General features: G+C 42.7%; 4 protein-coding genes across 5 annotated transcripts; 2 read left to right on the forward strand and 2 right to left on the reverse strand.

Moving 5' to 3' along the window:
* Positions 1-36277: 36277 nt before the first annotated feature.
* On the reverse strand, positions 36278-55832 carry LOC134616329 (voltage-gated potassium channel subunit beta-3-like). Of its 2 annotated transcripts, XM_063461131.1 has the most exons (15): positions 55763-55832; positions 54446-54752; positions 45925-45968; positions 45801-45838; positions 44991-45070; positions 44477-44521; positions 43199-43243; positions 42176-42219; positions 40221-40307; positions 39700-39785; positions 39383-39503; positions 37706-37800; positions 37472-37592; positions 37273-37361; positions 36278-36871 (listed from the first exon to the last, which is right to left on the reverse strand). In XM_063461131.1, exons 2-15 carry the CDS (start codon positions 54742-54744, stop codon positions 36779-36781), a joined length of 1287 nt encoding a protein of 428 aa, XP_063317201.1. In that variant the 5' UTR covers positions 54745-54752; positions 55763-55832; the 3' UTR covers positions 36278-36778. The 2 variants fall into 2 exon arrangements, with proteins under 2 accessions (XP_063317201.1, XP_063317209.1); XM_063461139.1 differs by lacking the exons at positions 54446-54752; positions 55763-55832 and adding an exon at positions 50716-51274.
* Positions 55833-58709: 2877 nt separating this feature from the next.
* On the reverse strand, positions 58710-60565 carry LOC134616340 (trafficking protein particle complex subunit 1-like). The gene is made up of 5 exons (XM_063461151.1): positions 60526-60565; positions 60046-60144; positions 59861-59931; positions 59623-59761; positions 58710-58997 (listed from the first exon to the last, which is right to left on the reverse strand). The coding sequence occupies exons 2-5, from the start codon at positions 60142-60144 to the stop codon at positions 58869-58871; spliced, it is 438 nt and encodes a 145-aa protein (XP_063317221.1). The 5' UTR covers positions 60526-60565; the 3' UTR covers positions 58710-58868.
* Positions 60566-60765: 200 nt separating this feature from the next.
* Positions 60766-63894, forward strand: LOC134616347 (proteasome subunit beta type-6-like). The gene is made up of 7 exons (XM_063461166.1): positions 60766-60880; positions 61406-61473; positions 61565-61630; positions 63085-63150; positions 63234-63363; positions 63483-63627; positions 63707-63894. Exons 1-7 carry the CDS (start codon positions 60782-60784, stop codon positions 63832-63834), a joined length of 702 nt encoding a protein of 233 aa, XP_063317236.1. The 5' UTR covers positions 60766-60781; the 3' UTR covers positions 63835-63894.
* A 4440-nt stretch (positions 63895-68334) lies between these two features.
* On the forward strand, positions 68335-103270 carry LOC134624291 (ephrin type-B receptor 4b-like). The gene is made up of 21 exons (XM_063469261.1): positions 68335-68896; positions 84976-85046; positions 85142-85284; positions 85362-85722; positions 85846-86008; positions 91195-91350; positions 92022-92170; positions 92257-92455; positions 92539-92666; positions 93140-93305; positions 93394-93484; positions 93782-93837; positions 93954-94067; positions 96016-96263; positions 96822-96968; positions 97047-97115; positions 97653-97702; positions 97810-97909; positions 98099-98292; positions 100094-100252; positions 100360-103270. The coding sequence occupies exons 1-21, from the start codon at positions 68782-68784 to the stop codon at positions 100463-100465; spliced, it is 2985 nt and encodes a 994-aa protein (XP_063325331.1). The 5' UTR covers positions 68335-68781; the 3' UTR covers positions 100466-103270.
* The last annotated feature ends 40909 nt before the right edge of the window (positions 103271-144179 follow it).

Below are 144179 nucleotides of genomic sequence, written 5' to 3' on the forward strand. Positions count from 1 at the left end.
TAGCAAATTTTTATAGAAGTTCTAAGATTTGGCTGAAATATCTGCTTTTCACATTTAGAGACGGTCTGATTAGTAAGTATCGTTGTAGCCCTTTGTATATGGTCCCTCACTTGTAAGTATCTAAAAAGGTCATGCCTATGAATGTTGTATTTATCGATTAGCTGGTTGAAGGACATGAAGTTAGACCCGTCCATTAAGTCAGAAAAGGTAGAAATACCATTCACAGCCCATTTCCGAAAGCCAGGATCAGTGGTCCCAGGCACAAAAAGAGGATAATCGGATAAGGGAGTGAAAAGAGATGTTAAGTGAGACCTTCCTTCTAGTTTTTGAACCATTCGCCAAGCTTTAACAGTAGCTAATGTGAGTGGGTTGCTACAGAGCGTCGTTAAGGTCTTAAGTTTCCCCACAAAAAGCAAACTTTTCAGAGGGAAGTTAGACATAGAGCTCTCAATATCCAGCCAGACAGGAGAGGGCTGTTGTACCCAGTCGGCAGCTATACGCATATGGGTGCTCAGCTGATATTTCCTCATATCTGGGAAATCAAGGCCCCCTTTTGTCTTCTAAGAAAGCAACGGCAGTCTTTTAGTTGTAAATGAGCCCAAAAAGCTGCCCAAAATAAATAAAAAATAAATATAGAAATACATACAGAAAATAAAGAAAATAACTTACATTACTGTACAGGACAGAATTCAGATATAATTTTAGGAGAGCTTAATAGCCCATGTAGCAATGAGATTAGAGATCAAAGTATGGCAACAGAGACACTTAGTAATCCCCAGTCCCCACTTAAAACATTGATAAAATAGATTTCATACTTTACAGGAAAAGGGTTTTATTTTGAAATACAAACACAACTAATTCATTATTCAGAGGTTTGTTTATTATCATAAATTATACACACTTTACTTTCATACAGTTTATTATCTTGTGTTTTTAAATCCTGCAGTTCATCATCATGAGCTTCTGCAAATCTTGAATTTACTGATGAAGGTTCAATATTTAAACACATTTTAACTGTTTTCATTTCAAAATAAACCTATTCAGCAATTCCAGCTGTGAGCTCAGCTCTGCAGAGTGGGCAATCATAATGAAACAGTTCATTTTCATTTTTTAGATACAAGCTGTTCTTCACATTTTGTCCACCAGATGTCACTAAAGTGACTGTTTTAGAAAACCTTGAGTAATGAAACCTTTTTAAATACAAACTTCAGAAAGCTTCATTTGGACATCACTGCCTGTGGGTGGTCCAGAATCAGGGAAGAAGTCTTTACAGTTTACATAATAATTTATTATTATTATTTTTTTTTTTAACTAATTTTCACAGAATAAAAAATAATGCAAAGTCAACAAAATAAGAGCCGGAGGCCAAAAGACACAGGAGGCTTAAATCAGAACCTGAGAGAATGTCAGTGTCAGTCATATCAGAGACAGATGGCTTTAAGTTATCCATGTAGTAAATAAGATGAGATATATCAGAATGAGGGATGCTGTCTAACTTGAGTGATAAACAGCTGTGTATGTCTAACCAAAATATGGTTGAATCAGTTCATGAGAAAAACAACTATTTTAATGTTTCACAATCTTAATCAAACAACAACTTCTTGTGTACAACTTGTTTTATATTTGTTCATAAAACACAGGTAACCTGACAGGTTAGCTTCAGAGTTCAGTCACAAACAATGCATCACCCTCAAACTAAATGAACTGGTTCTTATTTAGCGCTTTTCTACTCTGTCTGAGCACTCAAAGCACTTTATACAACTAATTCATTCTCCCAATCACCTCTTCAAAGCTCTATCTAACATTCATACACAATCACACTCCCATGGATGCATCGGAGAGCAACATGGGGTTAGTATCTTGCCCACGGATATTTGGCATGTAGACTGGAGCAGCCTGGGATCGAACCACCAACCTTCTGCTTAGCAGCTGTCCAGCTCTGCCGCCCAAGCTACAGCTAGCCCGGTTTCTGTTCAGCATTACTGCTCTATTGTTCCAAAGGGAGGACATGTTGGGAGAGAAGCTGTGTGTAAATATCATTTTCCATAATCAAAGGATCTGTTTGGGGAAATTTGATACGTTTACAGAAACGTTGCTGGTCTCAGAGTCACATTTTAACAGAAACTCAACTCCTCCTTGTCATGGTCCGGGTGAGTGCTGGCTTTTTCCACAGTAAGTAAGTAAAATGTTATTTATATAGCACTTTTCAAGATAAAAATCACAAAGTGCTTCACAGAAGCGAAAACATAAAAATCAAAATCAACCAAAAGCAAGTTTAAAAAGATGAGTTCTTTTAAAAGTGACCACTGAGTCCACAGATCTCAGGCTTAAAGGAAAAGGAGTTCCACAGTCAAGGGGCCACAGTTACAAAAGCTTGGTCGCCTTTTGTTTTCAGCCTGTTGTGTTGGACAACCAGCAAGCCCTGGTCACATGACCTCAGGGACCTGCTGGGAATGTATGGATGTAAAAGTTCACTGATATATGTTGGTGCTTGTCCATGCAGAGCCCTGAAAGGTCAAAACCTTAAAGTGGATTCTGAATTTAATGGGGAGCCAGTGCAGCTGAATCAGCAGGGGTGTGACATGCGAATACTTGGAGGACTTGGTCAGAAGCTTTGCAGCAGCATTCTGAACAACTTGCAGATGCTCCAAAGAGGCTTTACATAAACAAGTAAACAAAGAATTACAATAATCAGGACGAGATGAAACAAACTAGGGTGACCAACCGTCCTCTTTTCCCCGGACATGTCCACTTTTCACGTTCTGTCCCGGGCGTCCAGGGGGATTTTCGAGATTGATGAAAATGTCCGGGTTTTCCTATAGTCCGACAGAGGACCCATGTGTTTGAAGTCATCCCCGAACTGCTGCTTTGTGAGCGCTTGTTCTGCGCTTACAGACAGGAGAGACAGTGTGCAGCAATGCGCCTAATGATATTTAAGAGATCCTAAAGCACAAGTGCATCATTTCAGATGAACTGCAAAAGAAATTTCCCTCTTACCGCCCCAGTACTGATAATTTTTTTTCATGCAGATGAGGCATTATTTCTGTGCCATTATTTAGGCTTTTAAGTTTGTTTGTTTTTTCCGTTCATTGACTTGTAAAAGCCTATATGACATTTTTCGTCCAAATGTAAACGGCGTTTCAAATCACCGAAAACTGAGATTTTTTAAAACTCCTCCCAGGTTGGAGATTTTCGAAAACTCAGTTTTTGCATTCACGTGTGGACGAGGAATACGGAGTTTGTCAGGCAACGTCAAAGGTATGTGCCTTTTTTCATGTCTTTTTTACATTAGATGAATTTCTACAATCGCGGATAGAGACAAAATACTGTTACTGTTAATCTAACTATCTTCAGGTTTTACATGCTTACACACACAGTTACTGTCCCTCCATTTAGAAAGGCAGAGGCGTCATGGTGTGATTATTTTACGTGTAGTTGTTTTTTTCCTGGGTAATAATATTCAACATCGGGGTGGCTGTAGCTCAGGTGGCAGAGCAGGTCAGCCACTAATCAGAAGGTCGGTAGTTTGATCCCAGGCTGCCTCCTGGCTGCATGCCAAATATCCTTGGGCAAGATACTAGTGTCCGGCAGCCTCGCCTCTGTCAGTGCGCCCCAGGGTGGCTGTGGCTACGATATAGCTTGCCATCACCAGTGTGTGAATGACTGAATGTAGTGTAAAGTGCTTTGGGGTCCTTAGGGACTAAGTAAAGCGCTATACAAATGCAGGCCATTTACCATTGCTATCAATACATTTTTCAAAAAAATGCCTCTCTGTGCAAAATGGGTTCAAAAACATAAACAGCTGTGGGATACTGTTTGTCCGTGATTTGGAGAGCCCAGCGCGTGCTCCCGACGCAGGGGAAAGTAATTCTGTCGGGGAGACCTGCTTTGGCAGTTGTGCAGGTGAAGCCAATGCTTCACCATATTTTCTAGTATTTGGCGATGCCTCATCCTCTGCTTTGCATTTATGTGGGAGCCCCGTCGAAAACCTGTCCATTATGCTAAGTGTCTAAGCCAGGGGTCTGCAACCTTTAACACCCAAAGAGCCACTTGGACCCGATTTCCACACAAAAGAAAACACTGGGAGCCGCAAATACTTTTTGAAATCTAAAATGAAGATAACACTGTATATGTTTTTTTACCTTTATGCTTTGTGTGAAAAACTAAAGTAAGTAAGTAAAGTTTATTTATTAAGCACTTTTCACAGACAGGCAGTCACAAAGCGCTGTACACAAATATTAAAATAAACAATACAATCAGTAGACATTATACACAAAAGATCAAATGTAAATAATGTAAAGAATATAAAATACGTAGATCAACAAAAGGCTTGTTTGAACAGAAAAGTTTTTAACTGCTTCTTAAAAGAATCCACAGGTGTGTTGCTTATGAAATCCATGAAGTGCTACAGAGAAAATTACATTTTATTTATGTAATTAATACATTTTGAACTATTAAAGAAATATAACAAAAGGAAAGACACCCAGCTGAACTAAAATGATCCATGTAGCAAACAAAAACTGTTGTGAGCCACCACCCTTATGTCGCCTTTGGGCTTTTGGAGCCTCGACCTGACTTTTAAAAAATAATTGGAAAAAAGCACTTTGCAGCTAAAAACAGAAAAATAGATATTTGCAAAATTCTGCCTAAATATGTTTTTTAACCACGTTAATGTGTGCGGCGTGGCGTGGTCTGCAGCGCCGCTGCAGGGGAGGAGGACGCACCTGAGCGGCACCCGCAATCACGCCTCGCTGCCTTAAAGTCTGTGCTCTCTCTGCTGTTGTGTTGGTGTGTGTCGGGCTGTGAGCTGAAAAGTTAAAGCCGGCTGTATGCGCACAGCAACCGTGTGTGAAAAGTGGTCGAGATGCTGAAAAGCATGTTCATGCAAACATCGTCAGGTCTGCCGTGATGTGTTTACAATAAGACTTATGGTCCCGAACTTTTGCGCACAGTGTCTGCAAATCGGGGCTTTCATCTTCATGCAGGACTGTAAGCTGTCAGGCGTGAGCGGTGTTTGTTTTTAACATAGTTCACGGTGGAGAACAGCTGCCGACATAATGTGGATCCGAAGATCCATAATTGGCCTACCTGGGGTTGAAAGTCTCGATAAATGCACCGCGTTTCGGCGAGTGTGACGCTTATTTTGAGCGATGAAAAAAAATAATAGAATACAATTTTATTTTTATATTTCAATATCACAATAATCTTCCAATTTAAAACTACTGCTGTGGGTTTCCCAGTGCCCACATGGTGAACTGCAGCTCACATTAACTGTTCAACCATCCCCAAAGCAACAACAAGTCACATGTCATAGATGGTTTAGTCGTCTTATTAATAATAAAGTATAACATATGTTGGCTCCTGATGATGGCTCCTGGGAACATTCAGGTTTCTTCTTCTAGTTCCCTGTGATGAGTGGAGAACATCATCAGGAGATCCGACCCTGAAAGTTCACCATAGGATCAGGCACAGCTGATCACTGTGGATTTTACATGTTGGATTTATCATTTTGGCTTTTTCTCTGCTAATTTTTGGCGTATTGATTTTAACCTCAGAGGATTTGGTTCCCTTCCTGTGGGATTATATCCACACAGATCAGAGATTAGTTCATCTCCAGGCCTCAATGTGCTCCTCATCCTCTCTCCTCAAGATCAGCATTAGAAATCACCATTAAGAGATTCATTAGATAAGAATAATTAAATTGATTTGATAATGAGACTGGTGAAACTTCTGGCCTTAAAAACTGACAGATCCTTGGGGCCTACTTTCCAGGCCACTAAACTTTAACCTGGTTAGTTACCAAGTTCACTGATTTAGATGAGAGCTGCTGATGATGGATGTGACTGAAGGCGCTTGACTGCAAGATCATCCTGGCAAGCACAGCTTTAGTGAAAGTAGGATCCACATTCGGACAGCAAGCAGTCAGAGCTGGGTGAGTCTCCTGCCCTGCTCCACCCGAGCTCTGTTTGCCTACTGGCAGTAATACTCGTGGGATCAGAGACTTCGACCTTTAAGCAGAGAGTCGTTCCAGACTGTCCTGTACTGGGGTTCATAGTACAATCTACAGCATCAAAGACCGTCATTATTAACAGCCCGTGGTGCTCTTTCCTTATTCCTCCTTATTCTGTATTTAGTTTAGGAATGGTGCAAAATTCTGTTATGGATACAAAATTTGTGACTGTTAAGTTACGTCATTGAATTTACATGTAATGTATGTACACGTTTGGCCCATGTAGATTAAAGAACATCCAAAACATATTAAAGCCTGGGCGCCTAATTCTTGTTTTAAACTCAGTAAAGATGGATGCTGTACAATCTTTCCACCCTAAGAACAAACAGGTCAAATCATCAAACCCTCCAAGTTACCAGCATATTCATGCCTGTCCTGACCACAGCTGTGACTAGATTATAAATAATGATCACAATCACTGCATCATTGACAGTAACAGCATTTCTCATGTATAAATACAGTAAATGATTCATATATAACACTTGTGATAATAACATTACCGTTCATGAGGAGCAGAAATAGCAGAAACATCTTCAGCCTGGTGTTTCTGTTAAATCTTCAGCAAACACACTGAAACAACTTAAACTCACTGACAGCCAGAACAGCTAACATGTCACCAGACACTGCTGACGCACAAAAAAATGTTTACTTTCACTTCCAGAACAAGTCTCCATGTGTGAACCACAATTCAGGAACAATGAGACATGAGGGTACTGCAGACACTGGAAACAACATCTCACTGATTTCACAGTTAGAGAGTAAAAGGTGTTCAGATTTTTTACAGTGTAACATAAGATAATACCCGTTTGTCCAATTCCAACATCAGATTAAACTTCAAAGTTTTCTTTATAGCAGTGTTTTCTTTACACACAAACTCACTGGCTTCACTTAAAGTTAGTGATGAAGTGGACTGATGTGTCTTTACTACAAATATAAACACATTTCATTGTTTCTGAAGACGATCAAAGTAAAACCTTCAATAACGCTCTATGAACTCACATCTTGACTCAGTTCCTTTTCTTGCTTCCCATCTTTAAACTTCTTCTCCTTTTCTGTTTCAGTTTGAAACACAAGCCCTTTTATTGTTGTTAACTAAGTGTAAGGACGCGTGTGTGTGTGATGTATCCTGGGCTGTGATATAGTGCCTCAAGTGGCCTGTGTGGGTAAGACAGGAAGGATCCAAGAAAAAAGACGAGGGACCCTCAGAGGCGCTCTGTGTGTAATAATCTAGCTGATCCTTGTGAAGGAAACGCTCCAATTTTCTGTTAAATTTACTGAAACTTATCTAAAAGCAAAATAAGAGACAGAGCCCAGACTGATTTATTGATTTTTTTAAATGGAGGCTGTCTCTGTGATCATTTGCACTAAAACCATCTAAACCAAAACATTTACAGCACTTGTTATCAGTACATTTGTTCTTAAACTTGGAGATACTTCAGAATCAGTCATCTTCCTTTGCTGCTGCCACGTCTCACATCAGCTGTGGGTTTAAGAAGGCTGAATGTTTCTGAGGATCAGAATATGGACGAGTGTCGCGGTACTCTGCGATGCAAACAGTGCTCTTTATTTACAGTGAAAACTGTACACACAATAATACATCCCTGTGTGCTCCCGACTTCCACTCCGTGTCTTCTCCCAGTGTTTGTGCTCGTGTGTCCGCTCCCTCGTGCCAGTGCACTCTGAGTCTGCTGCCCTCTTGTTCCAGCAATCCTCTTGGGAAAAACAGAGGCAGCAGTTAGTACCCTCAACTGCACAGGTAGGATCACACAAACAGACCAGCTGGAGAACTGACAGAAAGTCTCACGAAATGATCCCGCATCGGTGGGAGCTCCAAGACTCTCTTAAGTAGCTCCCCCGACGAGGCCTCATCAGCAGCAGGTGCGTGGCTTCGGGTGTGGCCAATCCCCTAGCAGGGCCACACCCACCAGGCCTGAAGGCGCCTGTAAACAAGGGTTCAGATACACCTGCACCCATACACACATACTCATATCTACAAGGACAGAGAAGAGGGGGGCAGCAAAACACCAAAAATACATATAACAGGTCCATGACTGCCCAGGGATCCTGGATCGCTCAGACCCAAGACCCTGACATGTATATTCTTTACACACCAGAGAGATGAGTCAGCTCAAAGGTGTGCAGCTAGTTAGGAGAAGCCTTTGTTCTTAGACTCAAACAAACCCAGAAACATATGAAGCGAGATCGATCAACTGCAGACCAGAAAACAAACGACGGAGGCTCCAGAAAAGTGCAATCAAACGATGAGTTTATTGACACAGGAGAGCATCATCAACATATGCCACGTTTGCTCTGATGAAAATACACTGGGTTCTGATTTTATAGCAAAGAGGATCACGCCCCCACGTACACGTCGAATACAGTTCAAAAACACATTGTTTACAGACAAGGGTACATCATGTCCATCTTAATAACTATAAACAGACATATAACTTCTCCTTTCTATATCAGTTACCTTTTAAGGTAATAAACTTCAAGCTCCAGGCCCCCTAAAAGCTATTAATGGACCCCCGTCTTCAATCTCTAAGTAGACAAACTTGCAGCAAGTCTCGAGAAGGAGCGGAAGACACTTGGGCCTTCGCTCAGGCCTACTACTAGATTAATATGTGTATTGTAAGCATGCATGCAATTAACCTGCTATGTTCTCATCTTCCCTCAACATGTATCACCTGGACACTCTCACCAGTGAAGCTTAAAACCCTTTTGGACGGAACATCAACTCTAAACAAGCACAGTTATGCATTGTGTATAGAATGAACTCAACCTGTGAATAGAAAGGTCACTGTGATGGCAAACATATTCAATGCAATATGAACCCTGTAAGAAATATTACTGTTAAAATAATACTGTAAAACATGTTATTAATGCAGTCATCATAAGGCAGATTATATGATAGAAATAAAAGAATCTCTGAATCCCAACATTCCCTCTTTTGACATTCCAACAAGGAATGTCACCACACTTCGTGTTGTATCACTCCCTGCCCCACTCTATGGGTTCTAAGTTAATCTGGTAGATGCCCTCGACCCAGCCAGGGTTCGCAACCCTAGCCATAACTTTTACCAACAATGCTCTGACACAAGGAATGATACAACAACCAGCCATGACCAACACTCCCAAAAATACAGCCAATGAGCATATCACCGACATAGCCACACCTTTCCATTGTCCAAACACAGATGTCATCCAGGACGCCAGCGGGTTTATAATACCTGAGTGCTCATGCATTGTTTTAGACAAAGATTTCAGGCCCTCCAGAGCTCGGGTTACTGAACCATCTGGGGCAGTATTATTAGGGATAAAAGTGCAGCACATGTCTCCGAACATGGCGCACACGCCTCCCTTCTCATGTCAAGGGCCATTCGATTCTGCACTCCCATCAGAAAACTCGGACTCAATTGTTCTGCGAACCCCATCATGGCGTCCCTGGTTGGGTTAGAGAGTCTCAGCAGGTTGTAATGAACCTAGTTAATGCGGTCAACATTTTTATTAGGCGTTACCCGAAGAAATATACTCTCAAATCCTGCAGCTATCGGATTTACCAGCTTGTACTCGTCTGGAACTCCCCTAGGCACTCCTATGGAGTCTATCCAAGTCGGTGAGTTCTTATCAGACTTACTTATCAAAGTTCTAAAACTTCCAGCTTATTAATGTGTGCTTTTATTTTGAACAACTAAGAAAAAACACACATACACATAAACCAAAACAGCATAAGGAGAACAGAATGATCATCATCTAATATCCTAATCCTAATAACTAATTGAGCTAATTTAATCCCATCCCTTCCTTCTTTTTCTACCAATAATCCTCTTTATCCAAACAAAAATCCTTCCTTTAAACATTTTTTTGATAAAAATCATTCTGAGTTATAGTTTACATGTGCTGAAGTCAACAGCTGAACAGGACTAGAACATTTTTTAGATGTAGTAAATAATAAAGAATAGAGTGTTAACTGTAAAGTAAGATGTGGTCTATAATGGGTTTACTTTGAGATTGGAGACATTATGTAAACTGTATTTATGTGATTAGGTGTTTGTAAGATTAGGCCTGTATTTAAAAAGCAAACTGAGGTCACGAATCAAAGGGGAAATTCAAGTAGCTCTTCGTCATCATCATCATCTTCTTCTCCCTCCTGATGGACAGACAGAAAGGAGGAAGGCTGGATACTGCACATTACAGACAGGCCTGCTGGGTTAGGATATATGTAATATGCCTGTGCGAATTCATTCCCTATATTTATTTTCACGCCCCAAAGGTCTCAAAAAGTTTTCTCCAGACCAAAAATACCTAAATTAAATACATATGTACAACATTAAATAATTATTTAGTTAATTTAAACATAATTTTAACTAGATTAGACTATTTCTGGAGAAACACCAGTGGGACTGTTCCTGATGGTGGACTTGGTCGACTGTGAGGTAAAAAGTTGGTCGACTAACAAAGTGGAAGTGAGATGGAAGATAAACACATAAAACAGCTACTTTAACAGGTCACACGTGTCCTGTTCCTGAGACAGCAGCTGCTCGGACGTCATGGAAACGCTCATCACCATCACAACATCAGAACATTTACAGTAGTAAATCTGTAGTAAAGCCTCTGCAGCAGGGAAGCATTTATTTATATATATATATATACACACACTATGCTGCTAAGTAAAAGCTTCTTGGTATTAAGAAATGCAGAAAGATCACAGATAAAATAACTGCAGGAGAGGAACCAATATCAATGAAACAGTGAAATAAATCTATTCGACAAGCTCCACAGTAACGTCACTCTTGACCAAACACACAGATCAAACTGATTGATCAGCCATCAGAGGAGTCGGATCAATGGAGCTGCTTCTGTTCCTGATGTCCCCTGTTTGATCCTGGACCTGAACTCTCCCTGCAGAGGAGACACAAGACAGTCAGACACACACACACACACACACACACACACACACACACACACACACTCGGTTTCTCAGTCTTTAAAACATTTCCTATCATCAGTGAGTGCCGTTAATCTGAAAATGAACAACATAATCTAACCTTTGAGAAACAGCATTTTCCTTCTGAGAAGTTTACAGCCAGACTTGACTTCACATTTGTATCTCCCACTGTCTCTCTCTGTGGGGTCTTTCAGTGTCAGACTGAGGTCTCCAGATTTCAGCAGGTCTTCATTCATTGATGTTCGGTCTCTGTAAATGTCATCCTGTTTGTCAGGCTTGTCAGATCCTCTTTCATACACGTGGACCTTCCTGCATTCAGGTTCACAGTATTCCCACTTTACTGTGGCATCTTCAGGCAGGTTTCCTGTGGTTTCAAATGGCAGCTGGACAGACTCCGCCCCCTCCTTCACCTCCACCAGACAGTCTGAGAGGAAAACAAACAACATTACCTTTATAGACAGAAGCAGCAGGTGTTCAGAGTTGTAGATAAGGCTGAAGGACAGAAGCAGATCAGAGCAGGAGGTAACAGGACAGATCTAGAAAGTCAAAGCAGCTCTTTAAGCTTGTGGAGACGATCAGAGTGTGATGGTGCTGTGAGGTTTCTGTTTATGTGCTGTTTCACAGTCATGTCTGCTGTCAGCGTGGAGCTCCTCTGCGGTGTTTCTGTGGATTTAAAGTGAATCATTGAAGAAAAGAAGAGTTCAAAGCAAACATGTCTTCTGTCAGGATCTTTCATTCCTAACATCTATTAATGTTACCAGTTAAGATAGAATAATTAGGTTATCCCAATTAGGGATATAAAATTAATTAAGGAATTAAGGAATTAATTTCATCAAATCACCAGAAAAGAAAATCAGACACCAAGTAGGGAGGACCAGAAAGACAAACACGGCATATTATTGCAGTAAAGCTAAAGAATAAACGGTAACTTTTTTCCACTCAATAAAAGTTAACGTGAGGGTTCCCGATGGTTAGGGACGAATGCAATCGCATAGCAGGATGCTGTAAATGGATTGAACTTCAGTCAGGAGAACAACTGAGATAATCCATCCACAATACAAGGTTAGTCATTAATATACTGCAGCATGGGCTGGGCTGTAGTTACATCGTAAGGTTTTATAAACTGCAATTCAAAATGCATAGTGGTAATAAGAACCGATAGTGGCTAATTGTGTTGTTACAGCTTGAATTTGTTCATATGCTTTTGTTTTGTATAATTTGGCAATCTCTTGTGGCCACCGTTGGTACTTGGGAAGTTTGTTATGCCCAGATAGTTGGAAACAAATGTGGAGTAGAGGTGAAACTTTTGCCCATGCATGCCTGTAATTTTCCAGTACAACCTTATAACCTTACTATTTGTCACAATACGGCTGTGTGTAGGCAAGAGTAGGACCCAAACGCAAACTCACAGAAGCAAAAGGTAAACTCAAAAAAACACAGCTTTATTGCTGGCGTGGAGTGGGACACAAAAACAACACAAAACTAAACTGGGAAAACTAAAGCACAAGGAGCCACAGGGAAAAAGTCACACAGCTATGAGGGAGAACGCGACACTGACACAGGGAAACACAGGGCTAAAATACACTGGGAAGTAACGAGGGGAATGAGACACAGAAGGGGAGCACAGCTGGGAGAAATCAGAACTGACGAGACGAGGGAGCAAAGTAGAATACACTCACAAGAGACATGAACCTTCAAAGTAAAACAGGAAGTAGCACAGACACGAACTAGACTAGGGGAGACAGAGCAACTAAGAAACACAGAGAACAACAACAAAGAGACACAGAGGGCAGCTACTAAATACTCAGAGAACTAAAGAGAATACAAGAAAGCCAAACTAAGACACTGGACTAAAGAATAAGCTGGGTGAACAAAGGGAACTAAGATCATAATACAAAAAACTCAGACACAAGAAACTAAAAACACTGGGTCACCGACCCAGGACCATGACACTATTTGATTTTTGATGAATGCGTAATGCGAGTATACTGAGTTACTATTTCAGCTGTGTGGCTATTACTCATTTGTATATCTGTTTATGTGCTAGCGACTATATATTAGCATATGTTAGCACTGACCTCTGACTTTCAGCTCCACCTTTTTTTTCAGTAGGATGTTTCTCTCCCTGCTGTAGACGGTGCAGGTGTAGATACCTGAGTTTCCATCCGTGGGGTATTTAAGGGTCAGACTGAGGTCTCCAGTATTCAGCGGGTCTTCATTCATCCTCGTTCGTTCTCCATAGATCTTGTCCTGTTCTTCAGGCTGGTCAGTGCCTTTTTTATACACGTGGACCTTTGTGTTGTATGTGTTTGTCCACTCAATAGTAGTGTCATCAGACAGAGGAACTTGTGAAGAGGTTTTGCAAGGCAGCTGGACAAACCCCACCCCTGAATCCACCTCCACCTGGGGGACTGAGAGAAGAACAGAACACAACATGACCTCTACAGACATCAGCAGAACTGAGTACATTTTCTTTGATTGAATGAAGTCAAATATTTGTAGCGATGTTTGGCTGGCGTCTGAAATATGTCCACTGACCAGAATCTGTAATTTTTGTCACAAGACAACACATTAACTACACACTCCAAACACGCCAAACGTCACAAATTTCACATCTCAAAACTCGCTCTCTCTCTTTTCCTGCTCTCTCTCTCTCTCTCTCACTCCTAAAACTTTTTTTTGTTTTGTTTTTTTTGCTCATAAGCACAGAGTGCTTGCTAGCGCTAACGTGGCGAAACTATTGAGGAAAAAACGCCGCGTATATATTGTTTATCATGACTCTGGTTTTGCGTGGCCTATCGACACAATTTATAAACTGGTATATATCACCTTGTTGCTTTGTCTTTAAGTGGTCATGTGATTGACTTACAATGACTACTTTATTCTTCCTCAGTCAAACAGCAGCACTCATGCGATTGTTTTGCCCCTGAGCTCCAGGTGTTGTGCTAGACAGTGATCGTGGTTACCGTCCGCGGGAGCGCGCGCAGCTGCTTAAAGCTGTAGCGTCCAGAAGATGCGGTAAGCTGAACACAGCTTCAACCGTCTGTTTGTTGAAAAATAGTAACGGACCGCGTTTCCTTGTTAGTAACTGTAACGCCGTTGTAACGATAGGAATAGTAATTAGTTACATTACTCGTTACTGAAAAAAGTAACGCCGTTAGTAATGCCGTTACTTGTAACGCCGTTATTCCCATCACTGCCAATAAGCAGCAGAGCTGTTTCCAACAAACCGTTAATTCATGTTGATGACAAAACGAGGCACTGGCTCAAAAACTGATTCACTACTCCTGGCTTCATTCACTACACTCATGGATGATTGTTGCACAGTCAAAAGAAGGCTTACATATGAGATTTAATTGTATAACATTTGAAAGATAGTAACTAAGTAACTAATGTTGAGAAAAGTATTCACATGTCCTGGCAGTCAGACCTTAATAATCTGTGTTAAAAACATCTGCCAGAGTAATTACCTCTATAAAATAATAATAATTAAATAAAATACTGAAATTATTTGTTATTGATTACATACTAAATGGGGAAGATGATTTCAGAGGTTAAAGTCTCAAAGACTTTGGAGTCAGACCTGTTACAGATCGTAAACTTTTCTTTAATATCAGGTGTGTTCCCAGAATCACTAAAAACCGCTGTTATTAAACCTATACTGAAAAAGGACAAACTTGACAAGACACAAATGAATAACTACAGGCCGATCTCAAATCTCCCATTTTTAAGTAAGATCATTGAAAAAGCAGTTTCTCAACAGCTCAATTACTTCTTAAAACAGAATAACTGCTATGATGCCTTCCAGTCAGGTTTTAGACAGAACCACAGCACTGAAACCGCTCTGACCAAAGTGTTTAATGACATATGTCTGAATACAGACAGTGGAAAAATGTCAGTCTTAGTTTTACTGGATCTCAGTGCAGCATTTGATACTGTTGACCACAACATATTACTCAAACGACTGGAGAACTGGGCAGGTCTCTCAGGAACTGTACTAAACTGGCTCAAAACATACTTAGAAAACAGGAAATACTTTGTATCAATAGGTAACTTCACATCTGAGCAGACAAGTATCACATGCGGAGTTCCCCAAGGTTCCATCTTGGGACCCCTTCTGTTCAACATTTACATGCTCCCACTGGCACAGATTATAAAGAACAACAAAATAAACTATCACAGCTATGCAGATGACACACAAATATATATCACAATGTCACCAGGAGACCGAGGCCCTGTACAGGCTCTTGGTAAATGCATTGAGAAAATTAATGACTGGTTGTGCCACAATTTTCTCCAGCTAAACAAAAACAAAACTGAAGTAAAAGTCTTTGGTGCCAAAGAAAAACGATTACAGGTCACCAGAGAACTTCAATCTATACACCTAAAAACCACAAACCAGGTGAGAAATTTGGGTGTAGTGATGGATGCAGACCTAAACTTAGAAAAACACATTAAGACAATAACAAAATCAGCTTACTATCACCTCAAGAATATATCAAGGATAAAAGATCTGATGTCTCAACAGGACCTGGAAAAACTAGTCCATGCATTCATCTTTAGTAGGCTTGATTACTGTAACAGCATCTTTACAGGTGTACCTAAAAAATCAGTCAGACAACTACAGCTCATTCAGAACTCTGCTGCTAGAGTCCTCACTAAGACCAAAAAAGTGGACCACATCAGTCCAGCTCTGAGGTCTTTACACTGGCTGCCTGTCCGTCAGAGGATAGACTTTATAGTTCTGATGCTGGTCTATAAAGCTCTGAATGGTTTAGGACCAAAATACATCAGTGACCTCCTGACCCAGTATGAACCTTCCAGATCCCTCAGGTCATCTGGATCCGGTGTTTTATCAATTCCCAGAGTCAGAACCAGACACGGAGAAGCTGCATTCAGCTTTTATGCTCCTTATATCTGGAACAAACTCCCAGAAAGCCTCAGATCAGCTGAAACACTCAGTTTATTTAAATCCAGGTTGAAGACGCACCTGTTCTCAGCTGCTTTTGAATAAAACACCAAAATCCACACTGTTTTACTTTTAAGATTAAATTTCAAAACTTACATTTTAACTAATGATTTTATCTACTGTTCCTTTTTTTCATTTTAAATCATGCTTTTTGTTTATTTTTGTTTTTTAATGTCTCTGTAAAGCTCTTTGAATCACCTTGTTGTTGAATTGTGCTATATAAATAAATGTGCCTTCCAACATCAACTAAAGCAAGCTCCGCCCAAAGTTTCACTATAATTAATAAATCTGTTTCAAAGTATGTTTCAAAGCCTCAGTGTTGGAGGTAACATCACTTTTTTCTGTCTTTAAAAGAGAGTCAGGATATTCACTGCAGAAAACTCTGAAATTGTTTCCTGAGGGACATCATTCTCTGTCAGCTATTTTAATAAAGACAGTCTCAGTGTAGCCACTGACTTCATAATCAGGTTGGGGAACTTCTCCTATGAAAGTTATCAGAAAGTTGGACGTACGATTAATTCTACCTCAGTGAAATTAAATAATATTAAATAATATTTACAACATCTGTTTAACTTCAATTTATCTGAAACAAAATGATCATATCTTTTTATCCATCCATCTTCTTCGACTTCCACAGCCAGATCACGAGTGCAGCAGCATAAGCAGAGAAGACCCTCACCTCAGCCACCTCCTCTAGCTTGTCTGGGGGAACACCAAGGCATTCCCTGGCCAGATCAGAGATATAATCTCTCCTGGGTGTCTGGGTCTGCCCCGGGGCCTCCTTTTGGTGGGACATGCCCGGAACACCTCACCCAGGAGGCATCCTTGTCAGACGCGCGAACCAACCCAACTGGCTCCTTTCGATGTGGAGGAGCAGCTCCTCTACTCTGAGCCAGCCACCCTTCGGAGGAAGCTCAATTCAGCCAATTGTATCGCACAGCTTGTGACCATAGGTGAGGGTAGGGACATAGATGGGTAGATAAACTGGTAAATTGAGGGCTTCACCCAAATTCCCCTTCACCACTATGGGGCTGTACTGATAAAATATGGTAAATAACCTAAAAAAATTGTATAAAAATCCAAAAGACTGAAGTACCTCAGTTTATTCGACCTTCTTGTATCTTTCTTTTGGAACGTTTCACTTTTACTTGTTGTTCTGCCATTTATAATTTTAACCGGATAATATAGTTTTGTGAACTGCCCTAGAGCTCCCTCTTGTGGCTGCCTTGTAATATGGTTTTAATTACTTTTTTGGGGGGGGGGTGATGATAGTCTCTTTGTTTTGTTTAAAAAGTGACCTGATAATTTATACATTTAAGAAAGTATGAAAGTTTTAATTTGTTAGCTTGCAGTAAGAGTGTCACAAGCTAGTTCACAATGTTAGTTAGCTAATAAAATATTTTGGTGTATGGTCAAAGAGAAGGCAATAGTCAGAGGGCATTCTTCAATAAATCAGCAAAAAAAAAGGAAAATAAGTTTGGTTATTGGAGCATTGTTATCTCGCTGTCTAGCTGGTGAACTAGAAGTAACTTAGCGCGAGGACAGCATTCTTGTTTTGTTTAAAAAGTGACCGGATAATTTATACATTTAAGAGAGTATGAAAGTTTTAATTTGTTAGCTTGCAGTAAGAGTGTCACTCTTACTGTCACTCTTTTTATTAATCTTATTCTTATTATTAATACTAAAACTAATTTTTTTCTTCTGAAGACAACATTACAAACTGAAAGTCTCTGTTAGCTGCAGAGCTCTGAAACTTCACACAGCTTTGGATGATAACATGGAGAAAGGATGTGGAGATTTTCACAGCTCTGCTAGAAATCATCTTCTAGTTATTGGGACTCAGATATGACTGATTATAGATGAGGACCAAAGAAGGTTTTTACTGAGATTTGAACTGACTTAGCTTAGCGTGTGTTTTAGCCACATGCTAAACAAACACATGTTCAGAAACTAGAAGATGTTACCTTTCAGATGAAGTCTCACACATGAACTTTGCTCCTACAGTTCATCTGCTGAAGCTTTTACATTTGGCTGGAAATCAAATAAAAACCAAAACAGCCACAAACATCAGACATGCTAACAGTGTAACATTATTGGATGGAGCCCACTGAGACTGAACCACCATCATGAGTCTGACCTTTGACCTGTATCTACAGCACTGACCTCTGACTTTCAGCTCCACTTGTTTCTCCATCAGGATGTTTCCCTCCCTGCTGTAGATGGTGCAGGTGTAGGTGTTTGTGTATGTGGGGTATTTCAGGGTCAGACAGAAGTCTCCAAGCTTCAGCAGGGTTCTCTTCATCTTGGTTCTGGCTTTAAAATCCCGGTGCTGTTCTTCAGGCTGGTCAGAGCCATTTTGATACATGTGGACATTCCTGTTATATTTATCCTTCCACTCCACCTTAGCGTCATTGGGAAGCCAAACTCTGGTTTTGCAGGGCAGCAGGACAGACTCCACCCCTGAATCCACCTCCACCTGGTAAACTGTGAGGACAACAAAGCACAACATGATGACATCATTAGCAGCTGTGATGGTCACATGACCTCCCTGTCCCCTCCTTGTCTTCTAGTCTCAGTCAGATTGTGTCTCAGTTTGTTCCTGATGTGTTCCTGACTCGTTCTTTGGTAACTAGTCTGCAGCGTCCTGTAAAGTGCTGCAGACATGTTGGATGAAGAGCAGAAGAACAGACAGACTGAGCCTCCACAGTCGGCCATGTCTCACACACATCAGCACAGAAACCATGAAGATCTCATGTGTCTGCTCTGAACATCTGAAGCTCTCCACCACATGACTGAGCACAACTCAAGGAGGAACATTTACTGAAGCTGCTGCAACATTTACTGTCAGCACATGTTTCCATGTCAGCCTGCTGTTTACCACCACAGAAGAAGAACAGCTTGTACACATGCAGCCTCTGTGTCAGATCAATGCAGTGAAGCACACACACTGTTTAGTAAAGTCATGTTGTGGAGCTGTTTCACTGATCAATGACTGAGTCTGAAGGAGGTTTTCTGACTGACAGGAACAAACCTGGAAGTTTCTCTTCAGCTCTCTGTATCAGCTGTTTGTAACTCTCAACTCTTTCAGCTTCTGGAACAAGTTTGTGTGAGCCACAGTCAAGGAGCCACCAGAGGACACCTGCTAACCATCGGCATTATGGGTAGTGTAGTAGGAGACACTCACCTGACATGAAATACTGATGGAAATAGTATATGAGACCTCCAGAAACCACAAGAAGAACGAGGAGGCCCAAGAGAACCAGGAAAACTGTGGCCCAGGCTGAAAATGGTTCTGTGGAGGAATATAAACTGTAACGACATGAATGCTGATCTCTGACATAAATCTACCTCTGACCTGTGTCTGCATCTCTGACCTTTGACCTGCAGCACTACTTTCTGTCTCAGGATGTCTTCGTCCCTGTAGATGGTGCAGATGTATCCTCCACTGTCTCTCTCTGTGGGGTATTTCAGGGTCAGACTGAGGTCTCCAGTTCTCAGCAGGTCTTTCTTCATCTTTGTGCGACCACAGTAAAGGTCGTCCTGGTTCTTAAGGTGGTCACTTCTGTTTGAATACACATAGACCATCATAGGTTCTCGGTCAACGTGAGTCCACTCCACTGTGGTGTCCTCAGGCAGGTCAGGTGTTGTTTTGCAGGGCAGGATGACAGAGTCTGAGCCTTCCTCCACCTTCACCTCCACCTCCTGGTCTGCAAGGATAATAATAAACAGAATAAGCTGTAGAATCAGCAGCAGTCACATAACTGAAGCACAGCCGAGTATCTCCAGTCCAGACCTCTGACTCTGTCCTGTATCCAGTAACCGTATTGCTTTGAGTGCCACTATCATCACTAAGCAAAATAACAAAGACATTAACCTGACACTGGAAAGATAGTCAGCTTCAATGTTATGATGCCATATTAATGTGAGAAATTAGCACTACTAGAACCTTTCTGGTAGTAAAAAATAAAAATGTTTTTTGCACACCAGGTCATCCTGCATATTAAGCCAGCATATAAAGCTATAGTTCTTCGCACACATCTATGCTTCACATCTCCATATTTTGTCTCCTCTTTCTGTCCTTATTTATTTATTTGTACTATTTGTACTTATATGTTCATTTCTATTGTATATTACTAATCGGCATCTGGACAGCAGAGAAAGAATTTCATTGCATAGAGAAATGCCCTTTTCTCTTGTGACACATGACAATAAACACTTTGAATCTTGAATCTTAAATAATTCTACACATTATTATTTAACCTTGATATCTTTGTTTTTCCTCCATGGATAAATGATCCAAGTAAACTTAGATGACTTAGTTAAATCCTACGTCATAATCGGTAATCAGTAGTGATTTAGCTGAAAACAGCGGAAGATCAGTTTTGCCATCCAAAGGTTCAACAGTAGTGCACCTTCAGCAACTGCAGTCTCCACTTCACAATCGCCTCAACATGCCCAGCTAAATCACTGGATATGCTGGTAGGGAAGGAGTGAAGCAACTCATGGTGGTGAGAAGTGACCATCAGGGGAGAGCAGACACAATCTGGCGTAGGGATGGGAATTGATAAGATTTTTACGATTCCGATTCCATTTTTGGTTCTCTTTAACGATTCGATTCATATATCGATTCTGATTTTTAAAAAAGGAGAACACTAAGGTCGATTAGCTTAGAACTTTGTTTTATATCTTTCTCTTTGAACAAGATCGAAATTTAGGAGTAACATGGCCTTACAAATTACAATTATAACAATACAGTTACACAAGAATATCCAGTAATGTCCCTGCCTGCAATTAAACACATTCACTTACCGAAAATCTGACCCCTACCGGCACACTTTTGGTTTTCATTTAAATAAATTTGCATGTTAGCTAAATATTTAGGTTCCTGTAACATTTAGATTTAAATATAGTTTTTAGATTTAACATTTAACATTTTAAATTGTGTTTTAAATATAAAAAGTTGCAAACGTTTTACTAAATTTTGTAAAAAATGACTTGTTTTTGAAAGTTTTTTTTGCTAAATGTGGAAAAATGCTGCCATTAGTTTCAGCATATTTCAATTTACAAACGGCGCCCCATACCTAACTGTTACCTGAACCACACTATGATTCACATTACATATCCTAACACAGCGGTCATTAACTTGACAGTCTCACTGACATTAGGTTGAGCTGGATGAAACATGATGATTTCTGCTGCACTTCTAAAAGCTCTGTCTGTGTTTCATAGCAGCTGCTCCAGTCTGAGTCTGTACAACATCTGGACACTTTTGTTTGGACATGTTTGTTGTACATCTGGACACAATTGTTTGACTCTCAGTTAGAGAGCTCATGTTATCTACGGTGTACAGTGGAAATGTTGTCGTTGTAACCCTCCACATGTAATAAAGACTCCAGTTGTTGTAGCAGCAACATCCTGTTTCTACTACTTGCTGCTGGTTTCTTGATCAAAATCAGAATATTTTATTAATCCCTATGGACATCATGGAAGACCACAAATCTTCAGGTGAGTCACAACAATTTAGGAATCATTCCCTTCAGTTTGACCTCTGATCTTTGTCTACAGTGCTGACTAATGGCCTCTACACCAGGTATATTAGTTTGTTGCTGACCTTTGACCTGCAGTTGAATATCTCTCAGTTTTAGTTCTTCTCGTCCAACACTCATGATGCAGGTGTAGCTGCCACTGTCAATCTTTGTTGGTTTTCTCAGAGTGAGGCTGAAGTCTAAAGAGTTGAGAGCGTCAGACCTCATCGATGTGCGCCCGCTGTAACGCTGGTTTTGTCCTGTAACGTCGTCTCCTCCTTCTCGTTGTTGGTGGACAGATTTGGGATAAAGATCATTGCGAGTCCACATCACTGTGAAGTCCTCAGGTATAAAACCTGAGTGCTGACAGGGCAGCAGGACAGATGTTTCCCCCTCATTCACCTCCACCACTACAGCCAGGGCATGCTGGGAAACTGAGGACACACAAACACAAATTAACTGCATGCAGTTGGTTTGTCTCAGAGTCCACATTTATCAGCAGGAACACAGAGACCAGTTTTACACTCAGACACTCAAATTTAATGTATGTATTTATTAAATCTCAATATTTAATCTGTGAAGACCTGACAGTGCTGTGTGCAAACAGATCTATAAATAATGTGACTTAAATAACTTGTCCCAGAACTACTCCTCAACCTTGGCTAAATGACACTATACGAGCCTTACAACGTGTCTGCCGTCAATCTGAAAGGAGGTAGAAGAAAGATAGGCTTCAGATATCCAATTACATTTTTTGTAGGTGCTGCTCTCTATACCAGAACTCTGTTAAGGCAGCTAAAGCAGCTTTCCTATCAGAAATTATTGAGACTAACAGCGACAACCCCCAATTGTTATTTAAAATTTTTCATTCAGTGATAAATCCCTGTCCTGGATCTTCGAGCTCGGCCTTCCCTCCAGGCTCTCTGTCAGCAACTTCGTAATCATTTTATTGGAAAAGTTATTACTGAAGGCTTCACACTCTCACTCTCTTGTGTTGAATCCTGTTCCGGTTTTAGGATGCATGTCGACCTTTTCTTATTTTGAGCTGTTATCATTCCTCACTCTTGAGGGGGTAGCTCTGTCAGTGCACCCCAGGGCAGCTGTGGCTACAATGTAGCTGCCATCACCAGTGTGTGAATGGGTGGATGACTGGTTGTGTAAAGCGCTTTGGGGTCCTCAGGGACTAGTAAAGCGCTATACAAAAACAGGCCATTTATCATTTTACCATTTAGTTGAATGATCGAGAAGCTCAAACTCTATGCATGATATCCTTCCATCCTGCATTATCAAGGAAGGTTTTAAGGAAATTGGGCCTTGCATCTTATTTTTAATGAATTTATCATTGTTAGTGGGCTGTGTCCCGACTGCTTTTAAACATGCGGTAGTGCACCCTGTTCTTAAAAAAAGTAATTTCGATTAGAAAGACCCTGCAAATTATAGGGCATTTTCTAAACTTCCGTTCTTATCAAAATATTTAGAGAAAGCTGTCTTTCTCGGAATACAGGCCTACTTAGTTGCAAATAATATTACTGACCAGTCTGGCTTTAAGCCTCACCCTAGTACTGAAATGGCCCTGCTAAGAGTCTATAATGATCTTCTTGTATTTGCTGACTCCGGTCACTCTGCCATTTTAGTTTTATTGGATCTCTCTTCGGCTTTTGACATTGTTGATCATAATATTCTCTTGAGGAGGCTAGAGCATGTTGTAGGCATCAAGGGTTCTGCCCTTAACTGGTTTAATGCTCTCCTCTCAGATAGATCCTTCTCTGTTGTGATGGGAGGATACTCTTCCTCTGTTGCCCCTCTCTGCTGTGGTCTGCCCCAGGGGTCTGTATTGGGCCCTTTGTTATCCTCTTTGTATATGCTACCCTTAGGCTCCATATTTGAAAAATACTATATTTCTTTTCACTTTTACACTAATGACATTCAAATTAATTGTCAACTGACTGATGATCAGTCAGCATCACTGCACTCCCTGTTGGATTGCCTGAAAGAGAGAATTGGCTGTCCCTCATTTTAAATAAAAAAACTGAAGTTATGGTGTTTGATAGCCATATTCCTCGAGACCAGCTTGTTGCCCCTAGCTAACTCTCACTCTGATCCTATACGTAACCTGGGTGTCTATTTGGACAGCTACTTTTAACTCGATAAGCAAGTGTCGTCTGTAGCTAAATCTGGATTCTTTTAATTGCACCAGATTTCTAAAGCTAAGCATTATATACCACACAGGGACCTGGAAAAACATATCTCCACATTTGTGACCTCCAGGTTAGACTATTGTAATTCTCTCTACTGTGGTCTCCAAGCCTCTCTTCGAAGGCTGCATCTTGTTCAGAATGCTGCGGCTGGCCTTCTTACTGGAGCTAGAAAATGTAATCCTATTACTCCAGCTCTTGTTGATCTACACTGGTTACCTATCAAATATCGCACTGAGTTTAAAATCTTGTTACTCACTTTTAAAATTCTGAATAACATTGCGCCCAGTTACCTCACTGACCTCCTCAATCTGTACACTCCTTGTTGTGCATTAAGATCATAGCTGGACTGGCCATCGGCCCACCGGGCATGGTGATTTTTCGTTGTTATGGGCCGATGGTTTTTTTTTTCTTTTTTTTCGTAATAGTATAAACAATGAAAGGTGGTGGATTGGCCAGATGCTGGGAGATGTGTAACTGAATTGTTTGGTGGTGGCCAATGTTCCCTCTAAGCTGCGCGCGTGCGCATTTGCGCACTGCTGGCACGGTCTCTGCACAGAACAAATCTTCGTTGCGCACAAAAAAAATCTAACCTGAATTGAAATTAAAATTAATACTTTAACAATTCTTTTTTGCAGTGTTAGTCAGTAAGTGACTGGCTGCTCCAGTATGGGTTAAGAACGATGCCACCTTATCCCATAGTCCAGCCAATGATGCAATTCACATTCGTATATACGCAGCTAATCGTTGACAGGCTATGACAGTGTAGCTGTCTGACTGACGGAAAAAGTGTGGCCTTTATACCAGTTTTTAAATTGTGTTGATATGGTAAATGGACTGATTCTTAAATAGCGCTTTTCTACTCTCCCGAAGTACTCAAAGCGCTCTATACAACATGCTGCATTCACACAAGCACTTCTATACACAAGTGCAAACTAACCTGCATTCACACTCCGATGAACGCATCGGAGGGCAATTTGGGGTTAGTATCTTGCCCAAGGATACTTGACATGCAGACTGGAGAAACCAAGGATTGAACCACCGACCTTCCGATCAGTAGCTGAGCTGCTCTACCACCTGAGCCACAGCCACCCCATTAGGCCACATAAAACCACAGTTATGATAAAAATATATGCAATGTTTGGTTTTCTTCCTGAATACTATCGTTGTTTATATTTACTGCGGGAAGAAACGGTAAAAACGGCGTTGTATAAGGGAAACGCTCGAAAGCCTGTGAGCAAAAACAGCCCCCTGCCTTTTCTATTGGTGGAAAAAAGTACTATGTGGACCAATCAAAAAATTATATGGTAACATGGCATTTAGATGTTTAGGAAGTGATGGCGGTGTTTTGAGATGTGATAGATTTGCGATGTTTAGCGCAAATCTTGTGTAGTTAGTGTGTAGTGTAGGCAATAGTTTTGTTGTGTGTGTCAGAACAATGAGGCGACTGCTGAATGTTACAGGTGTTACAGGAGTGATACATCTCCTGTTGTCAGGCCTGCAGGTATCAATTCAATTCAGTTGTATTTAGATAGCACTAAATCACAACAAAAGTCACCTCAAGGCGCTTAGTATCTTAGTAGCTTAGTAGCTTTTGATGTTCTCCTTTATCTCATAGTGGAAATTATTATAGAAATTATTTTTTGGAGTGACACAAATAATTTGCGTCGCATCAAATTTGATGCAGAACAGCTGATTGTTCTGTAAATAGTAGAGATGGCACGATACCACTTTTTTAAGTCCGATACCGATTGTAACTGCTCCTGAAGGTTCTTCATGTTCGAAGTAGAATAAAGGGCCATGCTCCAACTGATGTTTAGCCAGTATTTTAATCCTCTTTTCACCAGCAAACACCGTGAAAAACTATGGTGAAATGATCAATGAAAAACACGGATATTACATCAGCAGAACAAAAATTACAATTCAAATAAAACATACACACAAAGTAAATGCACCAACATACCGTGTGCGCCTTTCTACTGAACATTCAATGAGCAATTGTAGTCCATATCTTCTATATTTCCACCTTTGCACAAGCCAGCGTTCTCTTTCTGGCTCGAGCCTTCAGTCTCTGGTGACGTGTGCGCTTAATTGAGCATCACCCCAAAGCATGCGCACCACAAAGCGCCACACTCAGGTCCACCAGTAGGTGGCGACAACACAACACAAATACAGATTAAACACCCAACTTTTGAACATTGCAATCACATAATAATTACATTTCAATGCGACAGCTACACCGATATCATAAATTTGGATATCTGCCAAGACCGATATGAATCCGATATAGTGTTTTTCACTCAATAAAACTTTTTTTTTAAATATCTTGCTGCATTTTGTATAAGTTCATACTCAAGTTTAAATAAACAACAACACTAAAGCTATTCTGTTATACCTGTATGTAAAAAAATACACTGCACCCAAATATTTCATAGTTCAGCAACACTGATCAATCTAATAAACTTAAACCTACTCCATCCTTCCTATTTTGGTATTTTAAAGAGTACTTAGCACTTCAGTACTTGCAGGGTGAAAAAAATGCACATAAATAAATTATTTTTCAAGAAAAAATAAATAGATTCAACATCTTTCTTCTACAGAATTGCAGAATGCACAGATGGTACCTTCCCAAAGGAAAAAGTAGTATAGCTTACTAGGGTATATTAGACTTAACAGTTACTATATACAGTAATGGACTTCTATACATTTACAGATTAAAACTTTGGGTGTAAGATTCAGATAATTATTTATTAAAAGCTAGACATTTTAAATGAGAATAAGAAAGATAAGTATGTCTTTGTGCCCCCTTTTCCCTGTTAATGCTATCGAGATAAAAGAAAATTGCTTCATTGCCACAACATATATTCCATAGCCTTGCCAATAGCATTAACCATACTGCATATAGCTTTAAGACGGCCTTGAGACATTTAAACATACTGACACCATATTAATCTTTACAGGTGCAGTCATAACCATTTATACATTGTTATATCTTTATACACATTGCAATTACGTGCTCATAAGGAGTTGAAGCTTTCCTAGGTAATAAAGGTCGCAAGCTTCATCCAGCGTGAATGTCTGGGTGACCCATTGGTTAAGAAGCCGGGAGCTTAAGAAAGATAGCACACATGCTTACAAATCACATATATATATATATTACATATAACTTAGAACCAGACTTAAGCACAGGCCTGAATGTATTCAGTTAACATGCTGCACTAGAGCTTTCTTGACAACAGGTGACGAGTGAAGAGGACCAGCCCCTGGAGGCCACAGAGGCCTGAGTTTATTGCCTTTTTTGGAAGAAGATGCCAAAATGAGGAACCTCTATGCTGCAGTTAATTCTTAAAATACATGAATGTTCTGTACATGCAAAATATGTGCTTGTAAACGCTAGAAGGGGCGTCATAATACCCTGATGCTATAAAAGCAGTCTGAAGTATAATTTGGGCGAAGACCCTTGCTGATGTATGCAGTGACTGTCTTCCCGCGCGTGTACTTCAATAAAAGATCGCTTTGACCCAAACCTTCTGGACTGTCTTGCCTTTGTACTCTCTACCAATTCCGAACCCTTAACAATGCCCTATCGGCCCCCCTGGCAAAACTTTGCTAGATCCGCCCCTGCACAGTTACCAGCTGTCAGCTACATAGAAAAGGATCCTGGTCTAGAAAGTAATATTAAATAAATTCTAACAACAGCTTATCAAGCTTAAACGCGCTGCTGTTGTTCAGCTGCTGTTTACCTCTTTGTGATGCAAAGTGGGCCAAAAACAAAGAAGAGAGACGGACTGGCGACAGAAAAGCCGATCAGCTGATCATTAAGCAGTTTCATGACTGAAGTAGCAGCAGGAGACCGAGGGAGAGAGAGAGAAGAGGCAGTCGCTCCATATATGGGTTGTTAAGCTTAACGTAGGTACGCTTTACAAACATTCAGAGATGAGCTTACACACTTGCTTTACTTCTCTCTGGGATAACTTCCTCAGAGATGAAATGCTGGTTTGCTAGCGAGGCTACAAATACACAGAGCCACTCGATCACGTGACCACACTGCTCCGACGTGCTACGGTTATGAGCCGAGTTACGCCGTGTCGCAAGTTTTGTGAGGTGCTTTTTTGGGGGGGGGGATCGGATTATAATTTTTTAATTTCTCGCCGATATCCGATCGGTCAGTATCGGACCGATACCTATACGTAACATCGGATCGGTCCATCTCTAGTAAATAGTTTGAAATGTTTATTTAAAAAAAACACCTTGGCTGCATTTTTAGGTAAACAGCTGCAAAATATTTGTTGTTTGCAAAACATAGTAACTTTTTTAAAGAAGTAACTATATAATTAATTGCCCAACATTGGTCATTATATACTGTATTTTGCAGACAGAGTTACAGGACTCTCTCCCACACCACAGACTCATAATAGAAGTCAGAGCTTTATTAAAAAAAAAGAAAAAGAAAGTTGTGTTATCCAAATTTTTTTTACTTCCAATAGTGTTAACATACTACACAGGTCATGAACAAGATTTTTTTAAATTTTCATTGTAAGTGGGCTAAGGCAGTTAATTAAAAGTAGTCTAACATAAATGTAAATGCTGTAATTTGATTATTTTAATAAACCATGTAACTTGGATGGATTAGATGCTGGCGTGACTACAGTGCACACGTCTGCTGTTACTCACAGTGGTCCAAGGGATCGCTCAGGGAGTTTGATCATTGGCTTTCTAGTATCAGCTGATGTTTGCTGGAGCCACAGCTGTAAAAGCTGCTTGCTGGTCATGATGTTGGTTTGGATATGTGGTGAGAGGGAAACATGAAGCTGAAACCAGGAGATGTCCTTACTGAATCATCAGAGCTGAACAGGTGATGAAGAAACAGGTTTACCTTTTAGGTGACATGAATGAGTTGAAGGGAAGTTATGAACTGTTTCTGAGAGAAAAATAACTCCAGGATCCTTTGTAGCTGACAGCTGGTGCAGGGGCGGGTTTGGTAAAGTTTTGCCAGGGGGGCAGGTAGGGCATTAACCAGGAGAGGGGGGCTCAAAGAAATACTTTCTTTCTTCATTCTCATTGAAAATGTCTCGCTTTTAACAAATAATTATCTGAATCTTACAACAAATGTTTTCATCTGTTGTAAAATGTATAGAAATCCATTATTGTAGATAATTTCTTCAGAAGTAAGTACTGTATATGATGCCAGTATTTTCCCACATTTTCTAGATACTCTACCAGTACTGTGTGTAAAATGCCATCAAAAAGTCAATTAAGTTTTTCTTTCTCACCTGTCTTTCTGTGTCCTTTCACTTTCTAAAGGTTGCCATGTTAGAAAAAATATTTTTGCCCTGCCATGTTGTTTATTGATGTGGCAAATGAATTGTTTATGAAAATATGTCTATATCTGTCATCAGTAATCAGTAATGATCATGTCTCACCTCTAGTCTTCTCTGTCTTAATTTCAGGTTTCCACCATGTGTTGTAGATAGTTCAGGAGGTTATTTCGACCAAGTCTTTGGGTTTTGGCTGAGTACTCTTTAAAATCCAGAATAGGGAGGATGATGTAGGTTTAAGTTTATTAGATTGATACATATATACCAACAAGACAGTGTACATCACTGTCACAACAGCGTTTGTTTTCATTCAAAGGCTTTATGGTTTTTCCTATAACACCTGGCGGGCTGGTCTCTAGTCAAAATGCCCGGGCCGATTTTTTGTCCCAGTCCAGCCCTGATTAAGATAATCAGGTCAATTACTCCTGGCCCAACCTAAGTTTAGATTGAAGACCAGAGGCGATCATGCCTTTGCTTCTGCTGCACCCAACCTTTAGAGCCTCCCTGCTTCTATTCGTGCCTTGGACTCTATCCTTTAAATCAAGATTGAAACCATACTTATTTGACCAGGCTTTCTCAACCAGTTAATAACCTTTTTAAACTTTTTATTAAATGTATTATGTTATTATTAATTTTACTGCTGCTTTATCTTCTTAGTAGATATTTTGTAGTCAAGATATGACCTTCCCTCTTCATTGAGGTTTGATACCTACTCTTCTGGTCTATTAGTCCCTCCATTCTGTCTGTGTTAGTGCCCGATCTGTACCCTGAAACTGACTTATTTATTATTTATTATTTATTATTTTTAAATGTGCTATATAAATAAAACTGTATTGTATTGTTTATTTATGAAATATTTATATATTTATCAAGTACACAATAAAATAAAAAGTATAATGTTAAAAACTAGAAATATTATTATTATATATTATATAAAAATAATACATGATGATATTCATGGATTTATGACATACAATACTACTATGAAATACTATCGATCTAGGTAAGCTAACATCAAGAATATGAACTGTGGAAATGAGGAGATTTTTTATTCATAACCATTATTGTTTCTGTTGCATCACTGATCATTTATCCTTATCATTTCATCAGAGCATTTTTGAAGCTGTCGATGTTACATTAAAGTCTCTATTTCAAGTCTGTATTTCAGGTGTCATCATAATCACATGATGATCCTTCATTGCAGGTTTAACTGTATTCATGTTATCCATATTGCTATCCATAGAGAACATCTGGAGTAGGGAGTGAAGGGTGTTAAAGGTCCGATGGGAGAGAATGTTCTTGGATTACGAGAATTGATACTTAGATTTCCAGGAAAGCCAACTGCTTTGACGCATAATGCTCGTCATCAACTGATATAAATACAACTGTTCATTTGTTGTTCTGGGGAGACCGGCTTTGAAAGTGTGATGATGCTTATCTTCCTCACATATATATGAGTTTAATAAAATCACTATTTTGACATCTACTGGGACTTTGCAGTTGTTTGTCTCTTACTCAAATACGAACCATGACAGAACCATCAACAAGCATCCAGCCTCATGCACACACAGACACACACACACAGCACCAAGTTTCCTTTGGTCACATATGAAATGTGAGTCAGAGCTTCAGCTCCACAACAACACACACACAGCAGCTGATTGTAACATGAGCTCATCTGAAAGCCACCAAGAAGAATCCAGTGATTTGAAAGTTGCTGCTTTGGATTGTTAGTTTGATCTGAATCAGAATCCAGTGTTTGATGGAAATCTCCTCCTGCTGCACTTCAACACATTAAAGAGAGAGAGATGATGATGAGAGCAGAGAGAGGAAGGTGTACTTACCGTGCAGGAGGATCACAAACACCACAAACATCTTCATGTTCCTGTCAAACTCAGAGACTCTTTAAAAGCCCTTCAGGACATCAGCTCACAGCAGCTCTCACTTTCCTCTGCTGATCATCTACTGACACTCTCACACTGCTTCACAGACGGGACATGAGGCTGACTGCTACAGTACCCACTGTGACCATGTCACTGCTGATCCACAGAGTTGAATCAAAGTCTGTGAGGAAAAGTGTGAGCAGACGGGTCATTAAGGTGTGTCACAGATCGTTTACAGCCCGACTCGACCAAACTTCAGCAAAGCAGCAATAAAATGTGAACTTTGCTAAGAAATAAAACAAACTTGTTAATGTGAAATTTTGGTTCTTAAGTGACACGTTTACAGTTTCAGGTCGGTGTTACAGTCTGTATGTAGAGAATAATACAGACATAAAGGTTGATTCTATGTTCTAGATCAGTGTTTATACGAGTAACCTGGTGACTTTTATGACAATTCACATACTCATGTGATGACTGAACTTTGACCTTCACACAGAAACTCAAACTGATAAACTGAACGTGCAGCCGAGCAGGTCGGGACTTCCTGTAAGATCTTAGTTTTTACTCTCTGATGGTTTCACTTCAGCTTTTCAGCACATTTATTTAAAATCACAGTCAAAGCCTATAAAACACTTTAAACCAGCTGCAGGTTTGATGTGTTTCATTCATTTAATGTAATTAAATAAGTGAACAGCCTCACCCTGTGTAAACATGTCTTTAATTCCAGATCAGTTAATGTGATGCTGTTAATTAAAACCCTTTGAATCAAAGCTGAAAGTCACATGTTGGTCGTGCAGCTCCACACAGGATCTAAATAAAGGCTTTACTGAAGCATCGACGCAGATGCTGCTGTGTTTTACACGTAAAGCTTCACAAAGACAAACAAAGAAGAAGAGGCAGTCAGTGAATGTGACACAGACACTTGAAGAAGTCAGACAGGTGGAGTAAAGCTCTGATCCTGGCAGAGGGTAAAATCAATGATTAACTTCTACAGTTCAGGACAGAAGGACTCTGGGCTTTGTTTCAAGAAATTTGCTGCCGTGTTAACGACAGAGACGTTTTACAGCCTCCAGAATGGACTTCAGTCTTTTTTGGGTGTGACAGAAAGCACACATGCTAACACTGATATGTATATCCTGGTCCAGGTGACTTCAGAGTCAATAAAACTGACCCTGCAGCTTCTGTTTGCACAGTGTCAGTGAAGATGCTTCCACAGAACTCAGCTGTGGGGGATTCTGAGATAGGGTTGTCAACTCCCTGAAAAAAAAAAAAAGGGACGCCTCATGGCCAGGGCTGGGCGACCCGGTTGTCTTCACCCTTCCCAGTGTGGGGAATTTCTTAGCTCTTTTTTTTTGCGTGTGTAATTATTTTTTTAACCTTTTGACAAAGTGCGTCCCTTTTCAGCTCAATACTTTTGTTTCTAAATACAGAACGATTCCATTTTTCAAGGGACGGTTGGCAACCCTATTCTGAGATCACATCTGCTCTCATGAGAAAGGACATAAGATTATATTTGAGATATTTTGTGTGGTCATGCAGAGAAGAAGGGTAGGCGGAGTGAGTGAGATGAGCCTTTGGGAGCTTCACACTGATCACAGCTCACCTACAGTCTCACTCTCTCTTTATTTGCAGCTCTTCTGTGACTTTAGCTCCACCTGGTGGTCAGAGGCAGACACTCTAGTCCAGATTTAATAAACTTTATTGGTATTCTTACACAGGGAGCAGTAGGTGGGGTTAAACAGGAAAATGGAGGAAACTGTGATCCAGCTGGTCCTGTTGTCATGGTAACAGTCACACAGGTTCAGTCAGGTGATCAGTGGAGTCAAATTGAAAGGATTAACAGGATAATAATGTTTCTTTGTTGTGAGTGATTGTAAACAGGTGATGATCTAACAAAGAGAAACGCTTCAATAATGAATCACAGTGTTTATTTTACACAGTATTTCATATTTTTAACATAAATGTTGTGTAGTTACTCAGTATTTATTTCAAAGGGTCATTTTTATTCTTTTTTTATTCTCATTAAGGAACAGCATAATTTGGATTTTTCTGATCAGAGTGAAACTGAAATAATAAACTGAGCTTGGGTCAAAAACCTCTAGCAGAGTTGAATTATCCAGTGAAAATTAATACTGATTGTCTCAGTGTTTAAAAGATCAACTTTGATTATAAACTCTGGGTAATAAACACCAAGGATGAGCTTTATTATTGATTTTATTTTTACATATTGTAGAGATTAGAAAGATATTTTGCTGCTATTGTTTATAATCATCATTACCATTCCATTAATTATTAATATTGATATTGCGTTCAGATGTTTAAACATACGGGTATCATATTAGCCTTTATTACAGGTCCAGTGAGAACCACTTAAAACTGTTGAGTTGAATCTATAATCTTAAATGCGTTTGAATGCTTATATAATCTTAAATGTTTATATGCAGATTGTATTGTAAAAGAAAGGCCTAACGCTGAGTATACTCTGTGCCAAAATAAGACAGGAAACTACATGCTTTGCAAAAGTGAAACTGAAAGCAGAGTCTAAGTGCAAGTTATTTTGAGGAGCTGTTTGGATGATGCTATTTGAATAACCAGGTTATTCTTTATTATCTTTTATTCATTTATATCTTTTGATTAAGCTTTTAGTAGAGGTTCTTGATTAAAACATTTATTCAGTAGATTACATATACATAGTTTCAGTTCGGTTATTACATATATGAGAGTGGCTTCTGTCTCTCTGTCTGGTGAGAGGTCAGGAACTAGTCGGCGAGGTAAAATAGGGTGCAATTGTGGTTAGCACACACACAGGTAGACACCCACACACAAACTCAGTTAGAGAGAATCATTTATAGGTGAATGTTTAATCATATTTTGCTTGTAACTGCAAGTTGTGCCTGCAAAAGAACAGTTTGTGCAGAACGTGTGCCTGATGTTCCAGAGAGATAAGCGAGCGTCCGGTGGTGACAGGAAGACACCTGAGATGGAGACAATGTTCTTTTTAATTGTGTCACAAGTTGTCAACAGAACATTTGTGGTTTTCACTTATTTGCACGTATTGTATTGGATGACGTAGAGGGGGCATTAGTAAACATACCCTGATGCTATAAAATCATTCTTGTGTAGTTGCTGGGCGGAGATCTGATGCTGGCTGCGTACAGTGTACATCTCCCCACGCTGCGTGTGTTCATTAAAATCAATTGTTTGACCAAGCTCTTCTGGACTATAGTTGTTTTTACTCTCATCCTCAATATTGAACCTTAACAATATTTACAGCAGTTTGTCTCTGTTACTGACTTTAACTCTGAGCCTGATCAGCAGGACATAAACACCTGGTTAAATGTTCTTGATCTTCTTCTCGAGCACCTCTGGATCATTTTCACCCCAGCTGATATGCTCAGATCTGTCTAGAACCCGCGTCTGACCTCTGACCTCAGATTGACAGCGAACGTCAACGTCTGCTTCAAACTGACTTGAATTTGTTGTGTCAGCTGATGGAGCTGATCTGTCCTCCTGCCAGCACACACTGATGGATCTGCAACATGAGCTCTACTCCCAGCAACAGACGGAGAACCTTCAGTGACACAGGAAACAGTCTCCACCCTCCAGATTCAGCAGATTTACCTCCCTGCATCTTTATCCATGCCACATGAATAAAAGCCAAGTTCCAGCAGCTTCACAGCACACTGAGGAACATGAAGGGACTTCCACTGAGAGATCCTGAAACATCAGCCACACTGAAGCCGGTGCACAGGTGGTGTTTCTGATTTTTACAGCCTGATTCACACAGCTTCACATCCACCTATTAGGAGAACTGAGTAAACACCTGTCGGGTACCTGGTTGAAGCTCACCTGTTGGTGTTTTGTTGACCTAAACCGTGTTGATGTTGTAACCTCCACTGAGTCACATTAATCTTACTGTGTTCGCTTTAATTGGGATGGAAAGTATGCTCCTTTCCTTTAAGATGTTCCAGATGTGAGGAGGTTCACACTCCTGAGAGATCCCGTCCCCTCAGGTTGAGCGCCACTGAGTTAAATGTCTTCTCTATCTAAACACACACAGGAGTAGGGATGGGTATTGATAAGATTTTAACGATTCCGATTCCATTTTCGATTCTGTTTAACGATTCGATTCTTTATCGATTCTCTTATCGATTCTTTTGAAAAAGGAGAACACTAAGGTCGATTAGCTTAGAACTTTGTTTTTATCTTCTCTTTGAACAAGATAGAAATTTAGGAGTAACATGGCCTTACAAACCCAACAGTGCGATCTCAAGAGAACTAGCCTTCAATGGGGTGTCACAGGGTCCCCAGGAAAAAAAATGTAAATGTAAAATAATAAAATAAATATTCTTCTGTACTATAACATAAATTATTCTGTAGCAATTACACATGAATATCCAGTAATGTCCCTGCCTACAATTAAACACCTTCACTTACCGAAAATCGGGGGCATCTGCTGTGACAAATGGGTGCAAGGCTTTGACCACAAACTTAGTCACTGCTCGGTGACATTCATCCTGGCCTGAAAGGAGACGCTACCTGTAGACTGCAGCGACAACTGCCAGCAGCTGAGCCAGCCAGACTCTGTCTCTCTCATCATGGTCACCTAAATGCACAGTAATGGCAGGTTTTGTAATAAAGCAGATCGTGCTAACATAATATGCACTGTTAGTTGATTATTTACCTGCCGCATTAACGGGAGAGGACGTGCAAACGTTACCGCTGCTGCTGAGTTCAGATTCACGAGTCCGGAGCGGAATTAAAAACACGACATTCATTTAAGGTTGTCGCGTGTTTTGTGAGCAAATGCTTTTGCAGATTTGTAGTGTTTCCTCCCTTAAATGAAATATCTACTTTGCAAGTATTACAAGTTGCCCTGTTGTCATCCGTTCTCGTAAAGTATAAACAAACTTTTGAGCGTTTGAGCCGCCATGTTTCCTGCCAGGTAAATGACGCTCCGCAACGTGGTGACGTCATTCGGGGTGACTGGAATCGATAAGGGAATCGTTTGCAAAAATGGCAAACGATTCCAAGGAATTGAAACAGTGGGAACCGGTTCTCAACAAGAACCGGTTTTCGATACCCATCCCTACACAGGAGGGAGCAGCAGCTACATTCATGAAATACAAATTTCCAATTTCACAGTAAATATACTCATAAATATATTTTCAGTACAGAGTACTCAGGAGCAGGCTTTTATTTTGAAACACAAACAGTGCTTATTGAAGATACGGAAGCCTGTGTATGCCAAAAAACAAAGCCTAAAAGAAAAACTCTGGATTGACTATAAAAATACTTTTATTATATATATTTATACTTGATTGAGAAGTTTGAAGCATGATTGTGTTTTTTTACTCTAATTTTAAATTTACTTTATTTGTGCCTTTATTTCATAAATGTCCTAATTTTGTAAAACACAAGGATGCAATTCACAGCGAGGTTTAATATGTGATGATAAAATTAAAATAATATATAAAAATAAAACTCTACGTTCATGTGATATTTGTGATTGCTTACAAAATAAAACCAAGTTATTATTTCCTAACTAGAAAAAAGTTTGTGCTTCTGTTCGTACGGATACACATTTTATTGTTATACATATTTAACGTGTTTCACAGTTTCATAAAATCTAGATTTTTATTTCTGCAGTTCCTCACAAAGATTCTTTACTTTCTTGTCATTAATGAACTTCCATAGATCCCTACATTATTAACTAAGAAACAAAAATATTTATATTTTCATGGTTTTACCTTCAAAATAAAAGTTTCTTTTCATACCAGCTTCAAACGTTTACGTTATTTTCCTCTGTTTTTAACTGTTTTCATGTCACAGTTTATCCATCTGAATATTTTACTGTATTAATGAAGATGTGAAGATTAATACAAGAATAAATATTTCTGATTATCTACAGTCTGAACTCTTCCTCATCTTCATCTTCTCGCCTCCTTCTTCACATTTCTTGGCTTGTTGCCCAGCAATGCGTCCATCTCGGCGATGAGGGGCGGAGTCAGCTGAGACAGCACCTGAGGGACAGAACAGGAAGTGGTTAGTGGCTACCAATCACAGGCCTCAGACTGGACCTCTGATTGGTTGTTTCCTGTCATCGCAGCATTTTTTATCTTTAACAGATGATTTTTTTATTTAAAATGTAAATTTTCTGTCATGTTTCTTTATTTTAGCTGTTGTTTATTATTCTGAGTTTATTCAGAAACTGGTAAACTTCAGTCAGCCATCTCGTCATAATAAACAAATATACATATATATATTCCAGACTGAGGCTGAATCTGCTTTAGTTCCTTCAGATGTTCCCTTGTAGCTCACGGATCTAGAAGCTCTCAGAAACATTCCAGGAGCTGAAAAGTGTACAGACTGATGTGACTCGGGGTAAAAGGTCAAAGGTTAAGGTTCAGTGCCATGTTGTTACCCTGACAGAGCCGAGGTTCTCCAGCAGCTGTTCTGTGTTGGAGACGCCGAGCAGCACCGAGCTGACGCCTTCACTGCGGAGACACCAGGCTGGGAAACACACAGAGACATCAGGGTTAATATCACACACACACACACACACACACACACACACACACACACACACACACACACACACAGTTGTGGTGCTGCAAGATTACCAATGGCCAGCTGAGCAGCCGTGCAGTTCAGCCTGTCAGCCAGCAGGTGGAGCTCTTTGATTTTGCTGAGCTGCTTCTTCCCCTCATCACTGCAGAGGCGCTCCTTCAGCCAAGCATAGCCCTGCACACACACACACACACACAAACACACACACAAGTATTGATCAGCAGGGTAACAGATGGCCTCATTGTGCTGCTCCGAGCTCAGATTGATGGTGTTTGTGCTGCTTGTACCTTCATGGCGGCTCTGGAGCTCTCAGGGACGCCCTCGTTGTATTTGCCCGTCAGTAGGCCGCAAGCTAACGGGGACCAGGTCATGGCTCCGACACCTGATGAACACATGGACCTCATGTTGGAGCACTTTTGTTAAAGGGTCTAAATTTAGAGGCGGACCTGAACAGCTGCTGTCCCCACAGACCTCAGCTGGGTCTCAGCGTCCAGTTAAAGACACAGAGCAACATTTCATCATCGCACCAGCCTGAGAGCTCATCAGTGTCAGCTACTGACAGAACAACAGACACACAACCGCTGATCACACAGCTGTACTCTGTCAAAGTGACCTGTGAGCAACAGTAAACATTACCACACAACCCACAGCTCCCAGAGCTCCCACTACAGTGTTTTATGCAGTTCAGCCCTTCTACCTGGCCAATGAGATTAAAGAGATGAGATTAAAGCAGGTTCATGGTCAATGTGTGTCCAGGACCGCAGCTAAAGAGGTGGCCAGGGGTGGTTCCGGCCCCTCTGAGTTTTGACTGTCACCCCCTCAGAAAAACGTCCTGTCATATAAATGTAACCACAGCTGAAAGTTAGAGGAAGCTGAACGAGGTAAAAGCAGCCAGACAGACGAGTCTCAAGCTGACAGCTTTCACCAGGGTGATGTTTTGAAATTGGCTGTAAAATCACTGTCATCATTTACTTGTCAGCTCATGATCTACTGAGAAAGCTCCGTAATCCTCCGTCCTGATTCTAATGAGACCAAATTTCCAAACTAAAACATCATTTTTTATATTTTTATTTAGTAAGGCCTGCGACTGAGACCAGAAACACATCAGGGACAAGTTTACATAGCCCCCTGCTGGTCATAAAGGGGAATGCATATTGAATGCACTCTAGCACTTGTGTTTCAGACCTGCACACTGCAGGTGTCTGTGGTTAAAAAATAAGGCTGTGCTCATCAGTCTGTTAGCTACACTCATCCAAACTGTGTGTTTATCTCTAACCTCTAAAATCAGCTGATGCAGAGAAACCTTCACTTTGTACCCACAGAGAATAAATATGGGAAATCACGTTCATGTGCTCATAAATAAATAGTGAATGTGAACTTTGACATTGAATGTGATGTTTCCTGATGTATTGTCCAGCAGCAGTGTAGCAGCTCTGTTATCCCCCGTAGCCCTGGTACTCCTCAGGGCTCAGCTGAATCTCAGCTGTGTCTCCATGAAGCCGTTAAAGCCGTCTCAGGATTAAGAGGCAGCCGTCTGCTGTTCACGGGGTTGATGGTTCGAGTCCAGCTCCCCCAGTCTGCTGAACCTCAGACTGCTCCTGGTTTACTTAGATGACGCAGGACGTGGTTTATAAGGCAGAGCAGAAACGTCCTGTGAGTGTGCTGTGTGCGATCATCACAGTTCTGTGTTCGGCTTTCTATAAGGAAACCTCAGCACTGCTGCCGTCATCAAAAATGTGACGGCAGTTATCTTCAGCTAAAGTTCTAAATGTAGCTGTTTTAAATTATTATTATGAGGAAAACCTGAAACCTGGTGATATTCAAACTTTTTGCTGAGCTTCTGAATTTTACATTTTCAGATTAACGGGACTCAGACACTGATGATGGGAAATGTTTTAAAGACTGAGAAACCGAGTGTGTGTGTGTGTGTGTGTGTGTGTGTGTGTGTGTGTGTGTGTGTGTACCGATCTTGTGGTAGAGTTCGGGCAGCTGCAGCTCCACTTTGTCTCTCTGGAAGTAGTGATACTCGGCCTGCTCGCACACCGGAGGGATCAGGTTAAACTGCCGTGCAATAGAGTACGCCTCCTGGTGGACACACAGGTGAGACACACTCGGGTGTTTCATTAATGCATCTGTCGTGAGATAAAAGCTCATCTCTATCTATATTTATTTATTTTAATCGACAGTCTCATGAACATAAATGTCTGAGAATGTCTAAGCTGTGTAATGAAACCAGCTCAGAGTAAAGCTGTGGAGGTCTCACAGCTGTGAGTTGTGTTACCATGATCTCCACCACGTTCCAGCGGGACGTCCCCCAGTACATGGCCATGCCCTGCTCGATGACGAAGGTCATGGCTCGAACGATCTCTGCAACAAACAGAAACCAGTGAGTCACAGCTGCACACAGACTGAGGCTCTCTGCTGCTCTGATGCCATGCAGAACAGGAATAATGATAATAATGCTTTCATGTTGATCATGTTTAGATAGAACGCACTGAGACAGTAGATAAAGTTCAATTTTAAACTTTTACATTTGTCTGCTGCAGTGAAACTCATTTCTGTGAGGACATCACAGCACTATGAGACGCTTCACGGTTCCCTCCATTTTTATTTCAGGCGTGAAGCAGGCAGCCCACAGCAGGTTTGTTTCTCTTTTTTAAAGTTTCATTAACTAAACGTGATGAACTGTAGCTTTCTGTTACTGAAAACTTTAAATACTGTTTTATTTTGTCTCCATGTGAAGCTACTTTGTTCACGTGTTTGTGCACGTGTGTTTGTGCACGTGTGTTTGTGCACGCTGACCCTCCATCGGCGCGTTCACGTCTGTTCTGTTGGCGAAAACGATATCCACATAGTCCAGCTGTAACCTGGAGAGCGAGCCACGCAGACCTGCAACACACACACACACAGATGGCCATTCTCAGCATGCCGTCATAATTCAATCAAATAATAAAAGCAGTTTTATTTCCAGCCTGAAGGACACAAAGTGCAGCTGTCACTCAGCCCTGCAGCATCTGTGAGTTTGACCCTCGCAGGCCTCCATACAGCTGACACTGAATCATTTTCTCTCCTGCAGACACTGAATCTCATGTTTCTGATCAGCGCTGCACATGAAACTGATCAGATGCTCTGTTGGTGTAAAAGCTGGAGGTGCGTGGGAAACATGGTGGGCGCCTCCTCCACCTGCACCGTCAGCAGAGACGCTGTGTGCATCTCTGACAGCTCCACGGAAACCTGCATCTGCTCTTTCTGTTGTTTCTGCTGTTGTTTTTGTGGCGTGATGACTGTTTTTGGTGTGAGCTGACGGCAGGAATTATCTCAGACGACCTCGTGAAGGACACTCGGAGGACTCGGAGGGTTTGAGTGACGCTCAGCAGCAGCGCAGCGAAGGCTCAACGTCCTGGATTACTGCTACTTTATCTAGACTTTAAAGATCAGCACAGGCAGATTCTGCTGCTGGCACATCTGTGAGAAGTGATTCAAACACAGCCAGTGTAGTCCAACATGAAGAACCGGACCCTTTGAAGGTCCAGCATTTTGTCTTTGGGGTCTGACACTGTAACGTTTAACCAATCAGGAGGTCTGTGCCATCAAAGAAAACTCAAAGTGCTGCAGAAAGCAGACGCATCAATCAGCTGTGGTGTTACATCATCACCAACATGCCAGCTAAGCAGCATTCTGTAACAATGTTTGTGCGCTCAAAAATCCTCAAAGTGCTGCAGAAAAGAGACGCGCTGCACTTTCTGCTCAAACAGGAACGATTGCGATGAAGCTGCTGTGTTCAGCTGCTCCCTTACAGACAGTCGCAGCACACGTGTGACTCACTCCTGGGAACAAACCTGCAATCCTCCCACTGTGAGGTGAATGTTTAAAGCATGAAAACACGAAGCCTCTGAGTACTTCTTTCACTTCTGTCGTGTATGCCAGCTGTTTTACAGGTGTAACATTTTAACAGATGGGCCCCTGGAGAAAGCTCCACCTCCTTTCTGCAGCCACTGTAGCTCCGCCCACAAACGTACCAACTGTTGTGTGAAGGTTGAGGATGTTTGTGTCCTTCAGAAAACCTCCAGAGAACGTTAGGACTTCCTGTTTTTACAGAGCTGCTGCAAGATTAGTCTGATGCCTGGATCAGGCTTTACATCAGTGACACGAGTGTAAACGGTGCATTTACTGTCCTGCTGCTTCAGCAGATGAATAAATAACTGGAGGTTTCCACGAGGAGGCCATGAGTGTCTGTGAGCAGCTGCTGCAGAGACGTTCATCAAAGATGAGAGTTTGTCAGCATCACGGCGACTTCCTGCCACACTCTCAGGGGTAAATTTAGCACTTAGCATTTCAGAGAGTGATTTAAGTGAACTGAGCTGTTAGCAGCTTTCAGCAGGACGGATGATTGATGCTGCTCAGTGTGTGTGTGTGTATGAATGTGTGTAACTCCTAATCCTGTCTCAGTGTGACTGAGCCTCTTAAAGCCTCGACGACCTCCAGCAGCTGACAGAGGACACTGACTGACCGCTGACAGTAATTAGTCTCTGACTTTTCACCGCTCGGCCTCGCTCGGCCTCCTCACATGCGACTCTGAGCTGCAGAGTATCCGAGCAAATGTACTCGAGATTTTCAGCATGCTGTGTTTGTGTGACAGATGCTCCTCCACACCATTCAGAGCTGTGTATGAACTATGTGCAGAGGATTCTGGGTAATGTAGGAGACGTGCGCAAACGGTGTGGAGGATATTTACAATGTGTTTGAAGGGGATTTACCTTCAATGATGTGTTTCCGTGACAACCCCCGCTCCGTCTCTGCCCTGTAAACAAACAAACAGTGATGTCACGGTGATGTCACAGTGATGACCTCACAGAAGAACCCCTGAAACATTAAACACGCCACAGTCACGTGACTTTAACGACACAATGAGCGCTCTGTAATCTCATTTAGTCGACACAGGTTCTGTCCACAGTGCAGAGAGGACACAGTTACTGTAGCTAATCTCTTCTTCTCTGTTCAGCTGCTCCTTTAGGGGCACTACAGCCTCCACCTCCTCCGACCTCAGTGTCCTCTGTTACACCGACCGTCTGCATGTCCTCCATGAAGCTCATCTCACAGCAGGTCTCACCTCCATCTTTAAAACGTTAATTCTTTCACTCTTGCAGCTTCCTTCTGTCACACACCAGTGGATGGAGACGGGCTCCGAGACTTGTCTCCACCTACTCCACCTGTCGTGTCTCTCTTCTTCACCTTCTCCTTGCCCTGACCCCTGGTAGACTCCCCCTGTGCCTGCATGTTCACTCTCCACCCGTCTCCCCCTCATTCACACACATGTATTCCTTGTGTGAATACCTCAACCTCTCCAGGCTCTCCTCCACCTGCTCCCTACTCTCACCACAGGTCTCAGTGTCTCAGAGACTCCTGACAGACCTCATCTATCAGTCTGTCCTCCACCACTAGAGAAAAGAGTTCAGAGCTGATTCTTGACATAATCCCGCCCCCACCTTGACCTAAACCAATCATATGGCATGAAGTCCATCTTTCATATACAGTCTGTTGCCAGTGGTCATGAACAGTAAGCTAAATCTTTGTTTCCTGTGTCGTTGAAGTTTCAGCTGTTCCAGTTTTCAGGGTTTCCAACCGAGTCTTTGTGCTAGGGAATATTTCACTGACCTATGGTGCAGAAACACCTGTGACACACACATTCACACAGCTTCAGTCTGAGGTATCTGCAGTCAGAGCTGATCTAAGAACAGTGCAGGCACTCATGATTATAGTAATATGAAAGCATCACTCACTGTCCGCCCCAGTAGATCTTAGTGGTCACCACATAACTGGACCTCCTAGTGGAGACACACACACACACACACAAGTTATTTCAGTGGTATTGCTGTTGCACCGCCATCAGTCAGTGTGAGAGATGGAGGGAGGGGAGGAAACGATGGAGATTAAAATGAGGTGGAGGAGATGGATGGAGGGAAAATCTGCTGAGTCACACATCAACACGTCTTCAAGACAAAACACACATTATTATTCTGGGAGTTTAGTCCAACACATGCACACACTGATGACACAGGCGTCTGTGTGTGTGTGTGTGTGTGTGTGTGTGTGTGTGTGTGTGTGTGTGTGTGTGTGTGTGTGTGTGTGTGTGTGTTAATGTGAGTCATGCTGAACTTTTGTGTTTACATTAGCTGGACGCTGGTTTTTATGCTAACATGTAATAAGGTTACTGTAGCAGCTGCTGTGTGCTTCACTGTGTCAGACACAATGTTTAATAAATTAGACCAATGTTATAAAACATCATATTTTTCACTTATTTATGTTCCAGCACTAAACTGCTCTCAGTACACCTTAAAAGCATGTTTATATACAATATGGCATCATGATATAGTCAGTTATCTCACTTCTCTCATTTTTGCTGTTAAAGATACTTTAGTGTTAGAAAAATCATTAGCTAAAAAATAATGGATAGAAAGATCCATGAAATTAGTATAGACTTAAAATCTTGTTTTAAATCAATACAGTTATTTTAAAAAATGTAATAAAGCACAGAACAAAAATCTGTTGATAAAATTACAATTCAAAGTAAATATTATTAAACTAACATTTTTAATTAATTTTTAATAATTCGTATTGTAAAAAATTATGTTAATCATATTTTTTTAAATAATGAAGATAAGATAATAATGAGATAAAATGCAAAATAACATAAGTTCCATTAATTACACATTATTTCCATACCTACAAAAATCTAACAAATTGTAATAAATTTAAATACAAATTTATATCCCAGAAAAATGATGAAGTGAACACAATAAAATAAATCAAATCAAAATATTTAAGAGACACTAAAAAATGTAAAAACAGGACTAAACAGAAAATAAAGGATTAAAAAAGCATCTACATAAACACAGATTTAGTTCTTTAGGTAAAATATTAATTCACCACTTTTAAAGCCAGAATCTCTCAAGCCCAAACATGATATGAATGAAATGATTTCAGAAACTGGTCATATTTCCAGTTCACATCCTGTTTTTCTGGCTGGATCTCAGACTAACAGTGACCAGCTGATTTACCTCCATCCTTTCTTCTTCAGGATGTTTCCCAGAGTCGTCTCTGCCCTGAAACACAAACTCACACAATCAAAGATTTACATCAAGATTTCAGACAACCTTATAAATGTAAGATAGTTACATCAAATAAAGGTCTGTTGTTCGATAATTCACAAAAGATGAATTATCTTAATTATTCTTTGTGATAATTCATCTTTTGTGTATAAGCTGAATCACTCCATCAAAGAAACTCTTATGAGAGAAGAACTTGGAGGGTTTATTATAAATAGAATCAGAAGTGGAGATGCTCTTCGGAGTGTACATGTATGTTTCATGTCTCTGAGAGCTGAGACAGAGTGGGTTTTTTTGTTTTTTAACGTGCACTCTGCAGCGCCCCCCGGTGACCTCCACTGTGTCCATGCTGCCGCCCTGCAGCGGTCTATACATCCTTTCTTATGGACTAATTGAGGCTGCGGTGCAGCGAGGTGGACAGGAACCAGCTGAGATCAGACGAGCAGACAGACAGTCAGTACTGTACCTCCCCGAGGCGTAAACCTCCGCTGTGTCGAACAAATTCACTCCGCTGTCGTACGCCACCGTCATCACACTCTCTGCCATCTACACACACACACACACACACACATTAATGCAAGCACAGATCTCCAGAAGTGGTTATGTAATATGTGTTCATTCATTTAGCACACACACACACACACACGCGCGCTCACACACACACATTCCTACATTACTAACAGTGAACCGTCTGTCTGCACTGACCAAGTGAGGACCTCTTTGGAAATAAAACTGAAATCTATTTTTTAATGTAATTTCAAACTAGAATGAAACCTGACAAACAGCTTTTTGATTTTTCCTTCAAAACTTTCCAAGCAGGAACTTTGATTTCCCGTCTCCGGAGCCTCAGTCGCCTTCAGTGGAGCCAAAAATGGACATGAAAGGATGTGAAGCAGTTGTTGAAGACGTTCTTATAAAAGTACAGCTGCTTTAACTATATTATTTTTAACATTTAAACATGCTGACGTGACTCAAATATTCCCAAAAATAATCACAGACGCTTCACCATTGAATAAATTAATTGTTGCATATAATACACCTCTGACAAGGTTTCATAATAGATATATGAAGAGTACAGCTGAGCTTTAAATGGCAGAAAAAGGGTCAAACCTAGAAGAGCCATGTTAAAAGTATATACTGACTTCAAATAAATTCACTAGACATCCCTGTAGCTTGATTTTAAATGGCCCCTGCTGGTTTGCAGGTCCTCCGTTGGTGAGTGGCAGTAGCCAGGTCCACATTTGTGTAGGTAAACAAACACGCCAACACTTCATACCTCGTCAGAGATCTGAGAGCCAAATGTCACCCATGTTCCTGTGAAGACAGAAAAAAGTAACACTGACTGTGTGTGCTGGATATATGGAAATGTGCTTACAGTGCGTGTCTGCTGCAGCTCTCACCCAGTCCTAAGCAGGACACTCTCAGCCCAGATTTCCCAAGATTCCTGCAAAACAACCAAATCAGCAGGTCCAGTTATGGATCATTACACCAGCAGGAAGTCAGACTAACCCTCCTGTTACATTAACAAATACATTAATTTATTTATGCATCATTTAAAGGCACAATTACTACATCGTTCACAGACTGTAAATGCTGTTTTATAGATTTGTTTTTGAACTACATGGATCTGTTTTCCACACACATCCACATTATCGTAGTTTGTCTCCAGATTCATATTACACAGTCATGATTCAGTTTTTGCTAAATAAATGATGACAGGGTGTAATATGTCATGTGTTCATCTGAGGCTGTATTTAGGTCAGAGTGTTTTTATTATGTAAACCTTTAGAACTTAAAAAGGTTTACTTTCTTTTATACTTCACTGCACTGATCAATGCTCATGGTTCCAGTTTGATTGATGGTTTGATCAAGTTTAGTGCTTCTTTTTAATGGTTTAACAATCGATTTGTTCTTATTGCTGCTGCTGTTGTTCTTCATTGAGTTTCACATCCTGTGGACTCAAATTCCACTTTCTTGGACTTCAGTTTGTTGCAGCAGTTCTTGTTCTGCTCTGCAGCCTCAAAGAGCTCAGCACAGAGACACTTGAACCAGAAATCCACCTTAGCAGGAACAAAGACTTCTATCATCACCGGTAAGACAGCGGAGCTGGGATGACCACAGGGTGAGTCTCCGAGGATCACCACAGCAGCGACCTCATGGGCCTGCTGGCAGGGGAACATGAGATGGCTGGTGATTGCTTGTTAATATTCAAAATAAGTTCATGGAGACTCCTCAGTATTAATTTTTTTTAAATCAGTCCATTTTACAAGCACTCTTTAAAAGACCGTAACTCAGTAAGCATTTGTGCCAGAGAGATTTAAGTGGTTTCAGCAAGAAGAGAAGACGAGCTTTACGGGTATATTTGATGTAGAGCATGAAGCCTTCTGAAGGTACTGCCATCAGAGTACAGGCAGAAAAATCAGCTCTGCCTACAGTTTACTGTGTGCGCTTCACTTTACCGTAACTCCTCATAACCACTTTGGGCAAGAATAAGTTGAGCTTCCCGTCAGAAATGGAGTCTGGAAAGTCCCATCAACTCACATTTCCAACTAAGAAAGCCAGAACAGCTCCAAGTTAACAACTCAAGATGGCGGCACTAAAGGTCAACAGCACCAAAACTTTAAGGTGTACTTCTACCGTTACATACCTGTGACTCAGTAAATTAGCAGCGCACTGATCGGACTCTATGAATGTTCTGCACTGATGTTTTTTAAGTGCAGAACAAATAAGTATTATTGCTGGTGATACCTAAAAAGTCCCGTGTTTCCTCGCTTTATCTGGAACACACTAACTCGGGTTTGACGTCATTCCCAAGTTCAAACATCCGTGCTCCGACGTATTTAAGTCCACCCAGTCTGTATGATCATTGAAGGGTTACATGGACTGCATCACTGTCCTGGACAGAGAAAGATGCTAGTTTCAGCTGGATACAGCTGGGAACAGTCGGGAACAGCAGGTACGGCAGCAGGTAGCTCCGCATGTTTAATTAGGCAGTTTTATGCTGGATCCAACCCTAAAAGGGATTTGTGTCTTTTGAGATCTTTCACTTGCTGAGTACATCATTAAATACCAACATTAGCTTTGTGTGGAGACGGTCAGCGTCGTGGCTTTATCGATGATTTGATCGCGTTAGTGTCTAATTGATTTGTTGCTCTTGTGAGGCTGATAAGTGAAAGTTTGAGTCATTTTACTGCAAACATAAACCACACGCAACATCAACAGCCTCCATGTGATTTCACTGGTCAACACCTTGTTCATGTGCTCAGTGGCAATAAAGCACACTGAGGTCATTCAGGGCCAGACTGAGGTCTGCAGCCAGGCTAACGAGGACTGCTGCCGCTGCAGTTAGAGAGCAACAACAGGAAGATTTAAAGTCACTGTTAGAGTCAGCAGCAGTGCATGATGGGAGCTGTGGTCATCAGTCAGGATGGTTTAAAGCTTTATGTCGAAACCAATCAACTTATCGCACAGTGTGATTACAGCAGGCCTTTAATTTAAGCAAACTCGCTGTACATTCATCAAGATGAGTGTGAGGTCAGAGGTCACAGAGCTGAGGCTGATTAACGCTGTGCAGATGGTACAGAACATACATGAAGGAGGGAGCGCAGGTTTCATGTCAGGATAAAAAATACCACAAACAGCAGCTTCAGACGGCGCTGCTAAAAATACCCCCAGCAGCAGCAGCAGCTGACCAATCAGCTGTGTTTTTACTGACGTTTACAGTTTTCACACATCAAACACAGCCAGACACAAACATTCAAACATCAGCCGGCCGCTTTAGAAACACCTCCACCTCCCCTCTGTTCAAGTCTGGCTCTGATGAAATGACCTTCAGTCTGAAAACCAGCGACACGCTTCAGTGATCGAACAGAAAGAGACTCAATTAAAGTCTGACACGTAAACTGACTCGAGTAATTCAAGTCTGCAATACTCATTCACATCCAAGACCGGGGCACTTGTGTTCAAGATCAAACAAAGGCTCACATCCAAGTGGAATAAGTACAAATCCATGACATCTACCTCTAAGTCTGAGGCAAGAAAACAACATTCACAAGCAAGTTACCAAGTCTTACACCGGGTCATTGAACAGGACCTGCTCGTGATGGCACAGAGGTTTCAACAATCGACATTCAAGTCAGAGTCGTGTCTGAAATCATCAATGATGACTCAAATATGAGTCCAAGCTGAAAACATATTCACAGCAGTGTCCAAGTTAAAGTTAACTCTAGGAACACATCTGAGCTGAAAACATCCAAATTCACATTAAGGTTCAAGTTAAATCCAGCAGTTTTTAAAAAACTGTACTTCAAGTATTTCATTGAGTTATTTTACAGGAGTAAAGCCTAAAGTTAAGGACACATCCACATCCAAGCAACAATAATTACAACCCAAGTCCTGATTAAAGTCAGCAGTTTAAAAAAAAGCAGTCTGAGACTAAATTACTGGACAGATGCTGTTTACAATGTGCACATCAGATAGATTACATTAAAGTTGGACAGATAATAATGGAAATACATATTAGAGTCCAAGTTTGTTCCACCATCTTCAAACAAGCCAGCAGGCAGTAAGAGTTTATGATGCAGTTCAAAGGCATTATTTCCAAGTCTGGGTCAAGTCTAAAATCAATTACAGTCAAGTAAAATTGTGCATGTAGTCCAAGTCCAAAACTAAAGCGTGATTTAGACTTCTGCAGGAAATCTATGCTGTAACTTGTGATGTAACTCGAAACCTCTTTTAACCCAGCGCTCCAACCTCACCAATCGTAGTCATTACAGACTGCATCGAGTCTGCGTTTAACCGCATTCTCAGGAGGTTCGCGTCAGGTGACGTGGAAGACTATGGAATGGGGCTAAAAGGAGTTTCCAGTTATGAGTTTTGTCGTTGATTTCCCGCAGACGCATAATTCAAGCTTGTTTCTAAAATAAAGTCATTTTTCATCTTAAGACAACGGGATTAAAACCAGATCCAAGCCACTGGTTTTAAAATGTAGTCTTAGCCCAAAACACGAAACCAAGCAACACTGTCATCAATATTCCTTCATAGACGGATGTCAATAACATGTTTCATTGTAATAAAGTCTTGTAAAACACACTATTTCTGTGCCTTCCTGTGAGCTCCGGTCCGAGTTCGTCAGTCTTGTGTGGCTCTGTCTGTGACAGTCCAGGTCCTCAGTAATCATGTTTAAGAAAACTGGCAAGTCAAATGTGATTGATATCATACATGTTTGATTGGGTCCAAATCATAGACATTCATGCACACGTCTGAGACATTAAGGCCGAGATTAGTGTCAGTAGAGTCCGAGTCACTTGTGCTTGAGTCAAAATCAAGTCATTGATGTACGTGAAGTCAGGATCAACAGGTAGAAAGACGTGGAGAGTCCAAGTCATCGGTTTTAGTACCCGAGACCAAGCTATCAATGCTAACATGAGAATCATAGTCAGCAATATTCATGTCAGATAACCAAAACAAACATCCAAAGTTTTATGTCCAAATGCAAATCCCTGACAAAATCATTAGATGGGACACTTTTCTGTCAGTGATGAAGTCCTGGTGTTAGAGATTTATGTCCACGTCCACTTTATTCTCGGTCAAGTACAAGCTCTGATCTTCATACCTGAGTCATAATCTGAAAGTCAGTGACAGTCATACAGACGTCTGAGGTACTCGTGAGTCTGGGCCCAGGTTGGTGTCAGCTCACTGCACGTGCTTCATGTTTATGGTGACTGATGTTAACACCTGAGTCCAGGTCGTCACAGTCCTCGATGAATTCATCAATATTTAATCAGGATCAATTCTGAACCTCGCATGAGGCTCAGTCATCAATATCTGAGAGACGAGTCGCCTACAGACGCACACTCGTATCAATATCTGGCTTCAGACCATTAATATTTAACCCGACTAATCAGTATTCAGATTGCATCCATGTCACCTGATCGGCTCTACCAAACGCATCAATCAGCAATATAGAATCAATACCAGGGAGGGGGCGGATCAATATCTCTGATCGGTTTGGTGTACTACCTCGCTGTTGTTGGACCTGACAGAACGACCCCGGGTACAAACACACACACACACACACACACACACACACACACACACACGAACACACGTGTGTGAAACATGAACCTGAGTCACGCTCTGCACCTGTCGGGTCACATGACCACCTCTTTGTGTCACTCTCACTGCCTCACCTGTACTTCATGTTGCTATAACGCCCGAGGGCCTCCTTCATGTGGGCGTGGCCTAGCAGGGTGTTCCGCTCCAAAGGCTCGGCCCTGACCTTTACCTGGCAGATGGGGGCGCTGCTGGTGTTCGCCGCCGCCCTCCGCTCCTTCAGCTGGTGCTCGCTGGCCCCTCCACCGCCCCCACCTCCTCCCATGTTACATGCTATGGACACCTGCATCCTGATTGCCGCGGTAACAAACCTTATGATTATACAAAGAGTTCTAAAGTCTTAAAGCATGATGAGGAGACCGCCGCTGCCGCCAAGGATGCCAGTCGCTATGGTTACGATGGAAAGAATTCATGAGTGGGATGTCAAGTTTGAGTCCGCCCGCTGCGTTTGAGCCAATCAGCCAATCAAAGAGATGCAAACAACTTTCCTTCAGTGTGTCCGTCTGTCGGACACCACCGTCCCACAGCAGGAGCTCCAGGAGGAGCACAAGGAGGAGGTGATGAAGAGTGTCCCAACAAAGGAGGAAGGAGAAGAAACAAAGACGAGGGAATGCGACACAGAGACGAACGCAGGAAGAAGAAGTGAGCGTCCGTCCGTCCTCTGGACTGTACCGCTGAGCGGGAGAGGGGGAGAGAGGGAGCCCCTCCCCCGCCTGTCATTATTCAGAGCTGGTTGGCTGCACACTGGGCGAGCAAGCATTCAACAAAGAAAGAGAGAGAGGGAGAGCGAGGACTGTCACTGTGCAGAGAGCACTGTGATAATTGTTACTGTCAGACAGCATCATGGGAAACATGCTGTTAATGTTAGCGAGCTGGAAGCAGCTGAAGGATCTCACCTACAGCCCCAGCACACCTGAGCCTCCTTCATCTGCATCACATTTAATGAGAAACATGCAGATTAATGCCTGCGAGAGGCAACCACGACCTGCAAAGAAAAAGAATTAAAAATGTCTCCTCATACAGCAGCTGTTAAAGCCCGGAGACCGATTACTGAACAGCAGATACAGACGCAAGCAGGAAAAAGCAAAAAGACAACCGTGAAAACAACAAAAATGAAAGAAAGAAAAAACCAATAATGAAACAATTATGACAAAAAACCCCAACAAAAACAGAAACAAGAAGGAGAAAAACATTAAAAAGGAATCAAATTGATGCAAGAAATGAAGAAAAACAACAACGACAACATGACCCCCCAACAAAAACATTTACAAGGAAAAAAAAAAGCAAAAAAATTAAAAACTCATAAAGGGTCCTAAAAAGCCAAATAATTCTAAAAAATAATAAAAACAAAAAAATTATTTAAATGCCTCAAAGACACAAACAGTTATATGAAGGGGACTTTTCCAATTACACATGACCTCAAAGGATCATAAAGCTAGCACAAGACAACCTGGGAGAAACAAAAATGCCCAAACGGGGGGAAACTACCACAAATACAAAATGTGACCATGAAAGAGAAAAAGTGGACAAATAAGAAATGTTTCAGATTTTCAATGAAATTATAAGTCCATAAAAATACTACAAACGTCATGGCTGCTTATTTGTGCTGTCACTGACAACAAAACAGTGCCACCTGTGGCCACAGGAGGAACTACAGGACAAAGATCTTGAAGCTTGGAGAACTAAAATAAAACTGAGAGAAGAAGGAAACAGATGAACCCTTCTCCTATCCCTGACTGAAAGTTGATTTTTTGACATTGTTTAACTTTCTCAGGATGTTTCCTGCACACGACGAGATGATGAAGACCCTCCCCCACTCCTCTTCCTCCATCGGACACACTCATGTGCACTCATAAATGCGCTGCAGTAGTGCATTAGATGTGAGTGCAGACTCGGCAGGACGCCCGAGGCCAAAGGTTTGGTGTCACTAATGTGGATTACAAGAGTAGCTGCACACTTAGGCGCTGCCTCCATCTCTTCCTGCTCCATCACAAACACTTCACCACAGAAACGTGGCTCCACGAACCTCCGAGCGATCAGGAAGTATCATCATCAAACCTTCATCTTTGTCTGCAGGCTCCTCTCAGCAGAGACAGGACGCCCGTCACATGCACGCTAACGTTTAATAAGGAAAGGTTTCTGCCTGCATTCTGTCTGTTCGTCTGTCTATCTGTTTGTTTGTGTTTTAATAGTCGTTTTTGCCTGAATTTATTGAGTGTTAATAGTAAACAAAGTATCTTTAGTTCTGCCATTATCACTCCTATGCAGAATTAGAATAATTAGTATTATTAGTAGTAGTAAATACATTTCAGTGTTTATTTGAAAATAGCACATTAATAGTTTTTAAAGCCGATAAATAATTTTAATACTTCTTCATTCAGAAGTCCTGTTTGAAATCTGTCCAATTTAAGTACTTACGTCAGGTTTCATGATTATTATTTTTTATTATTATCATTATTATTATTATTCACGCCATTTTTGTAAAATATTATTTTAATTTTATTGAATCTTTTTGAAAATAACACATTTCTGTTCCCATATTATTACAGGTTTAAGACACTTTTAGATATATATTTTTTTCTTTTTTAGTACAGTGTGCATCCATAGAAAATACAATTCAAAACTTGCATTGGAAAAACTGACTTGTTTTTCTTCTGTTAGAAGTTTCATTGGAAATCTATGAGCTTGATGCTAAGTGGTCTGATGACCTTCAGTTACTAATAAAAATACATTGATGGAAAAATAAAACCCATTCAGAGCTTCCATTAAAGAAGAGTGTAGTTCTGAGTGATTTGATTTCTGGCCTCTACTGTTTTATTATTATGTAAACATCTGTGTTGAGTGTAGAATTTAGCCAGTGGCACTAACTCTCCAGTGGAGACGTCCCAGTGGAAATCTGATGAAACACTGAGCTTATTTTGTTTTTTTTAATGAGGTTTACATGGACGTCTGTCACCTGTTTTCTCACTGAGGATCACTCTGTACTTGAACCCAATGCTCTAATTTTACAGAAGCTTGTCAGACACAGGCAGAACTGTGTTTGGTAATGTGACCTCGGTCTGGAGAACAAACTGGTCTGGTCGTCGACATATTGATCAGGTATTGGCTCGCGTGCTGCTGCCAGCTGCTCACATATTTACACTGTTTTAGTTTTATATATGATAACATTAGCTGAAGTCAGGGATGATGCAGCCCTCACTCTGAACACACACACACCGAGCTGATGAACGACTGGAGCAGAAAGTCTTTAATAACAGAAACGTGACTCAGCAGCTCCAAGAGCCAATCAGAGTGAGCCGAGGAGGACGGCACACACCAGTCTGACCAGTAACAGCTGCTCTCCAGTTTAACCAGTTCAGCTAAGTTCACATTAAAACCAGCTCATCACTGTGGCCCAGTAAAACCACTTCAAAATGCATTGTGGGCCAAATTATATTTGTCAGTGTCACTGTGCCCTCTGGTGGTCACTCGGTGGTGTGGCTGTGGCTCAGGTGGTAGAACAGATCAGCTACTGATCGGAAGGTTGGTGGTTCGATCCTAGGCTTCCCCAGTCTGCATGTCAAGTGTCCTTGGGCAAGATACTAACCCCAAATTGCCCTCCGATGCATTCATCGGAGTGTGAATGTGTGTGAATGTAGTTATAGTTTGCACTTGCGTTTAGAAGTGCTTGCATGAGTGGGTGTGAATGGGTGAATGAGGCATGTTGTATGCAGCGCTTTGAGTACTCCGGGAGAGTAGAAAAGCGCTATATAAGAATCAGTCCATTTACCATTACTCTGTGTTACTGCACCTGTCTTTTTATGTCACCTGTATTGCATGTCCCTCTGCTCCATGGTGATGTCACACTCCTTCAGGTAGATCTCGAGGCGTCGCCTCTCCATCAGCCTCCGGGCGGCCTCCAGAATCTGCGATGCCAGCACTGACTCTTCTTTCTCCTTCACATCCTTCTTCACTTCGGTTTTCTCTGGTTTCCCAGAATTCCCTCTGTTTACTTTGGGCTTCTTGCTGAAGCCATAGAGCTCCTCCACTGACAACTTTCCAGCTTTTCCTGCTACGGCTGCTGAGGGTCCAGCAGCTCCTGCGGCTGACGCCCGACCCGCAAACATAGCTGACACTAAAACGATAAAACAGTCCTCAAGTCAGCAACGTAACCCGGGAACCAATTAGGTGTGTGGTATTGTTTCGTTTATTGTTCCAGGCTTTGGATATATAATTTACAAGTTGGCAAAATGCTGCCCAAAATCCCGCAGTCTTACCAGTCTTCCTGCAAATCAGGGTACAGAAACTTCCAAAACAGAAAGCTAACCGTTCGAGTCTGTGATTTCTGTACTCAGGCACAAGAACATCCTATCATATCGAAGTAACTTCTTGACACATAACAATGCAGATGGGTCACACATTTGTAACAAAGGATAAGTACAGCAGCTTTCTAGTTTGAAAAATAATAAAATGAGACCTGTCTCGATGATGCTCTGCTTCGCTGTAACACAATTTACTCATCTGAGCTCAAATGTAGCAGTATAGACTTTCACGGTTTTCCCTGCTAATCCTGGCTGTTGTTTTAACACCAGCAGACAGTTTTTGTCTCCTACTCTAGGCTGTGGCTACCCCATAAATGACAGGTCACTGTCATGAGGTTACCACACGCCAACAGATGGTGCTGCGATGGTTCCTGTATTCACTTTGGGGTCCGGAGTCCCACAGGGCTCCATTCTTGGTCCTCTACAGTTTCCTTTCTACATGTTTCTCTTTCATCAGCAAACACACGATCAATTATCAGAACTGTGTAGATGATGCCAGCAGCAGCTGCCTCAGGATTACAGCATCACTTCAGATGCTGGAATTATATTAATCTGTAATAGACTCCACATTGGCTGTAGTGCATATACTCGCAAAACATGCTTACAGAACTTAGACAGATTTTTTTTAATACTCATGTCTGCCTCAAACTGTAGCTGATCTGACCCTTATGGTTAGATACACTTTCTGTTTTATAAAAGAGTTTTGTCGATCCTCGTCTACCTTTAGCGGGCAGGACAGTCAGTTTAATCCTAATTTGTGCTCTACACACAAACGTCACCTTTAATGATAAAAAATTACTTTTACAGCGTGTGCATGTCGTACCTGTTTGTCTGATTCCTGTCGCGTCCGTCCACCTTCATCTGTCTGTCTGCGTCCCTGCTGCTGCTCTCATATTAATCCTGTTGGCCTGATCCCACCAATCAGAGAGCAGATATCATGTCTGTCTGATTCAAAAAAAACAAAATACCAAACTCTGAGTACAGATGTTAAACATGGCGTCCTGCCCATGAACCTCATTTATCTAGCTCTAATCTCATACACACACACTCACACACACACAAACACACACTTAAGTCTTTTTAAAGAGAGAGAGGACAGTGGTAGAGCGAGGTAGACAACCTGTCCTGGCTCAGGGAAGGCCCTGAATGCACCACACAGCAGTGGATTAAACCTATTTGTGTTCCTGCGTCCTCTAAACGTTCATAAAGCCGAGGTTTCCTTCACAGCAGCTGCTAGGGTGAAGTGTGTCTGATACAACAGCACACAATAATGGAGGAAACATCTGTAAACATCTGTTGTGCTTTTATCTTCATCTGTGTGTAATCCATCACATCATCTGTCCGAGCAGCAACAGCCTCCACCTGCTGTCCACAGATTTAATTTTAAACCCTGAGATGCAAACATCTGGCAGAGACGGCACACACACACACACACACACAGACGTTATGTTCACTGACACCTGAGGGAAACCCCGATGACCACAGGGTGGGGTTTTACCACTGCCTTAATCTTTAACCTCCTCTCCTCCTCCACATCGAGAGGAGCTGATTGAGGTCGTGCCTCATGACGTGTGCCGAACATGTCCTATGAGGAGGCCAGACCCAGGACATGGTGGAGAAATTACTATCTCTTTATTATGTTTATATACAGATTATTATATCTCAGACAAGTGAAGGAAAATTGATGGCAAGACCCGCGCACACTGATTTTTCTTGCTCGTTGTGTTTCATGTGAAGGTAACATTGATACTTTTTGTTTCGTGAGGTCAAGTTTTGCACGTTTAGCAGTGTTTTTTTCCACATTACAATCCTGGCAAAGGACCGTACCATTTTCAGGGGCAGGGGTGTTAACCTGAGTCACAGTAACTGCACACGTTATTTAAAGTGTTGTAAACTTAGACATTTTAGAAAGAAGAAATGTTTCTGTGGCTTTAATACTGAACTGCATGTGTCCATATTACTCAGTCACTGCCACCTGAATCCTGTGTTTTATCAGCACTGTTTAAGTCCTGTATTTATATTTCATTTACACAGGTGATCCCACTGACACTCGGTGTCTCAGTTACAACACAGACGTGTTTGACCTCTATCTGCTGACACAGAGGTCATCCAAAGGACTGCGGCTTTGCTGAATGGATGTGGATAATTCATGGATCCTGACCAGCCTCTGCTGTTTGTAGCTGCTCTAACACAGATACCGGAAATCTTTACCAGCTCACACAACACCTGCCTAACTTTAGATTTAACATCCAGATTGTATCAGAGCATGACTCGTTTAACTTCCTGCTTCACACAGGAATGCACCAAGTTTGAGAATAAGTAAAGTGATTTAATTAGTTTATTTTTACAAAGTGAGGACAAGGAGAGGAAATCTTTATAAGTCGGGGACATTTTTAGATTCTTGGACACTTTCCTGTGAAGAAACAAAAGCACAGATTTCTCTGTGAGCACAAAGATCAGTGTTTAAGAACCGTTCAGATGTTGGAGAAATACGGACCTTTGTATCTGAACACACCACGGACGTTTGTTTATGAGGACATTTTGAAGTCCCCACTTAATGGCAGAAATCCCTGTGAAGTGGGGACTTTAAAGATTTCTTCTTGAGGACAGGGTTTAGTCACTGTAGCGAGGACATTTCTACATGTGAGGACATTATGATGGATACAAAACTGCTACATAAACACGAGTTTGTTGCTGCTCATGTTTCCTAGTCCACACATCTGTCTGCAACTGTCTGTCTGTCTGTACTGGTGATTGTTGGTAAGATGGTCCTCACATGTATGCAAAGACCAACGTGTGTGTTTCCAGCTGTTGGTTGGCAGTATGTTTTTCAGTGGGATTAGAGATTACACTGTGGACACAAACACACTCCAATCATGATGATGTCACTGCTTCATCTGCGGCTCCTCCTAATGATGCACTCAGTGTCATTTTTGCCTCTGCTTGTATTACCCACAATGCACTTGAAAAATGATGCCAAAAGCATCTGACAGAAGCTGTGTGTGTGTGTGATGAGTCAGGTGGTTCAGCAGGTTGTGTTTCTGATTGATTGATTGATCAGGTCTTCTTTGTCCACAGTCATGTGTCCAGCAGGTCAGGTGAAGTATTCAGATGTTGATGGAGACTCTGACATCAGAGCTGCTTTCTACAGCTGAAGGACAGCATGTGGAGGGGGCGGGGTCAGGTTCAGGGTCAGCTCAGACTGAATCCAGCTGTTAATCAGTCAGCTGACCTCAGGTCAGCTACATCACTCACATGTTAACTGTGTGTGTTAAATCAGAGCTGGTTTCTGAGGGTCGATCACACGAGCGCTTCCACCATCATTCAAACTGATTTCTTCAGCTGTTAGAGGATCAAACTCTGAGTTTATCAGCAGGACGTTCACAGATTCACATCCATCACACAGGCCATGAGTCATGTGACGTGACAGACTGCTGGTAGATTGATGTGCTGTTACTCAGGTTTATAACACTACACGCAATAATGAGGGTCAGAGGGAAAGTCTGTGCTATGCATTCTGGGTAATTCCCTCAGGCAGACGTGTACTTCTGCAAAGGGTTCACAAAGGCTCAATTTATCTGCTGTGCTGCACTTTGTGAGCTCACAGCCAGCAGCAGCGCCCCCCAGTGGTACAAACCAGTCAGTACAGTTTAAACCATCAGCTCTGCACACACAGGGTCACTGCAGAGACATCATCATAAACTCTGGACACGTGTGATCGTTTTGATAGGTGTGAGCATCAGCAGAGAGTAACGACAGTTTCCAGGAAGTTCCACAGAGCTGATTTTATTAAAGGTCAAAGGTCAGAGTGGCTTCACATACGTTTGATTGAACAGACAAAACTTCCTGCCAAGGACATGAAAGAACAAAATAAATACATTAAACTCTCACTGTGAACGTGTGTGTGTGTGTGTGTGTGTGTGTGATGCTCAGGCAGCTCGTGGGCTGTAGTACGGCAGCGCTCTGATGAAGGCGTCTAGTCGGCTGCTGAACAGCTCGCTCTCCAAGGTGTGCGTGGATGAACAAACCGGGTTCTTCACGATTAACTCCACGTACAGCTGACAAACACAAACAGTGTAAGTTTCTTTCACAATAAAGCCTGCAACACTTCCTGTTTAGCACAGACAGAAAACAGCAGCTCACAGATGATTATTATTAACATTATTTCTATACAACCCGACCCTTTGAAGTCATGGTTTCAGAACAAAACCAAACTGACAAGATTAAATAAAAAAAAAAAAACATGGAAAACACACTTCAACATTTGAAGAGTAAAGTTTGTAACACACAAAGATCTGAACTAAAGCTTTAAACGTTATTCAGGTGAATGAATTCTGGGTAAAAAAACATTTTAGTTCAGCCTCAGTGTGATAATCTCATGGACCGAATCCTGATGGGCTGTTATAGAACGAGCAGATTTCTGTTTATATTATATCCAAGATTCAACATGTTGTTCCCTCTCATTTTCCAACTTCAAATCTTTAAAGACTCTTTGAGAAAACTGATTAAATTTCACATAATTCAATGAAAAAGCAACTTTTTATCCTAGAACGTCTTCAGCAGGTCAGCTGAGCCGTTTGATGTGTTGTTCAATACACTTAGATTTTAAAAAGCTGCAGTTCAGCCTGCTGGTTCTATAGATAACCCCACTCATAGGTGTGTGTGTGCGTGTGTGTCTCTCACATTGCTGTAGATGTGCTGCAGTGTGTCCCTGGCGTTTGTCACTGACAGGTCGGTGTTCAAGACGAACTTCAGGCCACTCGGTGTCTCGTAGTAATGAAGACGATACTTACTGGTCTGAAAGGACAGGAAGCCCTCCTTCCTGAGCACGGATAAGGACCACAGACAGGAGGACAGGTGGACAGACATTAAGACAGCAACACAGAAGGACTAACAGGAGGACAGGTGATGTGAAGGATACATGTCCAGAGGAGACATCTTGCTGACGAAGGAGCGGATGGAGAAGAGCATCCCGTACATCAGCTTGAACTCCTGCACACACACACACACACACACACACACACACACACACACACACACACATAAACACACCTTTCCTTCACACACACTCTCTGTGTCTGATTTATTGATTGCTTTGAGGCTCACCTCCTCCTTGGAGATGCCCGCCTGCTTCTTGCGGTTCCACTCGTTGTAATACAAACAGATTCCATTGCGGTCAAATATGTACAAGTTATGAACCGTCATCTGCAACACAGCCGATCACAAATCAATAAACAGACATCCACCGGTGATCCCTCACTGGCTCGGTGTATGCCGAATCAAAGACGAACTCCTCCACAACATAAAAAGTGTTAAAATTACTTTCTGTCCCGTGGGTATTCTTTTTACTGTAACGTTTTAAATACCAGGGCTAAAAATGCACATCTTTTAATGGAGTCTCGTCCTCCGCGATGCTCAGACGTAACACAACAGCCACTAAAGTAGCTGTTAACCTCATTTAACCACACCAGCTTTCTATAATATGTTTAATTACTCAATTTAAAGGAGAGAAGCACGTTAAATGTTTTAAAATAATCGTTATAATCAGGTTTAGCCGACGTTTTTATAATCCAACTCAGTGTTTACCTTATCTTCCTGTTTCTCGCAGGACCCTAACTGCAGAGCTGTTCACTTATGTGCCCGAATAGAACTGTTTCGAGGAAATTTATACAGCTAAGCTAGACTCTCTGAATTGAAAGAAGGTTGAGTTATTAAATCTAACTTGTAATTTAATTATATGTGAGTTGGTTTGTAACATGGATATTCCGCTAATAGCGTAAATAAAATAATGTTAGGCTTTATGCGCGGACAGCCTCTGAGTCCAGTTATTCATAGAGAGAAGATGGCGGCAGCACCGGTAATGATGCCGTACTTCGGCCAGCAAATTTCGTCCAAAAGTGACCTGGTCCCGGACTGGACCCGCCAGGAAGTCAGCACCGGGGTACGTACTTGGTCTGTGGTGTTGGGCCGGACAGAACCAGGCCCGGTTCGGTCTCGGTGGAGCGTTTTTAAACGGCAGATAGCGGCTGAATGAGACAGCAGTTCTGCAGCAGCTAACAGCGGCTAACGGTAGCTGTGTTTGTGAGGAGATTCGGACCACAGCGGGACCGAACCGGGCTAAACTGGGGGGTAGAGTCCGCGGGGACACACGTGTATTGGGTGGTTGATGAAATATATTTAAGTAACTACAGGGAAGCGTGGAGAGCTGGCTAACGCTATGGTTGCATTATGGGACAGGCGTTTAACATTTCTTTGTGTTTTTCTCACTTGAGCATTTTCAATGTGGCTTAAATGGCTTGTCCGATAATGAGCTCACCCGACAAAGGAGTCATTTAACAGTCTCAGAGGAGGAGGGACACGGAGGGTGATGAAGCTGAGAGTTTAAACAGGAGAGATGCTGTCCGATAATAGGTGCAGGGTGTTTATCTGCCCGTTTACCTGTTGTTTGTTTGTTGTCGTGTGTCAGACCACCATCATGGCCGTGGAGTATGACGGAGGAGTGGTGATGGGGGCCGACTCTCGCACTACTACAGGGTGAGAAAACAAACACTGAACACGTGATGATGGAGCTGAGTGTAGGAAACACTCCTTTAACCTCACCTGTCTGTGTGTGTTTGTGTTTCAGAGCGTACATCGCCAACAGAGTCACAGACAAACTGACTCGCATCCATGACAAGATCTACTGCTGCAGGTCAGTCCTCCTCCTCACCATGGGCTCCATCACAGGAACTCTAATCAGAACACAGAAAACCTTTCAGAATAAAACAGCTATGTTTTTAATCTCAGGAAGCTCAGTCTTTCAAAATAAACTTTGTTTAGAATCAGCAGTCCTAACAGAAACCCACAGTCTGCATTCAGGACTTTTTTTAGGGACTCTGTAACCCTTCAGGAACACAAAGACCCTTCAGCACTGAATGTTTAGTGACTGCTTTAGCAACCCTGAAAACCACAGTGACATGAATGGATCTAAGCCTGGGGCCAAGTTTAGTATCTCTTGGCTTCTTATTAAATTTTAAAGGAACCTGAGACATTTGTACAGCCTTCTTATGTAAAACTGAGGCCCCAGGAAACATTAAAAGGCAGTTTGGAATAATGTTTTAATGAATTTATGTGTTCATTAAGAGCCCAGAGAGACCTCTCATAAAACTTTGACCTTTTGTAAAGATGCTGAGAACTATTTAAGCAACCTTAAAGGTTTAAGGATGCAGAGGAGTATTTTTGAGATGTGAATAAAGTTGGCCCCCTGCCCTTTTTCAATCCAACAAAAGTGTTCGTGCTGTTTTGAAGATATTAATAAAAATGTAAAGGTCAACCAGCCCACCCACATTACCCAAGTCAAAAAAAAGTCAAATATTTGTGAAACTATCATTTGCTATCATTTTAAAAATATTAATGAAAGAACTTTTCTGAAGAGATTTAAAGGGGCCTGCCAGTTGGTGCGTATTAGTCGGACCTGAATTATAGGTTCTGTGACCAGTTAGGTCCAGCAGGCCTCAGAATATGAATATGCTAGAGGTTGTGGCTCACTAACTACCATGTTCCATAACATTACATTACTCCATCTAGTGTGGTACCAGCAGGGTAAAAGCAAAAAGCTAATGATTGCTAAACCGCTAATGGTAGCATGTGGGTTATCACTAGCACGTTAACAGGTTAACTAACATTAACCTAGTAGTATGTGAACTGTAGCTTTTAAGTTAAAGTTAGCTGAAATGCTAATATTAACAAAATTGCTGACATTAGCATGTGGGCCATCACAAGCAAGTTGTATAAAATTAACATACTCCATTCTGGAGCAGGACTGCACTTTCAGCAGAACCTAAATGGCCTTTATTTGGGGTTCGACTGATACGCACCAACTGGCAGGCCCCTTGCTTCAGAAATGTTCTTTTATCAATATTTTTAAAATGATAGCAGCACAAACATAAATATTTGCAGCACAAAAATTTGACACCACCTTTGTTGGATTTGAAGAGGGGGGGGGGGGGCAACTTCACTCCCATGTTTTTGAGGTCTGTTGAACCTTTGAGGAGTGCCTGCTGTTTCTTTAGGACCTTGAGAACTTATCTGAGAAACCCTTACGCCCTCCTGATGAGCGGCTCCTCCTCAGCAGACGTCGTGCTCATGTTTGTGTTCTGGCTGCAGGTCTGGATCAGCTGCTGACACTCAGGCCATCGCTGAGGTCGTCGCCTACCAGCTGGGCTTCCACAGGTAACACACACAGACCTTTACACAGCCTTCCTGTCAGCTCAGGTGAGGCCAATACTCACCTGTGTCTTTCGCCCCACCCACAGCATTGAGCTGGACGAGCCCCCATTGGTGGAGACGGCAGCCAATCTGTTCAGAGCAAGCTGCTACCGTTACAGGGAGGAGCTCACAGCTGGGATCCTGGTGGCAGGCTGGGACAAGAGGAAGGGCGGACAGGTGAGAACTCACACCAACTGGACACATGCGCTAATGTAGTCCTTTGTGTGGCCAGCAGATGGTGCTGTTTCCACCCCTGCAGACTGTAAAGCATCGTCTGTGTGTGTTACCTGTCTCAGGTGTACAGCGTCCCGATTGGTGGGATGTTGGTGAGGCAGCCGGTGTCGGTGGGTGGCAGCGGCAGCACCTACATCTACGGCTTCATGGACGCCAACTACAAACCCGGGATGAACAAAGAGCAGTGCATGGAGCTCACCGCCGCAGGTAACGCACCGCCGCTGCTGCAAGGCATGCTGGGAGCTGCACTCCACAACCGTCTCACTGACTCACTGTCTCTCCTCAGCTCTGTCTCTGGCCATGGAGCGGGACGGCTCCAGCGGGGGCGTGGTCAGGCTGGCCAGCATCTCGGAGGAGGGGGTGGAGCGACGCGTCATCCTGGGAAACCAGCTGCCCAAGTTCTCCACACACTGAGCGTGCTCAGTTCCACTCACGTGTCTGTTATGTTAATAAAGTTTTCATTTTGTCTCTTCACTGTCGTTGTCTCATTGATGCTAAAATCAGTAACCACAGATCAATCATACCAATACCATGGTTCACTTTGTGAGTGCAGTTCCCTGAGTGTCCAGCAGAGGGAGACACAGACAGCAGCAGTGAGCTGAGCGCTTACAGTCAGGAGGATTCTGGGTTTAGCTCCAGTTTGAGGTCAAAGGTCAGATCCTCAGGGGTGCGTGGGACAGCCTGAGTCTCCTCTCTCTGTCTGAGCACTGCTTTGAAGGTTTTCTGCACATTATGTGTCCCCGCAGACCGGCTCCTGTCCGTCTATCTACAGAAATAAAGGAGTTTAAAAAAAGTCACCTTTCATGGAGGCGCTTAGAAACGCTTCACCAAGCTGTGCAACAGGAAGTGCAGTTACCCACTTTCTTAATGTGCTGGAGAGCTGGTTTGAAAGAGTTGGACTTTTCTGACTTAAACTTTTTCCGTAATGAAGCGACAGGCCTCGTCTTGCTGATGTCACTGTCAGTGTTGTTACTTTGAAGTGTCGTTTGTGGCTGATCTGCTGCGAGAGGAGACCAAAGGATGGAGGGACGTTTCCACTTCCAGGTCACATGGGACGACCGACACTCAGCTGTTACTGAGTGAGAGAGGGGAGGCGTGAAGTCCAGTTCAGATACTAAAACTAAACCACTTTTTCATCAGGACTCTATCTTTATTAAGGAATAAACAGAAAGTGGATGTTCTCCTCTGTCACAGCGACCCTCCTTCACCCATGAACCTTCTCTGAGCTCTTCCTGTGTTTCCCCTGCTTGCAGCTCCACCTTCATCCTCCACCCCCCCCCCCTTCTGCACACGCTCAGACCATCTCAGGCTCTCTGACGGACTCGGATTCGTGCTGCTCACGCCGGTGTTGAGGTTGTTAGTTTCTGCTTAGCAAAAGTTTTATTAGATCTTTTCTTTTTACTTTATTTGTTTGTTTTTATTTCCAGGTGGGTTTTAATCTTATAATATTTTAAATCTTTCCTATTTTTTATGAATTTTTAAATCATTTTCTTATTTTGGTTTTTGTTCTCTTTTAATTTAAAAAATCCTTTTTCTAAGTTAGTATGTATTTATTCTTTATTTTTACTTTATTTCTGTGTTTTGTGTTTCCCATTTTGGTTTTAATACTTTTTATAAGTACATATTTTATATTACCTCTATTTAACTTTTGTTTAGTATTTTTATTTGTGTGCAGTTTAATTGTTTCATTTCTTTTTATAAAAAACTTTTTATGATTTTTATAGTTTTTAACCTTTTTAATATTTTTCACTAATTAAAAGTAAAATATAAATAATATTTGGTCTTTTTCATAATAGTTTTTCTGTCTTTCTATATCTATTCTTTCTTTTTAGTTTTTATTGACTAATTCCTTATTTTTATTTATCTGACTTCTTTATTTCTTTTAATCAGTTTTAGTTATTTTAAAAATTCTCTCTTTCATTTTTTCTGCAGTTCTGATTTTATTTCCTTTCACTTCTGATAATATTTAGTTTTAGGTTTTAAACTTTGATATTCTTGATTTTTCCGATTAATCTGACGTTTTATTTTTTTTATTTTTAGGAAATCATTTTTATTTTGACTCTCTTGTTATAATTTTTTGTCATTTTAAATTCATTTTATTTTGTTTTTCACCTTTTCAATTTAATTTAATAATTATTTTTATTTCTGTATTTTCAATCGTAGTGTCTTCCTCCGCTGTTGTGACATCACTGGGGGGCGGGACTCTCACCTGTCTGTCAAACGTGTCCGCTTGTCAGTCAGGTGACAGTTTCCCACAGGCCTCCTCTCTGTTCTCTCCATCCTTCCTCCTCCTCCTCTTCTTCCTCTCCTTGTTTTGTTCTCCGGGTCGTTCACACCTCTGCCGACAAAGACCAGAAACAAAGAGGAGCAGGAGGAGGAGGACACCTGACTCTGTCCTTTGTCCTCAGACTGGGAGAAAAAGGAGCTCTCGGCCTCCTTTCATCTCTCTCTCTCTGTCGGGACTGAATGTCTCTCGCCCGCTCTCACCTGTCTTCATGGAGCTGCAGGTGAGAAACTTCAGCCTGAGTGTAACCCCGCCCCCTTTAACGTGACCGTTGAGAGGAAACCTGGATCCTCACCAGTCTGACCAGTTTAACTCCAAATATCCAGAAAACACTTCAAAATAAGAGCTGGGTCTCCTTCCCAGACTCATTTCAAAGTAAAAGTGTGGGTCTGATAATGCTTCAGAGGCTTTGAGCTCTATTGATTCTTTATTGATCCTCCTTTCTTCTGCTCCTGCTTGCACCTCCTCCCTGTGATGATGGACCTCAGACTGTATCTGCTGATAACATCCTGCCTGCTGACCTCAGATCAGCCCTCCTTTCACTTTATGTCTCTGAACATGAGCGCTGCTCCTCCTCCTCCCTGTGAGCATGTTTCTTTACTGTCCTGTGGTCACAACAAACTGCTGGAAACTCTTCAACAGTCGTGCTGATGTTTGTTTTCATGAACACTTCGATGCCGTGCCACTGAGGAGTGGATTATGGGATAGATAGATTTATCTTCTGTCCTTCCCTAAATGAGGCTCCAGTGTCTCCTCAGCTGAAGAATGCAATAAAAGAGGCAGTGCAGCTCCTTCCCTCTGTGTTTGGGGAGTCACTGCAGGTGTGACTGTTTCTGCAGGAGGTCAGAAACTGCCTGAGAGTGAAAGCATGGCTGCTGAGGAGTGTCCTCCTCCTCAGGTGTGGATTCAGTTTGTCAGACAGGACGAGAGACATTTACATAACAAACACCCACAGAGGGAGAGGAACCCTGCTTCGGTTTCTGCTGTTTTATCTTTAATGTGAAGAAAACGAACCAGAAACAACATCCGCACGGTCTCTCTCTCTCTCTCTCATACACACACACACAGGACTTCTCGTCAAGCTGAAATGTGACTTTTTCCCACTTTCAAGAGCACTAATTAGAACCAACAGGAATAAATAAATAAGCTAAAGTGTAATAAATGTATAATAAAGTAATGAAGCAGAGCACAGTGATGCAGATATGTGGTAGTATCATGTGTGTTTATGAGCTTTTTTATAAATGATGATCCAGACCTGGTTAGAAAGACAACAGACAGATTAAAACACAGAAAATATGATTTGTTTAGACTTTTATTAAAGCTGGTTTGATAATTTTGTTTATATCTTATTGAATTTGTGTAATTTTTTTCAGGAGCTGAACTAGAGACATTTTCTTAGGGTGGCATTGAAATCAAATGGGGTTTCAAAATAAAAGCTTTTAAAAACACACATGTGCAGGTATTACATGTGTTTAAAATGATTCAAGTGCAGTATTTAATATAAATACAGTCTTTAATTTATTTTCTTAGCACACATGAATAAACATCTCAGTTAAATAAAACATGTGAGTTTTCATTTTATTCACTGTGTAGCCTGTATAATAAATAAACATGTAGCCATGGGGCGGTTCATTTACAAACACAAGTCTCACTTAAGTTTCACATTTTTTTGAAGCGTAATTTGTCAGGATTTGTTGGATTAACCCTCTGAGGTCCAAAATATAATTGGCCATTTTGACTCCTTTTGATTTTACATTTGTATTTTGCCCTTTCTCCCCTGCCTTGCTTGGGATCATTCTTTCCAGCTCAACCTCACGTGTCTGAATTTTCAGTTATTTTTACTGACATTCTGTAGTAACACAACTGATCTGAAATCACACAAAAACATAAAATCCTAGTATCGGTTATATGTTTTGTAAAAACCACAGACATGTTTAGTAAATTATTTTCGGCACAAATTTTGGTAACAATAAACTTATATACAGCTATTTATCTAAACGTGCACACAATGCATCTTCCGTTTTTTTTTACAACCATTTAAAATACTACTAAAACTAAACTAAAACAATCAGCTGTCACGATAAGATGCCCCACAAATTATTTGTGCCAGTAAAAAAAAAATCCGCCACAGGACAGAGGAGAACACCACAGGCATAAACCTTGACCACAGTCTGGTCAACCTGGAGACAGTTTACACTGCAATCTGTGTTGTGACATTCATTATTACTCTCACTGTCACACGAAAGAATACAACGACTACACAACAAACTACACAAAACAACACAACACACTAGCTACACACTTCACGCTAAGCGCCACAAATCTGGCACACAGCCGCCCGTCTAGATCCGTCCCTGCGTTTTTTAAGGAATTTGAAGTTTTTGGTCGATTTGGTCTCCAGGTTTCAAAAACAGACATGCGCAGACACGTTCTCTCCACATTCCTTCACATTCTGTCTACGCTGAGCCCCGCCCCTTTGGAATGGCAGGCTCCTTCAGCCACTCACACTGCGGCTGCGGGCGTGGGCGTGGTCTCATCCAGAGGTGGAGGCAGAAAGTTGGAGCAGCTTTTGTTCTAAACTTTTTGTGCGCGTGTGAGCTGGAGCCGCAGACTGGAAGCACTGGGATCGCTGGTGTGAGCTCTGATAGTGTGGGTCCGTGCTGTGCGTGACTGTAACTGCGGCTTGGCGTGTGCGTGTGTGTGAGTGAGTGTGTCTGTGGTTCGGGACCCCAACCTCCAGCTGTCCCACCGACCCCTGTGCGCTCTCCAAGCCGCCTTTCGCTGCTCCTCAGACGGCTTCGCAGGCAGCCGCGCCCCGCGGCTCTACGCTGGAGCAGAGAGGAGGAGGGGATGGAGGAATGAGGGGGAGCCGGGTGGGAGCAGAGAGCAGGCTGAGAGCTCGGAGCAGCTGAAGGAGTCGGGTGCTGTGACTCCCTCCGGCCTCCATCTTGGACACTTTGTGGACTTTTTTCTTTTTCTCGAACTTTTCGGCTCCAATGAGGCGCGCGCGGCCGGCGGAGACCGAGCCCAGCTGACGTTAGTGATCGGTGATCGATAGGTGCGACCGGGACGGAGTAATGGGGGCTCAGCGGGGCCCCGTGGCCCACGGCCGGGCCTCCTCCTGCCGCGGGCTGCTGCTGCTGCTCCTCCCGCTCCTGGCGGTGCTGCTGGGCTGCTGCAGGGCGGAGGAAGGTGAGTACTGATCAATACACTCGTTATCGACCACAGCTGCTTATCGATCAGTCTGCCCAGAAACGATGACGTAATGTTTCAGATCAGCTTAACCCATCGATCCTCAGAGATTTTCAGTCACACACCTCAGAGGGGACCCCTTTCTTCTTCTGTGGTTAATAAGTTTTTACATTCAGCTCAGAGAAGTTTGACAAATATTCAAATAAAAGTACACAAATGTACGACTGACGTGCTCTTACTGCAGCAGAGTCCCTCTGAGCTGCAGTGAAATCAGCCTTTACTGCAGTAAACTCGGGTTTCTTCGCTCCAGTCTGTCCCATCAGGTTCGTGTTCGTGTGATTTCTCAGTCGGTTTATAATAAATAAATGTGTCATTTTCAGGATTCCTCTGACACTGCACAGTGAGAGGACCTTGTGCCTGTAAGCAGGTGCAGGTAGTAAGCTGTGCACACCTTTACCTGCATGTTCATAAGTAGCTGACTAACTGCTTGGGTCCGTTGCTCATACCGAGGCTGCGGGTCAGCCTTCCTGCCTCTGCGAGCCTCTACGGCGACGGTGTGGAGCCATGTGGGGCTCTGAGGGTCTGATGAGGGGTGTTGTTGTGTTGTTGTGGCTCTGCGGTTTACTTCTTCACTCATTCTAAGGAGCCTCCACAGTAATGACATGTTAGCTGTGGCTGTGAGTGGGACACACGGCAGGTCAAAGGTCAAGGTCGAGGACACTTGTTTCCGTTAGTGTTTCTGTTTGAGTTCAGTTCACATAAAAACAGAACAGCAGACAGTTTCAAGCTTTAGGTGGAAACAGCTAAACGTGTTTGTGTTCTCACTGTTTTAGTTTCAACAAAACACAAACGTAAAACATGAGAAAAATCTAAACTGTGACTTAAAGTTGCTGTTTAAAAGATAAAACGCGTAAAAATGTTTGTCATGATCAGATTAGAAATCAGATTCACTCAAAAAACCAAATTACAACGTTTTATATTTTGTGCATTACAGTAAAACTTAAACGGAAAACCTTTGTGCTTTTATAAAAGTGTTTTATTTACATCGTGATAAAATCTGAATATCACGACAGCAAACACGGAGGGGAAAATAAATAAACATGAGAATAAAATGATAAGAAATGAGGAAGCGTCCTGTTTACTGAGAAATAAACAGAAAAAAATCAGTAGTCACGAATGTGACGCTGATTCACTGAGAGCTCACAGTTTACTGCACTTTGTGCCCGTGAGGCTATCATCAGCTCTGACCGTGCAGGACGCCATCTGAGCGCGCTCAGTCAGCTCCAGCATTTCTCTGGTTTTTGTTGTTGAGCTCTAAAGTGAGAGGAGCCCAGGCTGAGCTGAGCTGCCACTTGGGCTGATGTGGTCACAGAGCGCGCTCAGACAGAGCTCTGGAGCTTTTTACTGCAGCTGATTTGATGATTTATCAGGAATCCTCTTACAAGTTCAGTGCTGTGTCTGAGCAGCAGTAAAAACAAGCATCCTTCTGTCATCACGCGTGACTCCACCGTGTTTAAATTCAGTTTTTAGCTTCAGGTCATCTGGAGATAACAAATCAGCTTTAGCACTTTCAGGCTGTGATACCTCAGAGAGCAGAGGCTGGCCGGTTTATTAGGACCAGCCAGGCTAAATGTGACACGGGTTTAGTTTTTCTGATAAAGCGGTCATGTGATCGTCTCAGAGAAGCTGCTGTTTCCAGAGCGCCTGTTGACGCCCCAAAAAACCTAAACCAGCTTTAAAAGTGTTAAACATGTGTGCTGATACCCGCCGAGGGAAGCCAGTTTAAAACCAGCAGGCAGGAAACGAACAGTGCTGCAGCTGCTTCAGATCAGCATGTGACTGGTTACCAATACCTTATCTATCATGCTGTTTGTCAACACAAAGGAGCAGCTGACTGTCACGTGACCCCCCTCCCCAACAGGAAGAGGACAGGAAGTAGAGACGCAGGGGCCGAGGGTCTGAGAGCTGAAACAACAAACTGTTTGATAACTGATAAATGGTTTAACTGCAGGGTTATTGATCTACAGACACAGATACCTGCTCGTTAGTGCTCGGTAACATTTCACTCATTAAATCTAGAGCCGAGACTTCTGGGATGGTTTCTTGGCAGCACAGCAGCCATGTCATTGGTCAGACAGTGCCATTAAAAATGCTCAAAAAGGCTCCAACAGCAAAAACTCAGTACAGAGGTCCAGTTCGGTTTAGCTGAGGTGGAGCCTAGCGACAGCTACGACTTAGCTACAGCCCTAATAATGCAAACTTTAAGCCTTGTTACAGTTTAAACAGCTGAGTTATTAAGGCATTAATCCTCCTACACAGTTGTGCTATTAGAAACAAGAGCATAAGTAAATGTGAATAAAAAGTAGAGGACCGATAATAAAGCCCTGTGGAACTCCACCACCTGTAACACAACACCTTCTTGTGTCTGTTACTGGCAGTGATCTCTGCTGGTTACTGTCTCCACAGAAACTCTGAATTAGGCCTAAAATGCTTTAAGCGACGGCTTCTGAGGTTCTTATACACACGTATACATGTTTCTCTAACACCTCCTCGCTCTGTAATTAATATGCATCTCTGAATCAGTAAATCACTACACTTCTGTTTCTCAGTGTTTTTATCTCACACTGAGTTCTGTTTCAGGCTGTGATTGTAAACATGGACGTTTTAGTCTGAGGATGGAGTCAGTGCTTTAGTCTCGAGTGGACATTAGAGGACTTTACGACCGTATTAAACCTCAGCAGCCTCGTGAGTGTGTGTGCAGTCGACTGAAGTTTATACAAACAGACACTCAGGAAGACTTGAGGATAAATAAATAACAGATTCACACACAGTCGCTCTTTAACGGCAGGTTAATCAGCAGCTGAGTGTGTTTGTGTGTGTGTGCTGGAAGCAGGATCATTGTTTCCTGCCAAACCAGAAAATTACCAGTTAGAAAACAATAGCGTGTGTGTGTGTGTGTGCGCGTGTGTGCCTGTGTGTGTGTATTCAGACTCTGAAGGCTGTTTGAAGCCTCTCTGGGACTTTACTGTTTAACCCTTTGAAGGATCATCCAGCTTTGCTTCACCCGGTTGAGCTTCACTCTCTGTGCCGGCTTCTCGCGCTCCACCTCTCAGTGGAGAGGTTCACATGAAATCAGGAGTTTCTCACATAAAAACAGTGAAATTAGCTAAAGTGGTTAAATTAGACATATTTCCTCTGGACTCTGGTGCCGCAGAAGCTTTTTTTACTGTGGGTGTGTCCACATATTGTCCTCCATCTGCTCCCTGTCTTTTCTCTCCTCTTGTCTTTGTTCTGTTGTTCTTATTTTAACCCCGCGCACACACCAAACCTCCCCCTCTCCACCTCTTTCTCCTGCCTCCACCTCTCCCTCTCGGCGCCTTTCTTCCGTCCATAAATCCCTTTAAAGGCGCTGGATTTAATTTCTGACTGAGGATTTACATGTTAAGTGCCGGGTTGTTAATCTGTTGATTGGCCCTTTGGAGGTTTAGCCCTCACACTCACAATAAAGGCATATGAGACCTGTGAGAGTGTCACGAGGATTTTCAAAATAAAACACCAGCCACATGTTAAGTTTGACCTTTCTAACAATATCTAACATTTAAACGAGTGAACAAATGAGGTCTGTCCAGAAGGAGAAGCACATGAATTATTACTCATTAAACAGTACAGTGGTATTATCTGTTCTGAAAGCTGTGTTTCTGTTTCATAGTCAAAATAATTTTTTCATAACTGTAGAAGCAGATTAAAATCTTTCAGTATCAGCTGTAACGTTTACACCAGTGCACAAAAGAGGTCTATCCAGAAAGAGAAGCACGTTGTAACAAAAGTGACACAGAGATACAGAAACAGAGCAGTTTGCCTTTAAAATCACAGAAATAGGAATTTTGTTCACTCAAAGTTACAAGTGTTTCCATTTTTCAGTGTAAAAAATAACCTGACCAGATAGAGGAGGGTTTAGGATTGTAAACACACTAACAGTGAACACTCATCTGAAATTAAAAGAAGTAGCTCGCTTATTCACAAAAAGATCACATGGCGTTTCAAAGTCCTAACATTCATAAGAATCAGACACCAATAAAGCATTTGTTGATAATAATGGATAATAATATTGTAATACTATTACATTTGAATTAATATAAATATTAAAGCATAATTTGAAAAGCTGAAGGAACATATTTCAAGTTGTGATGCAGAAGAACCTAGAATCTCTGAGGAGCCTTGGAGTAAACCAAAACATCTGCACATTTATTCACAGATGGTAAATAAACAGGCTATCAGCAGTGTGAGAACAAGAGCTGAGAGCAAAGCTAAAAATTTGTTTTAAAAGAGATATGATCTCAGTGTCTTCACAGTTTGCCCACAAAATAACATTTTTAGAGAATATATAAGATCATCTGCTTAAAATGTTGCTGATAAAAATATGAGGCAAGTTCCCCTTTAACTTTTGTGACATGTGCCCCAACACCCATCAGTGGACATTAAAAAAAGGGTAGAAAAAAAACCCTTAATTTTTCTCTATATGGAATACTTCGTGGAAAACACCGTGAGGATTTAAGAAATCTTCATCAGATGAATTTTTGTTTGTAACCTCACCCTGTCCGACATGCTGTGACAGGTAGATATTTAACGCTTTCAGCTCTGTTATTTAGCCAGACTCTATAATTTTACATGATTTTTTGGGATGGTTTATATTACAGTGAAAGAGGTTAAAGCAAAATGGCAGAGGACCAACATCAGAGCCCTGGGGAACTCCACTGGTTAAATTCAAAAGAACACATTCATTAAAAAGTAGTAATAATAGTAAAACAGTGGTGTTATCTGTTCTCTAAGCCGTGTCTCTGTTTCATAGTCAAAACAAGCATTTCATAACTGTAGAAGCAGATTAAAATCTTTCATGTTGCAGCAGAGGGAAGATTTGCTTAGAGGACAGTTTTAGGATTCTGGGAAAGCATCCAGAGCAGCAGGAAGTTTTGTCAAACTACCTTCACTGAGAGTGACGCACGCTGATGCTGTGATCTCAAACCTTTTCTGATATTCCTGTTTCTGAAGCTAAAAATGTTCCTTCACCTCACATTTAGTCACCAAATGTTTAGGTTCAGTGAAAAATATCCATAAACACGGGTAATTCTCTCAAACGCCATTTAAGCCTTTGATTTCATGTTACACCCCTACACCACCCCCCACAATGGCTTTATGTCCTCCCAGGGGGCTCCACCCCCCAGGGTGGAAAGCCTAATGCTATAATGTAATGTCAGAACAGTCGATAGCTGAACAGCTCTGTAATCATCTCATTGAACCTTCCTGTTTCCATTTTTCAGCTCACCGCCTCCATCATTAAAACTGATTCAGAACACTAAAGTTTGAATCATTACATTTTAAAACTTCAAACCTCATCCAGAAAAGAGGGCTTTTAATGACGTTTCTAAATTTTCGTATTCTTTCATCTTTTTGGAGCCTATACGGTGAACAGTGGAAAGTTTTGGGAACCTTCACTCAACTGCTTTCACTAAGTTTAACGAGCGTCAAAGTTACGTAACCATGGTTCTATGAGTGTAGGCGCAGCTGACCAAGAGCTGGCGGCTGCTTTTGTGTTTGTTGCTTCAGACTTTTATGGTGAATTCTCACAGTGTTTGCTGTTCACCATCTTTCTTCTTCGGGTTAAGAAATTGTGTTTGTTCTGAGTTAAGTGGGTAACGGAGCCCACCCAGTAGTTTTTCAGCGATGTTTGGAAGTGCCTACATTCAGATATGTCAGATGAGGTTTTTAATTGCACAAAAGCTCTCCATCCATTTCAATCAAGTCATTTTCATATAAACAATATAATAAACTTAATGTGAAGGCTCTAGAATGGTTATTTTTATAATTATAATAACTAGTCTGATAAACCCAAATTGTTTAAATGCATAACATCCAATCACTGATTGATTTACTTGTTTAAGTTATGTTTTGTCTGACAAACATGTCACATTAAATAAATAACTTTGTTGCGGGTAAAACTGTATTATTGTAATGCAGAGAAAACACATGTGCAGTCTTTTTAAAGTCTTAAATATTTAATGTGAATTACCTTTTGAATGCACCTTACTCCTCTTTTCATTGTGAGTGCCTAATCTAGAGCCAGTTTCATGCATTTCAAATAAACCAAACAAAAACTAACCCACTTTCTGGGGCAGAAAATATCTCCCACATTTTGCCAAACAAGAAATTCACCAGTGATTGATAGAAGGAGCCCACAGATGCTGCGGCCTCCATGAATTTCGTTTTTCCTCGTGTAAATTACCCCCGGTTTTCCTTTGTAAAGTTCAGCCTTCAAACCTGTTGAAATGTGGGCTGGTTGTCAAAAGGCACAGAGGCAGAACTGGCTCCGCACTGGCACCACGTCAATGGAAAAGAGATAATGGAGTAGGCCCTATTTTTCTTTCTCCGCAAAAACATCCCTGGAAGAGGTCCTACGGGGGCAGTTCCTGTGGTTGGAACAGTCACAAAGGTGCACTCTGACTTGAAATAACCTGTTTCCTGCAATGGAAATCGGCCTCATTAGTGCAGTCAGGTATTGGCATACATTCAGTCATAGTTCCACTGTAGGCATTGGAGTAAATGAGGAAAAGAAAATTAATGTAAAACTCAATTTTTGGTGGGGTTGGGGGGGAAGCTGCTTGGAGCTTGCACTTTGTTTCCTTGACTCTCTACAGCAGAGGTTAGCATGACCCACAGAGACACGGCGGACGCACTAATGGGAAATACAGCAGGCTGAAATAAAGCGGACTGATCCTTTAAGGACGCTTTGAACCATCTGGATGCAAACACAGTCAGTCTGCTTGAACTTGTGTCCAGAGTTCCTCCTCTACAGCTAATGAGTAACTTTCCATTCTCCAGACAAACGTCCTCAGGTGGTTTGATTTGTCCGCGGGCCAAAACTCCGATATTTTATAAACTGTCACATGTAAGAAGCAGAAATGTTCTCAGTGTGATTTCTTCCAGTTGACTGTCGGATAATCTCTGCAGCTGTGGAACATTTTTCCAACCGGATGGTTCAAAGAGTCTTTGAGGACTGAGTAAATATCACTAGCAGGGCAAGTTTTAACCGTCCCCCTATATTTTCAGATGTTTTATGTGCTGATTGCTGAGGAGAACAAACAGAGCTGCAGCTTATTGTGGAAGATTCCTGACATGTGAAATGAGTCAGAGGCAGTTCAAACAGCCTGAATCATCGATCGGAGTGTTGACAGAGAGAAGATAAGGTGCTCAAACAGAGAGTGATGAAGACGAGCAGGAACAAACACAACCTGAACATCTGTTCCTCCATGAAACTCTTAAATTACACAAACACTGTCTGTCTACTGGCAATGAAAGGTGTGTTTAAGCCCTACAGTAAATAGACACATCAGAAACAAGTAGAACCAACTTAGTGTCCAGTAAAGGCTTACCTTGTCTGTGCTCATTCGATTGAAGTGCAATGATAAGATCGAGTATAAAGCTTGGCTGTGGTTTCTCTAACCGACAATTCAGTTCAGCCTGTTGGCACTGGGTGTGGACAAAACCCAACACTTGCTAAGGATGGCCAGATGTTATTGTCCTAACAGACAGCTGTAACTCAGGAGGTAGAGCAGGTCATCTGCTAATCAGAAGGTTGGTGGTTCAGACCCTGGCTGCTCCAGGCTTCATACCAAATATCTCCGGGCACGATGCTTACTCCACTAACGCCTTCATCCTTCACCTTCCCTGTGCTAATGTGCTTATATTAACCTAAAAATAGTTAGGCAGCTAGACACCAGTTAGTGCATTGCTTTATGTCAGCTAACCCTCCACAAGTTTAGTTCTAGCAGGGCTGCACATTTGAGGTACTTCTGTCAGCATGTGGCGCATCAACCTTATGGAAACCAGCTTGATAACTTCCAGCTAACTTAGCTAAGGCCTGATTTAGATTACTGAGGTGTCTTTTGAAGGTCTATGATGTAACCTACATAAGTGGCCGATGATGTCGCCATTTATGCATGTTTTGGTACATTACGTGGTAATCACTGTGTGGTCGTGTCCCAGTGATTTATATGTGGTGCCAGCAGATAGAAACAAATCAAATGCTGGGACCCTTTTCCTCCCGAGTCCACGGTCTTTATTGTGGTCAGTGTTTTTTGCGGGGAGCAAACACATTTGTCCTTAAAGTCTTTCCTTCAGGTCCATTCTGATAGTTTCAGCAAGCTCCTTCCAGGAATTTACTGACATATGTGAGTCCTTATATTGATGTTGTGATTATTCTTCCATCATACTGAGGCTAGGATCATTATTCTCTCACTGGTTAGTTTGAACATTGCGGTGAAAAAGCAGACGGAAGAAATCTACGGCACTGAACGGACCAATCACAGCGTTTGCAGCTGTGTCGACATGCATTTCAATGCACGTCAGATTACGGCGTAGGGTTTCAAAGAGGTTTGCAGTTACAGCATAGTTTTTCCCGCTGAGGCATAAATCTGCAGTAACTCAGCTGAAACTCATACCTTTGTCAGGAACACCTGGACTTTAAACTTTATTGGAACACGTGGGCAAACAGCCACACTGACCGTTTTATTGGAGCTGAGCTAATTTGGACCTTTTTATCTCTCAGCGGTGCCTGAAGGAGCACTGAATAATGACATCCATTTTAATGGGAAGATACCTTTCCTCTGTGAATTAATGCCTCCCGCTGATGATATACATGTAAAACTGTCCTCTAACAAACTGAGCTGAGCCACATGATATGATCCAGGCTGCTGTGTGATGACAGAGGGAGGCATCCTTGGACCCACACTTTGTCCCCTCACCTTTTCCAGGCAGTGTATCCACGCTCTGGCTTGTTTGATCTGCAGCTGCCTCTGCTAAAGTTAGAACATCCTTTACAGCCCCAAAATCAGCCATAAATCTGCAGTTTTCTCCACATCCTGCACCAAAGTTTCCACAAAAAGAGAACACGTCATTGACGTTTGCAGAATGAAAAAGCTCCATTGTTCTTGTTTGTTGTTTTTTAACAAGACTGAGCAAATGAAATGACCCTCTGGAAGTACTTAAAGCACTGAGTGCGCGGGGTGTTTCATTAGCGCAGGCTGGTATGATGTGTGGTTTTTAGCCCTGATGTGGAGTCACATCACATGACATTCAGTACAAATCTTAATCTGCACTAGAGTCAAACGTTCGTTAGCTGTTTCTGCTCTTCCTGCACAGCCGGTCAGATGGTTGTTTTTAGATCTTTGAGATTAAAAATCGCACAAAGTTCAGCGAGCAGAAAAGCAGCAACTAAAGCAGAAGAAGAAGGAGAGAGTAAAAGGCAGGAGAAGGAATAAGGAGTCGAGGAATGAGAGAGAAGAAAGGAGCGAGGAGGAGTGAGATAATCAGGTTTATTAGAGAGCAAGTCGCAGCACGAGACCACACACACCAACACACACGCAGCCCGACCGGCTTGTGTAAACATCCCGCCAGCGTTGTCATGGTAATTTCCGTGTCCTCGTCATGCACTCTTATCGCAGATGCACTGTTTACAGCGTGTGTGTTCCTTCCTTTGTGTGTTTGTGAGGACCAGAGTGCAGCAGTGCGGGGACATTTCTGCTGGATCCAGACCCCAGTCCTCACAAACACAGGACTGTGTGTGTGTGTGTGTGTGTGTGTGTGTGTGTGTGTGCAGTTTACAGAGTCTATATGGATGTAAACCAAACACACACATGCTGAGGCTTTAATTGGCTCAGGCTGCGATGCTGATTAGAAACGCGTGTGCATAAACTTTATTCATCCTCTGCGGTCGAGACTTGGAGCTCGTAACTTCAGCAGCTTCAGAAAAACGAGTTAATGTGGCGGCTTTTAGAAAATCAACGAAAAAGAGACGAACCTGCAGGCTCGGCGATCTCGTGTCACATCACTGCAGGTTTCTGTGGTGTTTGCTATCACCTGACTGCACATCCAGTACTTAAGATCCGTGGCTGTATCCCTGATCACATAGCATGACATCACAGCCCCGCGGTGTCAGAGGGAGTAGCGAGGCATTCAGGTTCTGCAGTAGATCAGATACATGAACCCGTGAACATCCTGAAGGGAGGAAAGACGAGAGCACACACACACACACATACCAGAGGGGACTGTCACTAAAACCACTACACAACCTGAACCCTTAAATTATGTCAGTGGCAAAACCTGCTGTTCCTCTAACATCCCCGTACACTACCAGGCTAAAAATGTCAAACTGCAGTAAAAGTACTTGGACTTTGGCAAAGCCTGTGAACATTTGACATGCAGTCAAATAAAAACACTGCAGATGCTCTTTAGAGTCACACAGAGAAACAGAGTCAGGACCAGACTTGTATATTAATAACAGACTAAACATAATAATACAACACAAGCACATGTGTATATGAGCTGAAGCGTTTTACACACTAATCAGTGTTTGCTTACAGGTGGTGGAGTTCCACAGGACTCTATCATCGATCCTCTGCTTTGTATTTGCATATTTTTGTTTTTAAAGCCACTATATGTTTATCAGTTTATAAGTCAGTTTGGTTTTATAACTCATAACTCAGGCTTACATTTTGCAGCATTTGAAGTGTCGGGGCTTCCATGACTTACAGGCGGCTGTAGCTGCTAGCTTGTCTGCTAGGCTTCACCTTAGCTAGTACCTGAAATGGACCTCTGGACTGTTTGTGCGCTCTTGGAGTCTTTTAGAGCATTTCTAATGCAGTTCTTTGACCAATGATATGGCTGCTGTGTGGTTAATGTTGAAATTATAGGATTTTATTTGCTTGTTATTGAGCACTAAATCTGTGGATGCAGCTTGATAGCCAGTCAAGCTAGCTGATAGCATAGCGCTTGAACCTCTCGTGCTCTAACTGCACTAAGATGGCAGCCACACTACGAATGTTGAGACTCAAGTCTGTGTCTCTGTTGGTTTTTCGTGGTTTCCTAGGATTTATTAGTACAATAACAGACCCAAAAGTAGAAGCACCGTAAGTGTTTCTACTGCTTTCCTAAGGTTTAGAAGTTCATCGGAGCTCCCCGTGAAGAAATTAGAGGCCCGTGTGTGCGTGAGGAGACGCTGACCTTCTTCTCCTGAGCATATCACACTGGCAGAAAGGTCACATTTCCATCATGTTTTCCACTCTTGGCGTTGGAGCGTCTGCTGCAGCGGATTAATCATCGTCACACTGACTGTGCAGCTTGTACTTCACACAGTGAGCTCCTGACTCGGCGCTCGCTGCTCATCTGTGTCCGTGAGCTTCGTACAGGCGCTCTGAGACACCCGGGGAGAATTACAGACGGCTTCATTCCTCAGCTGCTGCCAAGCAGAACGATGGAAGGGCCGCTTTCCCTTTCTCCACGCTGTAATTACACTCACACACACACACAGAGTCAGGCGCTCCAACTGTTTAAATCTGCCTGTCGGTTAATTAAAACGAGAAGTGACTGAAGCTATTAGAGCAAATGAATGACTGGACTGTGGGTGTGTGAGACGCAGGCAGGTCAGTGTGTTTTTCACACCACTACAGATTATTAATCTGGTTAAAGAGAGCTGATGAAGTGTAACTGACTCACAAACACACACACACACACACTCTCTCTCCAGAGCTGTGTGTGTGTGTGTGTGTGTGTGTGTGTGTGTTTGTCTGCCTGTTTTGTGAGGACCATGGTTAGATCTAGACCTTATAAGGACATCAGAGCAACAAGTGTCCGTTTGAAGACTCAGACCACAGACTGTAAGAACAGTTTTTCACTTTGAAGCCTGAACTTCAGCACTTTGATTTCTGCCATGTTTGGATGATTTATTCATCCTTCAGTCTGCAGGTCGATGATCATTTAGAAAAACAGTATTTAATATTGTTTGGACGATTCTTTCTTCTTTCTTTGCCTTAAAGCTGTGCGATCAAAGGTTTTAATAGTTAGTGTGGACCATCCCCCACACCTCTAAAGCTAATGCTCATTATACCTTGTACACCACTTTAATCATAAATGGTCCAGACCAGTGCAGCTTTAATCCTGGAAATATAAGTATAATTAATTATGTTTTTTTCCTCATGATAGAAAAAATCTGCTGTAGTAAATGACAGAAACCTGTCTGCTCCGTGGGCTTAAAGTATAAGAAATAAGTGCGTAAACAGTTCTGTAGCTCATTACTGTCTCTATTAAACTGAAAAGTTGAGCAGGGCGATATGACCAAAAATATTTATCACGATATACATTTGAAAATTTGCGATAACGATACAACTGACGATAATTGACACTAGACAAAATACTCTACAACTCCTCAACTTTGTTAGTGCAAAAAAAAAAAACAAACAAACATCAATGTATTTTCACTTAAACAAGCAGCTTTTTTTTAAGTGCATTGAAGTTATATAAAAAATTAACAGTGCAAATACAAATTCCTTGCTGACAGTTTAACCAAAAGCCATTTCCAGCGGAGAATGCACCCATTGTATTTAAAAAGAAAAGAAAAGAAAAACAAGACAGATATATTTCTGTAGTTAAAAACATGAAGTTTTCTGTGATTTCTTTTAGGGCTGTTCGATATAACGATACATATGGGATGATGGTATCATTTCACATTACGCTATCACAAATGTTTACGGCAATATTTTTTTCATCATTTTGATGGTCACTGTAATGGCTATATTAATTTCTTAAAGTTCTCTCTTTCTCTTATATTTAATATAACCACACTACGGACGGACAAGCACATGTTTTTTTGTGTTGTCATTAGCAACAACGATGCTGTCCACATGTTTATTTTCCACATAAACCTTTCACAATAAAGGTTTTTGTTTATGTTTGAAATTTTTCAAAACAAACTGAGTCAAGTGAAAGAGTATGCAGAGTATTTATGGATGAGAAGCCAAAAAGAGCCGTCAGGTGCAAAAAAATAAACCTTAGACTCAAACGTTAGAACATGCTTTTCCCCGCAGCACGGCGTGTAATAAATACTCACAAAGAAAATATTTAAAAATCTATATTATCTTGCATCGGTCAAAACAACAAACTCCAGATACACGACCTGCTAAAAATAAAAAACTTCATGCAAATCGAGTTGCCCGAGATTCACAGAATTTACAGAAAATGTAAAAAAATGTGATACATATCGTTGTCGGGACGATAAATGTCTTATATCGGGATATGAGCTTTTGGTCATATCGCACAGGCCTAATTTTCTTTGTTTGTCTCTTGATTACTTTGGTGTAGTATTATTAGCAGAGACAGGAAGAACTCTTCCTTAATTACACAAGGTGGTCTAAACTTTAATCTAGTGCAGTCCAGCAGGCCAGATTGGAGCTTTAGACGGCCCTGGATCTTATGTTTGACACCCCTGGTGTACACTGAAGATGCATAACTTTTTTAGCCTTTTTTAAAATAAGAATATTTTAGTCTGGATGAAGCCAAGTCAAATCAAAGTTATTATAGTTGACTAAACAAAAACCATATTAAAAAATAAATAAACACGTTAATGACATAAAAACTGTCTGGAATGGTGACGTGAAAATAATACCAAAATAAAGTAACAGTTAATCAGGAAATGACTTTAATTTGTATCTCTTTCACTTTGATCCATTTTTCCAGCACAGCCAGCCTGAAGTGTCTTCACTGTCTCCGTTCACAGAGACGTGGACGTCTACACGACTGACAAATGTCCCCCATATTTTGATTAAAGTAACTGTGAGAACTAAGCTTTTAAAAAAGCACATCTGTAATAATAATAAAGGCCAGTTTCCATAATATTGGATTTTATAAGGCTAAACACTCCAGCCTAACAAAAGTCATCTTGTGGGATTTATGTTATTTTGAAAGCATTCATCCATCACAGCCAATAACAACAAGCGACACTAAACAGGAAGTGAGCCACATAAAAATGTAAAAAATGTCAGTCGAGCCTCAAATGTTTCCACACTCCTCCCCCCGCCTCACTAAGCCATCACGATGATTTTATTGATGTATTTGTATTATTTTGAAGGCACCTGTCAGTCACAGTCAGCAGAAATGAACAAAGGTGCATATTAAACAAACGCTGCTAACGAGGAAGTGAGATCACATCTCAGAAAATGCCCCTATCAGTGCTTCCAGCTGTGCTCGTGACACGCTAAATTTAAGCTTGCAGCAGAGCGGCGCGCTGATTTATGCAGAACTACGGCACCAAGATGTAGGCAGTAACATCAAAGCCTGAGCTGAAGCCTGTCATATTAAAGGTGGGGGAACACCACCCTCCCGTGTAAACGAGTCCTGCAGCAGTGAAACCAGCACATTTAGATTTATCGCTCTCTTTCTGCGGCTCTGAGCTCTGACTGAAAACAGAAATCCTCAGAAAACAGCAGTATTAATGTTGCATTTGTTGGGGACTACTTTCTGCAGAGGACTGATATGACTGTATGGTGGTTGTGGAGGTCTAAGAGGCTTAAAAAGAGGGGAGAAGTGTGAGAAACGTCTGCATTTTTCACCGTGTGTGTCAGGGTTAAGCCTCCTGAGCCTCTCTCCTCCAACGCTGATTACACACCATCACTCACGGCTGATATTACACATGTGCAGGCATGCTTCGAATGTGTGTGTGTGTTGGTGTGTAGCCTGGTCTTCTTCACCTGTCCTCCTTCCTCCACAGAGACACACAGAGGGAGAAAGAAGCCCTTGTCTTGTATGACCGTCTGTGTTTTTACTTTCCCTGATTGAAGCCGCTGAAAGACCTCCTGTGGGTTTTCTGTCTTAACCTGCTGACTTCCAGTGAAAAATCTAAAACAGCTCATATCAGAGCGCTGCCATCAGCTGATCTGGTTCTGTTCCTCCGTCTGAGGCAGTTTCTCTGTCCAAAGATGCCGCAGAGGAGTCACGGGGTCACCGAGTGGTTCTGATGGTTTCAGGGGTTTGTTGAGCTCCCAGTGGTTTTGGACGCAAGTGCACAAGTTCACGCAGTTTTCCAAACACTTTTGTTTTTAAAGGTTTCAGAGACACCTACGTGTTTTCAAATGAGGCCTTAAAAGACGTGATTTATTTTTTTAAAAAGACCCGTTAAATTTTACAGGAGTTTAAGGAGCTGGCTCTGGACACATGGGATGTTTTAAAAGGGACATTTTAGTAAAAATGGCAGTTTTTGCATTAAGTACAAGTGTGTTGGAGACATTTGAGTGGCTGAAGGCTTTGATACACCTTGACTGTGGGGATGATTTGAAGGCTTCAGGCTGACTTTTAGCAGTTTTTAAGCTTTATAAGGCTTTACAGGTGGTGTGAAGAGCATTTAGGAGAATTTTGGAGGAATTTGTAGGGAATTTAGGGGCCTTTTTAGAGGTTTTGAAAAACTTCTAGGTGGCTGCTGGGATCATTAAAAGCTTCCAAGGACTCTTGAGTCTGAAAAGATTCCCAAGTGGCATCGCTGCTGTTTGAGGAAGTTGTTGATAACCTCGAGGAGTTTTACAGGTAACCTTTATGCGGTTTAAAAGATTATATTTTATTTTTAAGAGAAATCGAGGGACATTTAACACATCTGAAGGGACTGTTAGCAGAGTGTTAGGGTGCTGAGAACAATCAGAGTTTACATGAGAAGTAAGAGGCTTCAAAGAACCATCAGAAGGTTCTTGTGTTCTTGCATTACCAGTTTGTTGTGGACATTTGGGTGACTTTAAGAGGCTTTTCGAGATCTTTAGAAGGTTGTGGGGGGTCCATTGGGAGTTTCATGACTTGACGGTATGTTGAGGACCTTAGAGGGTCTTTTAAAATGTTTTAAGCAAACTTTAAGAGGTTTTAAATAACATTTGCGGCTATTTTAAGAGGTTTTGAAACACTTCTAGGAGGCTGCTGGGATCTTTAAAAGGATCCAATAACTTTTGAGTCTCGAAAGGTCCCAAGTGACATCAGTGCTGCTTGAGGACGTTGCTGACAAGCTCAAGGAGGGTGTTTTAGGAATGTTTCAAGGGGCACAGCAAGCATGTCGTTGGAGCATTTGAGGAGCCTGTGGAGGACTATGTCGAGGTTTTAAAGTAGTGCTCAGTAGATTTGAGTAGCTTGCTGAAGACCTGCAGTGGAATGTCGGAGAACTTTGGGTGGTTTTTAAAGGATGTTTTCATTGCTCAGGACTTTCGCTGACTGTGTTTCAGATGTGCTGATGAACACCAAGCTGGCCACATCTGACCTAAGATGGACGAGCTACCCTGCTGATGACTCGCAGGTACACATCCACAGAAAGCTAATCTGTTAGCTCATAGCTAACACTCTACATTGCTTCGAATGAAAAGCTCACCTGTGATCCGTCTCTGTTCTCAGTGGGAGGAAGCGAGCTCGAGGGACGATCACCAAAACACCGTGCGGACCTATGAGATCTGTACGATCACTAGCACTTCTTCCTATTGGCTGAGGACGCGCTGGATCCCTCTGAAGGCGGCGACCACGGTCTACGTGGAGATCTGGTTGGTGGACATCACAGGTTATTTGATGTTGATTAACGCCAGAGAAACTAATATAAGCTCTGAACGTGTCGACGCAGGTTTTCCATGATGGAGTGTTCCAGTCTGAGGCAGCCGTGTAAAGAGACCTTCAACCTGTACTACTACCCGTCAGACGCTGACGACGCCACGCTCACTAACCCGGCCTGGATGGAGAACCCTTACATCAAAGTGGCAACAGTCGCCGCCGACAACCTGATGCTGCGCGACGCCAGGGGCCGCCCTAATGTCAAGGTGCTGCGGCTGGAGGGACTGCGTAAGGCGGGGCTTTACCTGGCCTTCCAAAGCCAGAGCACCTGCATGGCATTGCTCTCTGTGCGTGTGTTCTACAGGAAGTGCCCGCCCCTGCGCCGCGCCTTTGCCTCTTTTCCTGAAACCGTCCCCCACTCGCTGGTGGAGCAGGTAACCATAGCAACAGTGGAGTCTAGTGTTCTTGTATATAACAAGCTCACCTTTGAGTTTAAAACTTAAAACAGTGTTACCGTTTTTGTGTTTACAAGCTTTTATTTTGATATTCTGCTGCAGGCTCAGGGTGTGTGCGTGGAGAATGCCGTGACGCCGCCTGGCGAGCAGTCACAACCTCCCAGCATGCTTTGTGGTGAAGACGGGGAGTGGGTAGGGAAGCCCACATCCAGCTGCGCCTGTCGTCCTGGATACGAAGCAGGAGAGACTGACGTACGCTGTCGAGGTGAGAGTGCAGTCTATAAAACAAAAGACCTCCTATTAGTTTTCAAAGTAAAAGCATCATCATTTAGATGGAACGAATGAATCTGGCACATTCGAAGGCCTGAGCCGAGACGTCGGGTTCACCGTCAAGACTTGAACTCACTAACAGCTCCGACCATCATTTGTTTTACAAAGTAAAAGCTTCTCCTGTGCGCCGCTTCATTATCAGCACTTAAAATTCTTCGTGGTCAGAACTGCGAGTCCGAGTAAACAGAGAGGAGAAGCTGGAGGCGATTAGAGGGAGAGAGAGCGATGTGTTGACAGTGTGAGAGAAAGAAGCCGGCGAGAGCGAGCAGGAGAGCAGGGCCCCAAAGTAAAGCAGGATAAAACTCAGCAGTAATCAGATTACTCTCAGTGTTACAGCTTTACTCAGTAAACACTTTAAATCTGAGGGAAATGGAAACATAAGAGAGTGTTTCTCTTTCCCACCATGAGCTCAGATCACAAAGTTTGTTTACATGTAACCAGATTATAACCAGATTACAGTCGTTGTCTTGCCGTGTAAGAGGATTCCTGAAACGTATCAGTAAACAAGGATTACTGTTTCTGTAATCAACACAGGCATCAGAGGAAGCCGGTCTCAGACGCTACGCTAAGATTTCCACAATAAGACGGCAATTGTTTGACAATAGACATCACACTGCTGCCAAAAATTACTTTTTTTTTAATGTTTTGTGTTTTTAAGGAAAACGTTTTGTAAATGTTTTTATTTTTGGTTGTTTTTAAATGGCAAGAAAACTGATCTTAAGATTAAAAAGAGTCAAAAAGTCAAAGATTTATAGACAAACAATCTGAAAAAACAATCTGGAAAAGCTTTAATTGTTTATATTTTGGTATAACTGTGTCTGACTGTGATACAATATTAGGAAAGTCCTACAAATCTTATTAAAGTCACAAAAGTCACAATACAGAACTTAAATTACTGAAATTACAAAAGATTTTGAAGAAAAAAGTTTGTTTAATATTGTAAAAAAAAATTAAACAGACAAATCTATTATGTATTAGTATGTTTAGTGTTTCAGCAAATCAGCAGTTTTATTAGAACTTGCAACATGTTGAACAATAACTCAACAGTTACAAATAAATTAATGTCTCAGTTCATCGAGGTGATTAAAAAAAGTGTGTGTTTTTATATGAAATTCAATTTAATTTCTAAAACAAATGAAAAGAAGGGGAAAATTGTATTTATTAAAGAACAATCCAAAATTAATGGAAAAGTGTAAAAGTAATATTATTATGAAAAACATCCAAAAAATGAAAATGTATAATTTAAAGAAACTTCTGTTTTAAAGTTATAACGAGTCAAATGTTAAAGTCAGTCCTTTAATTAAGAAACATGTAGAATTAATTTAATGTTATAAAAACATTTGTGTTTGAACTGAATATAACGAAAATAAGATCTAAGATTGTTATTGTGACAAAAAAAAGGAAAATATGTGGGAAACTTTCACCGAGATTACACAAAAGAAATGATAATATACCTGATATGATTCTATTCTGAAATTCCGGTTTCAATGTTTGATACAGATTTGTTAAAAAACAGTCATTGGCACACTTAGGACACTGATAACAGTAACTATAGTAACTATTGTTAAGTAAATAACAGGAAACAATGTGGGTCATAGTAGAGGAGTGGCTGTGTCAACAAGTGTTCGGCTTCTCACAGTAAGTTTGATTCTGTGTGTGAAAAGTGGATTATAAACACAAACTGCTGCGCAATAACTAAAATCACCGTCTGTGCAACCGAAATATGATTCATGCTGTTATTCATGAAGCTTTACTTGAGCTGTTTTACAAAGAAGATGAAAGCTCGTGATTATTAAGATGTTACGCTTATTTACTTTTCAAACGTAGTTGAGTCCAGTGTGCCGACTCAGGTTTGGGAACAAAAACAGGAATTCTGTTACTTTTAGTTTTAAAGTTGAAAGTTTTAGGAGATTTCTAAAATAGTTGTGTTATGGCAGGCGCTTTGATAAATTGTTGTTAAAGTATTCGGGGAATCTCACGCCGTGCCGGCTCCTTCACGCCGCTCAGGCTGGCGGTGTGGGGGATGGTGGAGCCCTGAAGGAGAAAGTTATTACTGAGCTGTCGTTGAAGTCGTGTGCAGCTGTTTACTTTAATGAGTAAATGAGAGGGGTTGTGGGTAAACTGCAGGAGCAGCTGCTGTGGTGTTTCTCTGAAGGAAACGCGCTGTAATCAGAGTCCGTCCTGCCTCCGCGCTCGCCGCACGTTTCCGTCCTGTTTCCGCGCTTCCTCTCCTCTCCGCCATTGCTGCGGGATGAAAGCAGAGCGAGGTCGACGCAGGCCACAGACGGCTTGGTTGTCCAAGTTTCCTGTTATTCTGTGTGAGGTCAAAGGTCAGCTGACTGCAAGCGGGAAGCGCTGCAGCGGCGACAGCAGAAGCGACGACGGCCTCTGCTTCTGAGGGAGGGGGGAGGGGCAAGAGCCAGGCTGAGTGAAGAGGTCAGAGGTTAACTAGTGCTGCTTAAGCAGAGTGTATGCGTGTGTGTGTGTGTGTGTATGCTTACACTCACGCTTGGCAGGGGAGGCCAGTGATGACATCATGGCAGCACTTTCCACATCCTGTTGAAGCCAAGGTCACTTCCTGTCTCTTATTGTCTGTGAGGCTGCACTCCTCCCTTCATCCCTTCATCCCTCTGCGGTGTTCCTGATCCCAACTCTGAGAATTACTCACATTCCAGGCCGCTAAACCCACAGAGAGCCAAACCTCTCTGCCTCCAGCTTTCGCTCTCCACGCTTTGCTTTTTTTTAAGATAATCATGTGATCATTCTTTAATATTTTCTCTAAATGAACTCACCATTTTTAGTTTCCAACCATTTTTAAACCTCAGTCTTGTGTTTATGTTCGAGTGACAGAAATTTGCACACAAATCTGCCTCCACGTCACAAACATGTTTCATTTCTAATAAAAGGCTCCAGATGTTCATAAACATCTGTTTGCTGGAGTGTGCATGAGCAGGAGAAGCTGGTGTGTTTCTTTGGGACTGTTTGATCGTTTTCAGGGACGACCACTGACGGGTTTAAGCTGTTTTTGGACACACTAAGCTGCTTTTACTGCTTAGAGGTTCACTGTCATGTTTAAGTGGAACATTTGCTTTAGTTGGGACTCGCTGGCACGCCTGATACCTTCATTGTTGGTTTTAGTCCCATTGTTCTGAAGCCTCGACTTTGGCTGCCATGTTAGAGCCTGAGGCAACAGCCTGTGTGAGCCCTGATTAACAGTACAACAGGTCAAATCTTCTCTGACTGGTTATGTTCAGACAACAGGTCACATTCACTGTTTTTACAATTTGTAGAACTAATTATTACTAAAAGATCTTTAAAAATGCAACTGCAAAGCAGTATAACTACATTTTATTGCTTTAAAATAATGTTTGTATAATTTTAGCGATTTGGCTGCTGTTATATCCGAATAAAATCCTGGAATTTCACACGAAAATGGAGCTCGGCTGTCTGTTAGTCCAATTAACCTCACAGCTAGGGCTGGGCTATATCATACCGTTCACGGTAATAACGGTGTAATGTTGGGCAACGATAGGAAAATGAAATATCGCAATAGAATATGGGTAAAACGCGCATGGCGGCGACGCAGAATGAGAAGAGCGAAGGTGGATCGTTAAATGAAACGGATGAACCAGAATTGGTTTGTAAAAATGCTGCAACTTCAGTGATGTGGAACTGGTTTAGCTTTCATCCGTCAGATACACAACAAAGCACTATTTTTGGTAGAGCATGCCAGCAGGCTGTCGTTATTACCGTGTTGTTTGGAAAATACAGCACACTTAAAATCAATCCTTTGATTTTTCTGAAAATCGTTAGTGCCCCTTATAATTCCGTGTGCCTTATGTATGAATTCTGGTTGTGTTTACTGACCTCAAAACGATTTTATGTGCTACACGGTGCTCGAAAATCTGTCAAAAGTTTTAGTACGACTTTGCTCAGCTACGGATCGGCACCGCTTGATGGATTGTCGGAGCATTACAGCTATCATAGGCAGGAGCCTCGCGGAGTGATACGTACTGTGCTTCAACATAATATTACTGTATTGTGTGTGTATAACCTCTTTCCACTGGAAATGCCTTTTGGTTAAACTGTCAGCGAGGAATTTGCATCTGCAATTTTTATAGAAGTTTAATGCACATAAAAAACAGCTGCTTGTTTAAGTGAAAATACATTGATGGGGTTTTTTGCAAAATAAAGTTGTGGAGTTGTAAAGTATTTTGTCTAATGTCAATTATGTCGTCAGTTATATCGTTATCGCAAATTTTCAAATGTATGTCGTGATAAATATGTTTGGTCATATCACCCTGCTCTACTCACAGCAGTTTATTGTTGGTCAGATAATTGTATTAGAAATGCTCCAAAAGGCTCCAACAGCACAAATACAGTCCAGAGGTCCAGTTCAGGCTGCCTGCCAGTGATAGAAGCCACATCGCTAATAATTTAAACTTTAATCCTTTTTTCTGTTTAGGTCTAACCAGTTTAAACAGGTGCGGTACAAAAAGAGTAGACCCCTCTATAGATGAAGTAATAAACATCCAGTGCATTTACAAACAGAATATAATGAAACTTAATTAAAAAGTAGAGGACCAATAATAGAGCCCTGTGGAACTCCACCACCTGTGAGAAAACACTCTGTGATGTCAGCTCTGGTTTCTGTAACTCACATTTATCTGACCTTTTCACTGCATTCAGAAAACAGTTATTTGGATGTAAAACACTTCAGGTCATACCTTCAGAGGCTTATTATACTCGTGTAATCATGTCTTTTTTACTTAAACACCCTGCTGTTTTCTGCACTCTATTATTATACCTGGCCTATTGTTAATATAGGCCTGACTCATTAAACCACAACACGTCCCTCTGTGTGTAACTGAATTTGTTATTTTTTTATATCAGGTTGTAAACATGTTGGAGAGTTGAATTTTTAACATGGAAGTCTATGAGCACTGGCACGCTGCTGGAGCCCCTAGTGGATAATAGAGGAACTGCGGGTTTTTGTAGCACTTCTGGAGATCTGATGTGGTGTTCACATGTGGGTTCAGGCTGATGGTGAAGGTGGACAATCCCATATGTGTGTGCATTTTTAGAGGTAAATGCTAATTCTAAACCTGCCTTTGTCTCCAGCCTGTCTGTCCGGTCATTTTAAAGCCGAGTCAGGACCTGTTGGCTGCAGCTCCTGTCCAGCCAATAGCAATACAAGAATCCCAGGCTCCGCCTACTGCCCGTGTCACTCTGGTTTCTATCGAGCCGACTCGGACCCACCGCACACTGCCTGCACACGTAAGTCCCTCTGCTTTTCATTTATTTTTCTTTAGTATTTTAATTTCTGACAACACTGAAACCTTTTGTCCTACATTTCCCATCATGCAGCTGGAGAGTGTCTTTCACTAGGACCTCGTCTCTAGTCTCCACAGACTGACATGATGTAATTTGTTATTAAATAATCTGGAGACCACTTTAAACTCTGTGTAAACTCTGGAACACAAACACACACACACACACACATACACACACAGGGCTCTTTGCCAACAAGTCTCCACGCCTCTTTAAGTACCCCGACCCACCCCTTTAACTACATCCCCTCAGGCAACAGCAATTAGGCAAATTAATAGGCTCATTACCTCTTTGTGTGTGTCTGTGTGTGTGTAATGTGGAGGTCTTACAGGTAAAGACTGCACACACACACACACACACACAGTCAAACAGGTCTCAGGTTACTCTGATGTTTGTGTGGAGGCAGGAAGTTCTTATCTCTCAGCTCCTCCATCAGTCTGCAGACAAAGAAGAAAAACTCATTACGCAGGAATGAAAACAGGCCGCCTGACTCTCAGGTATCCCGTATAAATCAGCCTGCCTGAGAGTTGCTGCTCAGGGAAAAAAACGTAGATGATGTTGAGCGTCCGACAGGTGATACTCAGCAGGCACTGACCTGTGACCTTTGACCTCCGCAGAGCCTCCCTCGGCTCCTCGCTCCCCGGTGAGTCAGCTCAACGACACCATGGTGACTTTGGAGTGGAGCGAGCCACTGGACCGCGGAGGACGACATGACCTGACCTACAGAGTCCTGTGCTCCACCTGCGGGCCCGCCACTGCCACCAAAGTACGCCACCGCCACCTCTGTCACCGTTAGCACCAGCCTGAGCTGTCAGATCTGACTCCGCCCCTATTCTTCTTTCTCCTCTTCAGGTCACTTCCTGCTTCCCATGTGGTGACAGCGTTCTTTACCGGCCGGCACAGAACGGCCTGACCCAGCGGCGTGTCGTCGTCTGGGGGCTCCGCCCACAAACAAAGTACATCTTCACCATCCAGTCGCTAAATGGCGTGTCTGCACTCAGCCACTCAGAGCCGGCCTCCAGCAAGCTCAACATCACCACCAGCAGAGATGGTACAGATACGCACTACATTACCCAGAATTCTTTCATACACACACACCTATTGATCAGTGAATAATGGTATGTGTTTCTGTAGTTCCTCCTCCAGTATCTGGTCTGAGGAGGGTGGAGGCCTCAGAGAGCAGTCTGTCTTTAGAGTGGAGCGTCCCAGTTGTGCACAACCAGTACAAGATCCTGGACTACGAGCTCCGCTACAGCCCTGAGGTATACACGCATGCTGGTTTTTCTGTGTTGCGAGGACCCTCGTTAACGTGCATTACTAAGACATCTACGCTAAGTTAACCCTGAAGTTAACCTGGGCCCTGAGTCCATGTGAACTTCAAACCAAAGTCTGCCTTTTTTACGTTCCGTCTTTGTCTTTCAGTGTGTGTGTGTGTTTATAAAATATATCTAAAATTCCAAGAGCGTTACTTCTTTGTAAAAAATTCCATCTGGTTTTATCAGGATTTTATCTTTGTAGAACTGGGTTTGGTTCTGTGCTGGAGCTGAGTGAATGTATGTCTGCATATGTTAACACACACACACACACACACACACACACACACACACACACACACACACACAGTATAAGCACAAATTAGATACGTTGGTTTTTGTGTCCTGTGAGGACTGTTGTTAATACATGTTACTAGGACTCCTGTGTTACTCCAATGCTAACTCTAACGTGTCCTTATCAGGATGGTGAGGAGTCGGTGGAGTGGCAGTACGTGTTCAGCAGGTCTTCTTCTCTGGTGCTGAACGGGCTGCAGCGGGCGACGAGATACCGGGTGCAAGTCCGCGCTCGCTCTCAGGCCGGTTACGGCTCATTCGGTGCCGAGACTGACTTCAACACGCTGCCTGACGGTACGAGGTCGCATGCTTTTTCATTTTCTTTAAAGTCTGAGAGGTGAAAAGACTGAGATTCACTCCTGTGTGTTTGTTTCCTGGGTAGGTGTGTCCCAGCTGATGGTGACCGGAGTCTCGGCCTCTTTGGGGATACTGGTGCTCGCTGTGGCGGCCATAGTTGGCGTGTTCTGCTACCGGTGAGTGCGTGTGTGTGTTCAGGATGCACCCTCCCCGCTCCCCTCAGCAAAACAATAGAACACACTGACCTCAGGTTCACACACACACACACAGAGCAGGGTGGGACATGTCGACTATATTAAGATGGAGAAACTCGACACTGTGAGAGCGATGGCAAGATACGGCGAGATAATCACATTCCTGAGAGAGCAACAGAACAAAGGATGTGTGTGTGTCTCCTGAGGAAACCAGAATCCCGCAGCTGCTCTGAATCTAAACAGCCGTCTGTACCTGTCTGTCTGTCTGTCTGTCACCAGGAGGAAGAGGAGCGCGCACATCCACGACAAGAGCGGGCACTACCAGATGGGGCAGAGTGAGTCTGACAGCCAATCAGAGACAGAGTTACTACTCGGCCAATGAGCCAGTCTGATACAAACAGTTTTATATGAACGTAGCTGACTGACGATGATGATTGTGCTGTTTTTGTAGCGATGAAGGTTTACATCGACCCGTTTACCTACGAGGACCCAAATGAGGCCGTGAGGGAGTTCGCCAAAGAGATCGACGCCTCCTTCGTTAAGATCGAAGAAGTCATCGGAGCAGGTAACCCACACCTGTGTGTCTGCGTGGTGTAAACCTCTGTCACGGTCAAACTCCGCCCTCCGAGAAAGACCATCAGAGGAGTTAAAAAAAAGCTTTTAGGAACCATTAAAGGTTTTGATGATTCTCATCAATCAGACCATTTTAAAAGAAACTGGGATCGCTCAAAGAGTGTTTTTACGACTCCAGGAACCTTTTGAAGGAACGTTTGTGCAGTTAAGTTTTAGAGACGTCGGCCTTTTTGGGAATGCTAGAAACCTTTGAATGGTTTCGTGATTATTGTCATAAGTAAATCATTAAAGATTCAGGAAGACATTATTAGTGGATGTCGTGGAGTATATTTTGGGAATCTTGAGGAATTTCTCTGGGATCTGGAAGCATTTTTGGATGCTGTTCACCCTCTGAGCTTTGTTAGGAGCTTTGTTAGGGAGTCTGCACGGAGGCAGCAGCACAACAACAACAAGCCCAAATATCTTGTGTTGTTTCTGAAAAGCCAAAACAAACTTCTGGGTCTTAATAGGACTTTTATTTTGTAAAGTCTTCCAGATGTGTTTGTGACCTTTGACCCCCTCGAGAGCGGAACATTAACTTTCCCATGATGAGGCGAAGCTGTGTTCGCACTAAAAGAAAACATCAGATGTCATTTGTTCTCCGTCATGAACCCTGTTTTATTAAAAGTAAACACGACACGTGCGCGTTTGTGCGTGAGTGTGTGTGTGTGAGTGTGATTGATTGAGTGTGTGCAGCTACTGTAACAGTAGTGTTCTCAGTGATGACATTGGTGAGATGTAACTGGATAGTGGTTGCTGCGGAAACAAGGGTGCAAACTTTTCAGCGCCGGCTGGCGAGCGCGCTCAGACACACACGCAGGCCACATGTGTGTGAGTGCTGAGGGAGGTGTTGACGTGCTGGTATGTGCTAATGAGCCTTAAAGGAACATTACACCCCTCCAGTATCAATAACACGAGTCCTCTTTATTGAGTAGATATGGGGCTGCGCGGCGTCCAGGGTTCGGCCCTGCTGCGATTGGCTGTTTTCACGTGACCGTGCGACCTCATTAGTTGCTCTGACACGTGGAGTCCCTCAGGGTTCTGCTGTGGGTCCTCTACTGTTTCCGTCTTCAAAGAACGCAAAGATCTGCCTCCACTTAGGGAAACTTTGTTGCCTCCAGCCGACGTGGACTCGGTCTGCTCTCACTTTAGACTGTGTGTTTGGATTCTGGGGCTCTGCTGTCAGCCGATCTCTGCACCTCCAGATTTACATCAACCTGAGCCTTTTTACACTCACTTTAAGCTCCACCTCCACCCTCTCATTTCCCATGACCCCGCTCTGTCTGATTGGCCAGCATCCCCTGAGACCTCCTCCAGCTTTTCTTACCTTTACCTATTAGAGAAAACGAGATATGATTCTGTTGTCCTCTAGCCTACAGGTGGAGGTGATTTGGCATGGTGGCTTTTCTTTTCTCATATTAGATATTTCTATGACAATAAGCCTAAATGAAAACAAACACCTGGGAAAATACACCTGTGGAACGTCAGCTGATGGTCCTGTGAGTCATTACAATGTTGTTATGACTCGGCCAGATACACCTGGGCAGGTGTATGACCGTTTATTTTTACATTTGCAATCATAACCATAGCCAATGTTACTACTTAATCTTTCGTCACCTGCCCATGTGATTGTTTTTTTAATAATAATAACACAACCTCGGTGTTACCTTCCCATTTCCTTATCCAGGTGAGGACAGGAGCACAGGCAGTGTTGTGTTCAGTGTAACTGAAATCTCTTCATGTGGCAGTTTTATCATTAATGTGGGGATTAAATTTGAATACATTATCCCCAGTGAAATACAGGGGATCCACCTGCCCAGGTGAGTCTGGACAGGTGTGTTCTTCCATTTGAATTGTAACTATTGTAAAATTAATGTAACCTTTGCTGTGCACCTGTGTAGGTGAGTTTGGCGAGGTGTGTCGTGGTCGGCTGAGGATCCCGGGCAGGAAGGAGAACTACGTGGCCATTAAGACCCTGAAGGGTGGCTACACGGAAAAGCAGAGGCGGGACTTCCTGTCGGAGGCGTCCATCATGGGACAGTTCCAGCACCCTAACATCATCCACCTGGAGGGAGTCATCACCACTTCCTGCCCCGTCATGATCCTCACCGAGTTCATGGAGAACGGGGCGCTCGACAGCTTCCTGAGGGTGAGAGGGGGGACAGTCACAGATCAGTAAACCTGTCTGACCTTTTACCTGTCTGACCTTCTACACCTGTCTGACCCTCTACACCTGTCTGACCCTCTACCTGTCTGACCCTCTACACCTGTCTGACCCTCTACACGTCTGACCCTCTACACCTGTCTGACCCTCTACACCTGTCTGACCCTCTACACCTGTCTGACCTTTTACCTGTCTGACCCTCTACACCTGTCTGACCCTCTACCTGTCTGACCCTCTACCTGTCTGACCCTCTACACCTGTCTGACCCTCTACACCTGTCTGACCCTTTACCTGTCTGACCCTTTACCTGTCTGACCCTCTACACGTCTGACCCTCTACACCTGTCTGACCCTCTACACCTGTCTGACCCTCTACACCTGTCTGACCCTTTACCTGTCTGACCCTTTACCTGTCTGACCCTCTACACCTGTCTGACCCTTTACCTGTCTGACCCTTTACCTGTCTGACCCTCTACACCTGTCTGACCCTCTACACCTGTCTGACCCTCTACACCTGTCTGACCTTCTACCTGTCTGTTTCCAGATGAATGATGGCCAGTTTACCACCATCCAGCTGGTGGGGATGCTGCGCGGCATCGCAGCAGGAATGAAATATCTGTCTGAAATGAGCTACGTCCATAGAGATCTGGCGGCTCGTAACATCTTGGTGAACTCCAACCTGGTCTGTAAGGTGAGGGTGTGGCCCTGCACACCTGTCCGCTCGACTAATCCAAACAGATCTGACAGTTGTGGTTTTGTGTTTTTTCAGGTGTCAGATTTCGGCCTGAGCAGGTTTCTGACTGAAAACTCGTCAGACCCGACGTACACCAGCTCTCTGGTGAGTAACTGTCACAGTGTGTCTCTTGTATGTCATCTGCTGTAAGGGACAGCCAATCAGAATAAAGTTGGCTTAAAGGAGAGAAGATGAAACGGGCTCTTTGAGACAGAGGATGGACTGAGGAGCTGCATAAAGGTTTCAGATAAAGGATTACTTTGAGCTGTGAATCATGCAAAGCTGCTCTGGTGGAGTCGGTTAATAAAATGATGGAGCTGGAACTTTAAAAACACAAAAAACAAAGCATAAGCCAGTGGTGTCTTTGGTGTCTCGCTTTAATAACTCGCATGTTGTTGCTACAAGTTGAATTTTGTCTCTGGTCATGACAGCTCTTAACAGGAAGAAAGTCTTTTATTCATCAGTAGATGATGAAGGTTTTCTTTAAGGTTGGTTCTGCTGGTGATCCTCAGGGTTCTGGTCTCGGTCCTCTGTTGTTTAGCTCTATATGAACAGGATCAGTTGAAAGTTTTCCCTGCATTACCTGGGTGCTTTTATTGTGAAATTTGGTTATTACCTGACTGATCCAGTCTTGTTTTTTAGGGCGGCAAGATTCCCATTCGGTGGACGGCTCCTGAAGCCATCGCGTACAGGTAAGTATCAGTACTGCCGACTGGCGTAGTGGAACATGTCTTCTTCTTCTTCTTCTTGTTATTACAGTGTTTTGTAGAGATTTTATCGTTTTACTGTCTGATTGCAGGAAGTTCACTTCAGCCAGTGACACGTGGAGTTACGGGATTGTGATGTGGGAAGTGATGTCATACGGGGAGCGACCGTACTGGGACATGAGCAACCAGGACGTAAGGAAAAAAATGATATATGTAAAACTTGATTGTTTGGAAGTTCATGGACGATCAAATCATTAGTGCTCATTTCCAATAAAAGAAGCTGAAATGATTCCAGCAAATGTGTCCAAAGCTGATGGTTAAAAACGCCGTTTCATCAGAATGACAGAGTGCTCACTGCCTCTCACGCTTCTGCTTCATCAGGTGATAAACGCTATCGAGCAGGACTACAGGCTTCCCCCGCCGCCGGAGTGCCCCGCCTCCCTGCACGCACTCATGCTGGACTGCTGGCAGAAGGAGCGAGCCAACCGGCCGAGGTTCTGCGACGTGGTGGCGTCCCTTGACAGGCTGATCCGAAACCCCACCTCCCTGAAAGTGACGCACCCAGAGGCACAGAGGTGAGGCTCGATGAAGGAGAGGGGGAGGGGGCTGGAGCCGTGGAATGTCATTCAGGCACCAGCTGGTGGGTTCGGGGTCAAAGGTCAGAGTGTGGCAGGGAGACAAAGGAATGTGGGGCAGCCAGCTGTGTGATTGACAGCTGTTTACACAAGCAGGTGCACATTCCTGGATTAACACTCCAAATGAAGCCGTGTCCTCCCGACTGTCCTCTTTCAGTGAAGGAAAATCAGAGACACAGGAGGAGGATGGAGATCAGTGTCAGATAAGAATGAGATAATGGCGAGAGCAGAGGGGACGTGCATGTTTGTGCTTTCTGAGAGGAATAAATCCCACCTTTAATCAGTTCCTGTAGTTTGTTAGCAGCAGATAGTAAAGCAGTACCATGGGTGGAGCAGCCACTCTTTGTTCTGCTCCGCAGCCTCGGGGAGCTCACTGTGGGTCTTTCAGGTTCTGGTTAAACTGTGTGCAGACCAAACAGGAAGTTAAGTTTCAGCTCGCCTTACGTGCATGAGTTCAGTTGCTGGGTTTTTTTGGAAATTCACAAATATTTGCCAAAGGGTGGAGGAGGAGTAAAGCGATGGGAGAATCTCAGTGCGAGGCTCCTGTGACACAGCGTGAAACTATTTTTTCTCTCTTTGCCAAAGTGGACATATTTTCACTTGCACGAACACGTATGTGGCACTGATCGCGTTGCCTGGCACGGATTTCAGGTTGTTTTGAACACACCATGAGAGCAACCCTCCATAGCAGGACGAGGACCTCCACCTGAGTCCAAGAGGTGGAGCCGAGTCCATCCGACCACAGCAGCTGGCCAATCTGCCGAGAGAAATCGGAAAACAGGAAACCTCTGGGATAGGTGGTTAGCAAGGACTGAACTTTCAAAATAAAAGCAGGACAAGTCTCCAGTATAATAAGTTAGCACGTTGAAGCAGTAAAGAATATAATCTAATACCATAAACCCATCAGACTGGGTGTGACTGTGGTGGAAACCAGCAGGGATGATTTTATCCTGCTGTGTCACACTGATGTTCAAAGTAAAGTCATGTGCTTGGATACAACATGATAACATTTCTGTTACATGAACACAAGTTTTCACATGACTCTAGTCCGTTTTCTCCTGTGTAATTAATTGATTAACTGATCATCATTAAGTATGGGCACCTTATACAAGCAGACGTTTCAGCCGCTTGTTGGTCCAAAGCATTCAGATGCAATTTCCAAACAATTCAAAGTCCATCATCACAGCAAATTAATCTCAGACTCTGCATTTAGATCAGGACTGAAAATGTGAGGCTCGTTTGGAAGAGTTGACAGGAGAGAATAGGCAGGTTTGGAAACTATCTGAGAAAAACTCACAAGACTTCAGGAACAATGTCCCAGCCTGGAAGTGGAAAATACACCATCATGGTTGGAGAAAACCAAGACCATGAGCTCCGGAGTCTGCCTGACAGCCAAAGCTGGGTCATGAACAGGATAATGATCCCAAACACAGCAGCTCCTGGGAAAAAGTTCTTCTTTATACCAAATTACACGTCTTTGATTTGAAGACTGAAAAACAAAAAAGGGGTTAAAATGTAAACCTTAGCAGCCATATTTAAGACCTACATGTCATTTTAAGGGTTTCGTGGCTTGAAGCCAGCACGCTCTGCTTATTTTAACCTCAACCATAACAGAACAGGAGAATAAATCTCATGCTCACATATTCATGCCACATATTTTATAGGCTGCAGGTCTGAACACGCTGCTCTAATAATGACTCACTGAGGAATGTCATCGTTCACATCTGCCCTGTCCTTTCAGCCCGTCCCATCCTCTGTTGGACCAGCGAGTCCCCCCTCCTCTGTCGGCCTGCGCTTCCGTCTCCGAGTGGCTCCGAGCCATAAAGATGGAGCGATACGAGCAGAGCTTCCTGCAGGCCGGATTCACCAACCTGGACATCGTCTCACAGCTCAACACTGAGTAAGACACGTATTTTTCTGTGAGTGGCTGCCTGCCAGTCAACACTCAGGGAAACCAAGCTCTATATTTTTATGTTTTCATTTGCATCACTCTTTCTGTTTCCATAGAGACCTCCTCAGAGTGGGCGTGACCCTCGCAGGGCACCAGAAGAAGATACTGTCTTCCATCCAGACGCTCAGGATACACAAAGCTCCACCCACCATGCTTTACTGACCAATCACAGCCTGGTCACGGCACAACACTCAAAATGACCTTGACGCTGTCCACCATTGCACCCGATCCAGCCTGTAGCTCCGACCAATGGGAATGCTTTAAAGCCTGAAACACTAACTGATGTAGTTTCAACCAACCAGAACGAAGGAATGAGATGACCATTCTTTGACGGGCTCGTTGAACCTCAGGATTTCTATTGCCTCGTCTCGCTGAACCACATCCCGAGGTCACTGCTTGTTTTTTTTTAAATCTACTCTGAACAGCAGAGCTCACAGAAATCAGCATCCAGCACAGAAAGGATGTTGGAAGACTTTGGAAACTATTCCTTATGTGGACTGATTGGATGTTGCGCCACTGTAAAGACTAAGCTCCACCCCTTGTTGGCAGCACAGCGTGGATGCTTTCCCAGACTGTTTGATGGCTGGATTTCCAGGGCAGGAGGATTTTCCACTGAAAAAACATCAAGAGAGAAAAATTACAAAAGGCAGAAAATGAGTAAATTCTGCTGGAAACACAAGCAGGATACTTTCTTTTGTACTTCCTGTAGAAGAAACAAACCCTTTGCAGGATGCTGCCGCTGTGACTGCACAGACCTGAGAGCCTTTTAAAATGAGCCGAACGGGTTTTATGGTGACGTGGACGGTGTTTGAGTGAAATTTCAGCTTGGTAGATTTCCTTCAAGCACCAATAGGAACCTGAACATACGTGTTTCTGAAGGACATCTTGGGGATGTGGGACATGTGGGAGGAATTCCAAACGCATCGGTCGGTAATCTCCCTCTCAGTGGGATTATTTCCACACTAGGGTTCAGGACCATCTGAAGGGATTCATGATGTGACCTGTCAGTATGTTCTAGTAAAGTTTCAGCGTCATACTGTGTGTAATCTGTGAGGAGTATTCTGGGTTTGCCTCAGAAAACACCGGTGTACTTTTCAAGGTAGTCTTTGGGAATGTTCGCTCCCTGCTCAAGCCAGAACTTTTCCAAATGTGATTCATCAGGTGCTGAAATTCTCTGGATTAAGGGAAGTCATGTGGGAGTATTTAACTGTACACACGGTAGTTTTCTCAATCAGACTGAAAGTTTTTTAAATTGTTCGGTGCCTACAAACGATCGAAGCCCACCTGTAGTGGGTTTCTGTGTTGTGAACGTACTCAAGTGTATTTTGTCCTCAGAGGTTCCAGCTGTAAGGGATCCATCATCTAAATGATTTCCCCTTTATAGACTCAGATCCCCCTGTGGCCTAAACGTATGAACTGTCCGTACGTGACTGTCATTTATTAGCCTTTCACTTTCACGTGTTGGGATGAAGCCACTACAGGTTTAATGGTTTAAGACCATTCTTCACAGGAAGTGAAAAGCCATTCAAAGCTTCAGTGTGGGACATGAGGACTAAGTTTGAGGACTACAGCAGAAATCTTTTTGTTTAATCGTGAACTATTGATGGTTTTGTATCGTAGCACTTTTTTTTTGTACCTGATATTTGATCGTATTTTTACACAAAGCAGGAGATCAGAGTTTTTATAGTAGACCTACATTTCAGGCGAAACGTCGTTTTCATTTTCTAAAGAGAAACGTATAAAAACAATCTGCCTTAGCTTTCACGGAGGCGAGTGAGATGATCCAGGTTCAGGACCAAAGATCACATCTGCCCACTGAAGCGAGACTGTGCGTCTGCCTCACCACATAAATGTTTAACAGCGGCCCACAAACCAGCTCCTCCACTTTTACAACACTAACATTAACCATCAGGCCAACATTTGGCAGTTTGCCTCTTCAGTCTCTTCTGTTCTCCGGCCAAACACTCATTAATGCGAGGAGCAGTCTTTGTTAGCGATGCTTCACAGACAGGAAATACCTGAACACTGCCATCACCTTCCTCCCCGAGCCACCGTGTTCATTAGATGTATTTGTCTATCTTGTTTTATATAAACTAAATTATTGTCATGGTGGTCATCGTCTCTGGTGTAACTCCAGCAGATGATGATCAGCCAGTTATAACCAGCAAACTAATCATGTGACCTGGAGGAGATTGTCCACTGCAGTGTTTCTGCAGAGGTGTTTGCATGCATGGATGCAAAGGAGCTGTTGGGTAATAGAATATAACAGGTGTTACACGATGAGTCTTGTATCCTGTGGTTGGACTCACCTCCACCGTGTTGGAGATCAGTAAGCTGGTAGGAACAGACGAGACTGAAAGGCCTGTGAGATCAGAGCTGACTGAAATATGGAACAAAAAGAAGGGATTGTTGGCTGTAGATCCTCCACTTCTAGGGTGGGACTTTTGGATGGATGAAAACATGAAACTGCCAAAAGGAGCTGCCGACATACTTTGGTGGGCCTCCAGCTGGAGGCTGAAACATCCAGTAAACCTTCTGTCATCCGAGTTCTGATAATCAGGACTGAATCACGATGGTCTGAAAGTCTGAGTAATCCACTTCTAATGGTATTTTTACTGAATCACATAAACTGGTTCATTGGTCCATTAGCTGCCAGTCAAAGCACTAACGGGCCAATAACAGCACACAGGGAGCTCCTCTTTGTCATGCCTCCTTTGTAAATCACAGTGTTGCATGATGGGAGTTTGAGTCAGTGGCAGTCCACCAGCGATCCACTTTCATTGGACAGACAAATGTAAACACGTTGTTTTGGGAAACAAATTTTATTTAAATGAGTAATTTTGAATGTTGTGAACTCAGCTCTGCCTTTTATACGTCCACACTAATGTATGAGAATATTTTTATTGTTGTTAATGTTGTCATAAAGAAGGATGTCCACTGGGCGAGGGAAGTCTCTGATGGCCAATAAAGATGCCCGATGACACGTCTGCTGCCTGTCTGTCTGCTTCATGTTAAAACCAGGAGAAAACCTTTACTGTGCCAAACGTTTCTAGTTATTTATGAAGTAAAACCAAACTCAGGCGCCTCTTTGTAGCTGTGTTACGTCTGAGTCACCGTCAGTGACAAATACGTTAGCACGCAGATATCAGAGGACGTGTTGTTTCGAGGTCACAGGGGTCGGGAAGGAAACGTGGTTTGGCCTGATTTAAGCTCCAGATGAGACGGGATAGATCCGCTCCAGGCTCAGCAGGTTAAACCCCCGATGGGAACGTAAGAGCACGGCGCTCGGCAGATCAAACCCAAAGAGATGAGGGTTAGGTGGGCCAGCTTTAAGATGAGCTACAGGTTAGGTTTAGGCATGAATCGTTATAATTATGAGTTTACAGCATCTGAGTCAGAGGGCTGGGTTTGGATTAGAGCGGGTTTATCTCGTTAGAAGACGGGATTTTGGTTTTTGAATGTTGTTCTTTCAAGTCATGCAACCAGGTAAGAAGAAGATCATTCTGTAGAGGTAGTCTAACCTGCCCAACCCTGTGATTGGGTAGTTTGAGGTACTCCGCAGTAAGCTCGGCTTCACTTCTCTGCACAAAACTTGCAGACAAAATGACGCCACCTTGGTACTTCATGGTTAACAGACTCTTGTCTATGGGTTGCAGTTCATGGTTACATTCTGCCATCAGCGTCATCCTGCTGAGTCATATCACGCCTCCAGCACAAGTCTTAGCATCTGGTTCACCTGATCTAACTGAAACTGATGCAGTCATCTTAGAATTTCTCAAACACAGGATCATTTGAACGATTTTGATATTGTATTGATTACTTCTGAGGCCGTTCGTGGCCTCACGCTGAGCTACACCTCTGACCTTTCACTAAGAGCCTTTAAACCTTTAAATCCTCGGGCAGATGTCTTCAGCCTGTTTCGGGGCGCGGCTGAAGACCAGGGACCGGAGCGTTTGCAGACTAGAGGCTCTGGAACAATCTGCCCGAGGTGACTCGAACTTTTATGAGAGAGCCTTTCCCCGTTTCACTCAAGATTTCATTTCCTTTCAACTACATTTTATTTCCTGCAGAATTTCATTTACGATCTTTGTGCACTCATTTAGCTTTCTGACTCTGGGAAATCACTATATCGTATGTGTGGATTTAAAAAAAGAACAAAGAATACATTTAGATTACATATATGATGATTCCTCAGAACATTAATGTGAATATTTAATAAAACCAGGTTCAATTAATCTGATTTTAATCAGAAAATATTTTAAAACAGCCTGATGATGTCATGTTTCCCCAACTGATCTGCATAACAAAACAATTTCTTTTATTCGGTATGAGAAAATTATCTCTGAAACAAGCTCTAATTAAACCTCTAACAGACAAAGTGTGTGTAAATGTGATGGGTGTAAAACTGTCTCATCTGCGGCGAATGAGCTGAAGCTTTCTTTACGAGGAATGAATGAGAACAACATCTGTCCTGCCGTCATCTTCTGATGATGTACAACAGCTCTCGGTCTTAGTCGTTGAGCCACAATTTGTGAACTCCTGCAGAAACGCCGACCTTTGACCCAAAGCTCTCTCCAGGTCCGTGTTATGGCTGCAGATAACGGCCTGTGTGTGGCGCGTGTGCAAATCATAGGAAACTTAAAACAGTCTCCTCGTTTCCTCTGGCGGTGATGGTTTGAGCTCCAGAGCACAGAAGACTTTAATTTAACTTCATGGGAACAAACAGATTGCCTTCTGTGCGACCTTTGACCTAAAAGAGACAAACAGACCACCAGGACTGAGTGTTTCTTATCAGGGCTGAGATGATGGAGGGATGAGCGGCTGACAGACAGAAGGCAGACCCGATGGAGGTCCGAGACATCGTCGTGTCTGCTGACGGTGCATTTTATTTATAACACCGTCGGGCAGGCGAGAGGTCGGGGTTCACTCAGAAAGTTTTATGTGTTTGTTTTAAAGATTACATAATTCACAGTTACTGACAGAGATGTCTGAGATGAGCAGGGAGGTGAAAACGTGTATTTTTCTGTGTCCGTCGGTGCTCAGGTCACTGCCACAGACCCATCAGCTCATCTGGAAGTTTCTTCTAGTGCCAGTCTTCAGATCAAAGTCTCCAGAAGACGTTCTGCTGTCTTGTGACATCCATCCATCTGCTGGTGTTTATCCGGGCTGTGGGGGCAGCAGAGATTCTCAGAGCTGCTTCCTCCTGCTCCTCTGGGAGACAAAGAGACAAAAGCAGCTGACATTACCAAAAACCCTCACTGAGGAGGCATCCACAGATAACGCACCACCTCAACTGCTCCCCTCCCCTTCCAGGCCCTTTTTATTGTAATTTAAAGACCCTCCAACAGTTTATGAGCAAGCATTCGGCGACAGTAGGAAGAACGACACCTCCATCAGGACCAGGATCAGGGAGCTGTGACTGGTTGTGGGTGAGGGGAGGGAGACAGGAGCCTCCCTCTAAGCCTAAGAGAAGTTTCTGATGTTTGTATGAGAAAACTGTAAACGTCTCAAACAGCAGGCTTCTGTCTTCACCACTTCTGACCACCACTATTTCAGGATCCCTCCGTTTTCTGTGGTTGAATTTGAAGCTACTTCCCGTACTTCCTGTCTTTCTGCTTTTCCAGTTTGTCGTGCACATTAAAGGCAGTCGTAAAAAGCGCACATTTTTAGGTCATGTACTCAGTCCAGCTTCAGCCCTTCTCTGCAGACTGAATGAGCCTGACGTGACTCGATTGATGCTGTGATGATGTGCTGAATCTGAAACAGACTGTGTGCTTTAACAGTCAAACATGGCGTCTGAACCAGGAGAACAGAGGCGCGTCGCAAACAGGAAACATACGTTTGAATTTTGAATGTTTCAGCCGAAGCCTCAGAGCGGCGGAGAGCGAAAGGCTCTGTGTTTACTATAAGCTTACAGTCCGACTTTTCCTTTGAGTGCCTGAAATGTGAGAGTGTAAATACATCCTGGGCTTGCTCCCCTCAGATGAGTCCAGCATGTGCTCCACTTTCAGCTAACAGATGTGAAAATTGCAGCCGAGCGACTCAGCAGCTGTCACTGATCATAATTAGCTTCTGAAATCTCCATTTACCGCTCAGCGCTCGCTCTGTGACGTCTCTCCGAGTTCCCTGAACCTCAGCAACTCAAAGTAAGGAGCCGCGTTCCTCCAGGCAGGTATGAGCATGCCGCTCCGGGCCGGCAGGTGTTCCACTTTAACACCAACAAACACGCAGCGACGGCCACATGTGGGAGGTCAGAGGTCAGAGCAGCTCGAGTAGGAGCATGTGGTTCGTGTGACTGACAGTCGGTGAAACTCGAGCCTGAACAAACACTCGACAGAGAAAGAGTCTCAGGCTCTGAGAGTAAAGGCAGGACGTTTTCTGCGACCCTTCACCTTCATTCATGTTGTTTGTGGCTCCACACACACATTTTCATTGATCACCATGACGATGGAGAGTCCAGTTGTTCCAGTTGCTATGGTGCCACAGATCAGCTCACCTGTGGCGAGCTGCCGCCTTCAGATGCCTGAGGATGCTGCAGCAGAGCCGGTTTCCGGGTCCAGCTTGTGTCCCGCCATCATGTGACTAATAAACCTGAAAAGCTGGCAGATGTTCCACCAGCTGTTTGTTTTCCAGTTGCTTTTGAATAAACAGGCTTTAAATCCGGTGCTGCCCTCAAACTGAACATGAGCAGAACTCTTCAGTAAATCAACCAAATTTCAGGATTTGGTAACTGATACGCAGTGTTGGTCAAGTTATTGAAAAAAGTAATAAGTAACTAATTACTGAGTACTTCCCCCAAAAAGTAATCCCGTTACTTTACTGATTACTTATTTTCAAGAGTAATTAATTACTTAGTTACGTTTTAAAACACGATTTACAACCTGAATAGGTGATAAAGCGATAGATCTTTCAGCCCAATTCTACTTTTTCTGCATAATCCATCATACAAAATGTAATCAGATGGAAACGTCTCTTTTTAAAACTTTAAATCTTTTAACTTTATGCATCAAGCAAAAATTAAATTATATGCAACATTCTCTGACTGGAAGAAATTTGTTTAACATTTAAACCTATTTTCTGCACATTCCAGCACATAAAACAAAATATTTTTTTTGTGTTTACACTCACTCTTTCAAATAGATGAAAGTAAAACACAGCAGAAAATAAAAAAAATCAAAGACTAGCGGTCCTGTTGCACCATTTTCACCTGTAAAGCAGGACTGGGGTAGGCGGAGGTTTGCCCTGGTGCAGGTGTGCTGCAGCAGTCAGTGGAAGAATCCGCGAGTTTCTCTGTGAATTTCCCATTACAGTCGTAGCGCACTCGCTGCTTGCTCAGAAGTTTAGGGGTTTTTTTCGCTGTAAAAAGAAGTTTTCTTCCCACGCACTGTACAGCGGAAGCTAATGTTTTTGTCACTTTTTATGGAATCAAACTCAAAATAAGGTCAGTACTTCCACACTTTAACCGCTGCACGCTCATACTCTCTCCCGCACTCGATATATTATCCATTGTTGATCTGCAGACAGCTGTTGTCATGAACGTCGCACTCGCTTACGTCACTGTCATGAGACATTCTCGCAAAAAATCACGGTTTTAGTAACGCAGCGTTCCTAATTACCGTTTTTGCAATGGTAATCCCTTACTTTACTCGTTACCTGAAAAAAGTAATCGGATTACAGTAACGCGTTACTGCCCATCTCTGCTCATACGTTGCCTTTGGTGGTTTCTATTAAAAACAGGCTCCAAGCTTTTCTGGGGGACTGTGATTTAAATCTTCCCCCGTAAAGACAACATTTGACGCCCTCCTCTGGATCCTTAATGACGAGTGCCGTGGTATATATCAATAAAGTTGTGGTTAGACAACTATTAGGATAGTTTCTGGGTTTTACCAAGAGTTGCTGCACAGGCAGAGACCACCCTCACTAACTTGATGTCATTTTGTTCTAAAAGCTGAAACATCATAGAAACAGCTCAGTTCAGAAACGGGCTCACGTTGTCTCCTGGCGGGCCTTTCAGACGTAAAGTAGCAGCGTCTGTGCAGGCAGGCGGCGTGGATCAGACCTGTAAACTTCTTGTTTCCTGCTTCGGGACTAGTTCAGGTCCAGGTGTCTATCTGTGTAATCTTTATATAACTTGTTACGCATGTCCAGATAAAAGCGGCTCGTATTAGTTTCCTCCTTGGCTGATTTCAGGCTCAGAGATCCGGTGGGGAGCTCAGACATCCAGAGGCTGGAGAGCTGCTGAGGTGGTTAGACCACCTCACCTGAACACCTCCTTTTGGAGAGTTTCTGGGCATGCCCAGCTGGGAGGAGATCCCATGACAGCGCCATAACTTGTTGGAGAGAGTATTTAAATATTTCCCTTTCCCTGGCAGATTAAACATCGCTGAGGAAAAGGGCGTCTGGATTACACTGATTAAACTGCTGCCACCGTAGCCTAGCTTCAGATCAGTGGAGGAAAATGGATGGATGTTACTTAATCGCAGGACGTTTGCATTTTTTATTAAAACCGCATGAAGTTCTTCCAAAACTCCTTCAGCGGTGCCAAGAAATCGTAGATCCTCCCAAAGAACCACCGAAACCTCTGAAACCTCAACTACAGCTGTGAGAGCTTAGAGGAAGACCTCTGAGAAAGCGTCTGAGCAAACTCTCCGCCGTTACCGACGAGCCCCTGAAACTGAAAAACCCTCACAGCACAGCAAACACTTGAACCAGCCTCATGTTGGTCAGCAGAGGAACACTTTTATTACTGAGGTGCTCCTGAAAGTGTTGGTGAGCCAGTTTTAATCAAGTCTGGATCAGAACCACGAGCTCAGGTTTCACTCCTGTCCGTCTGGTCATGTGACGCCCTCCCCTCGAGAGCCTTCCACCCTGCGAGCCTCTCAGCGAGCTCCTGAAACTCCTCTCGCAGTCTGCCGCCACCGCGCCTCGTCTCCCAGAGCTCATCTGACAGAAATGACTTCCAGACATGGCGCAGCGAGCGAACAGCGAGCGGGACGTTAGCAGCGCTCGTCTTTATAAATACCAGCTGCTCGCTCAGGGCACAATCTGATGTGAAGCTCTGCCGGGGCCGGCTCAAAGCCCGGTTTAAACCGGCACCGATACTCTGTGTGTGTGTGTGTGTGTGATGTATAGGAAGGAACATTTCAACATGTTATTTCACTTTAATGAGCACATTGTTGGCAGAGAGACGCAGAGAAATGAAAAAAACAGAAGGTTTGTGTTTCATCTCTGAGTGTGTGTGTGTGTGTGTGTGTGTGTGTGTGTGTGTGTGTGTTATCCGTAGAGGTTTTGGCCGCCCTCCTGCTCTCTGTCTTTGTCTCCACTGCGATCAGGACTGACAGCCCTGAAGTGCCTGAATACATGTGTGTGTGCTCCATGTCACTGTGTGTGTGTGTGTCTGTGTGTGTGTGTAACAGTCATACATGTGATTTTTTCCAGTTGAAGACTTTCCAGGTTCCTGACAAACCTCCTGACCTTCAACATACCAAAAAACCCTGGAAACTCTTCAAGCACCTCTGGATCCTCCCTCACAGCGAACCAGTGGGACCTCCTTAAGGACTCCTGGAAACTCCCCAATAATCCACTTGAACCCTCTGTAGGTCTACCAGAACCTCCTCATAGACATCTGGGAGCTACATGCTGCCTGAGTCTTTAACAACCTATGAAACTCCTCGAATCGCTTCAATGACTCTCAGAACCCCCAGAATAACCGCTGAAGCTCCCTGAGGTCCAGGCATCGCTCTCAGATATTCTTCACGTCCTGGAGCCTCACCAACATACACGAGCACAGAGCGATTGCACCGACAACCTCAGAGCCTCTTTACAAAACCACAGAAGTAAGACTCAGAGTCAGTCCCAACAAATGGAGCCCCCTTTCAAGCAGAAGCTGTGAGACCACAGGACTGTTTCTTCAGCATCAGCATCTTATTGTGTCAGGTTTTATTCTGGGGCCTGGCTGAGAGTTACTAAGCCTGCCTCTAACTGCTGAGTCAGCCTTTGTTAGCCTCTTGACATTGACCAGGTCACAGGCCGCTTATCTGGGGTTAATTGAGGTCGAGTTGGGTTCTGTTAACGTTCAAGACGTTTTTTTCATTTAGAGAACAAAAATGCAAATCTGTGAAGACTTTCTGGAAAAAGAAGCTGTAGTAGTAGAATTAATTTGAAAGGTATCATGTGTCATAGATGCTGAAACTGGTTTCAACCTAACCCTTACTGGGGGATGTTAACCTCTAACACTGACCTTTCTCTGGCAGGGTTAGACTTGGATGGTCTCAACAAGCAAATAGTCGATAAAGAAGTGTGGCTGTTGTCTGAAGCCAGCGCCAGAGCCCTGGCAGAGTTTCCAGTGACCTGCTGGAGTTTAACCCTCTGAGGTCTAAGTCATAATTGTTGACGACCCCAAACTTTGACCCTAAATCTAAGGTAGCTCTAATCCCAGTCTGAGCAATCAGAGAACAAAGGAAATCTCCGCTGTATCTGACACACATCAGAAACGGTTTACGTCTTTTCCCAAACAAGTCTGTTTTCTCAAAAACACAGGACCAGGGTAGAGTCGGGGTTATCGCCGACGATGGCTTAGACCTCACAGGTTGGAGAGGCTGACATCAGTCCTTAAACTTCACAAGCCAAACCTGAGTCTGGTCTTTAATCTGCCCTTCATTATGGGAAGGAGCACAGTCAGTCTTTTTGATGCTGGTTCTAAAAACCAGCCAATCACGAGCCACATCTTAACAATGGCCAGGTCACTGGTGACTCATCCAGGATAAGGGTTGGCTTTATAGTCCCCTCAAGCCAGATTTCTAAGTTGTAAATTTAGAGCTGATCTAAGCATCCAAGATGTGAATATGAACAGCAGTAAAACTTTGTGCTCTCTGTGCTGCCACCGCTGAGTATTTGTGACTCCTTAAATAAGTCATATACACAGCAATCCATGAACACACTGCAGCATTTTTAAGCTAAAAAAAGCTTTAAAAAGCTAGCACTGCACAGTTTTGCTAGCGATGCATGAATGGCCGTTTTTCCTCGTTTTTCCAACTTTAGCAAGGAAGCTCAACTCAGGAATGATGTCAGAACAAGCTGCACTTCTGAGGTGAAGGGACACAATGTTAGTGTTAGCCACACAGATGTTCAGTCTAGAGCATGTCACAATGAAGATTAAGTTGTATATGTTTGGTATGACAATTATTTCAAACGATTTTTGATTTGGGTTTTTAACAAATTTGATTAAAAAAACACGCAGATGTTAATGAACTCGATCTGTAAACCCAACCTGAGATGGTCGGTCAGTAACTTGGTGGAAGATTAGCGATTAAGTCCACTGGAAACCAGATCAAGCCTAGCCTAAAGTGTAATGGGCTGACACATTTACAGATACAGTTAGTTTGGTTTTTTAAAAATATTTTTTCTGTATTGTGATAAAATGTCAGGAAAGAACTAAAAAAAAATCCCCAAGCATGCTGTGAAATCAACCCCGAGTACTGGAAGCTAAACAAGTCAGCAGTGTGAATATAAATATCTGTAATTCCTCAGCAGTTACTGAAGTATTTTAGTTCAGCCCATCGAATTAAAGCTGAGAATGTGCACTGTTTAAATCCGCTGTGCTGACATGCAGAGCTGCAATTATGAGAATTAGTTCTCAGTCCAAACATTTTCAGAGTTCAGCTTAAAACCAGCAGGACTGCAAAGTGTCTGAATGAGTGTGTGCTGCTCTTTCACACTAATTGCTGGAATAATATTGTGACAGTGACCAATGGGCCCTTCAACACACACACACACTGATGTATTGTGTGTGTGTTTTCTCTCTGATGTTATCTGATCTGCTCTGAGTTCAGCTCTCAGCACTTTTATTTATCCTCTCCCCGGCGGCCATGTTGGAGCTGCGCTGTGTCCCAGTTTCACTCATGGAGACTTTGTTTCATGAGACCCTGGACTTTTCCAGGCAACACAGCAGCCACACTCGCTCCAACACACTCTAACTCACACACTGTAACACACTGTGACGCACACACACTGTCTTCATGCTCACAGCTTCTCCATCGTCATGGTGATCAGTGAAAATAATCACAGTTTCTCCATTTCAACATATTTTTCAAACATCTATCTTCCGGCTGTTTGGTTACAGCTCAGCGTCTACAGGACGTCTTCAGTGAGTCTCCAGCTGTTTAACAAACCATTAGCACCTCTGGAAAAACAGCTACATGTTTTTCAACCTGCTCTGATCATTTTTTAAGACATCAAACTCACTGAAACGTCCTCACAGACTCGAAGAACTTCCTCGCTTGTTTCTTAGCTGTTTCAGAGACTGTTCGAGCCTTGTGAGCATCCACTCATTCTCCCTTCATGAGAAGTAATGAAAGCCATCACTACCTGAATAAAGAGCTCCTGGGAAGTCTCATGAACAGCAGCAACAGTTTGTCAAACAGCCTCCTAAGTGCAGCCTGCACAGCTTCAGGAACATCCGTAAGTCTTTCTTGGATTAATGAAAGGATCATTTTCAAGTCTGATAATATCTGAACGACACATTCAGATATTCAGATATTATGGAGGGCCCTTGAAAACCTCATTGCATCCTTAAGTGCTCCAAACAGCCCTTCGAGACATGAGATAAAATAAAAGATCCCAGCACTAAAATCTCGAGGAAGCGTCTGAAGGTTCTGTTTACCTGTTCCATAGACCCACGAGTCTTTATCAAGAACACAGGGATGAGCATGAACCTCCCAATAAACACTGGAATCTCCTCCAACTGTTTCAAGGACTTCAAGTGACCTTCCAAATCTCAAATAACTTATCTCCACAATCCAGCGTTTCTCTTCTCTTTCCTGTCACCTCCAGCACAGTCACAGGGGACGGATGACCTCCCCGACCAGGGATGTGTTTGATGTTCCTCCAAAGAAGCTTCCTGTTCCTCACTGTGCTGCTCACAGGAGATCAATGACAGCATAAACATATTGAGATGAGCGTTGTTGTGAATTATGAATAAAACAGAGAGCTTACATTAGAGGAATCTACTGGAGGATAGATCAGAAATTATTAATGAGCACTTCAACCTTCCAAAGATTTCACTGAAACCCGTTCCACACCCTGAGGTATCCTGGCATCTCCTAAGCTCTCGCCCTCTCTGTTTCCAGGACTTCAATTGACTGTCACAGTCACTGTGTAGGACCTGGCCATCAAAAAATCCCGAATGACCTCAACAAGCCTCTCAACATGTCCTTCAACCTCCCAACAAAACCCCCAAATCCCCTTAATCTTACTTTGTGCTGTTTCAAGGACTTCAAGTGGCCTTTTAAGAAGGACAAGACTTCCTTTAGGGAAGTAAAAAGACTCTGGGAACTTCCTCAGTACTGCAGCAGAGATCCAGAAAACGTTAAGAACCTGAAGATGGACACAAGAACCTCCCGGAGCAGCCTTGTAACCTTCTCCATGACCTCTGTAACGTTTCTAAGGGTCTCTGTTTGAAGCTCCTGGAGCACCTGGAAACAGTTTCAAGGAGACACAAACACACACACAGCTGACATGTGTGTGTTGTGAAAGAAGAGACAGGAGGCCTGTCGCCATGCTAATGATCATAGCTGTCAATCAACAGGTAATCAGTCAGCTGATAGGCTGACAGGCTGACACCTTCCTTCCTGCAGCCCCCCACCCCCCGACCTCACCATGAACCACACACACACACACACACACACACACACACACACACACACACACACACACACACACACACACACACACACACACACACACACACACACACGCAGCCTGCAGTGTGTGAGTCACCGGTCATTAAGTTTCAGCCTTCAAAAAGACTGAAAACAAGATCCTGTTACTGTGTGTGTGTGTGTGTGTGTGTGTGTGTGTGTGTGTGTGTGTGTGTGTGTGTGTGTGTGTGTTGAAGTGTCTCAGACTTTCCTGCGGTCCCATCAGACCTTGAAGGTATCGCTGCTATCAGATGATGTATTCACTGTCTGCGTGCTCTCTGCATATTTGCTTTGTGTGTCTGCAGACACGGTGAACCCGCGTGTAATATAATACATGTAAGTACAGAAACACACGCACTCTGTCAGGTGTGCTTCAGGTGTCTGTAAGAGCAGTGCATTGTGGGTAGCTTGTCAGAAACACTTCATACAGCTCACAGACGTTTGCTCTTCAGTTCATTGATCTTCTCTGAGATTCTCAGGACAGCACAAATATTAAAACATAAAATCACTCGAACCAGAGTTTCACCTGGTCTAAATATAAGCTTTATCAAAAAGTCTGAAGCCTAACGTAAAAGTGAACAGTGTCTGTCTCCTGAATCCAGAGAGAGGAGGAGAGGTTCTCATTGTGGAACCTTCAGTTCCAGGAGACGTCGGACCCAGGCCTCCAGCACAGCACTGCCTACCACCGCTCCTCCTCCTGTTTCTCTGTACTGGAGCTCCACAGGGCTGTGAGCCTCCCTGCAGTTATTTCCTGGGTCATATATACCTGACCAACCTGCCACAGCACCTGCTGGTGTCCTCCTGTCACCTGAGCTGTGGGATCCAGATACAGCAGCAGCTCCGCAGGGAGTAATCAGACTACTACAGAGAAGACAAACACACACAGCTCACCGACGCCCGTCACACGGCATGACATCACACTGATGTCACATGTTTTACGTGAGTCATGCAGGTCGATTGTTGGGGCCTGGTTCTTTGAGGATAGGACTACAATTTTGTTAGTTTGTCCTGCAGTCTGAGTGGCGACACCTATGGTTCAGGAGAGTACTGCAGCGCCTTCACGGTAACATAAATCAAAATGACTGGAGATGAAGTCACCGCAGCATGTGGAACCACCACATCTATGGGGCCTGTACACCTCTCTGATACTGTGTGCATGCATGTGTAGGTGGTGCATTAAACTCTCTGCAGGCATGCGGCGGTCTGCACAGACCCTCGCGTCTTACATCACTGGGACCATCATGGAATTTGAATTCTGGATTTAACAGGGAGTTAATGAAGGGAAGCCAGTATAGGAGATATCTGCTCTCTCCCTCTGGTCCCTGTCCCTGTTTGAGGACATCCTGATAATAATCAATTACAGTATTCCAGCCTAGATGGACTAAATGCATGATCTAGTTCTTCAGCGTCACTCTGAGACAGGATATTCGAGGGTGATGATGGGTGAGGCAGTCCTGCAGCTTTATGTAAGCACAGCTTGGATGAAAGGATGAAAGCTCAGAGCCTGAAATGAGCAGAAACGTCCACTTTAAGCATGAAACACAACATTTAGCCTGGAAATGGCTGAATGTGCTACTGTTTCTGACTCTGCTCATACAGCACATCTGGAACACATCTGCATACATGATTCATATTTAGAGCAGCCCTCTGTGTGTGTGTGTGTGGTTTCAATAAACACTTTGGAAGCATCAGGATTTCATCAGCACATATCTGATGTCTCCTCGTCGCTGTCATGTTGCTCTTTTCCTGATTTAAATGTACGAACTGTGTGAACTTTGATCGTCTCTCGTCTTCGAACAAAAGCTCGACGCCGCCCCGCTCCAGCTCCCTCCTCCCATTTGATCCCTGAATGAAACATTTAAAGCAGCGTCACAGTCTGGGCTCGGAGCGCCGGCCTTCACGAGCTGCTTGTAACCAGAAAGTCAAAGTCTTGAATTGTGGAGCCTCAAATATGCGAAGCAGCCCAGTGAGTCACTGAGTTTCTCTCCTCGGGTTTCTCTCCCCTGTCCTCCCTTCAGCTCTGGTGCTGCAGAGCAGAAACAGCAGAAGTGCTGAAAAGCAGAAGTGTTATCAGCAGAAGTATTCAGGGTGTGACGGAGGAGTGTCGGCTGCTCCTGCAGGACCGGACTAAAGTGTCCTGGCCCTCGCTGCAGGTTTAGTGCATGCTGTTCAGGTGATGCTGTTTATTCCAGTTCACACACATCTTTTTTAAATAAGGATGTGTGTGAACTGTGACATCACCTGCTTGTATCTGGACCTCCGAACCTTCAGCTCATTGATGGCTGCCATCATGGCTCATGATCATCAGCCTCAGGTCAGCCTTCATCCACTGGTTTGTTTCTGGGCATCAATATTATTGTCTTTTCTCCATCAGCATGAATTTTCCAGCATGATCTCATGTCCACAAACATGTAAAGTGTCCTGGTGTTGTCAGGACTCCTTGCTGCCATCAGGAATCTAGACTGTAAATAAAAGATGAAGCTGCCCACATTTTAAATCAAACCGCTCACGTCTCAGAAGAAAACGGTTCATGAGATCAGCTGAGCAGGAGGCTTGTTTCCTCAAAGACCAGACGAGTCGCCCCCTGCTGGACATTAGAATAAACTCATAATCATTACAAATTATGATCACATTCAGGCCATTTTTTTTCACACATTAAAATCTGCGACCATATTTGAACATGAATGTCTTACATTCTCACTGGATGTTATTTCCATCAGAGTGAATCGGGATCTGCTTCAGTCCAAGGGTGTCGAGGTCACAAGGTCAGTACTGCGGTGTGAGCGTGTGCAGGTGTGACAGTAGGTTCAGTCTTCTCAGTGATCAGCTTCCTTCCTCTTTTCTTCTTTATGATGTTATTATTAAAACTCAGTTAAACAGTTATAATTCTGTTATTGCGGCTTAATGTCTGAACGTGGTCGTTATGGAAACATCACTGCAGGCGCTTGTCTTTAGTGACACTAGTGGTAGCGGTAAAAAAAAAAAAAGTGGTATTTCTTTACCGTGGGATGGCTTTAAAGAGGAAGTGATGCAGCTGAACTAGTCTGTGTGTTTAGATCTCAGCCGTCGTTCACACAGCATGAAGACCCCATCAGTGTCCCTGCTCCTCGGTGAGTCCACACTTATCCAGCTCTGTGAACCCACAGCGTCCACAGACCTGAACTTCATTTTAAACCTGCTGTAGGTTGAATTATTATGGCTACTCTGAGCTGTGCTTTTAGAAAGAGGAACAGGAAATAACAGAGGAAGGTTAGCGTCTCTTGTGAACTTTTTCACTTAACCTCCTAGGACCTGGTGTCCACATATGTGGTCATCACATTTTGGGTTGTCTAGACCAAAATTCTTAATTTTTCTCTACAAGGGCCTGATGTCCACTTACGACGGCGTTATACTGCCACCATTCTATCAAAATTTAAAGGAATGTCCCTATATGTGGATCTCGTTTTTCTCAGAACAAAAAGCAGGTAAAGAAAAAAATCTGGTAAGACTTAAATATTCATCAGGTACCCAAATAGCAAAGAAAAGTTTAAAATGAAAGAGTTAGGGTCTTAGGAGGTTAACTTAAGTTTGTCTGAAGTGGGACAGAAACAGAGACACTATCAAACTCACAATCAGCAGTGACAAACTTTATTTATAACTGCTTATGACTCATTTCTCAAAGCTTCATGTTTCTGATAGTCAAGGTGTCTGTGCACTGGACGCAGTGCAGCTGTTTGTTAGGACCAGGGTTTTAATAGTTTTGCAATTTTCATTAGTTTTTATTTTTATTTCGTTTTGACTTCAGATTTTCAATTTTATATTAGTTTTAATTAGTTTTTACCAATTGTTTGCTAGTTTTTATTTTTTTGAAAATCCTTAGTTTCAGTTTACTTTTGATTAGTTTCAGTTATAGTTTTAGTTGTGTTTGCAATAATTAAGTGTAACAAAATCCCAGTTTCATCATATCAGTCATTCTCTTCTGCTTATCCTTGGGTATGTTGTTATTCCAGCTACCATACCCTGCACCCTGGACAGGTCGCCTGTCTGTCGCAGGGCTAACACGCAGAGACAGACAACTCACATTCCCACCTATGGGTTCTTTAAATAAATAAATAAAGGCAGATGAACAACCATTGATACCAGGCAACTATAAAATGTATATCTTGGCCCCAATGAGACTATTAACTCTTGCAGCACCGGGTGTTAAGGCAATTGACTCACACAGTTATGTAGATATCCCAGTCCTGTTGTCTCAGGATGCATCACGCTGCCTTGCCTGGGGTTAGCTTCTGTTTCTGGGGATGAGGGTTGGGCGTGCTCCCTTACCTTCTCAAGGTAAGCTAGGTTAGCCTTCTTGTGTGAGCTTTTCAAGTGCACTTTAAGGTTTGTGGGATTTTTTTCCCTTTAGAAATGTCCCTCATAATTTGTCTTGTTCCACTACAAGACACTTGCTTTATCCAAAACACAGTCATATTCAAAGTAATCCCAAATTGGACTCTGGCGCTTTCTCCAGACTTTTCCTGACATGATTCTGCGTGTGGACGGAGCAGCAGCACAGACGACTCGACTAACGTACTGCCACCTGCTGGCGTAATGAGACACAGCAAGAAAAAAAACCTGGAAACTAAACTTATTTTTTACCCTCGACTATTGTATGACACGCACACATCAACGAAAACTAAACACATTTTTGCTATAAATTTAGTTAATTTTAGTTAGTTTTGTGAACACTCATTACAGTTTTAGTTAGTTTTCCTTTTTTTGTTTTCATTTTTATTTCCGTTAACGAAAATGTTTTTTTACTTCTAGTTTTCGTTATTTCGTTAGTTTTCGTTAACGATAATAACCTTGGTTAGAACTGATGAGCAAGTTGGGCAAGTTACTTTGAAAAAATAATTTATTATAGTTACTAGTTACTTCTTCAAAAAAAGTAACTGAGTTAGTAACTGAGTTACAATATTCTAAAAGTAATTAATTACTTGAAAAGTTACTATTGCGTTACTTTAAATTTTTTTTAACACATTTCACCATTAAAAACTATTTATTTGCCTTGTTTGGTATCATTCATTTTAGCACAACCTCACGTGTCTGAATTTACAGTTATGTTTTTATTTTGACATACTGTATTAACACAATTGATCTAAAATCAGACAAAAACCATCAGAGTAAAAAAAGTTATATTTTTACTGTAAGAACCACAAAATCTTTAATGAATCATATTTCATAACTTTAAATGCAAATATAAATTGTCAATTTTAAAATCCTATGCACAAGTTTTGCAAACAACAAAGTTATTTGCATCCATTTACCTTTTACCCTTTTTAAAATAACCATTTCAAACTATTTACAGAACAATCAGCTGTTCATCAATAAGATGCCACACAAACTATTTTTGCCCCTCTCAAAAATATTTTCTGTCCACTATAAAGGAGAACATCACAGCCTGATACCTGCAGGTCTGACAGCAGCAGGTGTATCACTCCTGTTTCTACCTGGAGGCAGCAGTCGCCTCATTGTTCTGACACACAACACAAAACTATCCACAACACTACACACTAACTACACAAGACAACACATCAACTATACACTCCAAACATGCTAAACGTCACAAATCTCACATCTCAAAACTCTCTCTCTCTTTTTCTGCTGTCTCTCTCTCTCTCTCTCTCTCTCTCTCTCTCCCTCTCTCTCTCTCTCTCACACACACACACACACTCCTAAAACTTCCCCGTCTTCCTAAACAACCAAATGTCATGTTAACATATCATTTTTTGATTGGTCGACATGGTACATTTTTCCACCAACATGAAAGGGTTGTTTTTGTTTTTTAATTTTTTGCTCATAAGCAGAGAGTGCTTGCTAGCGATGTCCTCAGACAGTAAATGTGACGATCCGTCTGTTTGTTGAAAAATAGTAACGAACCGCAATTTCTTGTCAGTAACTGTAGCAGCGTTGTAACAATAGGAATAGTAATTAGTTAGATTACTCGCTACTAAAAAAAGTAACGCCGTTACTTGTTCCCATCACTATTGATGTGGAGTCACATCTGAGATCAGCTCTTACTGTTTGCACGATGATGGACAGGCTGACAGCAGGGAGCAGGTGGAGGTATGCACAGGAGAGAAGTGTGTGAGTGAGAGGGAGACAGTTGGACATGAAGGAAAAGGAGGCAGTGAAGGTGGAGGGTTTAAATACCGGGGGTCAACAATTCAAAGCAACTGATGGTGCAGGCAGGGGTAATTTCTTACAGAACACACACACACACACACACAATTAGCACGTGTGAACAGCGCCCTGCTGCACTTCCTCTATCTGTGTCAACAGACACAGATCAGCACTGCTTCATCATCATTACACTGATTATAATTATACACGATTATAGTATAGGATTATTAAGATTAAGATTATAGTATAGCACTCTGTGTTAGCTCTATAAGGATGTTGAGTCCTTTATTTGACTCTTGGGTGGATGAGCAGGGATCTCACACTTTCTAACAAATGAGACCTGCTGTGATATTTGGAGATGGTGGAGCTGAGCTTAAGGTGTTCAGATGTTCTGCCAGGTGGAGGAACAGAGGAAGAGCTCAGAGGAGGTTCAAGGATGAAGGAGGACATGCACGTGACCGAGGAGGATGCTGGGATAGAAGCAGATGGAGGCAGATTAAGAGCAGGAGCAGCTCAAAGGCTGATGAAAAGGATCGAATTACATCACAGCAGAGACAGGATATACACACATTTCACACATTTGAAAATTTTAATCAGGTTTCTGAGCCAGATCATGCTGGATTCAATGACCTCTGACCTTTAGTGACCTTTGTCCTGTTGCAGTTGCAGGTGTGTGTGTGCTGCTGCTGTTTGCAGTCACTTTTTCTGCAGGTGAGTTGATGGAAGTGAAAACAAGAGAGTGTCCAACAAGAACACAAATACATTTACTCTGTGTGTGTGTTTGTGTGTCATTCAGCCTACATGCCTCCCTATCCTTCGGTGTGGCCGGTCGTACATTTAATGGTCTTCCTCCCGTACGCCCTCGCCACGCTGATAATGCTGTCGATTGAGATGAGCAGACTGAATGCAGGTATGAGTCTCTGATCTTTCACAGCAGACATGTTTGTGCTGCAGGTGCTGAGGCTGCAGGAGTGCAGGTAGGACTGATACAAATGTACGACTCTGTAGATCAGGTGCTTTTGTTTGGGGACCAGTTTTCTGAAGGTAACATCAGAGCTGATCAATGAGAGCCAGTCTTCTTTTTTTATTTAGGTGACCATGTGAATAAGGGTTAGTGTGTGATTTATTTACTTCATAGGATATGATGAAAGATGCATGTGATCAGCTTTGCCCAAATACAGGATTTAAGAAGCAGGTTGGCAGGTTAAGCTGCACATGCTTGAAGTTACACAAACTAGACAACATCCTTCTGGTACCGTCCTGCCAGGATATTTGACAGCACAGAGTCAGAGGTGATGCCTGTCAGCACCGGGCCAAGCACCATTAAACCTAAAGCTGGTCCTCCTCTGGGACTTTAACTGGAGTTGGGAGTTTGTTTAAACTGGTCGTGTTTAGTCTGTGTTCACTCGCCGCAGGATGTCCTCTGGTTGTCTCCATGGAGACGGCCCGGCTTGATGAAGAAACTCAGGAATTCTGCGAAGACTATGATGACATCGCTGCTGATGTCACCACCGAGCATGACTTCTGATCTACAGCGAGCGACGGCGCTGCATCCAGACTGCAAACATGATAGACCTGACCTGCCTGTTGCATGTGACCAGGTCCTCACAGGTTTCAGGTGTTGAATGAGGAGTTCAAGGATGTTTTTATCTTATTCTGATATTTGTTTTGCCATGCTGTGTTATATTTTTTATGCTCAATGCAAAATATGTTGATCTGTGTCGTCTTTAATATTCTGAATGCTGTAATAAAGTTTTCATATTTGGGGATAAACAGTCTGATCTGTTCCTCAGCTGCTGGTCTCTCGTTGTGACTTTGTGTTGCTGCGGGTGTTTGTGTGAGCTGTTTCACATCACATTATCTCACATTGAACCAACAAACGTAACACATCTGCCTCTCCAGTTCAGAGTTACAGGGAGGCTGTAGCATGTCCCAGCTGTCACAGGCTGAGCGGCAGGGTTCACCCTGGACATTAAGAACTACTCACACTGGCTGATTTACAGAAAATCCACTAACCAGCAAAGAAAACATCCATTACTGAGATCACGTTAGCTGGACTTGGTGGTTTTGAATGATTTTACACATTTGACCATGATTAGACATCTGAAGGTTGTTATCACAGATATAAACAGTTTTGGTTTTGACACATCTGCTGGATGGACTCGTGTGACTGCTCAGAGAGAAGCTGGCTGTGTGTTGGCCTGCTGTGTCTCAGAGTCATGTTTCCTAATTGCAAGGTTCACAGTTTGATCCCCATGTTGCTTCTGATGCAGTTAGAGGGTGAATGCAGCTTTAGTATTACTGCTAACTTCACTGCAGTGAAACCTGCACTGATTCGATCTTTATCACAGTTTTGCATTGTGCCATGTGACAGGGCTCGTAAACCAGGAAATGGAGTTTATATAAAAATGTCATCAAGGGAACCTTCAGGCAACATTTTGATAAAATGCCAATGTCTGTATGTTGATGCTTGATTTAAAAACTTAGATCACAACTACCAGAGTTCAGGTCGCATTAAGAGAAACCCTCCAAGGAACCATGATCCATGTTTACATGGAAATAAAATCCAGGTACAACTGTCCCACAATTCCTAGTTTTACCCTTCGGGACCCCTAAGAGGGGACTCTGGGCACTCCATAGTGAGCTCACTCACAGGAAACCCACGTGGGGGGGGTTAGGCTAGCTTCTATGGGCCCCACAGCAGTTATGCCCTTGTGGGTCCCTGTGGCAGGAATGCCCACTTTAGACTTTTGTTATTGTTAATCTCTGGCTCTCTTCCACAGCATGTCTTTGTCTTGTCTTCCTCCCCTCGGCCCAGCCGGTCTCTCAGATGCCCCTCCCCTCCCTGAGGCTGGTTCTGCTGGAGGTTTCATCCTGTTACAGACGAGTGTTTCCTTCATATGATTGTTGGGTTCTCTGTATTGTTAGAAGATCTTTACCTTAAAATACTAAGCACCTGTTGTTGTGATTTGGCACTTTATAAATAAAACTGAATAACGGTTGCTCACAGAGAACCCTGAGTGGACGCCTGTGGGTCAGCCCACGTGGGCCCACAGGGCCTCCATCATGGTTTTCTGTGGACATCACAGTGAGGAAGCTCAGAGACCCCAGAGAAGCTGCTGTCAGCCCTGTGTGGCCACACCCATTTGGGAATAATTGTGGGTTTGTCATACTCACACAGCTCCACAGTTCACGCACACCTGCCCACTGTGGGCCTGCATGGACATGTAGGCGGGCACATCATTTTTAATAAGGAAACAACGAACAGGGAAATGTGAGTCATGTGGAGATGAAACATGTTTTATCACAGTGCTGCAGATAGTGTAGTGGTTCACACGATTGATCATGAAGCAACGGTTTGCTGGTTGAAGCTTGAGAAAAATCATAAATCCTGTTGGTTTCATCAGGAAGGGCCTGTGGTGTAAAAACCTGTCGCGTGGTGACCCATCTGCACCAGCCAGAGGCTAAAAGTAGCTTTGTTTTCAGCAACACTTTGGTCCACACATACCAGCTGGTGACAGTAATGTAGCGTTGGGGCACATGTGGGCCCCTCACTGTGCCCTGGTAGGACAGCCCACACCTAGACTGTGGGCATACTGTGGGTACGCTGCAGGCCCACACTGAGGCCTTCTCTGCTTCAGTCTGCATTAATCAGCAGCTGGCTGTAAACAGGCTGGTGTGAGCCTCATACTGTGGCTGAACTGGTCAATGACTTTAACTCAACCCCCTGATCCCACTTCCCTCTTTGGTTTGTGTTCTCACTGATGAGCTCCGTTACCTTGCACGCTTTTGTTTAGTTTGCCTTTCCTGACTCTTCTGTTCGTTTTATATCTGTGTGTATTATTGTCGGGTCTACCTTACATGATAAAGCACCCTGAGGCGACTGCTGTTGTGATTTGGTGCTGTACAAATAAAACTGAATTGAATTTATATCTTTTCAGTTTCTCTATGTCTGACTCATTACTGTTACACTAACACACTGAACACAGCACTGTAGAAATACACCACTTCAAATACACTCTTCAAATCTGTCTTCCTTGTTATCTGTAACAACACAGCATCATAATTTGACGCTCTATAGTTCTGTACACTGAGCCCTAATTAGAAAGGAAGTGGTCGGACTGAGGGTGTCATTGTGTTGCTCACACTCGCACTCATTTGTGATGCAGACGTCATGAAGAGTCCATCAGTGTATCTGCTCCTCGGTAAGTCAAACAAAGAGCTCCGACACTCGTTTGTTCAACTCTTAAATTCCAAAAACATGACTTTAGCTTCATAAATGTGCTGCTGGCTGCATATTTGTGCACATTTATCACCGCTGCCAGTAAATGACTGTCAATGACTTTGTGTGTGTCCTTAAAAGGGAAACACTCAGAGGTTTTTTTTAATAAATCCCACTTAAATTATGTTTTCTTTTTAAAATTATTTAAAGCATGCTTGTATCCAAATCAAAACAGCACTTACAGCAAGCTTTGTCCTTAGTGTTAGCCAGCGTGTGACCTCACTATGCTCTGATGGCAAAGTTTATACAGGAAGTCAAACAGTGTTTCTGTGCTCTGGATTCACACTGATTAAACCTCTCAGCATGTCATTTACATCCAACTCTGTCTCTGCACACGTGTGTGTGTGCAGGGTGTTTTCTGCAGACTTTGTGGTACCTGCTTTGTGTTTGTCTGTCAGGTGCTGGCTTCACAGAGTGAAGGATTTTCAGTAAATCACACAGATGCTTGTAATTATCCAGATGTTGCTGTTGCTCTGCGTAGGTTGAAGTTGCAGCAGAGCTCATCAGGAAGAGGAAGTAATGTAAAAATAATCACAGATAAAATCTACAAACAGCCATGGGGTGATACAGAGACGTCAAGCTCTGTAGAGCTCTCCCGGAATATCTGAATCTCCACCTGACCTCAAACTCTCCATGTGAAACTAGTTAGTGCTCTCTGAGCTGAAGATAGTGGGCGGGGCTTCTTCTCACCGTGGATTCATCTTTATCACAACATCGTGAGAGGCTGTCACTCACACATGCTGACCAAAGTGCTGCACAGAAGCAAAGCAAAACAAATAGTTTAATAATGATAAAGATAAAAGACACAAACATAGTGTTAATATAAGCACAAACAAAATAACAATGACAAAAAATACAGATAAAATAATAAGAGATGTGCTGGGAAAATGCGAGCGCAGGTCAGGACTAGCTCAAAGCTTTTGAGAAGAGTTTTCCAGTTGGGATTTGAAGACGTTGGATGAGGAAGATGACCTGATGCAAAGAATTCCAGAGAGTCAGAACTCCCAGCCACCGGCCAATCAGGAGTCTGGAATGACTGAGTGCTGATCAGCTAACACCAGTGAGCAGTTTGTGAGAGACAGGACTGTAAAGGAGATTTAATCTATGTTACCAAGGACCCGGGGTCTGAAGGAGACTCTACAGGGCAGCTTACACCTGTGGCCCCACTGTGGGTCTGCTGCAGGCCTACAGTGGGTCCCACTATGAACCCCTCTCTGCTTAGCGTGGGCTGTCCACAGTGGGACATATCAGAACCCCACAGCACAGGCCTCAGATGTCCTCTGGGTGATGTTTAGTCGTTTCCAGTCCAATAAATGCAAAACATTGTACAAATGACCTTTAGTGACCTCTGACCTCCTCTTGCAGGTGTGTGTGTGCTGCTGCTGTCTGCACTGACTGTTTCTGCAGGTGAGTTGATGGAAGTGAAAACAGTGAGACTCCAACAAGAACACAAATAAATTTACTGTGTGTGTGTCTGCCTTACCTCTTCCAGTCCTCGCCTACCTGCCTCCATTCCCACCAATCCAGGCACTCTTACACTTAGCAGTCATCGTTCCGTTCTTTGTCTCCACCCTCCAGATGCTATCGATCCACAAAGGAATCCAGCGAGGTAAAAATCCCAGTGACAGTGTGTAATATGACCCATGGCCAATGATGCGATTCTTCTGTAATGAATTTAATTTAAATGATTTTTATTCAAAATTCCAATACAACATATATTTACATACACTTAAAGGTAATTATGCTATAATAAAGGGAAACAAGTCAGGTTTTACAGGAAGCAAAGAAATAAATATACCCTATCTTTAATAAGTGCATAAGTCAGTGAAAGTACTGCCTCATATTCTGGTAATGCAAAAACCAAACATTGTTTTCCATCTTACATCATACGTATGCTGTACTTTTGGACCCATGTTGAATTATAGAGTGGCTGAAACCTTTTAACATCATCATTTAATATTTGTGAGGTTGATGTTTCCCAAAAAACCCGACTTGTTAGTCATTCCAGTTTAAGGATCTGTATTTAAATATAATTGTAATTCTAATAAAATAGATTGTTATTCCATATTATAAAGTGTTACTGAAACATCTCCCTGACCTTTATGTCTCAGCTGAGTAGGGATGGGTATTGATAAGATTTTCATGATTCCGATTCCATTTTCGATTCTGTTTAACAATTCGATTCTTTATCGATTCTTTTGAAAAAAGGAGAACACTCAGGTCGATTAGCTTAGAACTTTCTTTTATATCTTCTCTCTGAACAAGATAGAAATTTAGGAGTAACATGGCCTTACAAATCCAACAGTGAGCTCTTAAGAGATCCACAGCCTATGGCTCTTCAATGGGGTGTCACAGGGTCCCCGGGGCAAAAAATTGTAAATGTAAAATAATAAAATAAATATTCTTCTGTAGCAATAACAAAGTATAACATAAATTATTCTGTAGCAATTACACAAGAATATCCAGTAATGTCCCTGCCTACAATTAAACACATTCACTTACCGAAAATCGGGGGCATCTGCTGTGGCAAATGGGTGCAAACCTTTGACCACAAACTTAGTCACTGCTCGGTGACATTCGTCTATCCTGGCCTGAAAGGAGACGCTACCGGTAGACTGCAGCGAGAACTGCCAGCCAGACTCTGTCTGTCTCTCTCATCATGGTCACCTAAATGCACAGTAATGGCAGGTTTTGTAATAAGGCAGATCGCGCTAACATAATATGCACTGTTAGTTGATTATTTACCTGCCGCATTAACGGGAGAGGACGTGCGAACGTTACCGCTGCTGCTGGGTTGAGATTCACGAGTCCGGAGCGGAATTAAAAACACGACATTCATTTAAGGTCATCGCGTGTTTTGTGAGCAAATGCTTTTGCATATTCGTAGTGTTTCCTCCCTTAAATGAAATATCTACTTTGCAAGTTGCCCTGTTGTCATCTGTTCTCGTAAAGTATGACCAAACTTTTGAGCGTTTGAGCCGCCATGTTTCCTACCAGGTAAATGACGCAAAGTGGTGACGTCATTCGGGGCGACTTGAATCGATAAGGGAATCGTTTACAAAAATGCCAAACAACTCCAATTAATTAAAACAGTGGGAACCGGTTCTCAACAAGAACCGGGTTTCAATACCCATCCCTACAGCTGAGTCACATGACCTGTTTGGGTGTTGTACTGTCCTTTTCATTGGTTCCCATTACAACTACAGAGCGCTCACTGGCCATTCGCATGGAAATGATGATGCTTGAAAGAGCTCGGGGATGCGATGAAGACTATGAAGACATTGATGCTGACGTCACCACCGAGCATGTATTCTGACCTACAGAGACTGCTGACGGCCACTGAGAGCAAATCATCCAAGAGGTGAAGGTGACCCTAGCCATGGTGGTTACTCCTCTCTTTATAAACCATAAACCTTCAGCCCTTCCATTTCTGACTTTTGAACACACTTGAAGCTGGGATATTTGGAAAGAATCATCTTACAGATGGTCAATAAAAAGTCTGAAGAAATCAAAACTGTTTCTGCCTTTATTGTGTTCATCTGTTAAAATAGATCATGTTTGGCTGAAGTGACAGACAGACAGAAAAAGTGTAACACTTCACAAACTTCATTTTTCAATGATTTAATTACAAGCTGAACATTCTGAACCCAAACAAAGAGCACATTAAAAACACTGAGGAGTTAAAGAGCTGAGAGCAAAGAAAGCTTAAAGGTGGACGATCAACATGAGGAGGCAACAGAACAATACGAACACCAAGAATCATAACAAACAGTTTCAGAAACACAGATCAGGTCACAGACATCTGCAGGGAAGGAAGCAGGCTATGTGAATGTATTCATTTGAAGCATGTGCAGACCCTGAAACCAGAGCTACCAGGGTCAGAGGGGAAACCTGACAGCAGACACTCACTGAGCTGTGAATGTAGTTATCAGATTTAAATAAGAGGGCAGACGTGAGGACGTATTGAGGCTTAGGACAGGATAACATGAGGTGGATGCTCCATAATGAAGCCCACAAACCTTTTCACAGAGAGAACATTGATGAAGATTTACTACCTGTGATGAGGAAGAGAGCACTGTGATAGAGAGTTTACGAGCACCGACCCGAGAGCTGACTGCACAAGAGTTTGATTTAGAAGAAGAAACACATCCTTCATTTCTGTGTAAGAAGCATGTTTGTAAATGTTTAACATTCTGAGCCAGGAAAGAAAGTCCGCTCTCACATCAAATAAGCTCGGCGCTTTATCACTCCACAGAGTCGGTTTAACGTTTCAAATACAGGAAAGGCAGAGGTGGACAATATCATGATTTACAAGTCTGTGATTATAAAGTAAACAAGTCTCTACGTATGAAGCAAACAGCAGTGCACTAAAGACAGATTTGAGTATATTAACAGTTATTTATGCACACAACACTGCACACACGTCGTGGGAACCTTCGGATAACATTTTAAAGGTCCCAGTTTAGACAGTTGAGGTTCTTTTCTTCGTGGATGCATTGGTCTCTTTGGTAGATGCAGCAGGGTGAACAGGGTGTAGCTGCAGGGTTTTGTCTTGTAGCGTCTCTCACTGATATCAGTGGTGCTACAGAACTTTGTCTGTGAAGTGAATCAGTGAAGTTCACTTAAGCTTTGGCTCCATTACACAGAGTGATGTAGCCACCATCAATGCACTGCTCATTTACCAGTTAGCACATCCAAAATAACTCTCATGGGACCACAATTTCTAAATATCACTCTCTGTTTTATGCTTTTCAAACTAGTGACTGGGACCAAGCCATAGTTCTGGACACACTCTTTTTGCCCCCCAGTGGCCAAAATAAAGAACACAGTTTTATGGCACTTCACATCTTTTATAATGTCCATTTCATCATGTGACCCGAACCAAAAAGTCACAGACATTCTGCAAGTTAAAAGGAGTTGAAACGGTTCAGGTATCTGGTTCCTTCTGCTTCCTTAGAGGTGCTCCAAGGACACCCAACTGGGAAGAAACCCCAGTATAGACCCAGAACATGATGGAGAGACCGTATTTCTTCTTTGGCCCAAGAATGCCTCTAGATCTCACCAGGAGGAACTGGAAAGTGCAGCCGGGAAGGATGTCATGGAGAAGGATGTCTCGAATATCTTGATTAGCTTACTGCCACCATGACCCGGCTTTGGATAAGCCAAGATAATGGATGGATTTTAATACCATGACAGCATAAAACTCCCTGTATGTAAGCTTTCAGTTCATAGATGACCTTAAATTAGGATCACTTAGCATTCTTTCTGGCAGAAGGCTGACATGTCTACTGAATGTGCAGCTGATTGTTTGAGCCCCATATGCAGCCCCTCCAGATTGACTTCTTATTAATATTTAGCTAGCTAGCATTTTGCTACAGCAAACACAGACCATTAGTAAACAGTTGCACTCTAACAGTTTCCTGCTGCCCGCATTTCATCCTCAATGTGACCCAAAGCCATTCACAAAAACAAAACATAAGTCTAGCACCAACAGATTTGTAGGTGGTTTGACTTTGGCCCCTCCCTCTTTTGGATCCCTTAGATAAGGGGTGGAGTTAGGCCGAGTCAGTGAAAGCAGCTAAACTGATTTTTAACATCTCTCCGTCTTCAAGCATTACATGTGTCGAACAGATGTTCTTCAAATCTACATGATTCAATACACACATGCATACACATACACCTACACACACATACATACACTCACCGGCTCTGTGAGTGTTTTTGCACTTTTCAACTCCTTTTGTCCAACAGGTCATTAAACACACCGCACACGCACACACCCAGGCCAACAATAACATGTATAAACCAAATCCAGCATATTTTTATGGGTGTGTGTGGGCTGGTGTTGGTATCTGTGTGAGTACCTTTCTCCTGCTTAGCAGATCTGAAGTTTTTAGTGGCTTTAGTTGTGGTTTTTGAGAGTGTAAAAGGGATTATGTTTGTGCTCTCAGCTGAACTACATTTATATTCACACTTTGACTTTTTAGTTAACTTATATGAAACACCTGTGTGTCCCCAAACACATCATCTCTGGCTGAATGGCCCAGGAAAGCATTAAACAAACCACGGTCCTCACACTGATAGAAAGGCAGGGACATGGGTAAGTGTGTGTGACTTATGGAATTTCCCTGTGGTGTGTGCGCTCATAAATACTGTGCCAAGAACACACACGCACACACACATAAATACACACACATTTCCCGCCTGAACAGGCCAATCAGAGGAGCCAAAATCAGCTCTGACCTTTGACCCCTTCTGCTCTGCTCAGACAGAAAAACATTAAAGGGCCGTTCCACTTAAACCCAAGCATTTGACCTCAACATCCACATCGTTTGAGTGCAGGCGATCCTCCAGAGTCGGGTTAGAGGTTTAAATTCCTGCACAGAGTCCTGCAGCAAGGCATTCACTCTCTACACCAAGAGTTTCTGTTTAGATTAAATCAACTTAGAACAATAAGCTTTGCTATTTATTCTATTGATTAATAAAGTATAATAAAGTGTATAATAATGTGTCAGATGGAAGGAAGGAAATATGAACACTCATGATAACTGTATTTTTATAGCATCCTTATTTTACTTTACCCCAGAATAGCTGCAAGTTTCTACTCCTGTTCTATACACTGTGTGCATAAAAACATTCTTGTGCACACTATATTTTAATATATTTGAACCATTCAGCATTTAACATTGACAGATATGTGTCAAATGTTGAAATCTTTAGTTTTTACAAAGTATTTATAAATAAATAATCCATCCGCCCATTCTCTTCCTCTTATTCTCTTCAGGGTCGTGGTTGGAGCCTATCCTATCTGTCTTAGGGCGAGAGGCAGGGTACACCCTGGACAGGTCGCCAGTCTGTCGCAGGGCTAACACATAGACACAAACAACCATTCGCACTCAAATTCATACTTATGGGCAATATAAAGTGTCATATTTTTCATTTACACCTCATGTCAGGTCAAACTCTCTGTCGTGAATGTGTGTTTAGTGCTGTACACAGCTGAGCTCCACGTTTGACCCCAGCTGTCATTATTCAGTAAGCTCCTGTTGGCTATTGTTAGCCTGTGATCATTTTTGTTAGTTGTGGTTACACATCATTAACCTCTGTTAGCTTTTATGAATAACCATTAGCCACCATTAGGTCTGTTAGCTCCTGCTACCTGCTGCTAGCCACCAATATCCACTGTTAACCTCTGTTAGCTGCTGTTAGCCAGTGTTACTGAAGATATCTTTGAAGTGGAGGTAGCGTTGTCAGTTAGTTGATAAACTCTTATATCATGTAATAATTTAATGAAACTGTTAATCAGAGAACGTGTGAGTGAACCAGTTGGTTTGTCTCTTTTATATGGTCTGTGGATTTTAGTGTGGATGCACTTTAAAGGGATCTGAGGTTCTTATGGGCTGTAAAATTTTTTACTAAAGTCTCCAAATCAACTGTGAAAGGCAGAGGAAGCCAGCGCAGAAGCTGATGTGAAACCAATAAGGAGACCGAGTGAATTTTGATTTATGATAATGACACAGAAAGACTGTTGGTTTAATTTAAGAGATTTTCAGATTTTGTGTTTTTAGTTGAAAAGTGCATACCATGTAACATCATGAGAGCAACAATGAGGCCTTTTTAGGGTCCTGAGGTCACGTTTGAAGTAAAGGACACTGAAGACACTTGTAACTGTGAGGCCCGGGAATGAGAACGACCGGGATGGCCTGTGAGATAAACGAGGATCCAGTTTGAAAGTGTGAGTCATGGACAGCTCCTCGAGTGGACTCCCAGAATGAAAATGTTTCCCTGAACAAACACACACAGCGATTCTGTTTCTTCTACTGAAAACACGCAGAATCGTCTCAGGGCTGATTTCTATCAGTGTGTTATTGTGAGGTCTATTTGAAGTGGTGGTTTCACTTCGGCTCTCTATAACAGAGACAGGAATGCGACAGGGAGACGAAACTGAAGGACGGATCAGAACAACAGAGCCTCCGGCTGCCACAAAACCTCAGCGACCACCTTTATTTAGACAGGAAACAAAGACTGTGTGAGTGTCGGTGTGTTTGTGCGGTTTCCTGACTCGCTCTTCCTCCGAGCCACAGACAGACAGACAGACAGGACCATCTCTCTCAGGAAACAAACCGCCATACGTCAGGGAGGGTAAACACTCTGGCTCCACTCGGCTGAGCCTAAAAACAGAAACATGTGTCATCAGAATCACGCTAAAGATGCTCGAAACCCTCCAACAGTGGGAGTGGACGTGTTTTAGTCGTGAACACAGAGTAACACCAATCAGACTAAACTCAGTGCTCAGCTCTGTCAATGTTTCTCACCACATCCTCTCAGCTGTTGTTCTATGAAACCACACGTTTCTTTGTCCTGCACCTTTGTTTGTCTCCGCTGGGCTCTCTGTGAAGTCCTCAGTAGATGCCAGCCAGCGTCAGGCTTAAAAACCACAACTATTCAGAGGCAGGCGCTCAGGCTGAAGGAATTCACCTTCACTGATGTGAGAGTGAAAAAGCATAAAGATATCACATGTTTACTGTGTGACAGCTCATGAACAGACACCAGCGCTGGCTGCTGGCTGTTGAACCATCAACCCTTCAGTCAGTGGGAAACCCACAATGCCACCTGAGCCACAGCTGTAGGTACAGTGTGGATCGGTGATGCCAGCCTTTGTCATCTTAAAGCATTGTTGCAGGGTGGAGCGCTCAGTTATCACTGCATCCACAGACTCCAGCACACAGATACATGCACGTCAGGGATATTTAAATATCCACATAAAATCCTACAGGTTTTCCCATCAAGCAGAGCTCTCAGCAGCCAGTCATCTGCTTTTTCTGCTCCACAAAGACTCAGTGAGACTCCTGACCTTCTCTAAACTTCTCCATCATCGGCCTCAGATCAAACATCCCTGAGTAGAGCTTTTTGTCAGCATGAAACCACACTGTTGCTCTCTGATCTTCTCCTCTTCTTCACTGAGCTTCAACAGCTCTTTCTCAGATCTTCATCATCAGCTTTCCCATCTGGAGTTCCCACAGCTCTGCACATCACTGTTCTTTAATCTCATCACCCTCCCACTCTCTATGATTGTGCTTAATAGAGTGGTTAGAAATCGCACTGCCCTCCTTCCTGCACCTCTCTGAACCTGCACAGGTATGTTATCTGGACCCACCACCATTCCCCTCTTCATCCTCCTCACAGCTGGCCTCACCTCCCCCTTACTGTCCTCCATCCTCCTCTCTCATTGACATCATTGATCAGCTCCTCACAGTCACTATTCAACATTAGTAAGGTAATAGTTAATACTTAATTCATCCACTATAAACCATTTGTAAATGTAGACATAAATAGTTATTCTTGTTTAATTAGCTCATATGTAACATGTTTACTGACAAAATGTTTTATACTTTATGACTGATTAACTATTTGCAAATAAAGTTTTACACCAAGTACAAACAGGTTATTTATTAGCTGTTTGTGGTTCAAGTGAATTAATAACAAGAAATCGAATCTGTTTCTTTATAAACACACAGCTTATAATGTGAGCTAGTTGTCAGTGAGTGTGTTAATAAAGGTTTTATAAATTCTTGTTTCATGTTGTAGTTCATGGTTATTCAGGCAGTTTTTAGTATTTTGTGTGAGCTCGTCTAAACTGAGGACTATCTATACGTGACAGTAGCTTCATAGCTAACCTGCTTCAGACTAAGTCTGTGGATGCTAGTACAGCTACGTCACAGTGGATCAGTGTTATTAGTAAACATACATTTAAAAACTGAACATTTTTAATTTATTTATTTCGAAAATGTAATAAGTGAAAAGAGAAACTTGGATAAAACTGAATTTTCCAGAGGAACCTACCCGAGGGATTAATAACGTCCTGTCTAAAACTGCAGTCGTGTGATTCAGAGTCAGAGTTTTTCTACTAAAAGTATAAATAATTTTTAAACATGTAAGTAATCAGATTACTGTTGTAAAGTGATATTGTTTTTAGACTAACTGTTTCTTGTATGTTGAGCTGATGTTAGACGTTCTCTTGGTTTCTCAGCTTTACAGACAAATAATGATCATTAACGTGTTTTTACTGTTATTTGTAACTGTTCATCAGTGAGCATAAAACAAACCCACTCAGCGTGTCGACACATGAAGCATCGACGGCTGTCAGGTGTGTCGGCCAGCAGCAGCTTTACGAGGATAAAACCTGACGTTTGATTGGATGTAAGTTTAGAGTCGCACACATTTAAACTTTAAACAGCTGAAGAAAAAATCAGTTGTTCAGGTTAAAACTTTGGATGATCCTGTTCGACGAGCAGGAATGTATGTATTATTCTATTCTATTTTATTCTATTGTATATAGTATTTTATTTTATTTTATTTTATTGTACTTTATTGCATTCCAGTGTTTTCTAATTTCTGCTACATAACTTTGCACTTTTGCTGTAACAAAACAAATTTCCCACCTGTGGGACTAATAAAGGCCATCTTAAGACGAGTCGTACTGAGCACGTGCAGAGGAAGTTCAGCTCTTGTTTCTGATTGGAGGAGTGGAAAGTGTTAAAGAAAAATACATGTAGGTGGATTTAACTGTAAATAATGAAATAAGTGAAACGCTGTGGAGTCTGAAGGAGCTGCGATGGCGTGATGGAGTTTCCAGAGCTCGGACTCGGACCCTCGGTGGGCTGGAAATGAGCTCCCTCGTGTCCGCTCGGTAATTGGGGCGTTATTGAGCCTCCGTATGTTTCTTCCATCCAGCAGATCGTCTAATTGATCGTCTCTGCACGGTATCTGTGACGTTTGCCTCTCCTGGTGGTCTCAGCGAGGAGGGGCGGGAGGCCCCATAGGGCTTTGTGTGTGTGTGTGTGTGTGTGTGTATGTAGCGTGAGCGTGTGTGTAGGAGGGGGTGTTTACAGCGTTGACTTATTTCCACGTCCAGATGAACTCAAACTCACAGAATTGGCAGAAAGACAAACTCGCTCTCGCAGCTGGAAGCACTTTGGGCTCCGTGTGGTCTCCATGGTAACGCCTGAAAGGTGAGCCCCTGATACCAGCGTGCGACCTCTGACCCCTCCCTGCCGCTGCGGGAGGAGGCTCCTCTTCCTGTTCCTGTGCTCCTCCCTGCTGCCACATTCCTGCCGTTGTTCAAAGAGGAAGTGATGTCGCTGTGCTGTCTGCTGACCTGCTCCGGGTCCAGGTTGGGGCTTCCTATGTCTCCCATCATGCCTTTCAGCACGCCGACACAGAGTCCAGGGGAAAGCTATGAAACGCGTGTTCCCTGATTCGTTGCTCTTAGTTATAAATCAGTGTTTACACTCTGACCTGAGATCAGCCGAGGTGTCGACTGAAGCCCGAGTTTCACCTCAGAGGCCACAGCAGGCTGATGGCATCAAAACAAGCTTTTATTCCCAAGTTCAGTCAAACCTGAAGGTTTACTTAATATTTTAATGGCAAGTCTGGGATTCATCCAGAGTTTCTTACCCAAGTTTGTTCAAATGCTGGAAATGTGAAACACTAAAATAAAAATAAAAATATGTTTAAAAAGTGTCTTTGGGACTTTTCTTATTTTTATTTTTATATGAACTTTAATGTTTAACTGTGCAGTTTGTGCTTGTAACACAGGACATGATTCAGCACAGAGATGCAAACCTGAAACTCAGGGGATCAAACTTGACTCTGGACCTTTAAAATATGCTTATTTTTACAACAAAGTAAAAAGTATAAAAAAAAATATTCACCAGCTAAAACATGCAGACTTCTCACTGTGACGAGCAGAATGAAATCCCTGCAGCCGAGCTACAAACTCCTGGGATCCAACAAATAATGACCAGCAGAGGCTCACAGGGTCTCCGCTCATACACACTCACACAAGGGAAAATATTTTCACAGTAAAAGAGGTTGTGAGGTCACTTCCTGTGTGTTGTTTGGACCAGATTTTAATGAGCATGCCTCTTCCTCCTCCCTAGCTACTGTGTGTGCAGTCATGTGACACACCTGTCTGTATCAAACCTTTGCACGAGTTTGTGTTTTATGGTCTATAATCCTGAGTCCAGGTGATGCTAACACACATGACACACACACACTGATGTTGGATATCAGATGCTACAGACCTGTAGCGTCAGGCTCAACACTTGTGCAGGTGTGCCCCGCCCCTCACACAATGTTCAGTGTCATGACATCAGAGGTGATGCGTGGATCTGAACCGAGAAAGTTTACAGTGTTGTTGACCTGATGATGGTTGCCATAGCAATCATCACATGATTTAAAAGCAGTGAAACAAAGAGCGTGTCCACATGAAATATTGATTTGATCACACGATCAATCACTGATAGGGCTCAGGTTTCAGACACACACACACACTGCAGGACTGAGCGCGTTTACACGTGTCACCTCCATATCGTGTTCCCTCTCTGCTCCGCCCACATCTGGGACGAGTTACAAAAGGAATGAAGGGAGAGAGAGAGGAGGGGGTTAAAGTTGGAGGTCTGATGGTGACAGACAGCTCCTTGTTTTTCTGTTATTACAGAAACCAGACTGGCAGCAGGCTGAGGACACACAGACACACAGACACACAGACACACACACACACACACACACACACACACACACACACACACACACACACACACGTCAGTCGATTAGACCAAGCTGAGTTTCCACACTCAGTGCAGAATCCGGGAATTAACCTGATCCGTCCTGTAGTGTCGCTATTGTTTTGTGTACTTTGGTTTAAATCTTGTTGTTTGTTTGTTTGATGACATTGGAAAGTGATGTCATCGCAATGACCTCATTCTGAGGTTGTGTATGTTCAGCTTCAGTCATCAGGCGACTTTGACAACATTTGTTGTGTTCGACTGTGGATAAACTTGTTTCTGTCATCATATTTTATATTTTGTGGGTTTTTCTTTTGTTTATTTGTGTTTCTCATGTATTTGTCATGTTTTTGTGTCTTTGTGGTGTTTTTGTCAGCGGTCATCCTGTGTGTAACTGTGATTGACTTCATGTCTGACAGGTTTTTATCTTTGTTCTTATTGTTATATCTTTTTACATCTTTCTGTTCATTTATGGTCATGCTCTGTCTCTGTTTGTTTTGTCTTTGTGTTCTTTTCTCCCTTTTCTTCACTGCCTGTGTCACTGTTGTGTGTCTTCAGTTTATTTTTTTAAGCAGTTACTTTTTCCCTGTTTCCGATAATTTCATGCTCTTTGTGCAACTGTGTGTTGATGCTCCTTTGTGTCTTCTCGGTGTGTGTCTGTGTCGACAGACTAACAAATGCTAATTTTAAATAATGAAACCTGATGTGTCAGCTTTGTGTCCGAAAAATGTCCAAGGATGGAAGAACATAATCTATTATTCTATTCTATTCTATTCTATTGTATCGCGTGCAGCTGGTCTTGCTCTCTCAGCATTATTTTTAATCATCCATGAAACGACTCGAGTGTGTTTGTCGTTAGCTGCACTAATATTATTTTAAACTGTTCACCGACTGCTGAGAGCTCCGACTAATACCGACACACACACACACACACACACACACACACACACACACACACACACACACACACACACAGAAACACACACACACAGAGACACACACACACACAGACACACACACACACACACACACACACACACACACAGATGTTTTGTGCGTCTCATGAGGTGGGGTGGAGGATGCAGTTTGAGTCTGGGTGAGTAAAACAAACGCTCCTCTGTATCAAATCTCATCTTAAAGCCTCGGCTTCAGGTGGAATCTGATTGGCTGCAGGTCAGAGGTAAAAACACAGCGTGAGGATCAGACAGAGCTCACACCAAGCATGTGCAATTCATGAGTCCTGAGGACGAGACATGAACTTTATGAGTTAGGACCTCCATGACTTACGCTCACACGGACGTTTCCACGAGGAACCCTGAATGTTTGACTTCCTGCTTCTCCTGTGTAAGGCCACAGTGATGTGACTGAAGCAGGCCACCTAAGCGCAGGTGTGAGTACACATTGAAGCACCTGTGACAGGATGTCAGGACTGCATTATGGGGACTGACCACTGGTGTGGGAAACCATGACCTCTGTCCACTGACGGCTTCTTTTACTACTCTCTAAGTCCAAAATGCGAGCATTTACATCCTCAGTGAGTGACCTTTGACCTTTAACCACAGGTGTATAGGTGAGTGTGGTGCTGTTGACGGGGCTCTCCTGTGTTGTTTGGGTTAGTGACCCTAAGGAGTTTCTATAGAGGGGACACAGCCACTGTTACCACCAGGATCTCTGCAGTTTTCACAGTGAGAACTTCAACTGGACGAGACGTGAAGAAATCCAGTCGCCTTTGTTTTCAAGCTCTGGAGACCGCCGTGACCTGGATGACTGATGGGAACATGATCTCACCTGTTGCCAGGTGTGCTTTGTGCAGGGAAGCAGCAGAGCAGCAAACTGGAGGATGTTCCTGTCTGGTGTAATCAGATCCCAGCTTAGTGACAGAGGACGGATGTGTGGAACAACGAGGGAGCTCTGCTGATGCTGAGAGGCCTGTGCTACAGGCCCAGAATAGGAGCTCTTTATTTAAAACAGCATTGTTGTTTCACATGGAGACGTGTAGATTTTCAGTGTGGTGTCACTCTGGGAATTTCATTTGTTTTTTACATGGAAAACCAAATAGGATAGAGCTTTGACATTAAGTCAGAGCATGAAATGGAGATGATGGGCTGGAGGTGGGTTGCAAAGCAACTTGTAGGTCAGTATTTAGTCAGGTCCCCATAGATACAGAATAAATTAATTGCAGGTGCTTTGAATGAACTTGGGTTTGATTTGATGTGTGCAAATCAAAATTAATAAAGAACCCAGAGCGATAACATGGTCACACTCATGCTTGTCACACCATGATTCAGGTTTTGATCCATAACACCTGAGCAGGAAGTCGGAGCCCTCATGTGGTCTAAAGTTTGTTTGTTTGTTTTTAGTGTGTGAAGTTTTCAGACCAAAGTAACAAACTGCAGGCATGAAAACATCCTGTGAGCAACAAACTGTTAGGAAAACAAAAGAGGAGCTTTTGCAGACGAGCAGATAATCTGCAGGCGTGAGTTTAACCTCAGCAGCATTTATTAACTCTCACACCAGCGTGACTTTAAAAAGAATGACAGGAAATCATCCTTTACTCTCTGACCTGCTGCTCTGAGGAAGTCCAACAGCAGCACGCTCTCACGTTTAAACTTTTATTCTGACAAGGACTTCCTGTGCAGCACACACACACACACACACACACTGCTGTGTTTGCGAGGTCGCTCACTGCTGGGGCTCTAACCCAGAAACCAGGTCAGCAAACCCGTGAAGGTCTCTGCTGCACAGTGTCCTCACAAACACACACACATATGAGGGGCTGTAGTTGTGGGTAAATGTTGGGTGATTATCTGAAGTCTGAACCAGACGACCATGAAAAATGTGTGCATGTGCTTGTCTTCCTAGTAGGGACATTTATCTGTTCATACACTCATATCTAAAGTCCTCATAAGAGTTTAAAATGTCAAGTTTGATTTTTGTTGGAGTTTTCTGGAAGTGAGCGTGAAGTCCTCTGAAGTGGTGAAACAGCTGTGTGTGTGTGTGTGTGTGTGTGTGTGTGTGTGTGTGTGTGTGTGTGTGTGTGTGTGCGTGCGTGTGTGTGTGTGTGTGTGTGGTGTAGAAACAATGAGCATCCTTCATGGACACACTCTCTGATATATGAAGTGTGTCGAACCACTTCCTGCTTTCTCTGAATCAAACGCACACACATGAATACCTGTGTGTGAGAGGAAGTGTTTGCACTTCACAGTTGAATGAACTAAAGGACTTTAGATGAGGATTGTGTATGTGTGTGTGTGTGTGTTCACTTCTGAAACAGATTCAGATTCACTGAAACGCTTCATGGTCCGGCTGAGATCAGGGTCCCTGTAAAACAACTCGACCCCTCACATTTAAATCATATCTCATTACCTTGTTTAACGTTTGTCACCTGTTAAATTATCACAGAGTGTTTTGACCCATGACTGACTCACAGGTAGGAGATGCTCCTGGTCACATGGTGAACCTGTCCCACGAGCTGATACGAGCGTCAAAGCACACAATGCACTTTGTTAGGTTTTCTACAGTGAACGATCAGAACCATAACATAACATAAACGGACTAACGTTATGTGTCACTCACATGAAACTGCTGCTGGTTTGTCTTAAGACGGTGACTCATGGCTGTAAATCTGATCTGAGTTCAGTTTCTAATAAGATTAAATCTGTTTTACAGCCCAGAAAGTTTCATGTGGATATCTGCTGAACTGATGATGTCATCAGGATCAAATGAAATTCGACAGGTCCGATTTAACATTACATATGAAAGAATAACGAAGGACTAGAGTGAAAATCCACAGCAGGACATCTGTTCAGGGAGGACTTCTCTCATTAGCTGCATATTATGAGACAAACATCACGCTAACTCACAACATGTTCAGTCTGTAAACACTGAAGGGGACACAGGAAGATTTTCCTGATGACACTGTCCAATCAGTAGTGATATCAGCTTGTTAGAAATGCCAAAGAAGAAGAAGTCTTCATGTTCACAGGGTTAGTGTATACCGGGAGGACACTAACAGAGCAGGGTGCACATGTTTAACATAACCTGCAGGACGTCTGTGACAGGAAGTGAGAAACAGAGTCCGTCCTCTTAAACCTGAGCGATGGTCCTGCAGAACACATGGGTCCTGATGAAACACAGACCTGACCCGCAGACATAGATTAGGACAAATTACTGTTCACACACACACACACACACACACACACACATTTTCAGATCTTAGCAGGACATCAATTGACATAATTCTCTCCCTACAAACTTATCCTAAACGTATCCATCAAAGATGAATGCCTAAACCCACCCATGACCTAACTGTAACCCTGACACTAAAACCACATTTTGAGCCACTAAAACACCTTCAAACTTGTGGGGACGGGCAGTTCTGTCCCCATAGAGCTGCTGGTCCCCACAAGTATAAAACATTCCAATTTATGGTCCCCACAAAGATGTGTAAACAGGTACACACACAAAAGCAAACTCAGTGATTGACATCTCTGATCCTCACAGGAAACTCAGGGCTGTGTTTAAAGTGCAGCATGTGAGGGCTGACCTTTGACCCTGTGTTGAGACTAAACTGAGGTCAGAAACAGCCGAGAAGGAACCTCTGTGCGTGTGAGAGATTCATCAACAGAGGTCAGAATTACATTTGAAATGTGTAAAGAAGATGCTGCTGATTCAAACACACTATTCACACACACACATGCACACACACACATCTGCTCACATCTGTTGGAAAAGATCTCGTCAGGCTGGATAAATGAGTGTGTGTCTAATTCAATTAGGCTGCTGTGAATTTCACACTTCATCAACACACACACATTTACACCAGATGTGTGTGAAGAATCAGTTTGTGTTGAACATGTTTCACCTTCATGCAACCTCACAGACAAGGGAGGAGGAAACATGGAGGCAGGAATCAAGGAGACACAAGGAGCACTACGAAAAGAAGAGTTTAAAGAAGAGTGAAATAATTGAGGAGACAAGGAGAGAGGAGTTAATGAAGCAAGAGTCAAGGGTGAAGGGAAGTTTGAGACAAGAAAAACAAGGAGGCAGGAGATGGGCTGAAAGAAGAAAAGGGTAAACGGAGTAAAGAAGGAAGGAACAAGGAGACTGGAGACAAGAAGTAAGGATGTGAGAGTGGGGAAGAAGAGAAGGAAGCATAAAGAGGGAACAGAAATAAGGAAGCTAATTTATAAAAAATTTAAGGCAGGACACAAGGAGACAGCAGAAGAGAGGAGGCAAGAAGAGACAACAGGGATGGAGATGAGGAGGCTGTGAGTGTGAATAAAGTGATAGAAGAGTGAAGCTTTTTAATTCTTTGAACAAATGTAGAAAATCACAGCATGACAAAAAACATCACAGCCTTTGTTTTCAATCATGTGACTCTGTCGCCCTCTACTGGTCAGCACTGACATCACACAGCTCACAGAAGAAACGTTTGGATTCAGGTTTATTTCTGCTGATGAGTATTGATCTGATGATGATGAGTTCTGCAGTGTTGTCCTGATGATTGTTCAGCATGCTGTGTCACTCATCACAGAGCTCCAGCTTCAAACCAGCTGCTGAGGCACGACTTATAAGTTCTGAAAGTTTGTTACTCTTGTTTGATTTGAGCTGCTGGCTGGAGTGACCCAACAAAACCGCCTCTCTGCTTGATTCAGGAAGGCAGAGTCAGCATGCTGTAAGTCAGGGGTGGGGAAATTCAGGCCTCGAGGGCCGGTGTCCTGGAGTTCTTACGTGGGTCTACACAGCTGAATCAAATGATTAGTTCATTACAGGCCTCCGGAGAACTGCAAGACATGCCGAGGAGGTAATTAAGCCATTTAAATCAGCTGTGTTGGATCAAGCACGCGGGACACTCGAGGCCTGGAGTTGCCCACCCCTGCTTTAGCTGTTAAAAAAAAAAAATTTGTAAAAAAAAAAAAAGCTTTTGACAGGAAATCACATTTTTTCCACATGAAAAAGACATCTGTCTGTGAAATTATAAGTTTAGAATGACTAATGAAGCTTGTAACACTAAAAGTATCCATATAATTTTGTAGTTACCTGTTTTTTTGTATACAAATATCACTAAGACATGAAATTAGGAACCATTAACATCCAGTCAGACTTCACACTTTAGTTTTAAACACAGAAACCGTGGGTGTACAGTAAACAGCGTTGATCAGCCTCATCATGAATGTTGCTCGTTCACTTTTGCTACATTTTTAAATCCAAAACTTCAATTATATTGTACAAAATGGTCAGGTGTGACAAAAGCATGTATGCATGATTACAGTTTTTACTACCGTGTGGACTGTGGAGTTTTTCCCATTTTGTGGATAAGCTGTTGGTCCACTGTGTACCTCAGCTGTCAATGCTGTAGCTGAGAAATGTCCACTTTTATTTAATCTCAAAGAGGGTGTAAAACCTTGTGAATGGAGTCCAGTACAAGTTAATAAAGCTCACTTCTGACCGATGACAGCCATGCTGAAGTGAGCTGTTGACGATATGCTAAACTGTTGGTTAGCGTTGATATTAGCCTCTGTTAGACTCTGCTAGCTGCACACAGCATCTAACAAAGGCTTTTCACTTTCCTTGAAGTGGATTGTAACAGGGCAGCCCTTAGCACCTGGAAACACAGTGAGATGGACCAAGGCCAGTGTAGTGGAACAAAAGTATTTATGTTCTATACAGCTCTCCACACAACAATTTACTCCTCAAGCTTCTTCACAGCACAATATAGCACAACCCTCTCTAATGACAACAGGCAGCCTTGAAAATGTTGAGCTGTCACAGACTAAACCATCATTTCACTCTCAGGTAAATTCTTAAATGCCAACCTTGCACCACAGTTTACAATATATCAATTTGAATAAATACATAAATACATTTTCATCTTAATAAATATTTCACACTTTAATTTTACACCAAACCCAATATTGTAAAAACCCAAAACCCAAGCACAAAAAGATTCACCACACTCTCTTTACCAATGGTCTCTCCCAGAACCTTTAAATGGTGTCTGGACCCCCAGGAAAACATTTGCCCAAACACTTTGAAGAGGACACAGGCAAGAAAGGTGAGTTATCTTACAAACAATTATTTGCACCACTTTATTCCTACATTTCACACATGCACATATGCATTAGTTTTCCTTACTTGTAACTCTTAATCACAATCTCAATTACCCTTCTTCTCTCCTGGCA

This window comes from Pelmatolapia mariae, linkage group LG3_W (assembly GCF_036321145.2).
Source record: "Pelmatolapia mariae isolate MD_Pm_ZW linkage group LG3_W, Pm_UMD_F_2, whole genome shotgun sequence".
NCBI lineage: Eukaryota > Metazoa > Chordata > Actinopteri > Cichliformes > Cichlidae > Pelmatolapia > Pelmatolapia mariae.

Excerpts from the sequence above, each read along its gene's own strand:
- LOC134616329 (XM_063461131.1), bottom strand. The coding sequence starts at position 54,744 with ATGTTTGCGGGTCGGGCGTCAGCCGCAGGAGCTGCTGGACCCTCAGCA. Across the intron at positions 39,504-39,699 it reads GGAACGTGGTGGAGATCATG|GAGGCGTACTCTATTGCACG; the intron begins GTAACACAACTC and ends TGTGTCCACCAG. Across the intron at positions 37,801-39,382 it reads CGAACTCTACCACAAGATCG|GTGTCGGAGCCATGACCTGG; the intron begins GTACACACACAC and ends TGTGTTCATCAG.
- LOC134616340 (XM_063461151.1), bottom strand. The coding sequence starts at position 60,144 with ATGACGGTTCATAACTTGTACATATTTGACCGCAATGGAATCTGTTTG. Across the intron at positions 59,762-59,860 it reads AAGATGTCTCCTCTGGACAT|GAAGGAGGGCTTCCTGTCCT; the intron begins GTATCCTTCACA and ends ATCCGTGCTCAG. Across the intron at positions 58,998-59,622 it reads TGCAGCACATCTACAGCAAT|CTGTACGTGGAGTTAATCGT; the intron begins GTGAGAGACACA and ends TGTGTTTGTCAG.
- LOC134616347 (XM_063461166.1), top strand. The coding sequence starts at position 60,782 with ATGGCGGCAGCACCGGTAATGATGCCGTACTTCGGCCAGCAAATTTCG. Across the intron at positions 63,364-63,482 it reads ACAAGAGGAAGGGCGGACAG|GTGTACAGCGTCCCGATTGG; the intron begins GTGAGAACTCAC and ends TACCTGTCTCAG. Across the intron at positions 63,628-63,706 it reads CATGGAGCTCACCGCCGCAG|CTCTGTCTCTGGCCATGGAG; the intron begins GTAACGCACCGC and ends GTCTCTCCTCAG.
- LOC134624291 (XM_063469261.1), top strand. The coding sequence starts at position 68,782 with ATGGGGGCTCAGCGGGGCCCCGTGGCCCACGGCCGGGCCTCCTCCTGC. Across the intron at positions 92,667-93,139 it reads AGCTCCGCTACAGCCCTGAG|GATGGTGAGGAGTCGGTGGA; the intron begins GTATACACGCAT and ends TGTCCTTATCAG. Across the intron at positions 93,485-93,781 it reads GTTGGCGTGTTCTGCTACCG|GAGGAAGAGGAGCGCGCACA; the intron begins GTGAGTGCGTGT and ends GTCTGTCACCAG.